We start from the raw sequence: 144,179 nt of genomic DNA on the forward strand, positions 1-144,179 counted from the left end.
GGGATTTTAACAAGGCTAAAGGTTTCCTAAATTTTAGCAGCATATCGAATGTACGACCCAGACTGGCAAAACCCAGGATCATTGTTATTCTAACTTACGACACATAAAACCCTCCTTCACCCTCCTTTCGGAAAATCTGACCACGACTACATTGTCTCTCCCAGCCCATCGACAGAAACTAAAACAGGACGCGCCCATGCTCAGGTCTGTTCAACGCTGGTTGATGAATACGCTGATTCGGTGAGCGAGTTTTTTAGCAAGTGCATCGGTGATGTTATACCCACAACTTTTATTAAAACATTCCAACCAGAAACCATGGATTGATGGCAGCATTCGCACAAAACAAAGGTGAACCACTGCTTTTAAATCAGGGCAAGGTGACCGGAAACCTGACCGAATACAAACAGTGTAGCTATTCCCTCCGCAAGGCAATCAAACAAGCTAAGCGTCAATATAGATACAAAGTAGAGTCAATATAGATACAAAGTAGAGTCGCAATTCAACGGCTCAGACACAAGGTGTGGCAGGGTCTACAGTCAAACTACAAATGAAAACCAGCCCCGTCGCAGATCAATGTCTTGCTCCCAGACAAACTGAACCTCTTTGCTCGCTTTCAGGATAACCGTGCCACTGACATGGCCCGCTACCAAAACCTGCGGGCTCTTCACTGCAGCCAAAGTGAGTAAAACATTTAAACGTTTTAACCCTCGCAAGACTACCGGCCCAGACGGCATCCCAGAGCATGTGCAGACCAACTGGCTGGTGTTTTTCCAGATATAATCAATCCCTATCCCAGTTTGTTGTTCCCACATGCTTGAAGAGGGCCACCATTGTTCCTGTTCCCAAGAAAGTGAAGGTACCTGAGCTGACTATCTCTCCCCGTAACACTCACTTCCAACATCATGAAGTGTTTTGAGACTAGTCAAGGACCATAATCACCTCCACCCTACCTAACACCCTAGACCTACTCCACTTTGCTTACCGCCCCAATAGGTCCACGGACAAAGCAATCGCAATCACACGTCCCTAACCCATCTGGACAAGAGGAATACCTATGTAAGAATGCTGTTCAGGCTACAGCTCAGCATTTAACACCATAGTACCCTCCAAACTCGTCAAAGCTCAAGACCCTGGTTCTCGACCCCGCCCTGTGCAACTGGGTCCTTGACTTCCTGACGGGCCGCCCCCAGGTGGTGCGGGTAGGTAACATCTCCACCCCCCTGATCCTGAAGACTGGGTGCCCACAAGGGTGCGTTCTCAGCCCTCTCCTGTTCACCAATGACTGCGTGGCCATGCCCGCCTCCAACTCAATCATCAAGTTTGCAGACACAACAGTGGTAGGCTTGATTGCCAACAACAACGAGACGGCCTACAGGGAGGAGGTTAGGGCCCTCGGAGTGTGGTGTCAGGAAAATAACCTCACTCAACTTCAACAAAACAGATGATCGTGGACTTCAGGAAACAGCAGAGGGAGCAGCCCCCTATCCACATCGACGGGACAGTAGTGGAGAAGGTTGGAAGATAAGTTCCTCTGCGTACACATCACGGACAAACTGAAATGGTCCACCCACACAGACAGCATGGTGAAGGCACAGCAGCGCCTTTTCAACCTCAGGAGGCTGAAGAAAATTGGCTTGTCACCAAACAAACTTTTACAGATGCACAATCGAGAGCATCCTGTCGGGCTGTTGCCTGGTACTGCAACTGCTCCGCCCACAACCTTAAGGCTCTCCAGAGGGTAGTGGGCTCTGCACAACGCATCACCGAGGGCAAACTACCTGCCCTCCAGGACACCTACACCACCCGATGTCACAGGAACTACCAGTACTTGTCCTCTGTCATGCTACTCAAAAACCCACCACATCTTGGCAGTGGTTAGGAGCGTTCCCCAAACAGTCCATGATCTTCCTCTGGAAACAGCATGCAGTCCTTGATGTAATACTTCAGTCACTACATTACTAAGCCTGGCTACATGCTGTATTGCCATTTGCCTTTACTGAGAACAGAAATGGGAATATTAACGACATTACTTCCTGTTTCAATGCCGTGTCTGTGGTAATGAACTTTAACGGTGCATCCGTCTCCTGCTGGTCATTCTACATCCACTAACCGGACAGTTGTCCCTATATTTAAACCCTCTTTCAAGACCACCACCAGTGGTGTTTCATTGTCCATCTATGTGCCTCACACTAAGCTAACCCCCATAACAGGTTTATGACCACAACTTTTCATAATGCGGCCAGGAAAGGGATCTCCATGGTTGTGATGTTCAGCTACACGTGATGTCTGAGAAAATAAAACACCATGAGGTTTAACATCTTAGACTTTATTTCAGAGCAGAAGAGAAAAGACAACATTTACAGATGTTGAGATGTCCCATCAGCAGACGAGATCAATTCCTGAAAAAAAAAAAGGTTAATTGAAAATACTATCATATTCATGGTTGGGGTGGGGAACAAAGCATGGCAATGCTGTGGCAGACCAAAACGCTCTGGTTTTATAGCTCTTAGCTAAACCCTAACCTATAAAAGACCTTTACACTAACTCTAAGGTACCTGGTCAGGATCATACAGATCGTTGTTGAAAGACTCAGCGTAGACTGTCTGTTCATCCATATTGGTCATCAGAGTCTCCTTGTCTGTGGACTGGCCCCGAGCTGCAGCTCTTGCTCTGCTAAACAAAGAGTAGGGTATATATGTTTATGGTAGTATGATATACAGGTATATAACAGGGTATACAATGTAGGTATAGAGCAGCAGTCATGAAGTTGGCTTGTGGGTAAGGTTTATGACCCCCCCATAAATACCTTTCTCCCTTCCCTCTGACTCTACAGGAGGGACTCTTGATTAGTCTTTGTTAAACATAGAAAGTCTGGGAACATCAAACAAGTGGAGGGAAAGGAACCATATTTCGGTAATAGAACCAGTTGAAAATATGCATTGGTACTTAATGAATATTATGTAAGTTGGGTTGTCATCTGAGACATTATGACTGATGACAGGACGACACCATCTGGGAAAGTCTACACATTATAGTTATCAGATTCAAGTGGAATTGTTCTGCAATTTAAATGCAATTTTAGCTTCCAAATGAGAGAATTGGGTTTTCGTAAGATTAGAGCTCTGCTCAAATCAGTGGCCGCCCCTGTGAAGAGATATGCATTTCAAAACGTGGGTTAAAAACTAATGAAACAACCCAAATAAATGCTGAACAGAGTTCAATAGCACCCCCCCACCATACCTCCATGCTTTACAGTGGGAAATACACATGGGGAGATCCGTTCAACCACACAGCGTTGGAACCAAACATCTCAAAAGGACAAATTCCCACCGGTCTAATATCCATTGCTCGTGTTTCTTATAAGCAATTGTTTTCTTATTGGAGTCTTTTAGTAGTTGTTTCTTTGCAGCAATTTGGCCAAGAAGGCCTGATTCAGTCTCCTCTGAACAGTTGATGTTGAGATGTGTCTGATACTTTAACTCTGTGAAGCATTTATTTGGGCTGCAATTTCTGAGGCTGGAAACTAATGCCCTTATCCTCTGCAGCAGAGGTAACTCTGGGTCTTCCACTCCTGTGGTGGTCCTCATGAGAGCCAGTTTCATCATAGCACTTGGTTTTTGCGACTGCACTTGAAGAAACTTTCAAAGTTCTACAGTTTCCATATTGACTGACCTTGATGTCTTAAAGTAAACGGACTGTGGTTTCCCTTTACTTATTTGAGCTGTTGGGTTCTGAGAATTAAATGTTACGTATTCATGTCACTGAAGGAGTGCTAAGGTTGAGGGTCTACAAGAGAAGGGTTATAGGAGGAAGGTATATAGTGGGGACAACTAAGCTTGGAATGTGTAGAGTGCAGGGAAGCGATTATATGTGGCAGGCATTGAGAAGGGGAGACGGGTGGAGATCCTAGAAACTAACAATGCCACTGAGGGACAAAGGGTAATGTATAACATTTACATTATGTCAGGATATGTTACTGTTAGACATCAGGGATCCTCTGAGAGAAGAGACAGTCTGGTATCAATAACCATGACAGCTTTCAGTTGGGGAGGAGTGAGCACTTTGGGGTAGAGTTCATGTCAGATGAAGTGAGGAAGAACAGATATCACTAAGGTTCTTCCTAGCAACAGGGATGCATTGGCTATTCGGTTGTGTAGGAGACTTAGCCTAGGAGAAAGGGTTATATCAGTGCTTGTGTGAAATGTTTTTTTTGTCTGAAATACAGCTGTAACGACCCTTTGGGAAGACTTATACTTGGTTAAGCTTCTCTAGTGTCCGTGAGTTATTTACTCTGAGAAATACGACCCTAACAGAACCATTCATGCCATAATATAAACTTGATATTTTACCAAATAAGACTATTCTTGATCACGGGAATAGTTGGGAACAGATTTCTTGAATTAGAATCACTTGGAGCTGATGTGTTTTTACAGTATAAAGAAATACAAAAAGCAAATCTAATTATATATTATTTTTTCTAGAAGACTTGGGGGGCCAAATAAAACTACCAGGGTTCCCCAACTGGCGACCTGCGGGTCAACAAGTTATAGGAATGGTATGCATTTGGCCTACACGTTAAAGAGGTGGACTGTAGAAAACTTTAGGTTTGCTCATTCAAAGTCCTAGGTATCACATCAGAGGTAAACCAGAAGACTGCGAATACATCTGACATTGGGGCCTTGAGAAAGACACTTCATTCCACTAGTGTGTGTGTGTGTCTCAGGGGTTGGAAAATACTGAACACATTGATTTTATTTGAGACTACCTCTTCCTGATGATGACAGCAGCGATGAGGACCCCACCAATGAGGCTGAGGATGCCCAAAGTGAGGGGGGCATTACTGACCCCTGGACCCTCACCCTCCTCACAGAACACACCATGGTATCCCAGAACACACTGGCAGGTGGTTTCTCCACCCCTTGTCACACATTTCCCATGTCCATTACATTGCTGGGCATCACATGACTCAGAGTCCAGCTTCTGCACATCTACCCCCCCGGGGGTGGTCCTCCCAGACCAGTCCTGGCTAGGGGGGACGGTGTTCCCAGCATGCCCCGGGGAAGGTTTACTATGGCTGACATCTTGGGGCTTCACTCCAGACCAGCCTGGAGGTTACAGAGAAATCCTTGGTTATAATAAGAGAACAGGGTGTTAGAGAACCAGTGTTACACTTACTGTTTTCACATTGGATTTACAGTAATTTCCTAATAAAAATATTGGCTAATGATTATGCAACTCTAACAGGCCCATTTTTGCATGCATTTTCTAGCACGCTGGGAATGAATGGTAGTAGCGGTCTGCAGATTTAGGTGGGCGGCCATTTTAAAATCCATTGATAACACACACCATCAAAAATAAATATATTATTCATGAATTTAGGCAGGTCCTAAGGAACAATTAATCAAATATATTTTCAAAAGAAAGGAATCAATAGGTCAATGATATCAGTATGGTTGTGCATGTCACTGCAACAACGTCGATAGACCAACCGTAAACCAGCCTTGAGCCGTACACCAGAACTTTACAGAAATAAGGTCGTAAGGTGGAAATAAGTTTGTTTTCATAACGGCAATACATTCAGATAAAGAAAAGGAAAAAAGTTGTCAGAAAAACATCTTTGTATGAAAGGGATGTCAGTAGGGCTAAATAATCACAACCTCAATTCAAATCTGTCTAAAAGTACAGCAAACGTGCACTAATCAACCAGCAGTTTCATTCTATATACTAGGTTACCAGTGAACATTTCCTACACTGGACATTTCCTACACTGTCACTGATAATAACCCCCCCCCCCATGTCATTACATTATGATTTAAGGGGGGATTCATAGCAATTTTCTATAAAATTCACCAGTTGATTTAAAACCTGTTTAACCCTTTATCATAGTTTGTCTTGACAGATTTGTCCAAAATCTTATGATTTAACTTTACTTTGTCTTTGCATTTATGGCAGTGTAAGTAGTCATTTCATATAGTCAGGGTTGGTGAGTAATGGATTACATGTCAGGGATTACAAAAAACTGTAACTAAGCCATTACCAGCCAAAATAGTTATCAGATTAGATACTTTTGAAACGCTGGAATTAGAATCTTTGACACTTGTTCTCAATGACATTCAAATCAGCATTGAAACAGTCCCACCTGAGCGAGTCGGACCACAAGTCAGAGACCACTATGATGACACACCAAATGTGTTTGATGGATCGCTGGAAAAGTGCAGGAATAGGCTGTTGTTGGCTACTATCCAAGGTGGTTCTTCCAATGGTGCGACTGCTGTCGGCATCCAATGATTATCCAACTTGAATAAATGATTGGAAGTAAGGATGACAGCAGTGGTGTCGTCTATGGCAATACGGATTTCACATATTTTTGATAACTATACAACGCATAGATGTGAATAATACTGCGGTTCTCTCATTTAGCTAATTGCTCCTTACGGCTTGTTGTTGTGGATGGCTGTTCAAATTTAAGTGTATTGAACCATTTAATGGTTGAATTGAAGAAGTTTAAGATGCCCATCAATCATTGTTTTTGAAAACAGTGGCCAGCCACTCTTGCAATAGCTGCATAGTGCAGCCTATTATGGAATAAAAGTAGGGATTTTATTGCTCAACCTAATTCATGCTGATAAAATAAAAAAATATAAAATTATTTATTCTTTGTTTAACTAGGTAAGTCAGTTAGGAACAATTTCTTATTTACAATGACAGCCTAGGAACAGTGGGTTAACTGCGTTGTTCAAGAGCAGGAGAACATTTTTACCTAGTCAGTATGGGGAATCGATCTAGCAACCTTTCGGTTACTGGCCCAACACTAACCACAAGGCTACCTGCCGCATAAGCCTAATAGACAAATGCTCAAACTCGCACAGTTTTGATAGACTTAAAGGGGCAATCTGTAGTCGCCCCACACATCTCCAATGATTCTTGAACAATATAACTTATTCATGCCTCATGAGCTTAATTCAACTGTCACTATGAGAACACAAAAAATAAGCTTGTTCTAATGTTTGTAAACATTCTTCTAAACAAACACTGTTTAGCCTCATCTCATGGTTAAAATGATTTTGATATCATGGATGGTCAGTCCTTGCATCCACACCTCTATTAATCAAATAGTCACCCACGATATGCAACTGCTCAGAGAAGTCAGGAACCAATAAACACAGGCTTGCTTTGTCCATGGAGAACAAGAGCACCTCCTCCCAGCAGCCCACTGCACTGAAGCTATGCGACACGGTCATCACTGATAAATCCAAGATAATTTAATATTTCATTAAGATTTTTTTTACGGCTGGCCATGCTTTCCTCCTGGCTACCCCAACCAACAGCTACTCACCCCGAGCAGCAACTTGCCCGAGCCTGCAGCTTCTCCTTCACCCAAATCCAGATCGCAGATGTTCTGAAATAGCTGCTAAACCAGGACCCGTACAAATCAGTTGGGCTAGAAAATCTGGACCCTCCCTTTCTAAAATTATCCACCGCCATTGTTGCAAACCCTATTACCAGTCTGTTCAACCTCTCGTTTCTTCCGAGATCCCTAAAGATTGGAAAGCTGCCGCGGTCATCCACCTCTTCAAAGGGGGTGACACCCTAGACCCAAACTGTTAGACCTACATCCATCCTGCCCTGCTTTCTAAAGTCTTCGAAAGCCAAGTTAAAACTCTAGTGACACCCCATCCCGTGAACGGGACCGTTGTCATCATGACACTAATTAGCATAACGCAACAGACAAATATTCCTATTCATGAAATATATTGAGACACAGCTTAGCCTTTTGTTAATCATCCTGTCATCTCAGATTTTCAAAATATGCTTTACAGCCAAAGCTAGACAAGCATTTGTGTAAGTTTATCGATAGCCTAGCATAGCATTTTGTCCAGCTAGCAGCAGGTAACTTGGTCACGGAAATCAGAAAAGCAATCAAATTTAATCGTTTACCTTTGATGAGCTTCGGATGTTTTCACTCACGAGACTCCCAGTTAGATAGCAAATGTTCCTTTTATCCAAAAATAATATTTTTGTTAGGCGAAAAAGCTCTGTTTGTTCTTCATATATTCACGTTTGGCTGAGAAATCACCCGGAAATTGCAGTCACGAAAATGGCGAAAAATATTCCATATTAGCTCCATAATATCGACAGAAACATGGCAAACACTGTTTATCATCAATCAAGGTGTTTTTCAAATATCTATTTGATAATATACCCATTGGGACAATTAGTTTTTCAGTAGGACCGATTGGAGTAATGGCTACCTGTATTTTACGCGAGAATCTCTCTGGGAGCATCAGGTGACCACTTACGCAATGTAGGCGCCTACGGGTATTCTTCAACGTAAATGCGTAAAACTACGTCACAATGCTGTAGACACCTTCGGGAATACGGAGAAAGAGTAATCTGGTTGATAGCTCATTCACTGCTCAATAGGGACGCATTGGAACGCAGCGCTTTCAAAACATGAGGCACTTCCGGATTGGATTTTTCTCAGGCTTTCGCCTGCAACATCAGTTCTGTTATACTCACAGACAATATTTGTACAGTTTTGGAAACTTTAGTGTTTTCTATCCTAAGATGTCAATTATATGCATATTCTAGCATCTTGTCCTGACAAAATATCCCGTTTACTAACCCTAACATGAAAATAATGCCCTCTAGTCACAAAAGGTTAATATACAGATCACTGATCATTTCGAATCCCACCGTACCTTCCCCGCTGTGCAATCCGGTTTCCGAGCTGGTGACGGGTGAACCTCAGCGGGTTCGGACCTAGAATACATGGACAACGACAAATGTCTAGGTGTCTGGCTAGACTAAACTGTACTTCCGGACTCATATCAAACGTCTCCAATTCAAAATCAAATCTAGAATCGGCTTTCTATTTCGCAACAAAGCCTACTTCACTCACGCCGCCAAACATACCCTAGTAAGACTGACTATCCTACCGATCCTCGACTTCGGCAATGTCATCTACAAAATAGCTTCCAATACTCTATCCAGCTAATTGGATGCAGTCCATCACAGTGCCATGCGTTTTGTTACCAAAGTACCTTAAACCATCCACTACTGTGACCTGTATTCTTTAGTGGGCTGGCCCTCACTACATATTCGTCGCCGGTCCAACTGGCTCCAGGTCATCTATCAGTCTATGCTAGGTAAAGCTCCGCATCATCTCAGATTACTGGTCACAACACCCACCCATAGCACGCCCTCCAGCAGGTATCTCACTGGGCATCCCCAAAACCAACACCTCCTTTGAGCGCCTTTCCTTCCAGTTCTCTGTTGTCAGTGACGGGAATGAATTGCAAAAATCACTTAAGCTGGAGACTTACTTTTACCTCACTAACTTTAAACATTAGCTATCCGAGCAGCTGTACATAGTCCATCTGTAAAAAGCCCACCCAATCTACCTACCTCATCCACCATATTATTTTTATTTACTTTGCTGCTCTTTTGCACACCAGTATCACTACTTACTCACCATCATCTGCTCATCTATCACTCCAGCATTAATCTGCTAAATGGCCTATTTATTGCCTTAGTGTGTGCAAATAGCATGAGGTATCTGGACTTTATTTTTGTCCTATTGTGTTGACAGTACTCTTGTTTATTCCATGTAACTGTTGTTTGTCACACTGCTTTGCTTTAGCCAGGTCGCAGCTGTAAATGAGAACTTGTTCTCAACTTACTTACCTGGTGAAATAAAATTATTTATTTTTTATCTGAATGTAGTTACATTTCTCCAGCCCCATCCCCCACTTTTTTACCAAAACAGAGGCGGGGTGTCCATTTTCTTACCATTTCAGCTGTGGATTTGTCCTTTAACCTCTTGAAGCTAGGGGGCACTTATGTTTGTAAAAATAACGTTCCCAAAGTAAACAGCCTATTTCTCAGGACCAGATGCTGGAATATGCATATAATTGACAGATTAGGATAGAAACCACTAAAGTTTCCAAAACTGTAAAAATGTTGTCTGTGAGTTAAACAGAACAGATATTGCAGGCTAAAACCGGAGGAAAATCCAATCAGGAAGTGCCCCTGTTTTTGAAACCTCTGTTCTTATGCATCCCTATTGCCCATTTAAAGGGATATCAACCAGATTAATTTTTCTAGCGTAAAAGAGGAGTCTGGGTAGCCCTTTGATTAGCTGTTCGGGAGTCTTTTGGCTTGGTGGTAGAGAAGAGAAGCCTTTTGGACCTAGACTTGGTGCTCTGGTACCGCTTGCCGTGTGGTAGCAGAGAGAACAGTCTGACTAAGGTGGCTGGAGTCTGACAATTTGTAGGGCCTTCCTCTGACACCGCCTGGTATAGAGGTCCTGTATGGCAGGAAGCTTGGCCCCAGTGATGTACTGGGCCGTATGCACTACCCTCTGTACTGCCTTGCGGTCGGAGGCTAAGCAGTTGCCATAACAGGCGCTCGATGGTGCAGCTGTAGAACCTTTTGAGGCTCTGCCAATTGGTCAGTTCATGCTTGGAGTACACGTCCTGGTAAACCATCTGGCCCTGCGGCACTGTGAATGTTGATATGTTTAAAGGTCTTACATCGGCAACGAAGAGCGTGTTGGTAGTTCTCCTGCTCCCTTAAAATTCTCAGCGATTTTATTTTTTATCTGTTTGGTTCCCGCCGCTTCAATTGAATGGCGTTGCGCTACTCTGTTACAGTAAAACCACGTGGTTAGTATGAGGATGACATTAATGTTGGCTTCAACTTGGCTTCCATACACATCCTAGCATTCAAAAAATAAACCTGGCCTACTGAATGGCTGTGGTCTTAAGGCACTACATCCCAGAGCTAGCTGTGCCACTAGAGATCCTTGTGGGATTTTCCTGTCTCATTGCGCTCTAGTGCCAGGAGCAATGTACACTGACCTGGCGCCAGATGTACACTGACCTGGCGCCAGATGTACACTGACCTGGCGCCAGATGTACACTGACCTGGCGCCAGATGTACACTGACCTGGCGCCAGATGTACGGTGTTTCCTCTGACACATTGGTGCTGCTGGCTTTCGGGTTAAGCAGGTGTTGTGTCAAGAAGCAGTGCGGCTTGGCTGGGTTGTGTCGGAGAACGCATGGCGCTCGGGTTCGTACGGGAGTTGCAGCGATGAGACAAGACTAACTATCAATAAGTTAAACAAAGTTGGCTAGTTTTAGATCAAATAAAACTGATGGTGAGATTCATGGTTTATTATGTGTGCCTGTGTTGGGACTTAGCCAGAAAGACTGTTTTAATCACTGCCAAAGGTGCATCTACAAAGTTGACTCAGGGGTGTAAATAGTTATGCAAATTAAATCTGTATTACATTTCCAATTAAATTTTCAAACATTTCTAATAACATGTTTTCACTTTATTATTATGGGGTATTGTGAAAGATGTGAGAAAAGACATTTAATACATTTTGAATTCAGGCTGTAACAACAAAATGTGGAATAAGTCAAGGGGTATGAATACTTTCTGAAAGGCACTGAACATGCAGAAAAAAAAGCTTCAAATTGATGTTGAAAGTAAGATGAAGTGTTGTATTGTGCATGTAATTACAAAGCAGCAAACCAGAGCTGTAATTCTAACCAAACAAGTTGTCATATAGTGGTGTAGTGTCTCATTCCTGCTAATACTGAACACAACGGAGCTCACACTTAACCTGCTGATACTGAACACAACGGAGCTCACACACACGATATGGGTGATTAATAGAACAGCTCCATTGTTATGAAGGCATAATGAGATCTTAAATACATTGTTACTATTGTTGGTTAGCCATCTATATTTTTTTCTCTCCATATTAGCATAGATCGGACATCAGTGAAAACACCAGAAAATAAGATGCAATGAGCAGCTTCTTGTCATTGTTACTAGCTATCTGAACCCATAACGCACACCTTTCGGCCACAGATTAGAGCATCATTTTTGTGAATTTGTCAGCCAACCTGTACAGTCTATTTCTATGCGAGTCAGGGGGTATAATCTGTTCACTTAATTTCTATGGGCGAGTTAGGTGTACAGTCTTTTCACTGTATTTCTATGGGTGAGTCAGGGGTATAGTCTATTCACTAATTCTTTATGTGAGGCAGGGCAGATGGGGTTGGGGTTACTCACATTTGATCTCGTCTGAATGGTCGAGGCAGTCGGTTTGGTGGTTACAGAACTTTGTGAGGGGGAGGCACCTGCTGCCGTCGCTACAGGCCCTGCTGCCCTCTGGACACTGGAGGGGGGGGACGGGGCTACACGTGTTGGTGTCGACAGGTTGGTAACCACGTCCACATCGGCAGCTACGCCCCCCTGGGTAGGCCAGGCACAGCTGACTGCAGCCTCCGTTCCGCTCTGAGCAGCTGTTAGTTCCTGGGACAGAGTAGAGTTGGTTAGACCATTGGCAGAGCTAGATGTAACTCTACTTACCTCCGAAAACACTACACGCAGAGGAAGTGCGCTTGTTCAGTCTCCCTAACTGCACAGTGACACCGTCTCCCTAACTGCACAGTGACACCGTCTCCCTAACTGCACAGTGACACCGTCTCCCTAACTGCACAGTGACACCGTCTCCCTAACTGCACAGTGACACCGTCTCCCTAACTGCACAGTGACACCGTCTCCCTAACTGCACAGTGACACCGTCTCCCTAACTGCACAGTGACACCGTCTCCCTAACTGCACAGTGACACCGTCTCCCTAACTGCACAGTCTCCCTAACTGCACAGTGACACCCGTTATACCGTCTCCCTAACTGCACAGTGCATACCGTCTCCCAACTGCACAGTGACACCGTTATACAGTCTCCCTAACTGCACAGTGACACCGTTATACAGTCTCCCTAACTGCAGAGTGACACCGTTAAACCGCCACCGTACTGCAGAGTGACACCGTTAAACCGCCACCGTACTGCAGAGTGACAGCACTATAACGTCACCCAACAGTGACACATTTACTGGGCCGTGGTGGACACTCACCTTTCTGACTGGTCTTGCTGTAAACCCTCAGTGCCACTACATTGGTATTGACCTCAAACCACAGCTGCTTGGGCTGAAATCCATCACTGAACCAGATTCTAGTCACATCTACAACAGAGAGGCAGAGCCAGAGGCTCTTAATGGAAGCCTCTAATATAATCCAGATAGAAATCAGGCATTCCCCAGTGTAGCTGTCTAGTCCCTTTACTTGTTTCAATCTTTACTAATGACATGCAGCCAGTGTACCATGTATGCAGATTGCTTCAGTCACCGCTGTTCCATAAGGTGAATGTTATTTTTATCTGATTCTACTGCTTGCATCAGTTACCTGATGTGGAATAGAGCTCCATGTAGTGCTGTATGCGACCCATAGTCTGTTCTGGACTTGGAGATTGTGAAGAGACCACTGGTGGCATGTCTTGTGAGGTATGCATGGGTGTTTGAGCTGTGTGCCAGTAGTTCAAACAGCTGTGTGCCAGTAGTTCAACAGTTCAGACAGCTCGGCGCATTCAGTATGTCAATACCGCTCACAGAAACATGAAGTCAATCTCTCCTTCACTGAGCCAGGTAAGATTTACATGCAGATTATTAATGTTAGCTCTGTGTACATCCAAGGGCCAGCCATACTGTTCTGAGCCAATTGTAATTTTCTTACAGCCCCATTTGTGGGACCTGACCACACGACTGAACAGTAGTCCAGGTGTGACAAAACATGGACCCTGTAGGACCTGCCTTGTTGACAGTGCTTTTAAGGCAGCAGAGCAACACTTTATTATGGGCAGATTTATTTACACAGCCAGTGGCATGTCGTTAGTATAGATTGAAAAAGTAAGCTGCCTAGACAGCTGCCCTGGGGAATTCTTGATTCTACCTGTATTATCTTGGAGGCTTCCATTAAAGAACACCCTCTATTCTGTTAGAAAGGTAACTCTTTAAGTGGTCCTTCTGTAGCTCAGTTGGTAGAGCATGGAGCTTGTAACGCCAGGGTAGTGGGTTCGATTCCCGGGACCACCCATACGTAGAATGTATGCACACATGACTGTAAGTCGCTTTGGATAAAAGCGTCTGCTAAATGGCATATATTATATTATTATTATAAACTTTGGAAATCCCTGATTTCTGCATAAATTGGTCATAAAATTTGAACTAACATCTAGGTCAACACAATATGCTAAAACTAACAATTATATATATATCTATATCTATATCTATATATTTGTTTTTAATAAAAACATTCACATTGCAGCGTGGAAAAAGAATGTGACCCCTTGGATATAATAACTGGTTGACCCTCCTTTGGCAGCAATAACCTCAAACATTTTCTGTAGTTGCAGATCAGACCTGCACAACGGTCAGGAGGTATTTTGGACCATTACTCTTTACAAAACTGTTTCAGTTCAGCAATATTCTTGGGATGTCTGGAGTGAACTGGTCTAATGAGGTCATGTCACCACATCTCAATCGGGTTGAGGTCAGGACTGACTGGGCCTTTGATTTACTAATGTGTGTTGGTTTGTTGTCCTGTTGCATCACCCAACTTGTTATGCTTCAATTGGTGGACAGATCGCCTTAAATTCTCCTGCAAAAAGTTGATAAACTTTCATTTTTCCATCGATGATAGCAAGTTGCCCAGGCTCTGAGGCAGCCCCAAACCATAATGATCCATCCACCAAACTTTACAGTTGGGATCAGGGTTTGATGTGTTGTACCTTTTCTCCACACACTGTGTTCCTTCCAAACAACTCAACTTTAGTTTAATGTGTCCACAGAATATTTTCCCAGTAGCACTGTGGAACATCAGGTGCACTTTTTCAAACTTCAGACGTGCAGCAATATTTTTTTGGGACAGCAGTTGCTTCTTCCATGGTGTCCTCCTATGAACACCATTCTTGTTTAGTTTTTTTTTTTTACATATCGTAGTCTCGTCAGAGATGTTAACATGTTCCAGAGATTTCTGTAAGTCTTCAGCTGACACTAGGATTCTTCTTAACCTCATTGAGCATTCTGTGCTGTGCTCTTGCAGTCATCCTTGCAGGACGGCCACTGCTACGGAGAGTAGCAACAGTGTTGAACTTTCTCCATTTATAGACAATTTGTTTTACCGTGGACTGATGAAGCCTTTTAGATGTACTTTTGTAACCCTTTCCATCTTTATGCAAGTCTACAATTCTTAATCTTAGGTCTTGAGATTTATTTTGGTCGAGGCATGGTTCACATCAGGTAATGCTTCCTGTGAATAGCAAACTCAAATTTTGTGACCGTTTTTTTATAGGGCAAGGCAGCTCTAACCAACATCTCCAATCTTGTCTCATTGATTGGAATCCAGGTTAGCTGACATACTTTATCCAACCTACATTGAATGTTTAAATGACTTATTCCAATATAGACAAGAAAAATACAATCATTTGTGTTAGTTTAAGCACACTATATTTGTCTATTGCTGTGATTTCAATGAATATCAGATCAATTTATGCAGAAATCTTGGGAATTTCACAGGCTTCACACTTTTCCTTGTCACTGTACATTTTTCCAGCAACAGACTGACCAGTACATGTTAGACTTAAGTGCGGCTTTTGACAAAAAAATAAAATATTTTACCTTTATTTAACCAGGCAAGTCAGCTAAGAACACATTCTTATTTTCAATGACGGCCTGGGAACAGTGGGTTAACTGCCTGTTCAGGGGCAGAACGACAGATTTGTACCTTGTCAGCTCAGGGGTTTGAACTCACAACTTTCCGGTTACTAGTCCAACGCTCTAACCACTAGGCTACGCAGCCGCCCCAGCCCCCCCCCCCCAATATTTTAATCATCAATTTCTATCAGCCAATCAGTCAGTTGTGTAAGTGCTGTGCTTGTTGAATATCCTTCCATATAAGCATGCTGTCTTGTTTGACCAGTAAACAAATTGACATTCTTTCCCAAAGTTTACTAAGGGTTGGGTAGAGGCTGACTTGGGCCAGTAAAAGGGGATTTTACTATTCTTAGGTAGTGGAATGACTTTAGTTTCCCTCCAGGGCTGAGGGCACACACTCTAGTAGGCTTAAATTGAAGATGTGGCAAATATGAGTGGCAATATCATCCGCTATTTTCCATCCAAGTTGTCAGACCCCAGTGACTTGTCAATGTTGATAGACATTTCTTTCACCTCTTCCAAAGTCACTTTACGGAATTCCAAATGAAGGGTGGGGCTGTGTCTTTCAGCGGTTTGAGCTAGGGATGGGGCTGTACTGTTCAGGGGTTAAGGGTGTGAGGTGTGGAATGTAGGGTGAGGTGTGAGAGGCTGTACTGTTGTCAAGGTTATGGTTAGGGGTGTTGGATTGTACCATTGTCAAGGTTAGAATTAGTGGTGCCGGGGAGGTTACACACAGTTCAGACACCACACTTATGGCGAGTGGTATTGAATCAAAATTAAGAGCGAGCTGGCAAGTTTAAGCGCTTTGCTTGATGTACCGATTGGATTCATACAACCGCTCAGACTTCCTCGTTGGTTTTGGGTGGAATTCAAGCATAACAGCGATCTTTCCTACATATGCGAATATGAGACCATGATTGCGCTTCCGTGGTGGTTGGTAGAGAAGAAACCTTTATTTGCATCAATTAACATGTATTAATATAAATTACCATTCCTCCCGACAGTGGAAGAAGTGCTCTGGCACACTGCTTTAGTGCTTCATCAGCACCGCATTGACAGAGCGGCAGAGGCTGTCCAACCAGACGCAACTATTGGTTTCAGACCGAAATCTATCCCCCTCTTCCAAAGAATAAGTGAGGTATTTTTTTCCGGTGCAGCGATAGAGCTGTGAGGTGTAGAGCTGTATAAGGTGTGGATTGGTGAGGCGTAGAACTGTGTTTGATCTAGGGCTTAGGGGTGTACGGTGTGGATTAGTGAGGCGTAGAACTGTGATCTAGGGGGGTGTACGGTGTGGATTGGTGAGGCGTAGAACTGTGTTTGATCTAGGGCTTAGGGGTGTACGGTGTGGATTAGTGAGGTGTAGAGCTGTGTTTGATCTAGGGCTTATGGGTGTACGGTGTGGATTAGTGAGGTGTAGAGCTGTATAAGGTGTGGATTAGTGAGGTGTAGAGCTGTATAAGGTGTGGATTAGTGAGGTGTAGAGCTGTATAAGGTGTGGATTAGTGAGGTGTAGAGCTGTGTTTGATCTAGGGCTTATGGGTGTACAGTGTGGATTAGTGAGGTGTAGAGCTGTATAAGGTGTGGATTAGTGAGGTGTAGAGCTGTATAAGGTGTGGATTAGTGAGGTGTAGAGCTGTGTTTGATCTAGGGCTTATGGGTGTACGGTGTGGATTAGTGAGGTGTAGAGCTGTATAAGGTGTGGATTAGTGAGGTGTAGAGCTGTATAAGGTGTGGATTAGTGAGGTGTAGAGCTGTATAAGGTGTGGATTAGTGAGGTGTAGAGCTGTGTTTGATCTAGGGCTTATGGGTGTACAGTGTGGATTAGTGAGGTGTAGAGCTGTATACGGTGTGGATTAGTGAGTTGTAGAACTGTGTTTGATCTAGGGCTTATGGGTGTACGGTGTGGATTAGTGAGGTGTAGAGCTGTATAAGGTGTGGATTAGTGAGTTGTAGAACTGTGTTTGATCTAGGGCTTATGGGTGTACGGTGTGGATTAGTGAGGTGTAGAGCTGTATAAGGTGTGGATTGGTGAGGCGTAGAACTGTGTTTGATCTAGGGTTTAGGGGTGTACGGTGTGGATTAGTGAGGTGTAGAGCTGTATAAGGTGTGGATTAGTGAGGTGTAGAACTGTATACGGTGTGGATTAGTGAGTTGTAGAACTGTGTTTGATCTAGGGTTTATGGGTGTACGGTGTGGATTAGTGAGGTGTAGAGCTGTATACGGTGTGGATTAGTGAGGTGTAGAACTGTGTTTGATCTAGGGTTTAGGGGTGTACGGTGTGGATTAGTGAGGTGTAGAACTGTGTTTGATCTAGGATTTAGGGGTGTACGGTGTGGATTAGTGAGGTGTAGAGCTGTATAAGGTGTGGATTAGTGAGTTGTAGAACTGTGTTTGATCTAGGGTTTAGGGGTGTACGGTGTGGATTAGTGAGGTGTAGAGCTGTATACGGTGTGGATTAGTGAGTTGTAGAACTGTGTTTGATCTAGGGTTTATGGGTGTACGGTGTGGATTAGTGAGGTGTAGAGCTGTATAAGGTGTGGATTAGTGAGTTGTAGAACTGTGTTTGATCTAGGGTTTAGGGGTGTACGGTGTGGATTAGTGAGGTGTAGAGCTGTATACGGTGTGGATTAGTGAGGTGTAGAACTGTGTTTGATCTAGGATTTAGGGGTGTACGGTGTGGATTGGAGGTTAGCTGAGGTGTGGATTGTGAGTTGAGAACTGTATAAGGTGTGGATTGGTGAGGTGTAGAGCTGTATACGGTGTGGATTAGTGAGGTGTAGAACTGTGTTTGATCTAGGGTTTAGGGGTGTACGGTGTGGATTAGTGAGGTGTAGAGCTGTATAAGGTGTGGATTTGGTGAGAACTGTGTTTGATCTGTTTATACGGTGTGGATTAGTGAGGTGTAGAGCTGTATAAGGTGTGGATTGAGGTGAGAACTGTGTTTGATCTGATTTATAAGGTGTGGATTGGTGAGGTGTAGAACTGTGTTTGCTGATTTAGGGGTGTACGGTGTGGATTAGTGAGTTGTAGAGCTGTATACGGTGTGGATTAGTGAGTTGTAGAACTGTGTTTGATCTAGGGTTTATGGGTGTACGGTGTGGATTAGTGAGGTGTAGAGCTGTATAACGGTGTGGATTAGTGAGGTGTAGAACTGTTTGATCTAGGGGGTGTACGGTGTGGATTAGTGAGGTGTAGAGCTGTATAAGGTGGGATTGGTGAGGCGTAGAACTGTGTTTGATCTAGGGTTTATGGGTGTACGGTGTGGATTAGTGAGGCGTAGAACTGTGATCTAGGGGGGTGTACGGTGTGGATTGGAGAACTGTGTTTGATCTAGGGTTTAGGGGTGTGAGGTGTACCATACCTTTATCCAGGCTGCTCCACAGGAGGACGTTCTCAGCCAGTGTGAAGGACATGAGGCCGGGATCTGCTTTAAACTGTTTATATCCAGAACCATCCAGAAGAATGGAGTCGATTACTCCAGCACCTGCAACAAGGGACAAGTTTTCACTGAGGACAGCAGGCCTGGGGAAATCAATTCATCCCAATGGAGGTATTCCACATTGCTTGTAAAGTGCCATAATAATCTAGGTCGGCCCAGTTAGTGCAGGTTATAATATCTCTTTCCGGTTACCCGGATAAAGCACTAAGTAAACTTCAGTTAGTGCTAAATACGGCTGCTAGAATCCTGACTAGAACCAAAAAATTGGATCATATTACTCCAGTGCTAGCCTCCCTACACTGGCTTCCTGTCAAGGCTAGGGCTGATTAAGGTTTTACTGCTAACCTACAAAACATTACATGGGCTTGCTCCTACCTATCTCTCTGATTTGGTCCTGCCGTACATACCTACACGTACGCTACGGTCACAAGACGCAGGCCTCCTAATTGTCCCTAGAATTTCTATGCAAACAGCTGGAGGCAGGGCTTTCTCCTATAGAGATCCATTTTTATGGAATGGTCTGCCTACCCATGTAAGAGACACAGACTCTGTCTCAACCTTTAGGTCTTTACTGATGACTCATCTCTTCAGTGGGTCATATGATTGAGTGTAGTCTGGCCCAGGAGTGGGAAGGTGAACGGAAAGGCTCTGGAGCAACAAACCACCCTTTGCTGTCTCTGCCTTGCCGGTTCCCCTCTTTCCACTGGTATTCTCTGCCTCTAACCCTATTACAGGGACTGAGTCACTGGCTTACTGGGGCTCTTTCATACCGTCCCTGGGAGGGGTGAGTGGGTTGAGTCACTGATGTGATCTTCCTGTCTGGGTTGGCGCTGTCTCAGCCTCCAGTATTTATGCTGCAGTAGTTTATGTGTCAGGGGTCAGTTTGTTATATATGGAGTACTTCCCCTGTCCTATTCGGTGTCCTGCGTGAATTTAATTGTGCTCTCTAATTCTCTCTTTCGGAGGACCTGAGCCCTAGGACCATGCCTCAGGACTACCTGACATGATGACTCCCAGTCCACCTGGCCGTGCTGCTGCTCCAGTTTCAACTGTTCTGCCTTATTATTATTGGACCATGCTGGTCATTTATGAACATCTTGGCCATGTTCTGTTATAATCTCCATCCGGCACAGCCAGAAGAGGACTGGCCACCCCACATAGCCTGGTTCCTTTCTAGGTTTCTTCCTAGGTTTTGGCCTTTCTAGGGAGTTTTTCCTAGCCACCGTGCTTCTACACCTGCATTGCTTGCTGTTTGGGGTTTTAGGCTGGGTTTCTGTACAGCACTTGGAGATATCAGCTGATGTACGAAGGGCTATATAAATACATTTGATTTGAATTTGATTTCATTATAATCTCACCCAAATCAGCTTAGTACAGGTTACAGTCTCACCTATGTCAGCCCAATACAGCCGAGTGCCCTTGTTGGAGAACAGAAGGGAGGTTGGCATCACAGCCTTCCTCCAGAGCAGCTTCTGACTACGTCCATCCATGAAGGCACAGTCCACCTGCGGCAGGCTCCTCACATTCACCCGGCCCAAGACCGTGAAGCACAGGCGTCCTGTGGGGGGGTGCAAGGCAATGGAGGTGGTTCCCTGAAGGCCTAGTTGGAGTAGAGGTGCAGTGTGCTGCCCCCTGGTGGTGGTGACATGTAGGTCAGGCTGCTTCCTGCTGCTCCAGTACAAGTTAAGTGTGACCCAGTCCACAGCCAGAGCCATCACTGTATCATCCTGGAGATTCAGGACTCTGCTGTCTGGTGTCAGGCCTGAGCTACTCAGTTTCAGGAGATCGACTGAGCCCTGGGCAGCATCAGCCAGGTATAAATTCCTCTCCTGTACAGCCAAATCCAGCCACGAGGCCTGGTGCGCCCACGGCAGAGACCATATATGGTGCTCAGGCAACCGCTTCAACCCCACACCATCATGGATGGTGCTAAGGTATATCTGAACAGAAAGACACAAGCAGAAAAATTAATCTAGAGTCATCTATAGGTGGAGGCTATCTGACCAACAGTCAGGTTTAGGTAAAATCACAGATCACTATACTGTCCTACATGACTGACTGCAGTTTGAGTCACATACCTGTGTAACTGCAGTAGGAGAGAGGAGTAAGAGGAAGGTGGTGTCTACAAGGGTGGAGCAGGTGAGGCCGTCCCCAGCCAGGAGAAGCCCTGCTGCACATCTACACACAGCTTTGGGTCCCGTAGACCCAGTTCTGGGGCCTGTAGACAGTCCTGGAGCCAAGAGACAGATGTGGGAACACTGGAGCTTCTCACAGGGGCTGGACACGTTGGTCTGCCGGATGGGGTGCATAATCTACACAGACAGCACGAGAGAGATACTTTTTACTGACCATTATAAACACGGGAACATAAGCAACTTCATTCTTTTTTGTACACCTTTATTTAACCATGTAGGCCAGTTGAGACCAAAGTGTGAAAAAAATCAAACAGTTAAACATACAGTCAATAACACAATAGAAAAATGTTCAGTGCAAAAGTGTAGAAGATGAGGTAAGGCCATAAATAGGCCATCAAGGCGAAATAATTACAATTTAGCTTAACACTGGATGTGCAGATGATGTGCAAGTAGAAATACTGGGGTGCAAACACAAGAGGGTAAGGTAGTTGGGTGTGCTATTTACAGATTGGCTATGACAGGTACAGTGATTGGTAAACTGCTCTGACAGCTGATGCTTAAAGTCATAAAGGAAGACATGACTTCAGTTATTTTTGCAATGCATTCCCATCATTGGCAGCAGAGAACTGGAAGGAAAAGAAAAGGAAGTGTTGGCTTTGGGGATGACCAGTGAAATATACCTGCTGGAGCACATGCTACGGGTGGGTGGTGCTACAGTGACCAGTGAGCTGAGATAAGGCAGGACTTCACCTAGCAGACTTGGATGACTTGGAGCCAGTGGGTTTGGTGACAAATATGTAGTGAGGGCCAGCCAACGAGAGCGTGCAGATCGCAGTGGTGGGTAGTGTATGCGGCTTTGGTGACAAAACGGATGGCACTGATAAGACTGCATCCAGTTTGCTGAGTACAGTGTTGGAGGCTAATTTATAGATGACATCCCCGAAGTCATGGATCGGTAGGATGGTCAGTTTTACGAGGGTATGTCCCAGATTTAATTTGGGATGAGAGATGCTTAATGTGAGTCTGTAAGGAGAGTTGAGTCTGACCAGACACCTAGGTTTATGTAGTTGCCCACATATTGGGGCGACAGGGTAACCTAGTGGTTAGACTGTTTGACTAGTAACCGGAAGGTTGAGAGTTCAAACCCCCGAGCTGTCAAGGTACAAATGTCATTCTGCCCCTGAACAGGCAGTTAACCCACTTCCTAGGCAGTCATTGAAAATAAGAATTTGTTCTTAACTGACTTGCCAGGTTAAATAAAGGTCAAATAAATACAAATATTTTAAGTCCTGTAGCTCAGTTGGTAGAGCATGGCGCTTGTAACGCCAGGGTAGTGGGTTCGATCCCCGGGACCACCCATACGTAGAATGTATGCACACATGACTGTAAGTCGCTTTGGATAAAAGCGTCTGCTAAATGGCATATATTATTATTATATTATAAGTCAGAACCGTCCAGAGTAGTGTTGCTAGTCGGGCGGGAGAGTGCGAGCAGAAATTAGTTGAAGAGCATGCACTTAGTTTCAATTGCATTTACAAGCACTTGGAGGCCTCTGATGGACTGGTGTATGGAATTGAATCTCGTTTGGAGGGGTTTTAGCAGTGTCCAAAGGGCCAGATCTATACAGAATGGTGTCGTCTGCGTAGAGGTGGATTAGAGAATCACCAGCAGCAAGAGCAACATTGATATTTACAGAGAAAGAAGTCGGCCCAAGAATTGAACCCTGCAGCACCCCCGTAGACTGCCAGAGGTCCAGACAACAGGCCCTCCGATTTGACACACTGAACTATCTGAGAAGTAGTTGTTGAACCAGGCGAGGCAGTCATTTGAGAAGCCAAGACTGTTGAGTCTGCCGATAAGAGTGTGGTGATTGACACAGTCGAAAGCCTTGGCCAGGTCAATGAAGACTGCACAGGACTGTCTTTTATCGATGGCGGTTATGACATCGTTTAGGACCTTGAGCGTGGCGGAGGTGCACCCATGACCAGCTCGGAAACCAGATTGCATAGGGGAGAAGGTACGGTGGGATACGAAATGGTTGGTGATCTGTTTGTTAACACGACTAAGATTTTAGAAAGTCAGGGCAGAATTGATATAGGTCTATAACAGTTTGGGTCTAGAGTGTCTCCCCTTTGAAGAGGGGGATGAATGCAGCAGCTTTCCAATCTTCGGGTATCTCAGACGAGACGGAAGAGATTGAACAGGCTAGTAATAGGGGTTGCAACAACTTTGGCTGATCATTTTTGGAAGAGAGGGTCGAGATTTTCTAGCCCAGCTGATTTGTACAGGTCCAGGTTTTGCAGCTTTCAGAAATCTGCTATTTTGGTAAAGAAGAAGCTGGGGAGGCGGATCAGGTGGATCGCCCACAGCAATGGCAACATCATTGATATATACAGAGAAAAGAGTCGGCCCGAGAACTGAACCCTGTGGCACCCCCATAGAGACTGCCAGAGGACGTGACAGCATGCCCTCCGATTTGACACACTGAACTCTATCAGAGAAGTAGTTGGTGAACCAGGCGAGGCAGTCATCAGAAAAACCGAGGCTACCGAGTCTGCCGATAAGAATATGGTGGTTGACAGAGTCAAAAGCTTTGGCCAGGTCGATGAAGACGGCTGCTAACCCTAACAAGAAATCACAAAAATGGGACAAAAACCAAATTGAAAAACTGCATGCAGATTTATGCAAAAATATGCTCTATGTACAGCACAAAACACTAAATAATGCATGCAGAGCCGAATTCGGTCGATACCGCTAATTATCAAAATCCAGAAAATAACCAACAACCACCAAACCTTCCACAAAGTCATCAACTACAGAGAGATGAACCTGGAGAAGAGTCGCCTAAGCAAGCTGGTCCTGGGGCTTAGTTCAAACAGACCACACAGAGCCCTAGGACAGCAACACAATTGGACCCAACCAAATCATGAGAAAACAAAATTATTCTTGACACACTGGAAAGAAATGACAAAAAACCAGCAAGCTAGAATGCTATTTGGCCTTAAAACAGAGAGTACAGTGGCAGAATACCGGACCACTGTGACTGACCCAAAATTAAGAAAATCTTGTACAGACTCAGTGAGGATAGCTTTACGATTGAGAAAGGCCGCCGAAGGCAGACCTTGCTCTCAAAAGACCGGCTATGTGCACACCCTAACCCAAAATGAGGTGTAAACTGAGTTGCACTTCCTAACCTGACGCCAAATGTATGACTAGGTTGGTGTCACATATTTCCCTCAGACTACACAGATCCAAAGAATTTGAAAGCAAATCCAATTTTGATCAACTATCTCTCCCATCTATCTCTCTCTACATATATAGTGAAATACCGGTGTGCAATCACAGAAGCCACAAGAAAAAGGGCAACCAGTGAAGAACAAAGACCATTGTAAATACAACTTATATTTCTGTTGGTTTATTTTCCCCTTTGTACTTTAACTATTTGCACATTTGACACTTGAAAGGTCACTTTTCTTGGAGCTTTTGTGATTCATGTTCCCTGTAAATTAGTATTGTTTCAATATTGTTTATTATCTACATATGTTTGCCAATAAAGCCCTTAAATTGAATTGAGAGAGCGAGAGAGACCGCGAGACACTTCAAGACAGAGGGAGAGAAGGGCAACATCATGACCACTACCACTGACTATAAGGGTTGAACCCATGCCCTTAACCCCAATCCTCGTCTAAAGCCTTACCCTGATGCCAAAAGGCTGTCCAGGTCTTTTGAGTAAAACTTTGCGGTTCTTGCCCGTGTTCTTGTGGGATACTTGAATAGTTCTCCTCTTGGTGTCAGACCAGTATACCATGTCATTGAAAACCATTACAGAGAATGGACTGGGCATTTCAGTCAGCTGCAGAAGCTTTTGTGAAGACAGACAAGAGCAAAAAGAACAGTCTTAACCAGTCACATTCCATGCTTACAGTAAAGTTCATATCTAGACATTCCATGTTTACTGTAAAGAGTATAACCATAATTCATGCGAGCTGCAGTGTTACCCTGACATTGTGTCCTTCCAGGGATACAGAGCCGATGCACTGCAGTTTTTCATCTGCCCAGTAGATTCGGTCAGTGAGAGTGTCCACAGAGAGACTGACTGGCCAGCCGAGACCACGAGTCAACACCACCTTCCTCTCAGAGCCATCCATCCCTGACCGCTCTATCTGGGGATTGCTACCAACCTCTGACCAATACATCAACCTGGGAGAGAAAGAACAATTAGTCAACATCAGGGGTAGGCAACCCTGGTTCTGAAGTGCCCAAGGAACTTCAAGTTTTTCATTTAACCAACCTGGAAGACCAAGTGTGTTGAATTTATGCAATCATTACTAAGCTGATCAATTAGCTCAGTTGGGACAAAATCCTACAGTAGCTGCAGCACTCCAGGAACAGGGCTGCCTACAGCTATCAGTCTACCAAAATCTATCCTACAGTCCACAACTTCAGACGAGTTTATGATTTATTATATTCTACTGAAGCTTTATTTTAACACCCTGTCCCCTCACCCACCTTTGTGTGGCAGCTGCCCTTTCACATGTGATATGTTTTATGAATGCTGCAAAATTAATTGCCTGTGAGGACATACAAGTTCTGAATACTGGCTAGAGCAATTAAACATGTAAGGGGGAGGAGTGTTTTTACAACCAACATAATAAAATTAAAAACCCGTCTTCCTTCAGGCTCAAGCAAGCAGAGTGAGGTTCAAAAAAATAGGACAGACTTTCATACGAACTTCTAAACAGGTGGAAGCGCCAGAGGGACCTGCACATCTATCATAAGGGTTAGCGTTAGGGTTAACCCTATCATTAGACTGAATTAGGCCGTTTTGATTATGAAACATTTTCCCCACACCATTTACAAACCAACCACATTGGGAACCTAAGTTGGAGTCCATGTCAAACTATACAGACCCTAGGGCCTCCCGACTGGCGCAGGGGTCTAAGGCTTTGCATCGCAGTGATAGCTGTGCCGCTAGAGATCCTGATTCATGTCCAAGCTCTGTTGCAGCACGGCTGCGACCGGTAGACGCACGCAGCGGCGCACAATTCGCCCAGCGTAGTCCGAGTTGGGGAGGGTTTGGCCAGCAGGGATGTCTTGTCCCATTGCGCTCTAGCCACTCCTGTGGCAGGCCAGGCGCATGCACGCTGACACGGTCACCAAGAGTACAGCGTGTCCGCCGACGCATTGGTGTGGCTAGCTTCCGGGTTAAGCGGGAATTGTGTCAAGAAGCAGTGTGGCTTGGTTGGGTTGCGTTTCGGAGGATGCACGGCTCTCGACCTTCGCTGCGCTGAGTCCGTACGGTAGTTGCAGCAATGAGTTAAGACAAGACTAGCCACCAATTGGATACCATGAAATTGGGGAAATGAATGTATAAAAAAAATATATGACCTATACAGACACGTATATAGGGATTTGGTTTCATTTTCACAATGCGGACCTATTGTACTTGTCATGATTTATGGGCTAAATCATTGTAGGATTAATTTTTTGATTATTTGTGGATTTTATAGACAGTGCATGATACATTCCATATGCCTGTTTTAGTTTTAATTGGATTGAATTATAGTTGTCTATCAGCATTGTTTGAAGCTCAGTTATATTCAAATCACCCATCATATCTAAGCCAATGACCCCATTAGAGGAACATTTGCAAATCAACACTGACTCATGAGCGAGAATCACAAGGAAAACAAATTGTTCAGTTCCATATTGGCTTAAATGTTTGTTTTTTCACCTCCCTCTAGAAAATCCACTGTTAATATTCAATAAATTCTAACTACATAATTTCTGTTACCATTTTTCATTGATTACTTTTACCTGACTTGTATAATATGTTGAATAATCACCTTCCGGTGTAAACATCATGGAAATTGAAAACAAAAAACGATGTGAGTGAAGGCATGGACCTGAAGTCCCCCAAAAAACTATGTGAGTGAAGGCATGGACCTGAAGTCCCCCAAAAAACAATGTGAGTGAAGGCATGGACCTGAAGTCCCCCCCAAAAACAATGTGAGTGAAGGCATGGACCTGAAGTCCCCCCAAAAACGATGTGAGTGAAGGCATGGACCTGAAGTCCCCCCCAAAAAAACGATGTGAGTGAGTTAAGGCATGGACCTGAAGTCCCCCCCAAAAAAACAATGTGAGTGAAGGCATGGACCTGAAGTCCCCCCCCAAAAAAACAATGTGAGTGAAGGCATGGACCTGAAGTCCCCCCCAAAAAAACGATGTGAGTGAAGGCATGGACCTGAAGTCCCCCCCAAAAAAAACGATGTGAGTGAAGGCATGGACCTGAAGTCCCCCCCCCAAAAAAACGATGTGAGTGAAGGCATGGACCTGAAGTCCACCCCCCCCAAAAAAAACAATGTGAGTGAAGGCATGGACCTGAAGTCCCCCCCCAAAAAATGGAAATTCACATGAGCACCACAATGTCTATTTATTTTACCTTTATTTAACTAGGCAAGTCAGTTAAATAACAAATTCTTATTTTCAATGACGGCCTGGGAACAGCGGGTTAACTGCCTGTTCTAGGGCAGAACGACAGATTTGTACCTTGTCAGCTCGGGGATTTGAACTTGCAACCTTCCGGTTACTAGTCCAACGCTCTAACCACTATTCCACCCATGCTCTATTAAGGTTCCTGCACACAGCTATGGCGGTCTATTGTACTTCAAACAATTTGTACACAGGTTGTTTTAAGCCTCAAAACCTCCTCAAAGCCTGATTCATACTCTTCAGAGGGATAATGGACTTTTCAGGGTCGTGTTATAGAAACAGAGTGATAGGTATATTAATTTGTATACCCTTTGGGTGGCAGCAGCCCTGACACCCGAACCCACCCTTTGTGTGGCAGCAGCAGTAGTGAGCGAGGCTGCTCCAGATCCTCATCCAGAACCACTATGTAGTTGTGAGACTTTACTGTAGATGTGCCCAGCCTCACAGCCAGAATCTGACTGGCCAGCCCATCCAGCCAGTACAGGTTCCTGCCAACCCAGTCCACAGCTATAGACTCAGACTTCACACCTACAGAAAGAAAGCATTATTTTAGCAAACATCTAGTAGACAGTAGGGCTGAGACTGTACTTGGTACTAACCCTGTCCTTGGTTAGAGTACTAACCTTTGACCAGAGTGCCTGTGTCCTTGGTGTTGATGGAAGTCCACTTGATGCTCTCCTCCTCCAGACTGACCCAGTATACCCTCTGGTCTCTCCAGTCATAATCCACACAGAACACAGGTGTCTGACTAGTGGAGAGCAATGAAAGGCTGGAGCTATGCAACCCCAACACCAGCAGCTCATTCTGAACAGATGCCAGCAGGTGAGCCTCATCTACACAGACAAAATATATCATCAATATACCATGACAAAACACCATTCTGAATACAATGACAAAACTATAATTAGACAAATCTACATTAGTTGCGTCTATTAGGTTGAGCCAGCAATCAATCAAATTCAATCAAATTTTATTTATATAGCCCTTTGTACATCAGCTGATATGTCAAAGTGCTGTACAGAAAACCAGCCTAAAACCCCAAACAGCAAGCAATGCAGGTGTAGAAGCAATGCATGTTAGAGTATTTTCTCCCCTTAATTTCTCCATGTTACATAATTAAATTTGGCACACTGGTTTGGAACTCAATTTCCTAAATGCTCAGATGGCACTGCAATCCGCTGGCTTGTTCTTGCTGGAAGGATGTATAGAAAACTAGCATTCTCCCATAGGGATTCTCTAGTTGCCATTTGTGACCCATCATCTATTTTCAGTCTTATGTACCAAAATTTGAATTGGTGTTTTTACATTTGATAAAAGTACTCAGAGCTTCAAAATGGCATATCATACACCATAGTTGGAGGAAACAACAGGAAGTAATGCTGCTTTAAAAAGTTGATATACTTAGAATCCCATTTAGGAGTAAAAAGCATTCGAACATTTGAGACCAACTGGCTTGATTCGGTCTTATGTAGCAACATTTGAAAAGGTTTTTTATTTTATTTTTTTACATTGGAGAGTAGACAGAGCAAGAATATGGTATATCATACAATAGTTGAACGCAAAAGTAATTCTGCTTTGAAAGTTGATAAACTTGTAACCTCACACTTGAGAAAATGGCCCTTGAATATTTGGTACCTACTGAGAGCTCGTCAACACACATTCAGCATCGTTCACACCCTTTTAAGCTTAAGCCCCACCCATCTAAGGATTCACATGTGAGGCAATGTACTAAACAACCAAAGATGAAGAATAAAAGCTGGTTTATACTACGTGTGCTTGTAAATGTAAACTGGGCATTGGCAACCTCAGAGCGGTGTCAGATTGTCCATTTGTAAATTCAGAGCATTTCGGTCTCGGAAAGTTCAGAGCACACATTGGAAGCTCTGGCCGATGAGTAGGGTTAAGCCGAGCGTTCTGACCCAAGCCAACCTTGACGAGCTACTTCGACACAAATGAGAGAACAGCTCACTGACCAGTTCACTCGCCCTAGCAGAGCTGGTTCGCCTGGCAAAACTATTATGTTTCATTGCCAACGTGTACTGACACCGGCCATGTTCAATGGGTGTTGTGTTGGTAAATTCATCAGTTATGCGCCCTCAAAGACGAGTGGTCTGAAATCGACATTTCCAGCCCACTCAAAATAAAAAGCCTGTCATAGCTAGTGAGAAGGTTGCTGCTTTTTCCATAGCTACACCAACTAGGCTCTTAATTTAACAATTGTACACTGCTCAAAAAAATAAAGGGAACACTAAAATAACATCCTAGATCTGAATGAAATATTCTTAAGTACTTTTCTTTATATAGTTGAATGTGCTGACAAATTCACACACAAATTATCAATGGAAATCAAATGTATCAACCCATAGAGGTCGATTTAGAGTCACACTAAAAATTAAAGTGGAAAACCACACTACAGGCTGATCCAACTTTGATGTAATGTCCTTGAAACAAGTTAAAATGAGGCTCAGTAGTGTGTGTGTGGCCTCCACGTGCCTGTATGACCTCCCTACAACGCCTGAGCATGCTCCTGATGAGGTGGAAGATGGTCTCCTGAGGGATCTCCTCCCAGACTTTGACTAAAGCATCCGTCAACTCCTGGACAGTCTGTGGTGCAACATGGCATTGGTGGATGGAGCGAGACATGATGTCCCAGATGTGCTCAATTGGATTCAGTTCTGGGGAACAGGCGGGCCAGTCCATAGCATCAATGCCTTCCTCTTGCAGGAACTGCTGACAAATTCCAGCCACATGAGGTCTAGCATTGTCTTGCATTAGGAGGAACCCAGGGCCAACCGCACCAGCATATGGTCTCACAAGGGGTCTGAGGATCTCATCTCTGTACCTAATGGCAGTCAGGCTACCTCTGGCGAGCACATGGAGGGCTGTGCGGTCCCCCAAAGAAATGCTTCCCCACACCATGACTGACCCACCACCAAACCGGTCATGCTGGAGGATGTTGCAGGCAGCAGAACGTTCTCCACGGCTCCAGACTGTCACGTGCTCAGTGTGAATCTGCTTTCATCTGTGAAGAGCACAGGGCGCCAGTGGCGAATTTGCCAATCTTGGTGTTCTCTGGCAAATGCCAAACGTCATGCACGGTGTTGGGCGTTAAGCACAACCGACACCTGTGGACGTCGGGCCCTCATACCAACCTCATGGAGTCTGTTTCTGACCGTTTGAGCAGACATGCACATCTGTGGACTGCTGGAGGTCATTTTGCAGGAGTCTGGCAGTGCTCCTCCTGCTCCTCCTTGCACAAAGGCGGAGGTAGCGGTCCTGCTGCTGGGTTGTTGCCCTCCTACGGCCTCCTCCACATCTCGTGATGTACTGGCCTGTCTCCAGGTAGCGCCTCCATGCTCTGGACACCACGCTGACAGACACAGCAAACCTTGCCACAGCTCGCATTGATGTGCCATCCTGGATGAGCTGCACTACCTGAGCCACTTGTGTGGGTGGTAGACTCAGTCTCATGCTACCACTAGAGTAAAGCACAGCCAGCATTCAAAAGTGACCAAAACATCAGCCAGGAAGCATAGGAACTGAGAAGTGGTTTCTGGTCACCAGAGGTGGGTTAGGGTTAGAGACAGGTCAAGGACCATTTCACCTCCACCCTCTGACACCCTAGACCCACTCCAATTTGCTTACTGCCCCAATAGGTCCACAGACGAAGCAATCGCAATCACACTGACCTAACCCATCTGGACAAGACGAATACCTATGTAAGAATGCTGTTCATCGACTACCGCTCAGCATCTAACACCATAGTACCCTCCAAACTCGTCATTAAGCTAGAGGCCCTGGGTCTGGATCCCGTCCTGTGCAACTGGGTCCTTGACTTCCTGAAGGGCCACCCCTAGGTGGTGAGGGTAGGTAACAACATCGCCACCCCGCTGATCCTCAACACTGGGGCCCCACAAGTGTGCGTTCTCAGCTTTCTCCTGTACTCCCTGTTCACCCATGACTGCGTGGCAATGCACGCCACCAACTCAATCAACTAGTTTGCAGACAACACTCCAGTGGTAGACTCGATTCCCAACAATGATGAGATGGCCTACAGGGAGGAGGTAGGGCCCTCGGAGTGTGGCGTCAGGAAAATACCCTCACTCAACATCAACAAAACGTTGACAAAAAGGAAATTATCGTTGACTTCAGGAAACAGCAGAGGGAGCAACAGCGCCTCTTCAACCTCAGGAGTAACTGATTTTGTTGCACTACTTTGCTTTATCTTTGCCAGGTCGCAGTTGTAAATGAGAACTTGTTCTCAACTGGCATCCCTGGTTAAATAAGTGAAAATAAACTGTCTGCTACTCAGGCCCAGAAGCTAGAATATGCATATAATTGTCAGATTAGGATAGAACACTAAAGTTTCCCAAACTGTCAAAATATTGTCTGTGAGTTTAACAGAACTGATTTTGCAGGCGAAAACCTGAGGAAAATCCAACAAGTGCGGTTTTTCCTGAAAGCTCTCGGTTCCATTTTAAAGGGATATCAACCAGATTAATCAACCAGAAAATTTGCGATAAAGAACCCATCTCGTCAGTGGATGGCTGGGTGCCAGCAGAGTTTCTCATGCACAGCCATATTCTCTCTCTCGTCTATGGAAGAAGCTACATTCCGGTTGACATTATCGATTATTATTATTATTATTATTATATATTGTAAAAACAACCTGAGGATCGATTATAAAAAACTTTGACATGTTTGTGGACATTACGGATACTATTTGGAATTTGTCTGCGATGTCGTGACCACTCGAGCCGGTGGATTTCTGAACATAAGTCATCTATGATTAATATTTCTGTAAATATATGTGGCTCTCTGCAAAATTCACAGGACGTTTTGGAAGCAAAACCTTACTGAACATAACGCGCCAATGTAAACAGAATTTATAGAAATATGAACTTTATTGAATAAAATACACATGTATTGTTTAACATGAAGTCCTATGAGTGTCATCTGATTAAGATCAAAGGTTAGTGATTCATTTTCTCCATTTCTGCTTTTTGTGACTCCTCTTTGGCTGGAAAAATGCTGTGTTTGTGACTTGGCGCTGACCTAACAATCGCATGGTATGCTTTCGTCGTAAAGCCTTTTTCAAATCAGACTGGTGGGATTAACACATTTTTAAAATTGTGTATAATACTGGTATATTTGATGAATTTTTATTTGATTTTTTAAATTTGGCACCCTGCACTTCACTGGCTATTGTCAAATTGATTCTGTTACCGGATTTCAGCCAGTCTCCTCCCTAAGAAGTTAGATATTACTGCACGGTTGGAACTAGAAGCACAAGCATTTCGCTATACTCTCATCAACATCTCCTAACCATGTTTATGTGACCAATAAAATGTGATTTGTCATGCAGCAAGACAATGGTATAAAACAATCAAATCTACGTGAAAATGGCTAAAAAGCAACAAATTTGAAGTTTTGGAATTTGCCGAGCCAAAGTCCAGACCTAATCCCAATTGTGACCCCTTTCAGAAAACTAGGCATATGTCAAGCCACAACTTCACAGGAGGGCCATTTTAACGTGGTGTAGTCCTTAGTGAAATACTTACAATACCTTTAACCAACAATACAAATATTATTCGGGTCAGAGCCATTTGCTTGACAAGTTATAGCTTAACTTGTTGAATCTAGGGGGCACTATTTTCATTTTTTGAAAAATAACGTTCCCAAAGTAAAACGGGCTATTTTGTCAGGACAAGATGCGAGAATATACATATAATTGACAGCCTAGGATAGAAAACACTAAAGTTTCCAAAACTAAAAATATTGCCTGAGTATAACAGAACTAATATTGCAGGCGAAAGCCTGAGAAAAATCCAATCAGGAAGGGACTCTTATTTAGAAAGCTCTGCATTCCTATGCGTCCCTATTGAGCAGTGAATTGGCTATCAACCAGATTCCTTTTTCTATGGCTTCCCTAATGTGTCTAGTGTCACAATACCTAGTTTCAGGCTTTTATTTTGTAAAATGAGCCTGAACCTCAAAATTGCGTCAGTGGTCAGCTGGAGTCTCAGTGTTTTGTGCGAAAAAGACAAATGCAGCCATTGTTTCTCTTTCCTACTAAGAAGCCACCTGTCCCGGTTGATATATTATCGAATAGATATTTGAAAAACACTGAGGGTTGATTATAAAGTATGTTTGCCATGTTTGTCGATATTATGGAGCTAATTTGAAATATTTTTCGGAGTTGTCGTGACCGCAATTTCTGGTCGAATTCTCAGCCAAACATGAAGAACGGCTAACTTTCGGCTACAAAAATAACATTTTTGGAAAATAGGAACATTTGCTATCTAACTGGGAGTCTCGTGAGTGAAAACATCCGATGCTCAAAGGTAAACAATATCATTTGATTGCTTTTCTGATTTGTGACCAGGTTGCCTGCTGCTAGCTAGGCATAATGCTATGCTAGGCTATCGATAAACTTACAAAAACGCTTCTTGCTTTGGCTGTAAAGCATATTTTCAAAATCTGAGATGACAGCGTGATTAACAAAAGGCTAAGCTGTGTTTCAATATATTTCACTTGTGATTTAATGAATATGAATACTTTCTAGTAATATTTTTTGACTGTTGCGCTATGCTAAGCAGCGGTTGCTTCCGGATTGGATTTTTCTCAGGCTTTCGCCTGCAATATCAGTTCTGTTATACTCAGACAATATTTTTTACAGTTTTGGAAACTTAGTTGTTTTATCCTAAGCTGTCAATTATATGCATATTCTAGCATCTGGTCCTGAGAAATAGGCAGTTTACTTTGGGAACATTATTTCTCCAAAACTTAGTGTCCCCTAGCTTCAAGAGGTTAAAACATACTAAAATAGGAATATATATATTAGGAGTACAGAGATGCATTTTCAATTCACATTGCTTTTACACTTATTGATCATTTAAATAATTTAATTGCTTTCTTCCTTTCTTTATTGGCTTGTGACAAAACTACATTTTTCACTAAAACAATTTATATTAATTACGTGCAAGCAAAGACACGTTTGGAGTACCTTGGGTCTTGCAGCTGTGACCATTTGGTTCCAGCAGATATCCATGGTGACAGCGACACAGGAAGGAGCTGTGGGTGTTAAGGCAGGTGTGGCTGCAGACAGGTGGTAGGACCTCCTTACACTCGTCAACATCCACACAGGACAAACCGTTAGCCTGGAGCCGGAAGCCTGCAGCACAGATGCACCTCTGTAGGAGGGAAGGAGCACATGTCACAGCCACACTTCTGTGTTGGGTTTTGTTTTAAAGGCGATCTAAAGAATGTCATTTGTGACCCGATTCAGGAAACTAGGCTTATGTCGCAAGTCACGACTTCACAGGAGAGATATTTGAACAAATCTCTTTGGGACGTAATTGCATTCGAACATGAACTTTCATACGATTAAAATGGTTAAGCCACAAAACACTAGCAACTTTCCCATTAGCCATGATTGGCTGAGATAGTGGGCTGGACATGCCAAGAGAGGCATTCAGATTCGTCTGCCATATTGAAGACTATCTATTTGAGCTCGTCAGACTTGGTAATCCTGTCTAATGCAGGTTTTTTTAAAGTAGTGGAGCTGCATAAGTGTTGCTCTCCATTTTTTGAGGATCACGTTTTGAAATCAGTGGAATTAGAGTATGATAGCTAAGGAGATGTAGAAAACACCAGTCTTCATATTACATCTTCACACTAAGGGCAACTGTGGTATTGCATTCTGACGCGTCCATGATACATGTTGATGTATACAGGTAAGATAGCTAGCTACATTCGGATACACGTTTTCTAATTCTGACAAAGTTGTTTCATTTCAAGATAAAGTGGACTGTTAGCTAGCTAATGTTGGCTGGCATTACTTGTTTCCAAGAGCCGTTTGCTTTTCTAGTTAGAGCCTAATGTTGGTTAGCCCCCAGCATTGTGGCATTGTTGAACTCTGAAATCTCAAAGAGGTAGAGGCGAGAAGCTCACCTCTCGGACAAATCACTGTTACAGCTGATTAGCTGCCCTAAGTATGTAGAAAAGTGAATTTAAGTGGGACCATTCTACTACTCAACACCCCACTAGGAACCATTGACACGGCTGGCTAGCTTATCTTCAATGACTCATTTCCCAGAGCGAATGGAAGAAAAGATGGATGGGGACCCCTTTTGGACAATCAGACCATTACTAGTGTGCCATGGAAAGGCCCAACCAACCCCTTTCCAAGGCCCTGTAGGAGAAATACACTAAGAACCAAATACATTCATGATTTTACTCCAAACAGACAGTGGTCCGTGTGCAAAGTACATTATTACTGTGAGAGTAGTTTCTAAATGTACCAAAGTATTATGTCTCTGCTTCTTGCCCTCCATGTCTTTTCTAAGAAGCCGCAATATTGTTGTCAGTCCGCTAGGGACCTGTTTCTAATGTTTGAAATGTGTATGTATATCCAGTGTAACCATTTAGTTAGCTATTAAATAAACCAATTTGTGTAGCACTGAATCACAAGGCTTTTGCAGATGCGGGAGGTTACGACTTTTCAGAATGATGATATGATACGAGGTTATGATTTTAAAGGTTGACCATTTATGGATGTGATAGTAAAGACATTGAGTGTATCGGGAGATGGTAACTTTAAACAGCTCGTGGTGCCCCAAATCCTAATGAGTTAATTGTTACATGATTAATTCAATTCAGTAACAATTAAACAGTTAGTTGATCAGATAAAGTAAAATTATGACACTGGGAATATGGCAGAATACAAACAGTTTAGTTATGCCCTATGTAAGGCAACCACAGGCAAAACATCAGTACAGGGACAGTGGCGTCCCTATTCAATAGCTCAGACATGTAGCAGGGACTCCAGACAATCACGGATTACAAAGGGAAAACCAGCCAGGTCGGACACCGACGTCTTGCTCCAGGACAAGTTAAACACCTTCACCCTCTGAGGATAACATGGCACCACTGACGCAGGCCTCAAGGACTGTTGGCTCCCATTCTCCGTGGCCGACGTGAGTAAGACATTAAAGCGTGTTAACCCTCGCATGGCTGGCAGCCCAGACATCCCTAGCCACATCCTCAGAGACCAACTGGCTGGAGTGTTTACAGATATATTAAATCTCTCCTTAGCCCAGCCTGCTGTCCCCATTTAATTCAAGATGTCCACCATTGTTTGTGTACCCAAGAAAACAAAAGGTAACTAAATGACTATCATCCCGTAGCACTCACCTCCACCATACCCGACACCCTAGACCCACCTCAATTTGCATACCGTCCTAAAAGATGATGCAATTCACTGCAAATGGCCATATGCAATCTGGACAAGAGGAATACTTCCAGTACCAGTCAAATGTTGACACCTACTCATCCAAGGGTATTTCTTATTTACTATTTTATACATTGTAGAATAATAGTGAATCCATCAAAACTGTTGTAACCCCCAAGCATTTTACATTAGATTCTTCAAAGTCGTCACCCTTCACCTTGACCGCTTTGCACACTCTTGGCATTCTCTCAACCAGCTTCATGAGGAATGATTTTCCAACAGTCTTGGAGTTCCCACATATGCCGAGCACTGAGGTCCATCCCATCCCAAACCATCTCAATTGGGTTGAGGTTGGGTGAGTGTGGAGGCCGGGTCATCTGATGCAGCACACCATCACTCTCCTTGGTAAAATAGCCCTTTCTAAATAATTGTCAGCTGCAAAGCACCCCCACATCACACCTCCATGCTTCAAAAAACAAATCAAATTGTATTTGTCATAGACACATGATTAGCAGATGTTAATGCGAGTGTAGTGAAATTCTCTACACGTGGAGAAAATCTGTTCACCTACTGTCTCAGACACAGCGGTTGGAACCAAAAATCTCAAATTTGGACTCCGAGCAAAGGACAAAATTCCACCACTAATGTCCATTGCTCGTGTTGCTTGGCACAATCAAATCTCATTCTTATTGGTGTCGTTTAGTGGTTTCTTTGCAGCAATTTGTACATGAAGGCCTGATTCATGCAGTGTCCTCTGAACAGTTGATGTTGAGCTAGGTCTGTTAATTGAACTCTGAAGCATTTCTTTGGACTGCAATATCTGAGGCTGGTAACTAATGAACTTATCGTCTGCAGCATAGGTAACTCTGGGTCTTCCTTTCCTATTGTGCTAAATACTTGACATTTCCCAGATTGACTGACCTTCATGTCTTAAAGTAACAGACTGTTGTTTCTCTTTGCTTATTTGAGCTGTTCTTGCCATAATATGAACTTGATATTTTACCAAATAGGGCTATCTTCTGTATACCACCCCTACCTTGTCACAACACAATTGACTTTTAAGCTGGTATTGTATGTAAAAATGCTGTTCATTGACGACAGCTCAGCCTTCAACATCATAGGATGTTGGTCCGTCAGCAAGTCCAGGGTGGGGTTCAGCTTATCCTCTAAGCTCATTAAGCTCAGGGCCCTAAGTCTAAACCCCGCCCTGTGCAACTGGGTCCTGGACTTGCTGACGGACCACCCCCAGGTGTTGAAGGTAGGACAACACTGATCCTCAACACAGGGGACCCCTCCTGTACTCTGCTCAGCCCCCTTCTGTACTCTGCTCAGCCATGACTGCATGGCCACTCACACCTTCAACACAATCAAGTTTGCAGACAACAGTAGTAGGCCTGATTACCAACAAAGACAACAGCCTACAGGGAGGAGGTGAAGGTCCTGGTGAAGTGGTGCCAGGAAAAGAACCTCAACGTCAAGGAGACGATGGTGGACTTCAGATATAGCACTCCCCCATCCACATCAACGGGCGGCAGTGGAGAAGGTGAAAGACTTAAAGTTCCTCAGTGTACACATCACTGACAAACTGAAATGGTCCACAGTGTGGTGAAGGCGCAACAGGAGGCTGAAGAAATTTGGCTTGTCACCTAAAACAAACTTTTACAGCTGCGCAATCGAGAGCATCCTGTCGGGCTGTATCACCGCCTGGTACTGCAACTATACCGCCCACAACAGCAGAGCTCTCCAGAGGGTAGTGCGGTCTGCCCAACGCATCACCGTGGGCTAACTACCTGACCTCCAGGACACCGACAGCAGCCGACATCACAGGAAGGCCAGAAAAGAGCATCAAGGACAACCACCCGAACCACGGCCTGTTCACCCCGCAATCATTCAGAAGGCGAGGTCAGTACAGGTTCATCAAAGCTGGGCCCAAGAGACTGAAAAACATCTCAAAGCCATTACGCTTAAATAGCCATCACTAGCCGGCCTCCAACCAGTACCCTGCCCTGAACTTAGTCATTGTCACCACCCACTTACTCAACCCTACAGAGGCTTCTTGTACATAGACATGGAATACCTGGTAATGGAACTGATCACTTTAATGTTCACATACTGTTGTACTCAGTTCATATGTATATACTGCATTTTAATCAATGCCATCCTGTTCAACTATTGCTGTATACACACACTATTCTACAGATCAAATATTTAGTATATCCACATACTGTCTCATACAGCCCCTTCTAACCACCCATATTTACACTGGACTCCAACGTTGCTCATTCTAGTATTCATATAAGTCTTAATTCTATTATTTTTCTTTCAGATCTGTGTGTATAGTTGTGAATTGTTAGATATTACTGCAGTGCTGGAGCTAGAAACACAAGCATTTCTCTACACCCGCAACACCTGCTAAATATGTGAATGTGTATGTGACTAATACAATTTGGATGGACACTGAGGATAACTGGACGATATTGCCACTCCAATTTGCCATATCTTCAATCTAAGCCTACAAGATAGTGTGCCCTCATTCCTAGAGGGAAGCAAAAGTCATTCCAGTAGAGGTAAACCCAGGCAATGCGTGATAAGAGCAGTTGCATCTCTGGACATGCTGGTTATACTGGGTGAGGTCACCGCGTGTGGGAGGTGGGACAAAGGAGGTATCTAAGGTATATGCAGTGGGACTAGGGGCTCTGCAGTAAACTAAAACAATGATAATTATCCTAAACATTATACAAGGCATATTGACATTTGAGAGAGACAAAGCGAGGCATAAATCAATCACAGGTGTTGATTGAGAGAGCTAAGTCAACAACGGGTAAGACAACAGCTAATCAGCTAAGTCAACACCAACAGGTTCATTGGCGATGAATGGGCAGAGAGGGTCGGTTAACTACACACAAGGCCTGAGTTCGGGGCTAGGGCCGACAGAAACAAAGGTAAACAATGTGGAGTACCGTGATAAATTAACAGTCCAGCAGGCATCAGCTATGTAGCAAAGTAATCATAGGGTCCAGTGTAGAGCATAGATGAAATAGGGAAACGCTACGTCGTTACTACACTAGTACGCGGGAGCAACGGCGTTTAAAGTTAGCAGTCCGGGGTAAATAGAAGCATCTGCTCCGTCGTCCAGCAAGGGCCGGTTGAAGGCACAGCTGATGAAATTACATCTGCGGACCAGTCGTGGTGGTACGAAGGGACCTGGCGAAAGAGGTATTGTAGTTGTGGTAATTTTGTTTGCTAGCCGGGAGATGAGTCTGGCTCAGGGCTAACTTCGGGGCTGGGTCACTCAGTGGCAGCTCGCTGTGATGATCAATATTCCAGGGTTTATGGCAGAAATCTGGCGTTGTAGTGGAGAAAAACAGTCGAGGCTGGCAGGTATTATCCAGGCTAAAAAAATCAGCTGGTGCCTGAGCAGAGGGTAAAGGCCGCTAGCAGTGGCTAACAGTGACTAAATGGCTAGTAACTTAACTAATTAGCTGGCAACCTTCTGATGAAAGTTTTGGCTATAGGTTCTAAAGAAATTGCAGATCCGTGTCACATTGAGTGAGGCGGGTTACCGGAAGGTATATTTAATTTAAAAATGGAAAAAGAGACTGAAAAACAAATTGGAATATAACCAAAAAGACAAGAAATACGAAAGTAAACGAGACAACAAACCACGTCTGCACTGAGATGCCATCTTGCCTTCTGGATGTTAGCGGGGTGAATAAGCAGCGGCTCAGGTGTTGTTATCCTTGATATTTTTGGCCTTCCAGTGACATCGTGTGCTGTAGTTGTCCTGGAGGGCAGGTAGTTTGCCCCCGGTGATGCGCTGTGCAGACCGCACCACCCCCTGGAGAGCCTTGTGGTTGTGGGCGATGCAGTTGCCATATCAGGTGGCGAGACAGGATACTCAATTGAGCATCTGTAAAAGTGTTTTAGGTGGCATGCCACATTACTTCAGCCTCTGCGTTAAGCCACTGTGTATGCGGAGGACTCCACACCATACACGTCAGCTACTACAGCGAGTGAAATCTCTGCAACCCTTAAAGAGCTGCAGTTAGTTTCAGAATGGGTGGCAATAAATAAGTTAGTCCTAATATTTCAACCTAAAAGCAAGGTGACTAAACTTCATTGAGTCAAACTATTGTGAACTGTCATTTTCAAAACATACAACAGTAAGATAAAGATACAACAGTAGCTAAGACGGGGAGAAGTATGTCCATAATAAAGCACTGCTCTGCCTTAACTATCAACAAGGCAGGTACTACAGGCCCTAGTTGTCTCACCTGGACTACTGCCCAGTCGTGTGGTTGGCTGTCAAATTACAATCGGCTCAGAACAGGGCAGCACAGCTGGCCCCTAAAATGTACACAGATCTAACAATAATAGCCAATGTCAGTTGTTCATGGATCAAAGTAGAGAGCTTTACTTCATCACTACTTGATTTTGTAAGAAGGGTTGACATGCTAATTGCACCGAGGTGTCTGTTTAAAATACTAGCAGACAGCCATGTATAATCCAAAAGGCATGCCACCAGAGGTCTCTTCACAGTCCCCAAGTCCATAACAGACTATGGGAGGCGCACAGTACTACAGAGCTACATGGAACTCTATTCCACATCAGTTAACTGATGCAGCAGTAGAATCAGATTTTAAACAGATAAAATAAAACCTTATGGAACAGCAGGGACTTTAAGGGTCACAAGCATACACGTACTAACACGTACTAACACGTACTAACACGTACTAACACGTACTAACACGTACTAACACGTACTAACACGTACTAACACGTACTAACACGTACTAACACGTACTAACACGTACTAACACGTACTAACACGTACTTTAACACGTACTAACACGTACTAACACGCACTAACACGTACTAACACGTACTAACACGTACTAACACGTACTAACACGTACTAACACGTACTAACACGTACTAACACGTACTAACACGTACTAACACGTACTAACACGTACTAACACGTACTAACACGTACTAACACGTACTCTACCCACACGTAACATGGCTTTTGTTTTGTAGATGTGGTAGTAGAGTAGTGTCCTGAGGGTACACAATGTGTTGTGAAAAGTGTTAAATGTAATGTTATGCAGGACCGGGTTTTGAAAACCCTGGGTTGGGGTACTAACCGGTCCGTAAGGGGTGCTGACACAGTGCTGGTCACATTGGGGGGTCCCAGGGCTGGAGCAGTTACTGGTGGAACAACCGTGCCCCTCATCAGATCCATCAGGACAGTTGATGATGTGGTCACACAGCAGGGAATGGTCCACACACTCTCCACTACCACACTGGTAAAGCTGGTTGGAGCACTTCAACTGGTCACCTACAGTAAAACAACAGACTGGTCCACACACTCTCCACTACCACAGCTGGTTGGAGCACTTCACCTGGCCAACTACAAAAGTAACCATAACCCTTTGTGTAAGCTCACATCCGGCCTCGTCACTGTAGTCCTCACAGTCCTTCTGTCCATCACACCTCCAGGTTGCAGGGATACACTGGGTATTAGAGACACAGCTCCACTGGAACTCCCCACACGTCACTGGAGACACCTTACAGTTCTGAAGTTTACCCAGAATTTAGAGATGGGTTAAGGTAAATTGATTGTGAGAGATTATGGAATTAACCTAGCATGCTAGTTTGTATTGGTTTCCAAAACAACCTTGGACTTCCTTAATACTGGTCATGGAGCCATAAAAGTGGTATCCATGAGTTCATCTGGCTGTGAGCAAGTATATAAATGTTTTGCACAATCATTTTAAAGTTTAGGTTAATATTAGGCGGGTTCCTCACCATCTCGTCTGAACCGTCAAGGCAGTCCTGTTCCCCATCACACAGCCATTCCTCCACAAGACATTCGTGGCTGTTTGGGCAGCGGAGGTCCGGGGGACAGTGGGGGGGTTTGGCACAGCCCACCTCGTCAGAATGGTCTCCGCAGTCAGCATGGCCGTCACAACGGAGAGCCTCAGACACACACTGACCATTACTGCACTGATACTGCTGCTGGCCACAAATAATTGCCACTGGGAGGAGAGAGAGATGGCAGAAGCAGAGGAGAGCAATGATTGCAAAAAACTGAGTAGAAACAGGTTCAGAACAAGGTGGAAATGGGTTCTAAACATGGAACCACATCAGTGGAAATGGGTTCTAAACACCCATTACAATGAAATGGTTTTTAGAGATCAGACTCATACCACAGTCTTCCTCATCAGAGCCGTCCACACAGTCTCTCTCTCCATCACAAATGAAGGTTTCTGGGATACAGCGGCCATTGTTGTCACAGCGATGACTGCAGCTCTTGGTGGGCTTGAAGCAGTCCATTTCATCAGAACGGTCCTGGCACTGGGCCTTCCCATCACACACCTGCTGCTGGTCGATACACTTCTTCCCATGAGCACACTGGAACTGACCTGAGGTAGGAACCAATGAGCACACTGGAACTGAGCTAACAACCAATGAGCACACTGGAACTGACCTAAGGACATTGATATGAATGGATGGATGTGCTGAAACTGGCCACTTGTGATTAAACACATTACACAAGATCATGAGGCGAGCTTCTGACCTGCTTTGCAGAGGAGCTCACAGTCCTGTTCATCTGATCCATCCTTACAGTCCACCTCTCCATCACAAACATGGCTGTGCAGGACACACTCTCTCCCATCCTTGCAGAGTCTAGAACCCATAGGGCACTTCAGGGGCGCAGTTTGGGATGTTGGAGCAGCTATCGTTGGACAGCCAATCTCATCTGAGCCATCATGGCAATGAGCGCGTCCATCACAAACCAGACTCCTCTCAATACATTTCCTCCTGTCCTTACACCGGAACTCACCTGGGAGACACACATAAGAGGGACCATGAAGAAAGGTTAAGAGGGTTTAAGGGGTTTTCTGGGTGGCAAAGCAGTATCAAATATCAGAACGCGTTAATATATCTACCTCGGTTTGGACATTTAGCAATGCAGGACTCCTCATCAAAACCATCAGGGCAGTCTTTCAATGTGTCACACAGCTGAGTTTGGGAGATGCACAAAGTTGAGCCCCGACACCTCACTGATGGACTAGTACAGGTCTGAGCCAGAGTTGGCAGGACAGGAGGAAGGGCCTTGTTAGAATCTAGGGAGAGAGGTTACATTAGATTCATTTAAAGACTCTCCTCATCCTTCTGTACCAACTGTCCAAGTAGTCAGCAGTGTCTCACCACAGCCTTCCTCATCAGAGCCGTCAGAACAGTCTCTCTCTCCATCACAGAGGAAGATTTCTGGGATACAGCGGCTATTGTTGTCACAGCGATGACTGCAGCTCTTGGTGGGCTTGAAGCAGTCCATTTCATCAGAACGGTCCTGGCACTGTGCCTTCCCATCACACATCTGCTGCTGGTCGATACACTTCTTCCCATGAGCACACTGGAACTGACCTGAGGTAGGAACCAATGAGCATTCTGGAACTGAGCTGAGCTAACAACCAATGAGCACACTGGAACTGACCTAAGGACATTGATGAATGGAAGGATTTGTGCTGAAACTGGCCACTTGTGATTAAACACATTACACCAGATCAAGAGGTGAGCTTCTGACCTGCTTCGCAGAGGAGCTCACAGTCCTGTTCATCTGATCCATCCTTACAGTCCACCTCTCCATCACAAACATGGCTATGCAGGACACACTCTCTCCCATCCTTGCACAGTCTAGAACCCATACGGCACTTCAGGGGCGCAGTTTGGGATGTTGGAGCAGCTATCGTTGGACAGCCAATCTCATCTGAGCCATCATGGCAATGAGCGCGTCCATCACAAACCAGACTCCTCTCAATACATTTCCTCCTGTCCTTACACCGGAACTCACCTGGGAGACACACATAAGAGGGACCATGAAGAAAGGTTAAGAGGGTTTAAGGGGTTTTCTGGGTGGCAAAGCAGTATCAAATATCAGAACGCGTTAATATATCTACCTCAGTTTGGACATTTAGCAATGCAGGACTCCTCATCAAAACCATCAGGGCAGTCTTTCAATGTGTCACACAGCTGAGTTTGAGAGATGCACAAAGTTGAGCCCCGACACCTCACTGATGGACTAGTACAGGTCTGAGCCAGAGTTGGCAGGACCTTGTTAGAATCTAGGGAGGGAGGTTACATTAGATTCATTTAAAGACTCTCCTCATCCTTCTGTACCAACTGTCCAAGTAGTCAGCAGTGTCTCACCACAGCCTTCCTCATCAGAGCCGTCAGAACAGTCTCTCTCTCCATCACAGAGGAAGATCTCTGGGATACAGCGGCTATTGTTGTCACAGCGATGACTGCAGCTCTTGGTGGGCTTGAAGCAGTCCATTTCATCAGAACGGTCCTGGCACTGTGCCTTCCCATCACACATCTGCTGCTGGTCGATACACTTCTTCCCATGAGCACACTGGAACTGACCTGAGGTAGGAACCAATGAGCATACTGGAACTGAGCTGAGCTAACAACCAATGAGCACACTGGAACTGACCTAAGGACATTGATGAATGGAAGGATTTGTGCTGAAACTGGCCACTTGTGATTAAACACATTACACCAGATCAAGAGGTGAGCTTCTCACCTGCTTTGCAGAGGAGCTCACAGTCCTGTTCATCTGATCCATCCTTACAGTCCACCTCTCCATCACAAACATGGCTATGCAGGACACACTCTCTCCCATCCTTGCACAGTCTGGAACCCATACGGCACTTCAGGGGCGCAGTTTGGGATGTTGGAGCAGCTATCGTTGGACAGCCAATCTCATCTGAGCCATCATGGCAATGAGCGCGTCCATCACAAACCAGACTCCTCTCAATACATTTCCTCCTGTCCTTACACCGGAACTCACCTGGGAGACACACATAAGAGGGACCATGAAGAAAGGTTAAGAGGGTTTAAGGGGTTTTCTGGGTGGCAAAGCAGTATCAAATATCAGAATGCATTAATATATATCTACCTCGGTTTGGACATTTAGTAATGCAGGACTCCTCATCAAAACCATCAGGGCAGTCTCTCAATGTGTCACACAGCTGAGTTTGGGAGATGCACAAAGTTGAGCCCCGACACCTCACTGATGGACTGGTACAGACTGGCTGAGCAGGAAGAATATCTGGAACGGTTGTAGTTGGAGCAAAATAAGCTGTAGTTAAGTGGAACTGGAGATTCTGTAGGCAGAGAGTATTACCAAGATAATGGACAAGCCTTTTACACTCTACCCAGAACAAGTGTAATGAAGCGTTAGTTTCCCCAAAACAATTCAGGACAAAGGGTTAGACTGTAGGTAACATGTCTCACCTGCTAATATACAAGCTAGTAAACATTTTCCAACTGTCAAATCCCATTTTATTTGTCAGATACACATGGTTAGCAGATGTTATTGCGAGTGTAGCGAAATGCTTGTGCTTCTAGTTCCGACCCTGCAGTAATATACAAGAAATCTAACAATTTCACAACAACTACCTTACACACACAAGTGTAAAGGAATGAATAAGAATATGTACATAAAAATATATGAATGAACGATGGCCGAACAGCATAGGCAAGATGCAGTAGATGGTATAGAGTAAAGTATATACATATGAGAAGAGTAATGTAAACATTATATAAAGTGGTATTGTTTAAAGTGGCTAGTGATACATTTATTACATCAATCTCTCATTATTAAAGTGGCTAGAGATAACAGTATGTTGCCAGCAGCCACTCAATGTTAGTGATGGCGATTTAACAGTCTGATGGCCTTGAGACAGAAGCTGTTTTTCAGCCTCTCAGTCCCCGCTTTGATGCACCTGTACTGACCTCGCCCTCTGGAGGATAGCTGGTTGAACAGGAAGTGGCTCGGGTGGTTGTTGTCCTTGATATTTTTGGCCTTCCTGTGACATCGGGTGGTGTAGTTGTCCTGGAGGGCAGGTAGTTTGCCCCAGTGATGCGTTGTGCAGAGCTCACTACCCTCTGGAGAGCCTTACGGTTGTGGGCGGAGCAGTTGCCGTACGAGGCAACAGCCCGACAGGATGCTCTCGATTGTGCATCTGTAAAAGTTTGTGAGTGTGTTTGGTGACAAGCCAAATTTCTTCAGCCTCCTGAGGTTGAAGAGGCGCTGCTGCGCCTTCACCATGCTGTCTGTGTGGGTGGACCATTTCAGTTTGTCCGTGATGTGTACGCCAAGGAACTTATCTTCCCACCTTCTCCACGACTGTTCCGTCGATGTGGATAGGGGCTCCTCTGTCTGCTGTTTCCTGAAGTCCACGATCCTCTCCTTTGTTGTGTTGACCTCGAGTGTGAGGTTGTTTTCCTGACCACACTCCGAGGGCCTTCACCTCCTCCCTGTAGGCCGTCTCGTCGTTGCTGGCAATCAAGCCTACCACTGTAGTGTAGTCTGCAAACTTGATGATTGAGTTGGAGGCGGGCATGGCCACCCAGTCATGGGTGAACAGGAGAGGGCTGAGAACGCACCCTTGTGGGGCCCCAGTGTTGAGGATCAGGGGGGTGGAGATGTTACCTACCCTCACCACCTGGGGGCGGCCCGTCAGGAATTCCAGGACCCAGTTTCACAGGGCGGGGTCGAGACCCAGGGTGTCGAGCTTAATGACGAGTTTGGAGGGTACTATGATGTTAAATGCTGAGCTGTAGTCGATGAACAGCATTCTTACATAGGTATTCCTCTTGTCCAGATGGGTTAGGGCAGTGCGATTGCGTCGTCTGTGGACCTATTGGGGCGGTAAGCAAATTGGAGTAGGTCTAGGGTGGTGGTGATATGGTCCTTGATTAGTCTCTCAAAGCACGGAAGTGAGTGTTACGAAGCGGATAGTCATTTAGCTCAGTTACCTTAGCTTTCTTGGGAACAGGAACAATGGTGGCCCTCTTGAAGCATGTGGGAACAGCAGACTGGGATAAGGATTGATTGAATATGTCCATAAACACACCAGCCAGCTGGTCTACGCATGCTCTGAGGACGCGGCTGGGGATGCCGTCTGGGCCGGCAGGCTTGCGAGGGTTAACACGTTTAAATGTCTTACTCTCGTTAGCTGCAGTGAAGGAGAGCCCACAGGTTTTGGTAGTGGGCCGTGTCAGTGGCACTGTCTCGTCCTCAAAGCGAGCAAAGTTGTTTAGTTTGTCTGGGAGCAAGACATCGTGGTCCGCGACGGGGCTGGTTTTCCTTTTGTAGTCTGACTGTAGACCATGTCACATACCTCTCGTGTCTGAGCCGTTGAATTGCAACTCTACTTTCTCTCTATACTGACGCTTAGCTTGTTTGATTGCCTTGGAGGGAATAGCTACACTGTGTATTCGGTCATGTTTCTGGTCACCTTGCCCCGATTAAAAGCAGTGGTTCGTGCTTTCAGTTTTGCGAATGCTGCCATCAATCCAGTTTCTGGTTGGGCAAGGTTTTAATAGACCCTGTGGGTACAACATCACCGATGCACTTGCTAATCAACTTTTTTGGTGCGTGTGCAGTTTATAAGGTACTCATTTAAAAATATATATGATTAATGTTGCAGATGTACAGTTTGTGTAGATTGTAACATGTACTATAAATAACCTTTTCTGCACATTAGTTGTCGATTTTGACAGGATATTTACCTATATGTGTAGTCAACAGGAGGCAGCGACGGCATCATTTTTTACTTACGTTTTAGGAATATAATTTAAACTTTCAACATTCATTTCGAATGGTATTGTACTTACTCAGTAAAAACTGCTGAATGAGTCCCAAAGCGTGCTGAGTCTTAATCATTTTGATATACCCCCCTGCCTATTCAGTGAGCCATCATTTAAGATTCATGCAAAAAACATTACAAGAATATTGATGTCTTGACTTTGTCTAAGGTAACGGTTAGCAAAATTAGGTAAATTGACAACGCACACTTTCTTTAACTGCAATGTTAATATGCATTACATGGCATTGTAGATTTGAGATGTCTTTTGACCTAATGTTCAACGCTTTCAGACAATGCGCTTATTCGCGATAAAAAAATGCGCACTAAAATTTCAAAACGATTAACTTACATTAACTGATTAACTCTGACAGCCCTACAAAAACATTGTATAACCTTTGTCACATTGTTGACCGTGTACTGCAAGTGGCAGTTCTGTCCGGCTCCCCATTTTTGGAACGTCATGCCATTTTATAAACACCGTCAGACACTTGGGACGTTTTCTAAATCGACTGACTGACCAAAGTGGAACCACAGTCAGAAATCAACTCACCACCACAGTCCTGTTCATCTGATCCATCCTTACAGTCCACCTCTCCATCACAAACATGGCTATGCAGGACACACTCTCTCCCATCCTTGCACAGTCTGGAACCCATACGGCACTTCAGGGGCGCAGTTTGGGATGTTGGAGCAGCTATCGTTGGACAGCCAATCTCATCTGAGCCATCATGGCAATGAGCACGTCCATCACAAACCAGACTCCTCTCAATACATTTCCTCCTGTCCTTACACCGGAACTCACCTGGGAGACACACATAAGAGGGACCATGAAGAAAGGTTAAGAGGGTTTAAGGGGTTTTCTGGGTGGCAAAGCAGTATCAAATATCAGAATGCATTAATATATATCTACCTCGGTTTGGACATTTAGTAATGCAGGACTCCTCATCAAAACCATCAGGGCAGTCTCTCAATGTGTCACACAGCTGAGTTTGGGAGATGCACAAAGTTGAGCCCCGACACCTCACTGATGGACTGGTACAGACTGGCTGAGCAGGAAGAATATCTGGAACGGTTGTAGTTGGAGCAAAATAAGCTGTAGTTAAGTGGAACTGGAGATTCTGTAGGCAGAGAGTATTACCAAGATAATGGACAAGCCTTTTACACTCTACCCAGAACAAGTGTAATGAAGCGTTAGTTTCCCCAAAACAATTCAGGACAAAGGGTTAGACTGTAGGTAACATGTCTCACCTGCTAATATACAAGCTAGTAAACATTTTCCAACTGTCAAATCCCATTTTATTTGTCAGATACACATGGTTAGCAGATGTTATTGCGAGTGTAGCGAAATGCTTGTGCTTCTAGTTCCGACCCTGCAGTAATATACAAGAAATCTAACAATTTCACAACAACTACCTTACACACACAAGTGTAAAGGAATGAATAAGAATATGTACATAAAAATATATGAATGAACGATGGCCGAACAGCATAGGCAAGATGCAGTAGATGGTATAGAGTAAAGTATATACATATGAGAAGAGTAATGTAAACATTATATAAAGTGGTATTGTTTAAAGTGGCTAGTGATACATTTATTACATCAATCTCTCATTATTAAAGTGGCTAGAGATGAGTCAGTATGTTGCCAGCAGCCACTCAATGTTAGTGATGGCGATTTAACAGTCTGATGGCCTTGAGACAGAAGCTGTTTTTCAGCCTCTCAGTCCCCGCTTTGATGCACCTGTACTGACCTCGCCCTCTGGAGGATAGCTGGTTGAACAGGAAGTGGCTCGGGTGGTTGTTGTCCTTGATATTTTTGGCCTTCCTGTGACATCGGGTGGTGTAGTTGTCCTGGAGGGCAGGTAGTTTGCCCCAGTGATGCGTTGTGCAGAGCTCACTACCCTCTGGAGAGCCTTACGGTTGTGGGCGGAGCAGTTGCCGTACGAGGCAACAGCCCGACAGGATGCTCTCGATTGTGCATCTGTAAAAGTTTGTGAGTGTGTTTGGTGACAAGCCAAATTTCTTCAGCCTCCTGAGGTTGAAGAGGCGCTGCTGCGCCTTCACCATGCTGTCTGTGTGGGTGGACCATTTCAGTTTGTCCGTGATGTGTACGCCAAGGAACTTATCTTCCCACCTTCTCCACGACTGTTCCGTCGATGTGGATAGGGGGCTCCTCTGTCTGCTGTTTCCTGAAGTCCACGATCCTCTCCTTTGTTGTGTTGACCTCGAGTGTGAGGTTGTTTTCCTGACCACACTCCGAGGGCCTTCACCTCCTCCCTGTAGGCCGTCTCGTCGTTGCTGGCAATCAAGCCTACCACTGTAGTGTAGTCTGCAAACTTGATGATTGAGTTGGAGGCGGGCATGGCCACCCAGTCATGGGTGAACAGGAGAGGGCTGAGAACGCACCCTTGTGGGGCCCCAGTGTTGAGGATCAGGGGGGTGGAGATGTTACCTACCCTCACCACCTGGGGGCGGCCCGTCAGGAATTCCAGGACCCAGTTTCACAGGGCGGGGTCGAGACCCAGGGTGTCGAGCTTAATGACGAGTTTGGAGGGTACTATGATGTTAAATGCTGAGCTGTAGTCGATGAACAGCATTCTTACATAGGTATTCCTCTTGTCCAGATGGGTTAGGGCAGTGCGATTGAGTCGTCTGTGGACCTATTGGGGCGGTAAGCAAATTGGAGTAGGTCTAGGGTGGTGGTGATATGGTCCTTGATTAGTCTCTCAAAGCACGGAAGTGAGTGTTACGAAGCGGATAGTCATTTAGCTCAGTTACCTTAGCTTTCTTGGGAACAGGAACAATGGTGGCCCTCTTGAAGCATGTGGGAACAGCAGACTGGGATAAGGATTGATTGAATATGTCCATAAACACACCAGCCAGCTGGTCTACGCATGCTCTGAGGACGCGGCTGGGGATGCCGTCTGGGCCGGCAGGCTTGCGAGGGTTAACACGTTTAAATGTCTTACTCTCGTTAGCTGCAGTGAAGGAGAGCCCACAGGTTTTGGTAGTGGGCCGTGTCAGTGGCACTGTCTCGTCCTCAAAGCGAGCAAAGTTGTTTAGTTTGTCTGGGAGCAAGACATCGTGGTCCGCGACGGGGCTGGTTTTCCTTTTGTAGTCTGACTGTAGACCATGTCACATACCTCTCGTGTCTGAGCCGTTGAATTGCAACTCTACTTTCTCTCTATACTGACGCTTAGCTTGTTTGATTGCCTTGGAGGGAATAGCTACACTGTGTATTCGGTCATGTTTCTGGTCACCTTGCCCCGATTAAAAGCAGTGGTTCGTGCTTTCAGTTTTGCGAATGCTGCCATCAATCCACAGTTTCTGGTTGGGCAAGGTTTTAATAGACCCTGTGGGTACAACATCACCGATGCACTTGCTAATCAACTTTTTTTGGTGCGTGTGCAGTTTATAAGGTACTCATTTAAAAATATATATGATTAATGTTGCAGATGTACAGTTTGTGTAGATTGTAACATGTACTATAAATAACCTTTTCTGCACATTAGTTGTCGATTTTGACAGGATATTTACCTATATGTGTAGTCAACAGGAGGCAGCGACGGCATCATTTTTTACTTACGTTTTAGGAATATAATTTAAACTTTCAACATTCATTTCGAATGGTATTGTACTTACTCAGTAAAAACTGCTGAATGAGTCCCAAAGCGTGCTGAGTCTTAATCATTTTGATATACCCCCCTGCCTATTCAGTGAGCCATCATTTAAGATTCATGCAAAAAACATTACAAGAATATTGATGTCTTGACTTTGTCTAAGGTAACGGTTAGCAAAATTAGGTAAATTGACAACGCACACTTTCTTTAACTGCAATGTTAATATGCATTACATGGCATTGTAGATTTGAGATGTCTTTTGACCTAATGTTCAACGCTTTCAGACAATGCGCTTATTCGCGATAAAAAAATGCGCACTAAAATTTCAAAACGATTAACTTACATTAACTGATTAACTCTGACAGCCCTACAAAAACATTGTATAACCTTTGTCACATTGTTGACCGTGTACTGCAAGTGGCAGTTCTGTCCGGCTCCCCATTTTTGGAACGTCATGCCATTTTATAAACACCGTCAGACACTTGGGACGTTTTCTAAATCGACTGACTGACCAAAGTGGAACCACAGTCAGAAATCAACTCACCACCACAGTCCTGTTCATCTGATCCATCCTTACAGTCCACCTCTCCATCACAAACATGGCTATGCAGGACACACTCTCTCCCATCCTTGCACAGTCTGGAACCCATACGGCACTTCAGGGGCGCAGTTTGGGATGTTGGAGCAGCTATCGTTGGACAGCCAATCTCATCTGAGCCATCATGGCAATGAGCGCGTCCATCACAAACCAGACTCCTCTCAATACATTTCCTCCTGTCCTTACACCGGAACTCACCTGGGAGACACACATAAGAGGGACCATGAAGAAAGGTTAAGAGGGTTTAAGGGGTTTTCTGGGTGGCAAAGCAGTATCAAATATCAGAAAGCGTTAATATATCTACCTCGGTTTGGACATTTAGCAATGCAGGACTCCTCATCAAAACCATCAGGGCAGTCTTTCAATGTGTCACACAGCTGAGTTTGGGAGATGCACAAAGTTGAGCCCCGACACATCACTGATGGACTGGTACAGACTGGCTGAGCAGGAGGCACTGAGTTGGAAACATGTGCATCCATTTAAATTCATTTTCAGATGAATTGCTTTTTCATTCAGAATTGAAGACATTAATGATCCCACTAACCTTCCTTTACACAACATAAGCCCTCTGAGACTTTAAATGCAACCTTAAATGCAAAAATCTAAATACAACATGTAAAGTGTTGGTCCCTAGTTATGATCCCAGCGATGTTGCAAACTTAAAATTCTGTACACAAATGTTTTTACATCTGTTGGTGAGCATTCTCCTTTGCCAAGATAATCCAGCTACCTGACAGGTGCGGCATATCAAGAAACTGATTAAACAACGTGATCATTGGGGACAATATAAGGCCTCTAACCTTTCACGTGTATATCTAATGTTTCCCCCAGCATGAGTTTTTCTATGTGCGGGATGTTAAAATACACTCAATCTGATTTGTGCGGAACAGGAGTATTAATCTGCGCTGACCTCAAACCAAGGCACGTTGCCTGCTAATTAACTATAGGCCAATTATTTTAACACATTTCTTTCCTAACAGTTTGAATTATTACATGTAGAAAGTAGCCCATTTCGCTGTTGCGTTATGTATGTTTGAGGCTCCACTGAGCCAGTCCAACTTCTTTCTTTGACAAGAGCCCAAGCACTTCCCCAGTGTTTCCACAGATCAGACATTTGCTCATATCTGGTCAGAACACTATTCACTGTTTTATTCACATATTTTCATGAGCTGGTGACAAATAATGCACTCCAATTCTTGCATATTGCAATAATGTGTTTAAAACACTTTAAAGTTCTGAATGTTATTATATTATGCTAAGCTATTTGCCAGCTATGAGTGGCAGCGTGTTTGTTGACATACCATATCCTGGTTGTCGCATAAGCGTCTGTCGGACCAAAGAAGTTAGGATAGGGGGCATCATTTTCACTTTTGGATGAAAAGCGTGCCCAGAGTAAACTGCCTCCTACTCAGTCCTAGATGCTAATATATGCATATTAGTAGATTTGGATAGAAAACACTAAAGTTTCTCAAACGTTTTGAATGATGTCTGTGAGTATAAGAATTCATATGGCAGGCAAAAACCTGAAATCCAACCAGGAAGTGGGAAATCTGAGGTTAGTAGTTTTTCCAAAGCGTGGCCTACCGAATAATGTCTATGGGTTCGAATTACACTTCCTACGGCTTCCAGTAGATTTTAACTGTCTTTAGAAACGTGTTTGAGGCTTCTACTATAAAGGAGGGAATGAGGGCTCTTTGAGTCAGTGGTCTGGCTTGTGAAGCGCGGTCACGAAGCTCTCGTTCCATGGCTTTTCTACAGACAATGGAATTCTACGGTTGGAACATTATGTTAAAAACATCCTAAAGATCGATTCTATACAACATTTGATATGTTTCTACGATCAGTAATTAACTTTTTGGAATTTGCCTGCCCTTTCCACTGGAAGTTGCACGCGTTTCGATTTGTTTACCAAACACCCTAACAAAAGGAGGTATATAGACATACATTAACTTTATTGAACAAATCAAACATTGTCGAACTGGGATTCTTGGGAGTGCATTCTGATGATCAAAGGTAAGAAAATACGTAATGCTATTTCTGACTAATGTTGACTGCGCAACATGGCGGATATTTCTTTGCTGGTTTGGGCTCTAAAACTCCGTACTCAGCTTATTGCATGGTATGCTTTAAAAAAAAATCTGTCTTTAAAAAATCTGACAGAGGTTGCATTAAGGAGAGGTGTATCTAAAATTCCATGCATAAGACTTTTATTTTCATCAGCAATTATAATGAGTATTTCTGTAAATTGATGTGGCTCTGCAAAATCACCACATATTTCACGCCAATGTAAAATTACATTTTTGGATATAAACATGCACTTTATCGAACAAAACATACATGTATTGTGTAACATTAAGTCCTATGAGTGTCATCTGATGAAGATCAAAGGTTAGGGATTGATTTTCTCTCCATTTGTGCTTTTTGTGACAATCGTTTGTGGAGCGTTCACTGTGGAGCGTTCACTGTAAAGCATTTTGCAACCACACTGTAGCTGGATTAATGAGAATTTTGATTTATGAGATTTGTTGATTTGTATTTGGCGCCCTCCAATTTCATTGGCTGTTGGCGATGGGTTCCTCTAGCGGAAACCGTTCCCAGACAGGTATACTAAACGAGGTTTAGGGATGGTTCCTCTCCCAGAGACCGTTCCCAGACAGGTATACTAAACGAGGTTTAGACAGGATGGTTCCTCTAGCGGAAACCGTTCCCAGACAGGTATACTAAACGAGGTTTAGGGATGGTTCCTCTAGCGGAAACCGTTCCCAGACAGGTATACTAAACGAGGTTTAGGGATGGTTCCTCTAGCGGAAACCGTTCCCAGACAGGTATACTAAACGAGGTTTAGGGATGGTTCCTCTAGCGGAAACCGTTCCCAGACAGGTATACTAAACGAGGTTTAGGGATGGTTTTAGGGATCCCAGACAGGTTCCGAGGTTTAGGGATGGTTCTCTAGCGGAAAGTTCCCAGAAACCGAGGTTTAGGGATGGTTCCCAGACAGGTACAGGTATACTAAACGAGGTTTAGGGACGGAAACCGTTCCCAGACAGGTATACTAAACGAGGTTTAGGGATGGTTCCTCGGAAACCGTTCCCAGACAGGTATACTAAACGAAGGGACTAGCGGAAACCGTTCCCAGACAGGTATACTAAACTAGGTTTAGGGATGGTTCCTCTAGCGGAAACCGTTCCCAGACAGGTATACTAAACGAGGTTTAGGGATGGTTCACGCCACTGACTTGAAACTTCGGAAATATACAAGGTCAAATCATGACGTCCGTGATATAAATTCCCCTCATAATATTTCCAGCATCACACCCCCCCATGATACTTTCCCCCATTTTAACCCACGATGACGTTGAAACTACTCCACCTCAAAATGAAATGATCCGCTAAAATTACATCAAATAATTGTTAACCAATATCTGGAAACCCTGTTTAGCTTTCACGCTACAGTTAGGTTTGTATTTGGGGTGAAATGCGAGGTGATTTGCTTTGTGATTTGTCATACTAAATTAATTTTATCCTACATACACTAAGTACATTGAAGATTTGTAAAATGCTGAAAAGTGGCCAAACTAAGTTGATATTTCAGGCAATGGGCGCACGGGCGGCAGGTAGCCTAGTGGTTCGAGCGTCGGGCCAGTAACCAAAAGGTTGCTGGACCAAATCCGTGAGCTGACAAAGTAAAAATCTGTCATTCTGACCAAGGAAGTTCACCCACTGTTCCCCGGTAGGTGGTCATTGTAAATAAGATTGTTCTTAATCTGACTTGCATCGTTAAGTAAAACAAATGTAAATCCATCTTTTACTAGGTTTATTTTAGTCTTATAGTGAATGGCATTAGAGAGTTTGCTTCTCAAATACAAACATGGCTGCCAAATAATTTAATTGACTGATTTCCTTCAATTAACCAACTCAGTAAATCTTTGAAATTGTTCAATGTTGCATTTATATTTTTTTTCACTATACATTAACGCTATTGTACCAACCTTCCTTTACATCCAGAGCCACGATCACCCTGACAACGCCTGGCCCGACAGGGACATCGTGGACACGCCTCCTGTCCCGTCTGTCCCACACAGTGATGACATCATTAAACAGCGACACCAGGAGCGGAGAGTGAGCGGCCATGATGGAACCAGGGACATTCCACTCTCTGCCTGCCAGGTGAGTCTGCGACTTCAACAGACTCATGATGTTCAGATCTACACAGGGTCAAGGAGCACAAAGAGATTGTTTGAGTGGTAAGGCGAAAGCAACCGACTGTTAGTGAAAGTCCATGTGCAAAGTCAGTGTTGACAGCCGAACACAGATGTAGCCTTCCAACAGCAAAGTTCAGATCAACCTGGTTCTTAATGTTTAGAAAAGTTTATTTGTCAAAATAAACACTTCAACACCCATATCACACAAACTGAAAATACATAGGTGTAAAATAAATTGGTGAGATGCTCAAATGTTACATTAATTTGTACATGGTTGCTTCTTTGGTTGCGTTTGCACGAGCCCCGCCATCCCCACACGACATGATCATTCCTAACCAGATGACCAGCTCAACACCGAGGAGCACAAGAAAAAGCATTATAGGAGACAGAATCACTGTTAAAGATAATATTGCAGTAAATAATACTGACCATCCCCCTCTGTGTTCCAGAGCAGTGTGTTAGATTGTAGGTCCAAAACAATGCGCCCAGCGACGTGTCCCTCCACTCTCAGGACTTTCCTAGGGTTTCCTCCTGGCAGTCTCATGGATAGGATCCAGCCAGCCTCCAGCAAGTACAGCCTCCCCCGCTGCCAGTCCAGATAAACATCTCTTACCTCACTGCCTGACTGGTACAGTCTCCGTGGGTAACCCTGATCCATGTTAGTGACTCCAACACAGACTTCATCACATGACAGCCAGTACAGATTTCTCATCTTCTGGTCTACTGCCACCACGCAGGCTAGGGGGCAAGGACAGCACAACATGAATATACTGGACCAGCTCATGAAACATTTATCATGACGTTGGCATGTGGGTGAGGTTTATGACCACCCCATAAATACCTTTCATCTCTCTTGACTCTAGGTAAGATCGGAAGGTAATGTTTTGTCTGCTGAGAAAGATGGCTTTTTTTAAAAATCTGACACACCAGGTTGATTAACAAGCCAAGCTGTGTTTTGCTATATTGCACTTGTGATTTCATGAAATTAAATATTTTTAGAAATTTAGAAAATAATTTGGTGCTCTGCAATTCAGCGGATGTTGACGAAAATGATCCAGCTAAAGGGATGGTGCATTAAGAAGTTAACAGAGCGTCTGGGAACATCAATAATAATATAATATAATAATATATGCCATTTAGCAGACGCTTTTATCCAAAGCGACTTACAGTCATGTGTGCATACATTCTACGTATGGGTGGTCCCGGGGATCGAACCCACTACCCTGGCATTACAAGCGCCATGCTCTACCAACTGAGCTACAGAAGGACCTAAAGATGGAACCATATTTCTGTAATCCAACCAGTTGAAAATATGTGTTGGTACTCAATGAATATGTTAGTTCGGTTGGCGTCTGAGACATGATGACGATAGGACGACAAAATGTATCTTGGAAAGTCAACACCTAGTTATTAGATTCACATGGAATTGTTGTGCAATTTAAACATGAAACTATTTCTGGAAAGATTAAATGTAATTTTAGCTTCCAAATGAGAGAATTGGGTTTTCATAAGTGAACTATGCCCTGCCCATGTGAACAAACATTGGTTATAAACTGAAACACGCCCTTCTCTCCCCTCCTATATAAAGCCCTTAATGAAAATGTAACTTTTTGTTCCGAGGAGGTTAGGGTGACCGTCCCACGTTAAAAGGGCTCAGATAATAAGCTGTTCCAAGGACGTGTGGACTTGAACCCCACGTTGAAAGGACAAAGACCACCTACAGAACTAAGCCAACCTCAGCAAGAATCTAACAAATATAGCATTGAATTTCAATGTGAAGGTGACAACCTACACACTGGAAGGATGAAATTCGACTACCAGCCAGAATATAGCATGAGCTTAATTAAAAGTAGGGCAACTTGGTATGAACTTTCAACTCTTATTCACTCCAGAAGTGATACCTCCTAGCCGTTGAGTTGAAGCAGTCGCTAAACGTGGGCTAGGAGAGGACAGTTAGAGTATCCATTCTACCACGCTCCAGTTCACCACTAGACATTCAGAGGACCAGAGATCGATAAAGGAAAATTCCATCGACAACCAATCTACCGAAGCGCAGATCAGAGTAAATATTTATTGCAATCTCTTTTTCAAATGGGCGGTGATTTAGAATGCATAAGATGTATTTACGATAGGATAGCTTCTCCCTTTGTTACTTTAATCACGTAATATTACGTGTCATATCACTTAATCGGGCATAGCCACGACACATAGGACATAGACTTTACATGTTGCGTTTATATATTTGTTCAGTGTACATGCATATATGCACACAAACACTAAACCTGCACAATCTGGCTCCATTATATGTACCTGATTTCTGGTTGGGAGAGTAAACAATGTACCTGGTCTCAGCGTAGGGACAGTCTCTGTTTGGCCGGTATTGAGGTTCCAGCGCATCACATGACCAGTGCTGTTCGCCCAGTAGACCCAGTCCCCCCTCCAGTCGATGTCAAAAGACTCCATGACGTCATCCGTAGTCAGCAGTTTGGTCTTGATCAGCTCCTTCCCTTTCAACTCAAACAGGTTCAGTGTTGTGGATGTTGCATAAGCAAACCTGGGATCTGTGTGATAGAATAACAAGTACATTGCTCAACAAATGCTCTAAAGTGCCAGAACTAGCAGAGAAAGAAACAGGGTTAGAATTCTGTAACACATGGTAATCATACATTCACATGAGCCATCTGCCACGAGCAGTTTGTCATCAGGACAGGTACAGGTGAACCCAGCAGGCAGGTCCAGAGTCAGCATGCAGAGCTGGCAGCCAGACATAACACAGGCTGATGGAGCTTCAAAATAATAAAAATATGATAAACATAGAGTTGTCCTACAACAAAGGAGATGTTAGCCTTCGCATGATATGACCCAAACCTCTAGAGTAAGCATGATATACCCCATTGAGGCGGTAGGTAGCCTAGTGGCTAGAGCATTGGGCCAGTAACCGAACGGTTGCCAGATCGAATCCCCGAGCTGACAAGGTAAAATCTGTCGTTCTGCCACTGAACAAGGCAGTTAAAGGTCTCTCACATCTGCTACAGTGAGCGTGATCACACAATCTGTAACAACCACTCCCTAACCAAGTCTAATACTTATGTTTCATGCAGACCACAAGTCAGTCACAAGTCAGTGTGTCCAAGAAAGTGAAGGTAGCCTGCCTAAAGGACTTGACCCATAGCACTCAAATCGGTAGCCATGAAGTGCTTTGAAAGGCTGGTCATGGCTCACAACGATTATCCCGGAAACCTTAGACCCACTCCAAACCGCCACAACAGATGACGCAATCTCAATCGCACTCCACACTGCCCTTTCCCACCTGGACAAAAGGAGCACCTATGTTAGAATGTTATTTGTTGACGACAGCTCAGCATTCACCTTTTTGACCTCAAAACTCATCACTAAGCTAAGGACCCTGGTAGTAAACACCTCGCCCTGCAACTGGATCCTGGACTTCCTGACGGGCCGCCCCCAGGTGGTAAAGGTAGGCAACACCACATCTGCCACGCTGATCCTCAACACTGGTGCCCCTTCAGGGGTGCATGCTCAATCCCCTCCTGTACTCCCTGTTCAACCACAACCGCATGACAAAGCACGACTGAGCGCCAATGAGAAGGCTGATCGAGAGGTTGTCAGACCTTGCAGTGTGGTGCCAGGAATACAACCTCTCCCTCAATGTAAGCAAGACAAATGAGCGGATCGTGGACTACAATGAAAGGAAGGCCGAACATGACCCCTTTCACGGCGACAGGGTTGTCGTGGAGTGGGTTGAGAGTTCCAATTCCTTGGTGTCCATCACCAAACTATCATGGTCCAAAAACACCAAGACAGGCTTGAAGAGGTCACAACATTTCTCCCCCAAGATACTGAAAAGATTTGGAATGGATCCCCAGATCCGCAAAATCGAGAGCATCCTGACCGGTTGCGTCACCACCTGGTATGGCAACTGCTCTATAAGGAGCTACAGAGGGTAGTGCTTACGGCCCAGTAAATCACTGGGGCCAAACTTCCTGCCATCCAGGACCTATATACAAGCCGGTGTCGGAGGAAGGAAAAAAAAATGTGTCAATGACTCCAGTCACCCAAGTCAGATTGTTCTCTACTACAGCAGTACCGGAGCGCCGCCACCAAGTCTAGGTCCAAAAGGCTCCTTAACAGCTTCTACCCCCAAGCCATAAGACAACTGAAGAAATAATCAAATGGCCACCCAGACTATTTATATTTCTTGAACTGTATTGTTGGTTAAGGGCTTGTAAGTAAAGCATTTCACTGTAAGGTCTGTTGTATTTGGCACATTGTGACAAATTAAAGGCAAACTCCGTCATTCATTGAATCAGGTAGTTCAAGCATCAAAACCGACTGATATTGCCAAGTACCCTAATGATTTTTTCATTGGCAAGATTAGCAAACTTGGGCATGACATACCAGCAACAAGCACTGACACTACACATCCAAATACAATACCTTCCAAAAGTTGAGTCACTTCAAAATGTCCTTGTTTGATAGAAAAGCACTGTCAATTAAAACAACATCAAATTGATCAGAAATACAGTGTAGACATTGTTCATGTTGTAAATTACTATTGTAGCTGGAAAAGGCTGATTTTTAATGGATTATCTACATAGGCGTACAGAGGCCCATTATCCGCAACGATCACTCCTGTGTTCTTAGGACACTAAAGAGGCTTTTTTACTGACTCTGAAAAACACCAAAAGAAAGATGCCCAGGGTCCCTACTCATCTGCGTGAATGTACCTTAGGCATGCTGCAAGGAAGCATGAGGACTGCAAATATGGTCCTTCTGTAGCTCAGTTGGTAGAGCATGGCGCTTGTAACGCCAGGGTAGTGGGTTCGATCCCTGGGACCACCCATATGTAGAATGTATGCACACATGACTGTAAGTCGCTTTGGATAAAAGCGTCTGCTAAATGGCATATAATAATATTTTTAATAATAATGTGGCCAGGGCAATACATTGTCATGTTTTTACTGTGAGACACCTAAGAAAGCGTTACAGGGAGACAGGATGGACAGATCGTCCTCGCAGTGGCAGACCACGTGCAACACCAGCACAGGATCAGTACATCCGAACATCACACCTACGGGACAGGTACAGGATGGCATCAACAACTGCCCGAGTTTTACCAGGAACGCACAATATTCTTATTCATTCCTTTACACTTGTGTTTTTAAGGTAGTTGTGAAATTGTTAGGTTAGATATTACTGCATGGTCAGAACTTGAAGCACAAGCATTTCGCTACACACGCATTAACATCTGCTAACCATGTGTATGTGACAAATTCAATTTAATCCCTCCATCAGTGCTCAGACTGTCCACAATAGGCTGAGGCTGGACTTCGGGCTTGTAATTTTTATTGTTTCTACATTTTATTTAACTAGGCAAGTCAGTTAAGAACAAATTCTTATTTACAATGATGGCCTAGGAACAGTGGGTTAACTGCCTTGTTCAGGGGCAGAATTACATTTTTACCTTGTCAGCTCTGGGATTCGATCTAACAACATTTCAGTTACTGGCCCAACACTAACTACTTGCCTACCTGCCACCGGAACATGTTATTTGATGTCCCATGCCTTTAGAGTTAGCATGATATACCCCATACCTTTTGGCTGCTGTTGTTCATGGTATGCCTCTAGGACAGGGAGTGTTGTCCTCTGAATAAAGTTCTTCTGATTAGGTTGGTCCTGAGGGGAGCGCCACAGACCCTTCTGATCTGTCCAGTAGAACCATCTGTCAAACACCGCCAGGCTCTGAGCTAGTCTCCTCTTAAAGAACTCCAGAAAGCTGTAGCGACCACTCCCATCCACTCGCACAGTCTCTATGGACTGAAAAAGAAGAAAAACAATTGGTTCTACCTTGGCAATATGTTCATTGCTGCGGACAGACAAGCAGTACTATTGGTTATAGCTGGACTATATCATAAACCTTTTTAAAATCACTCATCCAGTACAGCCTCCGAGCTGTAACGTCCAGGGTCAGACTCCGTGGAGCCTGTGCAGTGAGGACCACCAGAGATTCCTGCTTTAACCCATCCATCCCAGATCTCTCCAGAGTAATTTTATCACCTGGACCTTTGTTGATCCAAAACAACAAGCTGCAAAGTAAAGGAGAAAATGACAAATTCTTGCAATAAATGCCCCAACCACAGATCAAAAGTACCACAAATATTAACATGATCCAACCTTTCAATGGGAAGAAGGACCAGCTCCAAAGGGTCTATGTTCTTGGCCAAGACCGTTGCAAATCCACTCCCATCAGCTGCTCCAACATGAATAGACCGGGTCTTCTGGTTGGTCCAGTACAGCTGGCCTGTCAGCCAATCACAGACTAGACTTCTAACCCCATATTGTCCTGAGAGCAGAGGGGGAACCACATCACAACTCTACATACCTAGTGTCCAGGGCATGCTCCAGGCATAATCAAACTCAGTCTGGGTCTCAACTTAATGTTGAAAGTTTGAATAGTATAATACTCAAGGTGCAATTTAGAAATGGACCAGGCCCAAATCCGACATTTGGAGGAAGAGGCAAATTTAGGGGCCGGTGTGCAGGATACCTGACGAGACTACATCAGTGAGTGGATAAACCACCTCGGACCTCCGTTATAACATTCAATCACTGGAGAATAAACTGGATGAGCTGCACTCTACACTATCAATGTAATATTTTTCTCCAACTAGTGGCTGAACAAGAACATGGAAAATATACGTCCAGCTGTTTTTTCTACTCTATACTGCATTGGGTAAGCTCGGGGGGTTAAAACCTCATAAGCTGTGGACCAGAGGTGTGAAACTCTTTCCATGGAGGGCCTAGTGTCAGCTGGTGTTTCCCCTTTCAATTAAGACCTAGGCAACCAGGTGAGGCGTATTCCTTACTAATTAGTGACCTTAACGCACCAATCAAGTACAGGGAAGGCACAAAAACTCAATGGAGTGAATTTGACACGTGCTGTAACCATACTATTTACCAAGAGAGTTTATTCTACTTTTCATCGCAGTCTACTTACCACCACAAACAGATGCTGGCACTAAGACTGCAATCGAGCTGTATAGGGCTATAAGCAAAAGAACTGCTTGCCGTGTGGTAGCAGAGAGAAGTCTATGACTTGGCTGGCGTCACAATTTTTAGGGCCTTCCTCTGACCGTGCCTAGTATATAGGTCCTGGATGGCAGGAAGCTTGGCCCCAGTGATGTTCTGGGCCGTACACACTACCCTCTGCACCAGGTGGTGATGCAACCAGTCAGGATGCTCTCAATGATACAGCTGTATAACCTTTTTAGGATCTGAGGACCCATGACAAATCTATTCAGTCTCCTGAGGGGGAATATGTTTTGTTGTGCCATCTTCACAACTGTCTTGGTGTGCTTGGACCATGTTAGTTTGTTAGTGATGTGGACACCAAGGAGCTTGAAGCTCTAAACCTGCTCCAGCACAGCCCCGTCAATGAGAATGGGGGTGTGCTCGGTCCTGCATTTCCTGAAGTCCAATCTCTTTTGTCTTGATCACATTGAGGGAGAGGTTGTCCTGGCACTACGGCCAGGTCTCTGACCATTTCCCTATAGGCGGTCTCATCGTTGATCAGGCCTACCACTTGTGTCATCAGCAAACTTATTGGTGTTGGAGTCGTGCCTGGTCATGCAGTCATGAGTGGACAGGGAGTAGAGGGGACTGAGTACACACCAGAGGGGCCCCGTGTTGAGGATTAGAGTGGCGGATGTGTTGTTCCCTACCATTACCACCTGGGGGTGACCTGTCAGGATGTCCAGGATCCAGTTGCAGAGGGAGGTGTTTTGTCCCATGGTCCTTAGCTTAGTGGTGAGCTTTGAGGGAACTATGGTGGTGAACGCTGAGCTGTAGTCAATGAACAGCATTCTCAAATAGGTGTTCCTTTTGTCAAGGTGTGAAAGGGCAGTATTGGACTGCAATCGAGATTCCATTTGTGGATCTGTTTGGGCAGCATGGAAATTGGAGTGGGTCTAGGGTTTCTGGGATGGTGTTGATGTGAGCCATGACCAGCCTTTCAAAGCACTTCATGGCTACAGTGCTTCAGATCGGTAGTCATTTAGTCAGGTTACCTAGTGTTCATGTGCACAGGGACTATGGTGGTCTGCTTGAAACATGTTAGTATTCGACTCAGACAGGGAGAGGTTGAAAATGTCAGTGAAGACACTTGCCAGTTGGTCAGCGCATGCCTTGAGAATGTTGACCTGTTTAAAAGGTCTTACTCACACCGGCTACAGAGAGCGTGATCACTGCCGTTTGGAACAGTTGATGCTCTCATACAGGTTTCAGTGTTATTTGCCTCAAAGCGAGCATAGAAGTAATTCAGCTCATCTGGTAGGCTCATATCACTGGGCAGCTCGCAGCTGTGCTTGCCTTTGTAGCTTAATAGTTTGCAAGCCCTGCCACAAGACTAGCGTCAGCGCATTCAGTCTTAGCGCTGTATTGGCACTTTGCCTGTTTGATGGTTTGTCAAGCATAGCGGGATTTGTTATAAGCTTCTGGGTTAAAGTGCGGCTCCTTGAAAGCTGCAGCTCTACCCTTTAGCTCATTGTGGATGTTGCCTGTAATCAATGGCTTCTGGTTGGGGTATGTACGAAATCACTGCGGGAATGACGTCATCGATGGACTTATTGAAGCCAGTGACTGATGTGGTGTATTCAATTCCATCGAAAGAGTCCCGGAACATATTACCAACCCTTAGTAAACTTGTAAGAAAATGGTGTTTGACCAGATACAATGCTATTTCACGGTAAACAAATTGACAGCAGACTTTCAGCACGCTTATAGGGAAAGACACTCAAGCACAACACTTACACAAATGACTGATGATTGGCTGACAGAAACTGATGATACATTGATTGTGGGGCTGTCTTGTTAGACTTCAATGCATATTTTGATGTTATCAATCATAGTCTGCTGTTACTTGTCTAATAGAACAGAGGGTGTTCGTTAATGGAAGCCTCTCCAACAATCCAAGTAGAATCAGAAATTCCCCAGGGTAGCTGTTTAGGTCACCTTTGTTCAGTCTTTACTAATGACATGCCACCGGCTTTGTGTAAAGCTCAACACGATACATGTCAGCTACTACAGCAACTGAAATGACTGCAACACTTTAGAACTGCAGTTAGTTTCAGAATGGTAGCAATGATTTAGTCAAATATTTCCAAAAACTTAATGCATTGTATTGGGAACAAATCATTCACTAATCCCCAAAGCTAAACTACATCTCGTAATGAATGTGAAATTTGCAGGTTGAGGTGACTAAACTGCTTGGAGTAACCCTGGATTGTAAACTGTCATGGTCAAAACATATTGATACAATAGTAGCTAAGATGGGAGAAGTCTGTCCATAATAAAGCACTGATCTGCCTTCGTAACACTCAAGGCAAGTTCAACAGGCCCTAGTTTTGTCACCCAGACTACTGTTCAGTAGTGTGGTCAGGTGCCACAAAGAGGGACTTAGACAAATTGCAGTTGGCTCAGAACACTGCAGCCCTGTGGGCCCTTAAAAGTACTCATTTGTTTCGAAGTATTTAGCAAGCTAGCCAATGGTTAGCCTGGGAGCTTGACTGTTTTCAGGTCAGATCAACGCTCGGATAAACACTACTTTTCGGCCAGAGCATCCAGTGTGTGCTCGGAATGCTCCAAGAGCGAAACACTTTGAATTTATGAACGGCCAATCTAACAAAGCTCAGTTTACGAACACCCAGAGCACACTATGGCACTCGATTAAATGTATGAACAGTCCAGTAAGTATAAGTCAGCCTTTTGTCTTGAAAAGTTTTGGTTGTTTAGTACATAGTCTCACATGTGCATTCTTAAAGAGGTGTGGGGCTAAAGCTTAGAAGCGTGTGAACAATGCTGGGTGTTGACAAAGCTTTCCAGTAGGTACCAAAACAATCAAGGGCCATCAGTCCTTTATTTATAGGGGGAGATCAAGCTGATCCTAACTATCACTATTGCCCTTGATTCGAAGCAATGTTGTGCTGCTATTTTTATTGACTTGGCCGATTCTTTTGATATGGTAGACCATATTTGTGGGTTGGCTAATGAGTTGTGTCTCAGGGGACTTTGGCCTGGTTTGCTAACTACACCCCAAAGAGTGCAGTGTATTAAGTCAGAAAATCTGCAGTCTCAGCCACTGCCCGTCACCAAGGGTGTAGCTCAAGGCTCGATCCTAGGCACCACACTCTTCTCAATTTACATCAACATAGCTTAGACAGTACGGAGCTCTCATCCATGTATATGCCGATACAGTCTTCTACTCAGCTGGCTCTTCCCTGGATTTTGTGTTAAATACTCTACAACAAAGCTTTCTTAGTGTCCAACAAGCTTTCTCTGCCCTTAACCTTGTTCTGAACACCTCCAAAACAAAGGTCATGTGGTTTGTTAAGAAAGTCCCTCTGTACTACTAATACTACCTCTGTGGTTTTAGAGCTTGTGGTAGTCACCTCATACAAGTACTTGGGAGTATGGCTAGATGGTACACTGTCCTTCTCAGCAAATATCAAAGCTGCAGGCTTTGAAGTCTAGACTTGGTTTCCTCTATCGTAATCACTCCTTTCACCCCAGCTGCCAAACTCTTATACAGATGACCATCCTACACATACTAGATTACGGATAATTTAGATCGGCAGGTAAGGGTGCTCTGGGAGCGGCTATATGTTCTTTACCATTCGGCCATCAGATTTGCAACCAATACTCCTCATAGGACATACTCTTCTGTAAACTGTTCATCTCTGTATAGCCGTCACGAGACTCACTTGCAGATACCTTATTTATAAATCCCTCTTAGGCATCAGTTCCCCCTCTCTGAGATATCTACTGCAGCCCTGATCCTCCACATATAACACCCATTCTGCCAGTCACATTTTGTAAGGTCCCCAAAGCACACATCCCTGAGTTGCTAGTCTTCAGTTCTCTGCAGCTAGCGACTGAAACTAGCTGCAACAAACAAACACTGCAACAAACACTCAAACTGGACAGTTATTAGATCCTGCTTCATAGATCCTGCTACATCAGGAGAAACCAATCATGATAGAGAATCAGAAGACACCAACCATGATAAAGTATCCTGCGCTGCTGCTCCTTAGCCTTGTAGATGTTCCCCTGGTCATCAGCCCAGTAGAATGAGCTCCTGGAGAGGTCAAAGGCCAAGGCCAGAGGATCATAGCCAATACTCTGAATGGACTCGAATCTCAGAGTCTTCAGATTCAGGAATCCGATAGTTCCCTTCGTTGCAGTCAGAAACTTTGTAGAATTTCCTGAAAAGCATCAGATATTGAACAGGTTTAGATAACCAGTCAGAAGTTAATCAAACTAATGTTACTACGAAAAGTCACCTTTAGAATAGCAGTAGGTGGTTCCTTGAAGCTGGAAGCCATCTCTGCAGTGGCAGTAGAAGGACCCGGGTGTGTTGACACAGAAGTGCATGCATGGACCGTAAGGCAGAGCGCATTCATCCACATCTAAAGAGAGGAGAGCAAACAGGTTCAGTATTTTAGAGTTAACCCTCACCAACTGAGCTACAGAGGACCCGAACCCAACTAAGGTAGAGCGCTTTCATTCACATCTACAGAGGGGTTCAGAGTATTTAGGCTTACAGTAAAGGAATAGATAAATGAAACCAGTCATGACAATAACTCAACAGGATCACAGACATCCTCACCCAGACAGGAGGCTCCGTCAGCAGATAGCCTATGGCCTTTAGGACAGGAGCAGAGGGCTCCCCAGGGCTTATCCACACAGGAGTGACTGCAGCCACCGTTCTCTTCTGAACAGGTCCTCCCTGGAAGGTAGAGATGAGTCAGATCAGCCTGTCCTTTGACATGTTTCAGATGCCATAACAGTCAGTTATGACTGAAGAGGTTCATATATGTAGTGGTGAGGGGTTGGATGTTAGAGCAGGGGTGTCAATCTAATTGACCCGTGGTCTGCATGTGGTCTTCCCCCATGGGGGACCGCACTTAAATTGTATTACATACGATACTCCCGAGTGGCACAATGTGGTCCTTCTGTGGCTCAGTTGGTAGAGCATGGCGCTTGTAACGCCAGGGTAGTGGGTTCGATTCCCGGGACCACCCATACGTAGAATGTATGCACACATGACTGTAAGTCGCTTTGGATAAAAGCGTCAGCTAAATGGCATATATTATTATTATAGTCTAAGACACTGCATCACAGTGCTAGCTATGCCACAAGATACTCTGGGTTCGAGTCCAGGCTCTGTCCACGCCGGTCGCGACTGGGAGACCCACAATTGGCCCAGCGTTGTCTGGGTTAGGGGAGGGCTTGGCCGGCAGGGATGTCCTTTTCCCATCGTGCTCTAGCGACTCCTGTGGAGGGCTGGACGCAGTGTACGCGGACACGGATGCCAGGTGTTTCCTCCGACACACTTTCTTCCTTCCAGGTTAAGTGGGAATTGTGTCAAGAAATGGTGTGGCTTGGTTGGGTTGTGTTTCAGAGGTTCTCGACCTTTGTCTATCCCGAGTCCATACGGAAGTTGCAGCGATGAGACAAGACTAACTACCAATTGGATATCACAAAATTGTGGCGAAAAAGATAGGTTTATTTCATTGCGGTCAATTTTTAAAGAATGGTCTTCTTGCTTTCGTTTGGATGAATATTAGCAAGCGGGACAGAGTGAAAAGTCTATAAATGTCAGTCCACAAATTGGCTTTAGTGATCTCAGTGTACATTAAGATAGTTTTCCCCTGAAAAGCTTTTCCTTAAATCCAGAAGATTGAATGGGCCAAGGGGCCGGTTCTGGCCAGTGAGCCGTATGTATGAAACATCTGGGTTAGAGGTTCCTACCACCGGTAAAGGGTTATAGACTGAAGGTTAGGGTTAGCGGTCAAAGGTTAGAATTTCCTACCACAGGTAGAGGGTTCATCACTGCCATCAGAGCACTGCAATTTTCCATCACATCTCTCATCTTCAGTCAGACACACCCCTCCAGGACAACGCACAGCCATTGGACCACACCGGCCTGGAAGAGTAAAAGCATTAAAAATGCATCAAAACTACACCACATGCCTTCCTGCAAGAGGAACAAACACGCATACCCAGACCTGTAGGTTACATACTACTTCACCTGATTATTTTTGATCAGTCTAATTTATTGATATATTGTCTGAAACAAAGCACTGCAAAAACGTGGAAGCCAGAAAGTTGAATGAAATAACATACCTAAGGGAAGAATTCGGCAGTACCTGTATGGTTAGTGAGAAAGTCCATATTGCAAATGTACGGTCCCTTACTAGACGTCCGAAATCGTTTGTAAAATTCGCGGACGGCGTCGGGCCGAGCGGCAGGGCCGGACCTACCAGGAAGTCATCAAATGAACGTTGTCGGACATTCGGTTTCCGTTTTACAAAAATAATAAGATTTATGTCATTTTTCCCATGTCCCGGAAATTCCCACAAGAGGGCATAAGCAATCATATGGCTATTGCTACAAAACATCACGATTCACGACGGGGCCTTATCTCGAAAACTGAAAATATTTAGAAGCCGAAACTCGGTGAGCGTAGGGGCGGCATAATGGGCAGTTGGCCCCGAACAAGATGGCGTCTAGGCCTCAACGGTTTTTGAGTTATGGCCATTTATCTGGGATTAAAGGTCCAAAATGAAAATAGAGAAATTATTTTTCCACTTCACGTCAAAGTCAAGGAGCCTCCGGTGTCAATAAAAAAAGAACCAGCCATTTATCTATCGTCATTTAAGAGAAATCGTACAACGACACCTTGGTGATGTTCACGGATAGGTGTTTTTTTTTTTTTCAACGGTTACAGATCCAGTTGCAGGTTGTTCTTACGAATCTTTTTAAAGTGTGCTGCGGAGCTCTGCGAGATTTCTGTGATTTTCTATGATTTTCTGAAATAACACACACTCACTAAACCCTCCGTAAATAACTCAGTTCTTAACGTAAAGACTTAAAACTCAGGATTCTGTAAAGGCATACCCCAATCATGATATGAGTTTATTTATAGCTTCCTGTGCCAACCGGAAGTGCCTTTAATGGTGTCACAGTGGCAGTTTCCATGGGTTAAAAGGTCAGATCTTTTCAAAACTTCATATGTGTGACTAGGTAACCCTCATGAACTGTAAATCAGTCATTTCTCCCAGCAGATGTCAAAGAAAAGCTCTCACACGCACACACAGCAAGGATGGAGTGAAAAGTGTGGTTCTTAAAGACACAGAGAGCAGGCAATGGCATAAACATAATGTCTAGGCCGTGCCGAGTTCAACGAGATATCCCGCTTGACCGTAGCTCGCTCGGTCTGAGCGCAGCGACCATTAGAAAAGTAGGCCCAAAATGAAGCCTGCCCCACAACGTCATTTGCTTTTGGGTGACAGTGAGAGAACCGTTAGGGTGAGAAGCACAATTCGACCTCAGGTATGTTCCTAAGGTCCTTCCGATCCGTGCAAGCCTAACGTTGACAGTGTGGCATTAACCCTTAATAGTTAAAAGATGGTGTTTACTTCAAAAAGTTTGCATTGATTTCTCTCCCCATAGGAATACATTGCCTTTACCCCTAAATTCAACCTGAAGTCTATATGGGTTATGAATGCCGTATGAACCTGTCTTTGGTAACAGTCCATCAGGCCAGTATGAGGTCTACCTGTGTTGATTCTAAGCTTCCTGGACCAACCGGAAGTGGTTAAAATCACCCTAAAAGTGTTTTTCCATTACCTGCCTGCAGTTTGATAGACATAGTGCATTCAACCCTGTGTAAATCAGTCAATTCTTAACGTAAGGACTTAAAACTCAGGATTCTGTAAAAGCATAGCCCAGTGAGGATATGTGTTGACTTATAGCTTCCTGTGACAACCGGAAGTGCCTTAATTGGTGTCTCAGGGGCTGTTTCGAGGGGTTAAAAAAGTCAGATCTGTCCAAAACTTCATATGTGTGATTAGGCAACCCCCATGAACTGTAAATCAGTCATTTTTCCCATAAAATTTCAAAGGAAAACTAAATCACACAGACACACAACTTGGAAGGAGGGACGTATTGGGGGTTGTAGAGACAGACAGTGCCTCCAATAGTTAGCTTTGTTCGAGCTAAAAAGAACCGTCAGACCTAGAGTTCCGAAACTTTAGAAACCTGTTCTAGACCTCGGGTCGATAGTGCGTGGTGAGTTAGGTGGCTCTAGAAGGTTCTCGGACCGAGAAATAGCCTCGTACATTTGCAATGATTTCAATTCATTTTGACCATTACGAAAATGGCGACATTTAGAAAAGTCTCAGAGACACAAGACTAGGTGCATTGGAACCGGCTCGGCCCATAGAGACGGACCCCAACGTTTCGGTCCGATCGCTCATTCAAGGACCCCATAGCAAGGCATGGAAAAAAGTGGATTTTCAGCACCAATTAGGGTTTTACTCGGGCACCGAAGGACCTATCGAGCCGAAACTCGGGATTCGGGGTCGCCTCACATAGGCCTTCACATAATGTCTGACCTGGACCCGCAGCTAGAACGTAACTATGTGTTTTACGTTTTTATTATGTTTTAAACTAATGGCGCTGTGAATTATGGGCCTGCTCTGACATATGTGATAGTTGGCTTCTAAATGAGTTGGAAAAAGTGGGTTTGGTGTCAATTGGTATCAGTTTGGTGTCAGAATGACATCTAATTGACTGGTGGACACTGACTTGCTAGTTGACTTTTGTACATTAGCAATATGTTTAAACGGAGAGGGACCATCACCAAAATGGCATTCTGAAATCAACACAAAAATGGCATCACCATAGTCTCCAGGCTGTGCAGAGTTCAACGAGACGCCCCGCTTGACCGTAGCTCGCTCTGAGTGCAGCGACCTTGAAAAAAAGAAGGCGCAAAGGAAGCCTGGCCCTCAATGTCATTTGCTTTTGGGTGACAGTGAGAGAACCGTTAGGGTGAGAAGCACAATTCGACCTCAGGTACGTTCCTAAGGTCCTTCCGATCCGTGCAAGCCTAACGTTGACCGTGTGGCATTAACCCTTAATAGTTAAAAGAAGGTGTTTACTTCAAATAGTTTGCATTGATTTCTCTCCCCATAGGAATACATTGCCTTTACCCCTAAATTCAACCTGAAGTCTATATGGGTTATGAATGCCGTATGAACCTGTCTTTGGTAACAGTCCATCAGGCCAGTATGAGGTCTACCTGTGTTGATTCTAGGCTTCCTGGACCAACCGGAAGTGGTTAAAATCACCCTAAAAGTGTTTTTCCATTACCTGCCTGCAGTTTGATAGACATAGTGCATTCAACCCTGTGTAAATCAGTCAATTCTTAACGTAAGGACTTAAAACTCAGGATTCTGTAAGTTTCTATGTCAATCAAGACATGGGTTTACTTATAGCTTCCTGTGCCAACCGGAAGTGCCTTTAATGATGTCACAGTGGCAGTTTCCAAGGGTTAAAAGGTCAGATCTTTTCAAAACTTCATATGTGTGACTAGGTAACCCTCATGAACTGTAAATCAGTCATTTCTCCCAACAGATGTCAAAGAAAAGCTCTCACACGCACACACAGCAAGGATGGAGTGAAAAAGTGCGGTTCTCAAAGACACAGAGAGCAGGCAATGGCATAAACATAATGTCTAGGCCGTGCCGAGTTCAACGAGATATCCCGCTTGACCGTAGCTCGCTCGGTCTGAGCGCAGCGACCATTAGAAAAGTAGGCCCAAAATGAAGCCTGCCCCACAACGTCATTTGCTTTTGGGTGACAGTGAGAGAACCGTTAGGGTGAGAAGCACAATTCGACCTCAGGTACGTTCCTAAGGTCCTTCCGATCCGTGCAAGCCTAACCTTGACCGTGTGGCATTAACCCTTAATAGTTAAAAGAAGGTGTTTACTTCAAATAGTTTGCATTGATTTCTCTCCCCATAGGAATACATTGCCTGCACCCCTAAATTCAACCTGAAGTCTATATGGGTTATGAATGCCGTATGAACCTGTCTTTGGTAACAGTCCATCAGGCCAGTATGAGGTCTACCTGTGTTGATTCTAGGCTTCCTGGACCAACCGGAAGTGGTTAAAATCACCCTAAAAGTGTTTTTCCATTACCTGCCTGCAGTTTGATAGACATAGTGCATTCAACCCTGTGTAAATCAGTCAATTCTTAACGTAAGGACTTAAAACACAGGATTCTGTAAAAGCATAGCCCAGTGAGGATATGTGTTGACTTATAGCTTCCTGTGACAACCGGAAGTGCCTTAATTGGTGTCTCAGGGGCTGTTTCGAGGGGTTAAAAAAGTCAGATCTGTCCAAAACTTCATATGTGTGATTAGGCAACCCCCATGAACTGTAAATCAGTCATTTTTCCCATAAAATTTCAAAGGAAAACTAAATCACACAGACACACAACTTGGAAGGAGGGACGTATTGGGGGTTGTAGAGACAGACAGTGCCTCCAATAGTTAGCTTTGTTCGAGCTAAAAAAGAACCGTCAGACCTAGAGTTCGAAACTTTAGAAACCTGTTCTAGACCTCGGGTCGATAGTGCGTGGTGAGTTAGGTGGCTCTAGAAGGTTCTCGGACCGAGAAATAGCCTCGTACATTTGCAATGATTTCAATTCATTTTGACCATTACGAAAATGGCGACATTTAGAAAAGTCTCAGAGACACAAGACTAGGTGCATTGGAACCGGCTCGGCCCATAGAGACGGACCCCAACGTTTCGGTCCGATAGCTCATTCAAGGACCCCATAGCAAGGCATGGAAAAAGTGGATTTTCAGCACCAATTAGGGTTTTACTCGGGCACCGAAGGACCTATCGAGCCGAAACTCGGGATTCGGGGTCGCCTCACATAGGCCTTCACATAATGTCTGACCTGGACCCGCAGCTAGAACGTAACTATGTGTTTTACGTTTTTATTATGTTTTAAACTAAAGGCGCTGTGAATTATGGGCCTGCTCTGACATATATGATAGTTGGCTTCTAAATGAGTTGGAAAAAGTGGGTTTGGTGTCAATTGGTATCAGTTTGGTGTCAAAATGACATCTAATTGACTGATGGACACTGACTTGCTAGTTGACTTTTGTACATTAGCAATATGTTTAAACGGAGAGGGACCATCACCAAAAGTGACATTCTGAAATCAACCCTAACGAGCCATGGAGATGAACCAGAATCACTGCCCAGCTATCCCGAGTTCATCGGGCCAGTCAATTTCACATTCCTGCAGGATTTTTATAGCATGACAAATTCGTGATGGTACCTGCCCATTGAACCATATTGCAAATGCACAGTGACTTTGCAAAAGTGAGAAAACATAAACAAATGGACATGATGAAATCAACACAACAGGTGATGGAAATGTACAACTATCACTGCTCAGCCATCCTGTGTTCATCAGACCAGTCAATTTTGCATTTTTGAGCATGTCAAATTTCATATGGTAAATGCACATTGAAACATATTGCAAATGCGCGCGCACTTGCAATATGATTCTATAGTGTAAAAACATCACCTAATGGACATGATGAAATCAACACAACGAGTGATGGAAATGTACAACTATCACTGCTCGGCCATCCTGTGTCCATCAGACCAGTCAATTTTGCATTTTTGAGCATGTCAAATTTCATATGGTAAATGCACATTGAAACATATTGCAAATGCGCGCGCACTTGCAATATGATTCTATAGTGTAAAAACATCACCTAATGGACATGATGAAATCAACACAACGAGTGATGGAAATGTACAACTATCACTGCTCGGCCATCCTGTGTCCATCAGACCAGTCAATTTTGCATTTTTGAGCATGTCAAATTTCATATGGTAAATGCACATTGAAACATATTGCAAATGCGCGCGCACTTGCAATATGATTCTATAGTGAAAAACATCACCTAATGGACATGATGAAATCAACACAACGAGTGATGGAAATGTACAACTATCACTGCTCGGCCATCCTGTGTCCATCAGACCAGTCAATTTTGCATTTTTGAGCATGTCAAATTTCATATGGTAAATGCACATTGAAACATATTGCAAATGCGCGCGCACTTGCAATATGATTCTATAGTGTAAAAACATCACCTAATGGACATGATGAAATCAACACAACGAGTGATGGAAATGTACAACTATCACTGCTCGGCCATCCTGTGTTCATCAGACCAGTCAATTTCACATTCCTGCAGGATTTTTATAGCATGACAAATTTGTGATGGTACCTGCCCATTGAACCATATTGCAAATGCACAGTGACTTTGCAAAAGTGAGAAAACATAAACAAATGGACATGATGAAATCAACACAACAGGTGATGGAAATGTACAACTATCACTGCTCAGCCATCCTGTGTTCATCAGACCAGTCAATTTTGCATTTTTGAGCATGTCAAATTTCATATGGTAAATGCACATTGAAACATATTGCAAATGCGCGCGCACTTGCAATATGATTCTATAGTGAAAAAACATCACCTAATGGACATGATGAAATCAACACAACGAGTGATGGAAATGTACAACTATCACTGCCCGGCCATCCTGTGTTCCCATAGCGAGCATTAATATCAGAATGACCGGTAAATGCATTTACAACCATATTTTAATTTTTGGGTTACCAGTTGCACAACAATGCACGTGCATTTGCAATATGATTCTATAGTGAAAAAACATCACCTAATGGACATGATGAAATCAACACAACAAGTGATGGAAATGTACAACTATCACTGCTCAGCCATCCTGTGTCCATCAGACCAGTCAATTTTGCATTTTTGAGCATGTCAAATTTCATATGGTAAATGCACATTGAAACATATTGCAAATGCGCGCGCACTTGCAATATGATTCTATAGTGTAAAAACATCACCTAATGGACATGATGAAATCAACACAACGAGTGATGGAAATGTACAACTATCACTGCTCGGCCATCCTGTGTCCATCAGACCAGTCAATTTTGCATTTTTGAGCATGTCAAATTTCATATGGTAAATGCACATTGAAACATATTGCAAATGCGCGCGCACTTGCAATATGATTCTATAGTGTAAAAACATCACCTAATGGACATGATGAAATCAACACAACGAGTGATGGAAATGTACAACTATCACTGCCCGGCCATCCTGTGTTCCCATAGCGAGCATTAATATCACAGAATGACCGGTAAATGCATTTACAACCATATTTTAATTTTTGGGTTACCAGTTGCACAACAATGCACGTGCATTTGCAATATGATTCTATAGTGAAAAAACATCACCTAATGGACATGATGAAATCAACACAACAAGTGATGGAAATGTACAACTATCACTGCTCGGCCATCCTGTGTTCATCAGACCAGTCAATTTCACATTCCTGCAGGATTTTTATAGCATGACAAATTCGTGATGGTACCTGCCCATTGAACCATATTGCAAATGCACAGTGACTTTGCAAAAGTGAGAAAACATAAACAAATGGACATGATGAAATCAACACAACAGGTGATGGAAATGTACAACTATCACTGCTCAGCCATCCTGTGTTCATCAGACCAGTCAATTTTGCATTTTTGAGCATGTCAAATTTCATATGGTAAATGCACATTGAAACATATTGCAAATGCGCGCGCACTTGCAATATGATTCTATAGTGAAAAAACATCACCTAATGGACATGATGAAATCAACACAACGAGTGATGGAAATGTACAACTATCACTGCTCGGCCATCCTGTGTCCATCAGACCAGTCAATTTTGCATTTTTGAGCATGTCAAATTTCATATGGTAAATGCACATTGAAACATATTGCAAATGCGCGCACTTGCAATATGATTCTATAGTGTAAAAACATCACCTAATGGACATGATGAAATCAACACAACGAGTGATGGAAATGTACAACTATCACTGCCCGGCCATCCTGTGTTCCCATAGCGAGCATTAATATCAGAATGACCGGTAAATGCATTTACAACCATATTTTAATTTTTGGGTTACCAGTTGCACAACAATGCACGTGCATTTGCAATATGATTCTATAGTGAAAAACATCACCTAATGGACATGATGAAATCAACACAACAAGTGATGGAAATGTACAACTATCACTGCTCGGCCATCCTGTGTTCATCAGACCAGTCAATTTCACATTCCTGCAGGATTTTTATAGCATGACAAATTCGTGATGGTACCTGCCCATTGAACCATATTGCAAATGCACAGTGACTTTGCAAAAGTGAGAAAACATAAACAAATGGACATGATGAAATCAACACAACAGGTGATGGAAATGTACAACTATCACTGCTCAGCCATCCTGTGTCCATCAGACCAGTCAATTTTGCATTTTTGAGCATTTCAAATTTCATATGGTAAATGCACATTGAAACATATTGCAAATGCGCGCGCACTTGCAATATGATTCTATAGTGAAAAAACATCACCTAATGGACATGATGAAATCAACACAACGAGTGATGGAAATGTACAACTATCACTGCTCGGCCATCCTGTGTCCATCAGACCAGTCAATTTTGCATTTTTGAGCATGTCAAATTTCATATGGTAAATGCACATTGAAACATATTGCAAATGCGCGCACTTGCAATATGATTCTATAGTGTAAAAACATCACCTAATGGACATGATGAAATCAACACAACGAGTGATGGAAATGTACAACTATCACTGCCCGGCCATCCTGTGTTCCCATAGCGAGCATTAATATCAGAATGACCGGTAAATGCATTTACAACCATATTTTTATTTTTGGGTTACCAGTTGCACAACAATGCACGTGCATTTGCAATATGATTCTATAGTGAAAAACATCACCTAATGGACATGATGAAATCAACACAACGAGTGATGGAAATGTACAACTATCACTGCTCGGCCATCCTGTGTCCATCAGACCAGTCAATTTTGCATTTTTGAGCATTTCAAATTTCATATGGTAAATGCACATTGAAACATATTGCAAATGCGCGCGCACTTGCAATATGATTCTATAGTGTAAAAACATCACCTAATGGACATGATGAAATCAACACAACGAGTGATGGAAATGTACAACTATCACTGCTCGGCCATCCTGTGTCCATCAGACCAGTCAATTTTGCATTTTTGAGCATTTCAAATTTCATATGGTAAATGCACATTGAAACATATTGCAAATGCGCGCGCACTTGCAATATGATTCTATAGTGTAAAAACATCACCTAATGGACATGATGAAATCAACACAACGAGTGATGGAAATGTACAACTATCACTGCCCGGCCATCCTGTGTTCCCATAGCGAGCATTAATATCAGAATGACCGGTAAATGCATTTACAACCATATTTTTATTTTTGGGTTACCAGTTGCACAACAATGCACGTGCATTTGCAATATGATTCTATAGTGTAAAAACATCACCTAACGGAGATGATGAAATCAACACAACGAGTGATGGAAATGTACAACTATCACTGCTCGGCCATCCTGTGTTCATCAGACCAGTCAATTTTGCATTTTTGAGCAAGGTCAAATTTCATATGGTAAATGCACATTGAAACATATTGCAAATGCACGTGCACTTGCAATATGATTATATAGTGAAAAAACATCACAAAATGGACATGATGAAGTCAACACAACGAGTGATGGAAAGGAACAACTATCACTGCCCGGCCATCCCGAGTTCATCAGGCCAGTCAATTTTGCATTTCTGCAGGATTTTTGAGCATGTCAAATTTCTTACGTCATTTGGCCCACAAAAAATCCTTATGCACAATTTAAAAAAATATATAAAAAAATATGATAATAAAATTGGACAAAAGTATATTCATACAGTTCTTACACATGTGTAATTGACAAAAAAATTGAAAGAATTTCAAAAAACGGTCCAGAAAGCACTTTTTTAAGGGTGTGTGAAGTTTTTACAAAATTTTGACATTTTTGACTTTTGACTTTTGACTTCCTATGAAATCATATTGGAATTGGACAAAACATATTCCTTATGCGCATGTAAAAAAAAAAAAAAAAATTATGATAATAAAATTGGACAAAAGTATATTCATACAGTTCTTACACATGTGTAATTGACAAAAAATCGAAAGAATTTCGAAAAACGGTCCAGAAAGCACTTTTTATGGGTGTGTGAAGTTTTTACAAAATTTTGACATTTTTGACTTTTGACTTTTGACTTCCTATGAAATCATATTGGAATTGGACAAAACATATTCCTTATGCGCATATAAAAAAATTAAAAAAATTATGATAATAAAATTGGACAAAAGTATATTCATACAGTTCTTACACATGTGTAATTGACAAAAAAATCGAAAGAATTTCGAAAAACGGTCCAGAAAGCACTTTTTAAGGGGTGATAAGTTTTTGAAAAAAAAGTTCATTTTTCAAAATTTTACTTTTGGACATTGATTTGGGTTACATATCCAATATGAAAAACCCCGGTGGAGCGCATTTGCCCCCTGTTGAATTTTTAAAGTGTTACAACTGGCAATTACCATATGGCATTTGCAATACACTTTGGATGAATCAACGCCGAATTGGGTGGTATTGGCCAATGTGTATATGGTTTGTCCGATGCCAATGACATGCCATTCATTTTTGTCCAATACAGGGGGTATTCCTTACATCCAATGGTGACTGACATTGCTATGGTCATTACATCCAATGGTGACTGATATTGTTATGGTCTCTCATTACATCCAATGGTGACTGATATTGTTATGGTCATTACATCCAATGATGACTGATATTGCTATGGTCTCTCATTACATCCAATGATGACTGATATTGTTATGGTCTCTCATTACATCCAATGGTGACTGATATTGTTATGGTCTCTCATTACATCCAATGGTGACTGATATTGCTATGGTCTCTCATTACATCCAATGGTGACTGATATTGCTATGGTCTCTCATTACATCCAATGGTGACTGATATTGCTATGGTCACTCATTACATCCAATGGTGACTGATATTGTTATGGTCATTACATCCAATGGTGACTGATATTGCTATGGTCATTACATCCAATGATGACTGATATTGCTATGGTCTCTCATTACATCCAATGGTGACTGATATTGCTATGGTCTCTCATTACATCCAATGGTGACTGATATTGTTATGGTCATTACATCCAATGATGACTGATATTGCTATGGTCTCTCATTACATCCAATGGTGACTGATATTGCTATGGTCTCTCATTACATCTAATGGTGACTGATATTGCTATGGTCATTACATCCAATGGTGACTGATATTGCTATGGTCTCTCATTACATCCAATGGTGACTGATATTGTTTTGGTCACTCATTACATCCAATGGTGACTGATATTGTTATGGTCTCTCATTACATCCAATGGTGACTGATATTGCTATGGTCTCTCATTACATCCAATGGTGACTGATATTGTTTTGGTCACTCATTACATCCAATGGTGACTGATATTGTTTTGGTCTCTCATTACATCCAATGGTGACTGATATTGTTATGGTCACTACATCCAATGGTGACTGATATTGCTATGGTTACTCATTACATCCAATGGTGACTGATATTGTTATGGTCATTACATCCAATGATGACTGATATTGCTATGGTCTCTCATTACATCCAATGGTGACTGATATTGTTATGGTCATTACATCCAAGGATGACTGATATTGCTATGGTCATTACATCCAATGGTGACTGATATTGTTATGGTCACTCATTACATCCAATGATGACTGATATTGCTATGGTCAATAGATCCAATGGTGACTGACATTGCTATGGTCATTACATCCAATGGTGACTGACATTGCTATGGTCACTCATTACATCCAATGATGACTGATATTGCTATGGTCAATAGATCCAATGGTGACTGACATTGCTATGGTCATTACATCCAATGGTGACTGACATTGCTATGGTCATTACATCCAATGGTGACTGATATTGTTATAGTCTCTCATTACATCCAATGGTGACTGATATTGCTATGGTCTCTCATTACATCCAATGGTGACTGATATTGTTATGGTCATTACATCCAATGATGACTGATATTGCTATGGTCTCTCATTACATCCAATGATGACTGATATTGTTATGGTCTCTCATTACATCCAATGGTGACTGATATTGTTATGGTCTCTCATTACATCCAATGGTGACTGATATTGCTATGGTCTCTCATTACATCCAATGGTGACTGATATTGCTATGGTCTCTCATTACATCCAATGGTGACTGATATTGCTATGGTCTCTCATTACATCCAATGGTGACTGATATTGCTATGGTCTCTCATTACATCCAATGGTGACTGATATTGCTATGGTCATTACATCCAATGGTGACTGATATTGCTATGGTCTCTCATTACATCCAATGGTGACTGATATTGCTATGGTCTCTCATTACATCCAATGGTGACTGATATTGCTATGGTCATTACATCCAATGGTGACTGATATTGCTATGGTCTCTCATTACATCCAATGGTGACTGATATTGCTATGGTCTCTCATTACATCCAATGGTGACTGATATTGCTATGGTCATTACATCCAATGGTGACTGATATTGTTTTGGTCTCTCATTACATCCAATGGTGACTGATATTGTTTGGTCACTCATTACATCCAATGGTGACTGATATTGTTATGGTCTCTCATTACATCCAATGGTGACTGATATTGCTATGGTCTCTCATTACATCCAATGGTGACTGATATTGTTATGGTCATTACATCCAATGGTGACTGATATTGTTTTGGTCTCTCATTACATCCAATGGTGACTGATATTGTTATGGTCATTACATCCAATGGTGACTGATATTGTTTTGGTCTCTCATTACATCCAATGGTGACTGATATTGTTATGGTCACTACATCCAATGGTGACTGATATTGCTATGGTTACTCATTACATCCAATGGTGACTGATATTGTTATGGTCATTACATCCAATGATGACTGATATTGCTATGGTCTCTCATTACATCCAATGGTGACTGATATTGTTATGGTCATTACATCCAAGGATGACTGATATTGCTATGGTCATTACATCCAATGGTGACTGATATTGTTATGGTCAATAGATCCAATGGTGACTGACATTGTTATGGTCACTCATTACATCCAATGATGACTGATATTGCTATGGTCAATAGATCCAATGGTGACTGACATTGCTATGGTCATTACATCCAATGGTGACTGACATTGCTATGGTCATTACATCCAATGGTGACTGATATTGTTATAGTCTCTCATTACATCCAATGGTGACTGATATTGTTATGGTCTCTCATTACATCCAATGGTGACTGATATTGTTATGGTCATTACATCCAATGATGACTGATATTGCTATGGTCTCTCATTACATCCAATGATGACTGATATTGTTATGGTCTCTCATTACATCCAATGGTGACTGATATTGCTATGGTCTCTCATTACATCTAATGGTGACTGATATTGCTATGGTCTCTCATTACATCTAATGGTGACTGATATTGCTATGGTCTCTCATTACATCCAATGGTGACTGATATTGCTATGGTCTCTCATTACATCCAATGGTGACTGATATTGTTATGGTCTCTCATTACATCCAATGGTGACTGATATTGCTATGGTCACTCATTACATCCAATGGTGACTGATATTGCTATGGTCTCTCATTACATCCAATGGTGACTGATATTGTTATGGTCTCTCATTACATCCAATGGTGACTGATATTGTTATGGTCACTCATTACATCCAATGGTGACTGATATTGCTATGGTCATTACATCCAATGGTGACTGATATTGCTATGGTCTCTCATTACATCCAATGGTGACTGATATTGCTATGGTCATTACATCCAATGGTGACTGATATTGCTATGGTCTCTCATTACATCCAATGGTGACTGATATTGTTTTGGTCACTCATTACATCCAATGGTGACTGATATTGTTATGGTCTCTCATTACATCCAATGGTGACTGATATTGCTATGGTCTCTCATTACATCCAATGGTGACTGATATTGTTTTGGTCACTCATTACATCCAATGGTGACTGATATTGTTTTGGTCTCTCATTACATCCAATGGTGACTGATATTGTTATGGTCACTACATCCAATGGTGACTGATATTGCTATGGTTACTCATTACATCCAATGGTGACTGATATTGTTATGGTCATTACATCCAATGGTGACTGATATTGCTATGGTCTCTCATTACATCCAATGGTGACTGATATTGTTTTGGTCTCTCATTACATCCAATGGTGACTGATATTGTTATGGTCTCTCATTACATCCAATGGTGACTGATATTGTTATGGTCATTACATCCAATGATGACTGATATTGTTATGGTCATTACATCCAATGATGACTGATATTGTTATGGTCATTACATCCAATGGTGACTGATATTGTTATGGTCATTACATCCAATGATGACTGATATTGCTATGGTCATTACATCCAATGGTGACTGATATTGCTATGGTCTCTCATTACATCCAATGATGACTGATATTGCTATGGTCATTACATCCAATGGTGACTGATATTGTTATGGTCTCTCATTACATCCAATGATGACTGATATTGTTATGGTCATTACATCCAATGGTGACTGATATTGTTATGGTCATTACATCCAATGGTGACTGATATTGCTATGGTCATTACATCCAATGTTGACTGATATTGCTATGGTCTCTCATTACATCCAATGGTGACTGATATTGCTATGGTCTCTCATTACATCCAATGGTGACTGATATTGTTTTGGTCACTCATTACATCCAATGGTGACTGATATTGTTTTGGTCTCTCATTACATCCAATGGTGACTGATATTGTTATGGTCACTACATCCAATGGTGACTGATATTGCTATGGTTACTCATTACATCCAATGGTGACTGATATTGTTATGGTCATTACATCCAATGGTGACTGATATTGCTATGGTATCTCATTACATCCAATGGTGACTGATATTGTTTTGGTCTCTCATTACATCCAATGGTGACTGATATTGTTATGGTCTCTCATTACATCCAATGGTGACTGATATTGCTATGGTCATTACATCCAATGGTGACTGATATTGTTATGGTCTCTCATTACATCCAATGATGACTGATATTGTTATGGTCATTACATCCAATGGTGACTGATATTGTTATGGTCATTACATCCAATGATGACTGATATTGTTATGGTCTCTCATTACATCCAATGGTGACTGATATTGTTTTGGTCTCTCATTACATCCAATGGTAGCTCAGTTGGTAGAGCATATTAACGCAGGGTAGTGGTTCGATCACCACCCATCGTAGAATGTATGTCTCTCATTACACACATGACTGTATTGCTTTGGATAAAATGGTCAGCTAAATGGCATATTATTATTATTATATTATTATATTGCTATGGTCTCTCATTACATTCAATGATGACTGATATTGCTATGGTTACTCATTACATCCAATGGTGACTGATATTGTTTTGGTCTCTCATTACATTCAATGGTGACTGATATTGTTATGGTCTCTCATTACATTCAATGGTGACTGATATTGTTATGGTCTCTCATTACATTCAATGGTGACTGATATTGTTATGGTCTCTCATTACATTCAATGGTGACTGATATTGTTATGGTCTCTCATTACATTCAATGGTGACTGATATTGTTATGGTTACTCATTACATCCAATGGTGACTGATATTGTTTTGGTCTCTCATTACATTCAATGGTGACTGATATTGTTATGGTCTCTCATTACATCCAATGGTGACTGATATTGTTATGGTCATTACATCCAATGGTGACTGATATTGCTATGGTCTCTCATTACATTCAATGGTGACTGATATTGTTATGGTCATTACATCCAATGGTGACTGATATTGTTATGGTCATTACATCCAATGGTGACTGATATTGTTATGGTCATTACATCAAATGGTGACTGATATTGCTATGGTCTCTCATTACATTCAATGGTGACTGATATTGTTATGGTCATTACATCCAATGGTGACTGATATTGTTATGGTCTCTCATTACATCCAATGGTGACTGATATTGTTATGGTCATTACATCCAATGGTGACTGATATTGCTATGGTCATTACATCCAATGGTGACTGATATTGCTATGGTCTCTCATTACATTCAATGGTGACTGATATTGTTATGGTTACTCATTACATGAAATGATGACTGATATTGCTATGGTCATTACATCCAATGGTGACTGATATTGTTATGGTCTCTCATTACATCCAATGATGACTGATATTGTTATGGTCATTACATCCAATGATGACTGATATTGTTATGGTCTCTCATTACATCCAATGGTGACTGATATTGTTATGGTCATTACATCCAATGATGACTGATATTGTTTTGGTCTCTCATTACATCCAATGATGACTGATATTGTTATGGTCACTCATTACATCCAATGGTGACTGATATTGTTATGGTCTCTCATTACATCCAATGGTGACTGATATTGTTATGGTCATTACATCCAATGGTGACTGATATTGTTATGGTCATTACATCCAATGGTGACTGATATTGTTATGGTCTCTCATTACATCCAATGGTGACTGATATTGTTATGGTCTCTCATTACATCCAATGGTGACTGATATTGCTATGGTCTCTCATTACATCCAATGGTGACTGATATTGTTATGGTCTCTCATTACATCCAATGGTGACTGATATTGTTATGGTCATTACATCCAATGGTGACTGATATTGCTATGGTCATTACATCCAATGGTGACTGATATTGTTATGGTCTCTCATTACATCCAATGGTGACTGATATTGTTATGGTCTCTCATTACATCCAATGGTGACTGATATTGCTATGGTCAATAGATCCAATGGTGACTGATATTGCTATGGTCATTACATCCAATGGTGACTGATATTGCTATGGTCTCTCATTACATCCAATGGTGACTGATATTGCTATGGTCTCTCATTACATCCAATGGTGACTGATATTGTTATGGTCTCTCATTACATCCAATGGTGACTGATATTGTTATGGTCTCTCATTACATCCAATGGTGACTGATATTGTTATGGTCTCTCATTACATCCAATGGTGACTGATATTGTTATGGTCTCTCATTACATCCAATGGTGACTGATATTGTTATGGTCACTCATTACATCCAATGGTGACTGATATTGTTATGGTCTCTCATTACATCCAATGTTGACTGATATTGCTTTTGGTCTCTCATTACATCCAATGTGAAGATATTGCTTTTGGCAAAGCCCTGCAGCAATAGTGAAGATGACCAAGATGATCAAGGTACAATAAGCGGATGCCACAGATCCAACACCATTAGTATTTGCTGTAGTTGGTTGAGTGATAAACTGGGTGATATGACAGGCGTTAGTCAGTTAGAAGATTCAGCTTCAGAGGACATTGTTCAGGTCACCCAGAAAATAGACATCTCTGTTAACATCACATACACTAGCAAGCATTGCACATATTATCCAAATAGTGACTAATAGCACTTGGTCGGTAACAGCACCACAGAAGAAGAAGAGGCAGGTGAACTTGCAACCACAACCACTTCGACACCATTTGACATGAGATCCTCTCTGGGATTTTACAGGAATCTGACTGTGAACACCTCCCCCATAGGCATGCCTGTATTTTCTGCAGATGTTACATCCTGGTATTGTTATTGCTTTATCATTAAAGGAATAATCTAAGTGTGTTTCAGAGATGGCCTGAATATACATGTTATCTGATATATCAAGATACTGATGTATTTCTAAGGCTACATGTACACTAAATGACAGTATCTGGTCACCTGCTCGTCAAAAATCTCATTCCAAAATCATGGACATTAATATGGAGTTGGACGCCCCTTTGTTGCTATAACAGCCTCCAGTCTTCTGGGAAGGCTTTCCACTAGATGTTGGGACATTGCTGCTATAACAGCCTCCACTCCTCTGGGAAGGCTTTCCTGCTAGATGTTGGGACATTGCTGCTATAACAGCCTCCACTCCTCTGGGAAGGCTTTCCTGCTAGATGTTGGGACATTGCTGCTATAACAGCCTCCACTCCTCTGGGAAGGCTTTCCACTAGATGTTGGGACATTGCTGCTATAACAGCCTCCACTCCTCTGGGAAGGCTTTCCACTAGATGTTGGGACATTGCTATGGGGACTTGCTTCTATTCAGCCACAAGAGCACTAGTGAGGTCGGGAGATTAGGCCTGGCTCACAGTCGGGGTTCCAATTCATCCTAAAGGTGTTTGATGGGATTGAGGTCAGGGCTCTGTGCAGGCCAGTCAAGTTCTTCCACACCAATCTCAACAAACCATTTCTGTATGGACATCGCTTTGTGCGTGAGGGCACTGTCATGCTGAAACAGGAAAGGGCCACCCCCAAATTGTTGTCACAAAGTTGGAAGTACAGAATAATCTACAATGTAATTCTTTGCTGTGGTGTTAAGATTTCCCTTCTCGGTAACCAAGGGGTCCGAACCATGAAAAACAGCCCCAGACCATTTGTCATCCTACATCAAACTTCACAGTTGGCCTTATGCATTGGGGCTGGTATCGTTATCCTGGCATCCGCCAAACCCAGATTTGTCGGTCGAATCTGGGTTCGACGCCTGGCATGGCCGAGCAACGGGTGTAGCTGGAATAGCCGAATCCACTAGTTTGAAGGGGTGTCCACATACTTTAGTAAATATAGTGTATTAACACGAGCTATTCTTAGCCCTTTCCTGGGAAGCTGATCAGAGATAATATGGAGATGAAAAAAATGTGTATTTGACTAATAGAGTCAGTCAATCAGGCACTAGTGAGTGTCAGTTGGTGTATGTGAGTGTCAGTTGGTGTATGTTAGTGTCAGTCGGTGTATGTTAGTGTCAGTTGGTGTATGTGAGTGTCAGGTGGTGTATGTCAGTGTCAGTTGGTGTATGTGAGTGTCAGTTGGTGTATGTGAGTGTCAGTTGGTGTATGTGAGTGTCAGTTGGTGTATGTGAGTGTCAGGTGGTGTATGTGAGTGTCAGTTGGTGTATGTGAGTGTCAGTTGGTGTATGTGAGTGTCAGTTGGTGTATGTGAGTGTCAGTTGGTGTATGTGAGTGTCAGTTGGTGTATGTGAGTGTCAGTTGGTGTATGTGGGTGTCAGTTGGTGTATGTGAGTGTCAGTTGGTGTATGTGAGTGTCAGTTGGTGTATGTATGTGAGTGTCAGGTTGGTGTATGTGAGTGTCAGTTGGTGTATGTGGTGGATGTCAGTTGGTGTATGTGAGTGTCAGTTGGTGTATGTGGGTGTCAGTTGGTGTATGTGAGTGTCAGTTGGTGTATGTGAGTGTCAGTTGGTGTATGTGAGTGTCAGTTGGTGTATGTGAGTGTCAGTTGTGTCCCAGTGTCAGTTGGTGTATGTGGGTGTCAGTTGGTGTATGTGGGTCTCAGTTGGTTCTCACACTTCTCTCTAAATCCGTTGGTCCATGTGAGTGCACTGTGTTCTGAGTGTCATTGGTGTATGAGTGTCAGTTGGTGTATGTCAGTTGGTGTATGTGAGTGCAGTTGGTGTATTGAGTGTCAGGAAGGTGTATGAGTGCAGTTGGTGTATGTGAGTGTCAGGTGGTGTATGTGAGTGTCAGTTGGTGTAAGTACCAGGTGGTGTATGTGCCCTATGTCAGGTGGTATATAGTGCAGTACTTTATGACCAGTGCCCTATGTGCAGTTGGTGTATTGAGTGTCAGTTGTTGTATGTTAGTGCACTGGTGTTGTGACCAGTATGTCAGCCCTCAGTTGGTGTGGCAGTTGTTGTATGTTAGTCTCCTTGGTGTATGTGAGTGTCACTACTGGTGTATGTCAGTGTACAACTCAGGTGTATATATCAGCTGTTGTATGTGACAGTTGGTGTATTGACAGTGGTGTAACTCAGTTTATATAAGCTCTCTCAGTATGTCAGGTGGTGTATGTGGAGAGTGTCACAATGTGAGTGTCAGGTGGTGTATAGTGTCAGTTGGTGTATGTGAGTGTCAGTATGTCAACTCAGTATATAGGTGGTGTATGTTAGTGGAGTGCTCTCTGACAGTATTCAACAGTACAACTCAGATATTATATATATGGTGCTGTGAAGCTGTCTGACAGTATTCAACAGGTGGTGTACAACTCAGTTGGTGTATATGAGTGTCAGTTGGTAAGACTCTCTGACAGTATTCAACAGCTCCATCTCAGCACTGACTGTGTTCTGACTATATGTCTACAATGCAGGGTGCTCTCTGAGGAGTATTCAGCACAGTACAACTGGCACCTATTCCCTATATATATACTTTATACGAGAGCCCTATGGCACTCTATTCTCATTATATATATACTACTTTGACCAGGGAATAGGGTGCTATTTGGGAAGCATTCACAGTCTCCTTTGTGGAAAGAAAAATAAGAAATCCAAACAACTCATAGCTCTCTGACAGTATTCAACAGTACAACTCAGATATATATATATATATATAGCTGGAAGCTCTCTGACAGTATTCAGCAGTACAACTCAGATATATATATATATATATATATATAGCTGGAAGCTCTCTGACAGTATTCAACAGCACAACTACATATATATATATATATATATATATATATATATAGCTGGAAGCTCTCTGACAGTATTCAACAGCACAACTCAGATATATATATATATATATATATATATATATATATATATATAGCTGGAAGCTCTCTGACAGTATTCAACAGTACAACTCAGATATATATATATATATATATATATATAGCTGGAAGCTCTCTGACAGTATTCAACAGCACAACTCAGATATATATATATATATATATATATATATATATAGCTGGAAGCTCTCTGACAGTATTCAACAGTACAACTCAGATATATATATATATATATATATATATATATATATATATATATATATAGCTGGAAGCTCTCTGACAGTATTCAACAGTACAACTCAGATATATATATATATATATAGCTGGAAGCTCTCTGACAGTATTCAACAGCACAACTCAGATATATAATATATATATATCATATATATAGCTGGATATATATAGCTGGAAGCTCTCTGACAGCATTCAACAGCACAACTCAGATATATATATATATATATATATATATATATATATATATATAGCTGGAAGCTCTCTGACAGCATTCAACAGTACAACTCAGATATATATATATACATATATATATATATAGCTGGAAGCTCTCTGACAGTATTCAACAGCACAACTCAGAGATATATTTATTTTATTTTTTTATTTCACCTTTATTTAACCAGGTAGGCTAGTTGAGAACAAGTTCTCATTTGCAACTGCGACCTGGCCAAGATAAAGCATAGCAGTGTGAACAGACAACACAGAGTTACACATGGAGTAAACAATTAGCAAGTCAATAACACAGTAGAAAAAATGGGCAGTCTATATACAATGTGTGCAAAAGGCATGAGGAGGTAGGCGAATAATACAATTTTGCAGATTAACACTGGAGTGATAAATGATCAGATGGGCATGTACAGGTAGAGATATTGGTGTGCAAAAGAGCAGAAAAGTAAATATATAAAAACAGTATAAAAACAGTATGGGAATGAGGTAGGTGAAAAAGGGTGAGCTATTTACCTATAGACTATGTACAGCTGCAGCTCGGTTAGCTGCTCGGATAGCTGATGTTTGAAGTTGGTGAGGGAGATAAAAGTCTCAACTTCAGCGATTTTTGCAATTCGTTCCAGTCACAGGCAGCAGAGTACTGAACGAAAGGCGGCCAAATGAGGTGTTGGCTTTAGGGATGATCAGTGAGATACACCTGCTGGAGCGCGTGCTACGGATGGGTGTTGCCATCGTGACCAGTGAACTGAGATAAGGCGGAGCTTTACCTAGCATGGACTTGTAAATGACCTGGAGCCAGTGGGTCTGGCTGAAGTATGTAGTGAGGGCCAGCCGACTAGAGCATACAACGCAGTGGTGGGTGGTATAAGGTGCTTTAGTGACAAAACGGATGGCACTGTGATAGACTGCATCCAGTTTGCTGAGTAGAGTGTTGGAAGCCATTTTGTAGATGACATCGCGAAGTCGAGGATCGGTAGGATAGTCAGTTTTACTAGGGTAAGCTTGGCAGCGTGTGAAGGAGGCTTTGTTGACGGAATAGAAAGCCGACTCTGGATTTGATTTTTGATTGGAGATGTTTGATGTGAGTCTGGAAGGAGAGTTTGCAGTCTAGCCAGACACCTAGGTACTTATAGATGTCCACATATTCAAGGTTGGAACCATCCAGGGTGGTGATGCTAGTCGGGCATGCGGGTGCAGGCAGCGATCGGTTGAAAAGCATGCATTTGGTTTTACTCGCGTTTAAGAGCAGTTGGAGGCCACGGAAGGAGTGCTGTATGGCATTGAAGCTCGTTTGGAGGTTTGATAGCACAGTGTCCAATGACGGGCCGAAAGTATATAGAATGGTGTCGTCTGACAGAGGTGGATCAGGGAATCGTACAAGCAAGAGCAACATCATTGATATATACAGAGAAAAGAGTCGGCCCGAGAATTGAACCCTGTGGCACCCCCATAGAGACTGCCAGAGGACCGGACATGCCCTCTGATTTGACACACTGAACTCTGTCTGCAAAGTAATTGGTGAACCAGGCAAGGCAGTCATCCGAAAACCGAGGCTGTTGAGTCTGCCGATAAGAATTTGGTGATTGACAGAGTCGAAAGCCTTGGCGAGGTCGATGAAGACGGCTGCACAGTACTGTCTTTTATCGATGGCGGTTATGATATCATTTAGTACCTTGAGTGTGGCTGAGGTGCACCCGTGACCGGCTCGGAAACCAGATTGCACAGCGGAGAAGGCATTCGAGATGGTCAGTGACCTGTTTGTTGACTTGGCTTTCGAAGACCTTAGATAGGCAGGGCAGGATGGATATAGGTCTATAGCAGTTTGGGTCCAGGGTGTCTCCTCCTTTGACAGGGGGATTCTGCGGCAGCTTTACAACTTGGGGATCTCAGACGATATGAAAGAGAGGTTGAACAGGCTGGTAATAGGGGTTGCGACAATGGCGGCAGATAGTTTCAGAAATAGCGGGTCCAGATTGTCAAGCCCAGCTGATTTGTACGGGTCCAGGTTTTGCAGCTCTTTCAGAACATCTGCTATCTGGATTTGGGTAAGGAGAACCTGGAGAGGCTTGGGTGAGGAACTGGGGGCGGAGCTGTTGGCCGAGGTTGGAGTAGCCAGGCGGAAGGCATGGCCAGCCGTTGAGAAGTGCTTATTGAAGTTTTCGATAATCATGGATTTATCGGTGGAGACCGTGTTTCTAGCCTCAGTGCAGTGGGCAGCTGGGAGGAGGTGCTCTTGTTCTCCATGGACTTCACAGTGTCCCAGAACTTTTTTTGGAGTTGGAGCTACAGGATGCAAACTTTTGCCTGAAGAAGCTGGCCTTAGCTTTCCTGACTGACTGCATTGGTTCCTGACTTCCCTGAACAGTTGCATATCACGGGGCTATTCGATGCTATTGCAGTCCGCCACAGGATGTTTTTGTGCTGGTCGAGGGCAGTCAGGTCTGGAGTGAACCAAGGGCTGTATCTGTTCTTGGTTCTGCATTTTGAACGGAGCATGCTTATCCAAAATGGTGAGGAAGTTACTTTTAAAGAATGACCAGGCATCCTCAACTGACGGGATGAGGTCAATGTCCCGTGTATCCTTCTCCAGGATACACGGGCCATATATATATATATAGCTGGAAGCTCTCTGACAGTATTCAACAGTACAACTCAGATATATATATATATAGCTGGAAGCTCTCTGACAGTATTCAACAGCACAACTCAGATATATATATATATATATATATATATATATATATATATAGCTGGAAGCTCTCTGACAGTATTCAACAGTACAACTCAGATATATATATATATATATATATATATATATAGCTGGAAGCTCTCTGACAGTATTCAACAGTAAAACTCAGATATAGATATATATATATATATAGCTGGAAGCTCTCTGACAGTATTCAACAGTACAACTCAGATATATATATATATATATATATAGCTGGAAGCTCTCTGACAGTATTCAACAGTAAAACTCAGATATATATATATATATATATATATAGCTGGAAGCTCTCTGACAGTATTCAACAGCACAACTCAGATATATATATATATATAGCTGGAAGCTCTCTGACAGTATTCAACAGTACAACTCAGATATATATATATATATAGCTGGAAGCTCTCTGACAGTATTCAACAGTACAACTCAGATATATATATATAGCTGGAAGCTCTCTGACAGTATTCAACAGTACAACTCAGATATATATATATATATAGCTGGAAGCTCTCTGACAGTATTCAACAGTATAACTCAGATATATATATATATATAGCTGGAAGCTCTCTGACAGTATTCAACAGTACAACTCAGATATATATATATAGCTGGAAGCTCTCTGACAGTATTCAACAGTACAACTCAGATATATATATTGCTGCCGCTGAGGAGAGAAATCCTTGAAGGACAAGAGGACTGTTTTGTTGCTCATTCAGAATAGAAACACTTGCTTTGTCCCGGAAACAGGGCTTTTATTTTTGACTCAATGAAATAAGTCACAAGTGTAACCTTTTCCTGACAGAACAATCATCAATCATGGAGACAAGAGACCTGGAGTTGAATTCAGAGCAGAGGAGATGGAACTGCTTACTTCCTTTGTCTGTTCTGCTCTGATCTGCTTTGTTCTGTTATATTCTGTTCTGTTCTGTTCTGCTCCTGTTCTGTTCTGTTCTGTTCTGTTCTGCTCTGATCTGTTCTGCTCCTGTTCTGTTCTGTTCTGTTCTGTTCTGTTCTGTTCTGCTCCTGTTCTGTTCTGTTCTGCTCCTGTTCTGTTCTGTTCTGTTCTGCTCCTGTTCTGTTCTGTTCTGTTCTGTTCTGTTCTGCTCCTGTTCTGTTCTGTTCTGTTCTGTTCTGTTCTGTTCTGTTCTGTTCTGTTCTATTCTATTCTATTCTGTTCTGTTCTGTTCTGTTCTGTTCTATTCTGTTCTGTTCTGTTCTGTTCTGTTCTGTTCTATTCTGTTCCTGTTCTGTTCTGTTCTGTTCTATTCTGTTCTGTTCTGTTCTGCTCCTGTTCTGTTCTGTTCTGCTCCTGTTCTGTTCTGTTCTGTTCTGTTCTATTCTGTTCTGTTCTGTTCTGTTCTGTTCTGTTCTGTTCTGTTCTGTTCTGTTCTGTTCTATTCTGTTCTGCTCCTGTTCTGTTCTGTCCTGTTCTATTCTGTTCTGTTCTATTCTGTTCTGTTCTGTTCTATTCTGTTCCTGTTCTGTTCTGTTCTGTTCTATTCTCTTCCTGTTCTGTTCTGTTCTGTTCTATTCTGTTCTGTTCTATTCTGTTCTGTTCTGTTCTGTTCTGTTATATTCTGTTCTGTTCTGTTCTATTCCTGTTCTGTTCTGCTTTGATCTGCTTTGTTCTGTTATATACTGTTCTGTTCTATTCTGTTCTGTTCTGTTCTGTTCTATTCTGTTCTGTTCTGTTCTGTTCTGTTCTATTCTGTTCTGTTCTGTTCTGTTCTGTCCTGTTCTATTCTGTTCTGTTCTATTCTGTTCTGTTCTGTTCTGTTCTGTTCTATTCTGATCCTGTTCTGTTCTGTTCTATTCTGTTCTGTTCTGTTCTGTTCTGTTCTGCTCCTGTTCTGTTCTGTTCTGTTCTGCTCCTGTTCTGTTCTGCTCCTGTTCTGTTCTATTCTGTTCTGTTCTATTCTGTTCTGTTCTGTTCTGTTCTGCTCCTGTTCTGTTCTGTTCTGTTCTGTTCTATTCTGTTCTGCTCCTGTTCTGTTCTGTCCTGTTCTATTCTTTTCTGTTCTATTCTGTTCTGTTCTATTCTGTTCTGTTCTGTTCTGTTCTGTTCCTGTTCTGTTCTATTCTGTTCTGTTCTATTCTGTTCTGTTCTGCTCCTGTTCTGTTCTATTCTGTTCTGTTCTATTCTGTTCTGTTCTGTTCTGTTCTGCTCATGTTCTGTTCTGTTCTGTTCTATTCTGTTCTGCTCCTGTTCTGTTCTGTTCTGTCCTGTTCTGTTCTGTCCTGTTCTATTCTGTTCTGTTCTATTCTGTTCTGTTCTGTTCTGTTCTATTCTGTTCCTGTTCTGTTCTGTTCTATTCTGTTCCTGTTCTGTTCTGTTCTGTTCTATTCTGTTCTGTTCTATTCTGTTCTGTTCTGTTCTGCTCCTGTTCTGTTCTGTTCTGTTCTATTCTGTTCCTGTTCTGTTCTGTTCTGTTCTGTTCTGTTCTGTTCTGCTCCTGTTCTGTTCTGTTCTGCTCCTGTTCTGTTCTGTTCTGTCCTGTTCTATTCTGTTCTGTTCTATTCTGTTCTGTTCTGTTCTGTTCTATTCTGTTCCTGTTCTGTTCTGTTCTGTTCTGTTCTATTCTGTTCTGTTCTATTCTGTTCTATTCTGTTCTGTTCTGTTCTATTCTGTTCTGTTCTGTTCTGTTCTGTTCTGTTCTGCTCATGTTCTGTTCTGTTCTGTTCTATTCTGTTCTGCTCCTGTTCTGTTCTGTCCTGTTCTATTCTGTTCTGTTCTATTCTGTTCTGTTCTGTTCTGTTCTATTCTGTTCCTGTTCTGTTCTGTTCTGTTCTATTCTGTTCCTGTTCTGTTCTGTTCTGTTCTGTTCTGCTCATGTTCTGTTCTGTTCTGTTCTATTCTGTTCTGCTCCTGTTCTGTTCTGTCCTGTTCTATTCTGTTCTATTCTGTTCTGTTCTATTCTGTTCCTGTTCTGTTCTGTTCTGTTCTATTCTGTTCCTGTTCTGTTCTGTTCTGTTCTATTCTGTTCTGTTCTGTTCTGCTCCTGTTCTGTTCTATTCTGTTCTGTTCTATTCTGTTCTGTTCTGTTCTGTTCTGTTCTGTTCTGCTCATGTTCTGTTCTGTTCTGTTCTATTCTGTTCTGCTCCTGTTCTGTTCTGTCCTGTTCTATTCTGTTCTGTTCTATTCTGTTCTGTTCTGTTCTGTTCTATTCTGTTCCTGTTCTGTTCTGTTCTGTTCTATTCTGTTCCTGTTCTGTTCTATTCTGTTCTGTTCTATTCTGTTCTGTTCTGCTCCTGTTCTGTTCTGTTCTGTTCTGTTCTGTTCTGTTCTGTTCTGTTCTATTCTGTTCCTGTTCTATTCTGTTCTGTTCTATTCTATTCTATTCTGTTCCTGTTCTGTTCTGTTCTGTTCTGTTCTGTTCTGTTCTATTCTGTTCTATTCTGTTCTGTTCTGTTCTGTTCTGTTCTGTTCTGTTCTATTCTGTTCCTGTTCTGTTCTGTTCTGTTCTATTCTGTTCTGTTCTGTTCTGTTCTGCTCCTGTTCTGTTCTGTTCTGTTCTGTTCTGCTCCTGTTCTGTTCTATTCTGTTCTGTTCTATTCTGTTCTGTTCTGTTCTGTTCTGTTCTGCTCATGTTCTGTTCTGTTCTGTTCTATTCTGTTCTGCTCCTGTTCTGTTCTGTCCTGTTCTATTCTGTTCTGTTCTATTCTGTTCTGTTCTGTTCTGTTCTATTCTGTTCCTGTTCTGTTCTGTTCTGTTCTATTCTGTTCCTGTTCTGTTCTGTTCTGTTCTATTCTGTTCTGTTCTATTCTGTTCTGTTCTGTTCTGCTCCTGTTATATTCTGTTCTGTTCTGTTCTGCTCCTGTTCTGTTCTGCTTTGATCTGCTTTGTTCTGTTATATACTGTTCTGTTCTATTCTGTTCTGTTCTGTTCTGTTCTGTTCTGTTCTGTTCTGTTCTGTTCTGTTCTATTCTGTTCTGTTCTGTTCTGTTCTGTTCTATTCTGATCCTGTTCTGTTCTGTTCTATTCTGTTCTGTTCTGTTCTGTTCTGCTCCTGTTCTGTTCTGTTCTGTTCTGCTCCTGTTCTGTTCTGCTCCTGTTCTGTTCTATTCTGTTCTATTCTATTCTATTCTATTCTGTTCTGTTCTGTTCTGTTCTGTTCTGTCCTGTCCTGTCCTGTCCTGTCCTGTTCTGTTCTGTTCTGTTCTGTTCTGTTCTGTTCTGTCCTGTCCTGTCCTGTCCTGTCCTGTCCTGTCCTGTCCTGTCCTGTTCTGTTCTGTTCTGTTCTGTTCTGTTCTATTCTGTTCTGTTCTGTTCTGTTCTGTTCTGTTCTGCTCCTGTTCTGTTCTGTCCTGTTCTATTCTGTTCTGTTCTATTCTGTTCTGTTCTGTTCTGTTCTGTTCTATTCTGTTCCTGTTCTGTTCTGTTCTATTCTGTTCTGTTCTATTCTGTTCTGTTCTGTTCTGTTCTATTCTGTTCTGTTCTATTCTATTCTATTCTGTTCTGTTCTGTTCTGTTCTATTCTGTTCCTGTTCTGTTCTGTTCTATTCTGTTCTGTTCTATTCTGTTCTGTTCTGTTCTGTTATATTCTGTTCTGTTCTATTCTGTTCTGTTCTATTCTGTTCTGTTCTGTTCTGTTCTGTTCTGCTCCTGTTCTGTTCTGTTCTGTTCTGTTCTATTCTGTTCTGCTCCTGTTCTGTTCTGTCCTGTTATATTCTGTTCTGTTCTATTCTGTTCTGTTCTGTTCTGTTCTGTTCTGCTCCTGTTCTGTTCTGTTCTGTTCTGTTCTATTCTGTTCTGCTCCTGTTCTGTTCTGTCCTGTTATATTCTGTTCTGTTCTATTCTGTTCTGTTCTGTTCTGTTCTGTTCTGTTCTATTCTGTTCTATTCTGTTCTGTTCTGTTCTATTCTGTTCTGTTCTGTTCTGTTCTGTTCTATTCTGTTTCTGTTCTGTTCTGTTCTATTCTGTTCTGTTCTATTCTGTTCTGTTCTGTTCTGTTCTGTTCTATTCTGTTCTGTTCTGTTCTGTTCTATTCTGTTCTGTTCTGTTCTGTTCTGTTCTGTTCTGTTCTATTCTATTCTATTATATTCTGTTCTGTCCTGTTCTGTTCTGTTCTGTTCTGTTCTATTCTGTTCCTGTTCTGTTCTGTTCTATTCTGTTCTGTTCTATTCTGTTCTGTTCTGTTATATTCTGTTCTGTTCTGTTCTATTCTGTTCTGTTCTATTCTGTTCTGTTCTGTTCTGTTCTGCTCCTGTTCTGTTCTGTTCTGTTCTGTTCTATTCTGTTCTGCTCCTGTTCTGTTCTGTCCTGTTATATTCTGTTCTGTTCTATTCTGTTCTGTTCTGTTCTGTTCTGTTCTGTTCTGCTCCTGTTCTGTTCTGTTCTGTTCTGTTCTATTCTGTTCTGCTCCTGTTCTGTTCTGTCCTGTTATATTCTGTTCTGTTCTATTCTGTTCTGTTCTGTTCTGTTCTGTTCTGTTCTGTTCTATTCTGTTCTGTTCTGTTCTGTTCTATTCTATTCTGTTCTGTTCTGTTCTGTTCTGTTCTGTTCTATTCTGTTCCTGTTCTGTTCTGTTCTATTCTGTTCTGTTCTATTCTGTTCTGTTCTGTTCTGTTATATTCTGTTCTGTTCTGTTCTATTCTGTTCTGTTCTATTCTGTTCTGTTCTGTTCTGTTCTGTTCTGCTCCTGTTCTGTTCTGTTCTGTTCTGTTCTATTCTGTTCTGTTCTGTTCTGTTCTGTTCTGCTCCTGTTCTGTTCTGTCCTGTTATATTCTGTTCTGTTCTATTCTGTTCTGTTCTGTTCTGTTCTGTTCTGTTCTATTCTGTTCTGTTCTATTCTGTTCTGTTCTATTCTATTCTGTTCTGTTCTGTTCTGTTCTGTTCTATTCTGTTCCTGTTCTGTTCTGTTCTATTCTGTTCTGTTCTGTTCTGTTATATTCTGTTCTGTTCTGTTCTATTCTGTTCTGTTCTGCTCCTGTTCTGTTCTGTTCTGTTCTGTTCTATTCTGTTCTGCTCCTGTTCTGTTCTGTCCTGTTATATTCTGTTCTGTTCTATTCTGTTCTGTTCTGTTCTGTTCTGTTCTGTTCTGTTCTGCTCCTGTTCTGTTCTGTTCTGTTCTGTTCTATTCTGTTCTGCTCCTGTTCTGTTCTGTCCTGTTATATTCTGTTCTGTTCTATTCTGTTCTGTTCTGTTCTGTTCTGTTCTATTATGTTCTGTTCTATTCTGTTCTGTTCTATTCTATTCTGTTCTGTTCTGTTCTGTTCTGTTCTATTCTGTTCCTGTTCTGTTCTGTTCTATTCTGTTCTGTTCTATTCTGTTCTGTTCTGTTCTGTTATATTCTGTTCTGTTCTGTTCTATTCTGTTCTGTTCTATTCTGTTCTGTTCTGTTCTGTTCTGTTCTGCTCCTGTTCTGTTCTGTTCTGTTCTGTTCTATTCTGTTCTGCTCCTGTTCTGTTCTGTCCTGTTATATTCTGTTCTGTTCTATTCTGTTCTGTTCTGTTCTGTTCTGTTCTGTTCTGCTCCTGTTCTGTTCTGTTCTGTTCTGTTCTATTCTGTTCTGCTCCTGTTCTGTTCTGTCCTGTTATATTCTGTTCTGTTCTATTCTGTTCTGTTCTGTTCTGTTCTGTTCTGTTCTGTTCTGTTCTGTTCTATTCTGTTCTGTTCTGTTCTGTTCTGTTCTGTTCTATTCTGTTCTGCTCTGTTCTGCTCCTGTTCTGTTCTGTTCTGTTTCTGTTCTGTTCTGCTCCTGTTCTGTTCTGTTCTGTTCTGTTCTGTTCTGTTCTATTCTATTCTGTTCTGTTCTGTTCTGTTCTGCTCCTGTTCTGTTCTGTTCTATTCTGTTCTGTTCTGTTCTGTTCTGTTCTGTTCTGTTATATTCTGTTCTGTTCTGTTCTGTTCTGTTCTGTTCTGTTCTGCTCCTGTTCTGTTCTGTTCTGCTCCTGTTCTGTTCTGTCCTGTTCTATTCTGTTCTGTTCTATTCTGTTCTGTTCTGTTCTGTTCTATTCTGTTCTGTTCTGTTCTGCTCCTGTTCTGTTCTGTTCTGTTCTGTTCTATTCTGTTCTGTTCTGCTCCTGTTCTGTTCTGTTCTGTTCTGTTCTGTTCTATTCTGTTCTATTCTGTTCTGTTCTGTTCTGTTATATTCTGTTCTGTTCTGTTCTGTTCTGTTCTGTTCTGTTCTGCTCCTGTTCTGTTCTGTTCTGCTCCTGTTCTGTTCTGTCCTGTTCTATTCTGTTCTGTTCTGTTCTATTCTGTTCTGTTCTGTTCTGTTCTGTTCTATTCTGTTCCTGTTCTGTTCTGTTCTATTCTGTTCTGTTCTGTTCTATTCTGTTCTGTTCTATTCTGTTCTGTTCTGTTCTGTTCTATTCTGTTCCTGTTCCTGTTCTGTTATGTTCTATTCTGTTCTGTTATGTTCTATTCTGTTCTGTTCTGTTCTATTCTGTTCTGTTCTGTTATATTCTGTTCTGTTCTGTTATATTCTGTTCTGTTCTATTCTGTTCTGTTCTGTTCTGTTCTGCTCCTGTTCTGTTCTGTTCTGTTCTATTCTGTTCTGCTCCTGTTCTGTTCTGTCCTGTTATATTCTGTTCTGTTCTATTCTGTTCTGTTCTATTCTGTTCTGTTCTATTCTGTTCTGTTCTATTCTGTTCTGTTCTGTTCTGTTCTGTTCTGTTCTGTTCTATTCTGTTCTGCTCCTGTTCTGTTCTGTTCTGTTCTATTCTGTTCTGCTCCTGTTCTGTTCTGTCCTGTTATATTCTGTTCTGTTCTATTCTGTTCTGTTCTGTTCTGTTCTGTTCTGTTCTGTTCTGTTCTGTTCTGTTCCGCTCCGTTCCGCTCCTGTTCCGCTCCTGTTCCGCTCCTGTTCCGTTCCGTTCCGTTCCGTTCCGTTCCGCTCTGTTCCGCTCCGCTCTGCTCCGCTCTGCTCCGCTCTGTTCCGTTCTGTTCCGTTCTGTTCCGTTCTGTTCCGCTCCGTTCCGCTCCTGTTCCGCTCCTGTTCCGCTCCTGTTCCGTTCCTGTTCCGCTCCTGTTCCGCTCCTGTTCCGCTCCTGTTCCGCTCCTGTTCCGTTCCGCTCCGCTCCGCTCCGCTCTGCTCCGCTCTGTTCCGTTCTGTTCCGTTCTGTTCCGTTCTGTTCCGTTCTGTTCTGCTCTGTTCTGCTCTGTTCTGCTCCTGTTCTGTTCTGTTCTGTTCTGCTCTGTTCTGTTCTGTTCCTGTTCTGTTCTGTTCTGTTCTGTTCTGCTCCTGCTCTGCTCTGTTCTGTTCTGTTCTGTTCCTGCTCCTGCTCCTGCTCTAGCTCCTGTTCTGTTCTGTTCTGTTCTGTTCTGTTCTATTCTGTTCTGCTCCTGTTCTGTTATATTCTGTTCTGTTCTGTTCTGTTCTGTTCTGCTCCTGTTCTGTTCTGTTCTGTTCTGTTCTGCTCCTGTTCTGTTCTGTTCTGTTCTGTTCTGTTCTGCTCCTGTTCTGTTCTGTTCTGTTCTGTTCTGTTCTGCTCCTGTTCTGTTCTATTCTGCTCCTGTTCTGTTCTGTTCTGTTCTGTTCTGTTCTATTCTGTTCCTGTTCTGTTCTGTTCTATTCTGTTCTGTTCTATTCTGTTCTGTTCTATTCTGTTCTGTTCTGTTCTGTTATATTCTGTTCTGTTCTGTTCTATTCTGTTCTGTTCTATTCTGTTCTGTTCTGTTCTGTTCTGCTCCTGTTCTGTTCTGTTCTGTTCTGTTCTATTCTGTTCTGCTCCTGTTCTGTTCTGTCCTGTTATATTCTGTTCTGTTCTATTCTGTTCTGTTCTGTTCTGTTCTGTTCTGTTCTGTTCTGCTCCTGTTCTGTGCTGTTCTGTTCTGTTCTGTTCTATTCTGTTCTGCTCCTGTTCTGTTCTGTCCTGTTATATTCTGTTCTGTTCTATTCTGTTCTGTTCTGTTCTGTTCTGTTCTGTTCTATTCTGTTCTGTTCTGTTCTGTTCTATTCTGTTCCTGTTCTGTTCTGTTCTATTCTGTTCTGTTCTATTCTGTTCTGTTCTGTTCTGTTATATTCTGTTCTGTTCTGTTCTATTCTGTTCTGTTCTATTCTGTTCTGTTCTGTTCTGTTCTGTTCTGCTCCTGTTCTGTTCTGTTCTGTTCTGTTCTATTCTGTTCTGCTCCTGTTCTGTTCTGTCCTGTTATATTCTGTTCTGTTCTATTCTGTTCTGTTCTGTTCTGTTCTGTTCTGTTCTGTTCTGCTCCTGTTCTGTTCTGTTCTGTTCTGTTCTATTCTGTTCTGCTCCTGTTCTGTTCTGTCCTGTTATATTCTGTTCTGTTCTATTCTGTTCTGTTCTGTTCTGTTCTGTTCTGTTCTGTTCTGTTCTATTCTGTTCTGTTCTGTTCTGTTCTGTTCTGTTCTATTCTGTTCTGTTCTGCTCTGTTCTGCTCCTGTTCTGTTCTGTTCTGTTCTGTTCTGTTCTGTTCTGCTCCTGTTCTGTTCTGTTCTGTTCTGTTCTGTTCTGTTCTATTCTATTCTGTTCTGTTCTGTTCTGTTCTGCTCCTGTTCTGTTCTGTTCTATTCTGTTCTGTTCTGCTCCTGTTCTGTTCTGTTCTGTTCTGTTCTGTTCTGTTATATTCTGTTCTGTTCTGTTCTGTTCTGTTCTGTTCTGCTCCTGTTCTGTTCTGTTCTGCTCCTGTTCTGTTCTGTCCTGTTCTATTCTGTTCTGTTCTGTTCTATTCTGTTCTGTTCTGTTCTGTTCTGTTCTATTCTGTTCCTGTTCTGTTCTGTTCTATTCTGTTCTGTTCTGTTCTATTCTGTTCTGTTCTGTTCTGTTCTGTTCTGTTCTGTTCTGTTCTATTCTGTTCCTGTTCCTGTTCTGTTATGTTCTATTCTGTTCTGTTCTGTTCTATTCTGTTCTGTTCTGTTCTGTTCTGTTCTGCTCCTGTTCTGTTCTGTTCTGTTCTGTTCTGTTCTGCTCCTGTTCTGTTCTGTTCTGTTCTGTTCTGTTCTGCTCCTGTTCTGTTCTATTCTGCTCCTGTTCTGTTCTGTTCTGTTCTGTTCTGTTCTATTCTGTTCCTGTTCTGTTCTGTTCTATTCTGTTCTGTTCTATTCTGTTCTGTTCTATTCTGTTCTGTTCTGTTCTGTTATATTCTGTTCTGTTCTGTTCTATTCTGTTCTGTTCTATTCTGTTCTGTTCTGTTCTGTTCTGCTCCTGTTCTGTTCTGTTCTGTTCTGTTCTATTCTGTTCTGCTCCTGTTCTGTTCTGTCCTGTTATATTCTGTTCTGTTCTATTCTGTTCTGTTCTGTTCTGTTCTGTTCTGTTCTGTTCTGCTCCTGTTCTGTGCTGTTCTGTTCTGTTCTGTTCTATTCTGTTCTGCTCCTGTTCTGTTCTGTCCTGTTATATTCTGTTCTGTTCTATTCTGTTCTGTTCTGTTCTGTTCTGTTCTGTTCTATTCTGTTCTGTTCTGTTCTGTTCTGTTCTATTCTGTTCCTGTTCTGTTCTGTTCTATTCTGTTCTGTTCTATTCTGTTCTGTTCTGTTCTGTTATATTCTGTTCTGTTCTGTTCTATTCTGTTCTGTTCTATTCTGTTCTGTTCTGTTCTGTTCTGTTCTGCTCCTGTTCTGTTCTGTTCTGTTCTGTTCTATTCTGTTCTGCTCCTGTTCTGTTCTGTCCTGTTATATTCTGTTCTGTTCTATTCTGTTCTGTTCTGTTCTGTTCTGTTCTGTTCTGCTCCTGTTCTGTTCTGTTCTGTTCTGTTCTATTCTGTTCTGCTCCTGTTCTGTTCTGTCCTGTTATATTCTGTTCTGTTCTATTCTGTTCTGTTCTGTTCTGTTCTGTTCTATTCTGTTCCTGTTCTGTTCTGTTCTATTCTGTTCTGTTCTGTTCTATTCTGTTCTGTTCTATTCTGTTCTGTTCTGTTCTGTTCTATTCTGTTCCTGTTCCTGTTCTGTTATGTTCTATTCTGTTCTGTTATGTTCTATTCTGTTCTGTTCTGTTCTATTCTGTTCTGTTCTGTTCTGTTATATTCTGTTCTGTTCTGTTATATTCTGTTCTGTTCTATTCTGTTCTGTTCTGTTCTGTTCTGCTCCTGTTCTGTTCTGTTCTGTTCTATTCTGTTCTGCTCCTGTTCTGTTCTGTCCTGTTATATTCTGTTCTGTTCTATTCTGTTCTGTTCTATTCTGTTCTGTTCTATTCTGTTCTGTTCTATTCTGTTCTGTTCTGTTCTGTTCTGTTCTGTTCTGTTCTGTTCTGTTCTATTCTGTTCTGCTCCTGTTCTGTTCTGTTCTGTTCTATTCTGTTCTGCTCCTGTTCTGTTCTGTCCTGTTATATTCTGTTCTGTTCTATTCTGTTCTGTTCTGTTCTGTTCTGTTCTGTTCTGTTCTGTTCCGCTCCGTTCCGCTCCTGTTCCGCTCCTGTTCCGCTCCTGTTCCGTTCCGTTCCGTTCTGTTCCGTTCCGCTCTGTTCCGCTCCGCTCTGCTCCGCTCTGCTCCGCTCTGTTCCGTTCTGTTCCGTTCTGTTCCGTTCTGTTCCGCTCCGTTCCGCTCCTGTTCCGCTCCTGTTCCGCTCCTGTTCCGTTCCTGTTCCGCTCCTGTTCCGCTCCTGTTCCGCTCCTGTTCCGCTCCTGTTCCGTTCCGCTCCCCTCCGCTCCGCTCTGCTCCGCTCTGTTCCGTTCTGTTCCGTTCTGTTCCGTTCTGTTCCGTTCTGTTCTGCTCTGTTCTGCTCTGTTCTGCTCCTGTTCTGTTCTGTTCTGTTCTGCTCTGTTCTGTTCTGTTCCTGTTCTGTTCTGTTCTGTTCTGTTCTGCTCCTGCTCTGCTCTGTTCTGTTCTGTTCCTGCTCCTGCTCCTGCTCTAGCTCCTGTTCTGTTCTGTTCTGTTCTGTTCTGTTCTATTCTGTTCTGCTCCTGTTCTGTTATATTCTGTTCTGTTCTGTTCTGTTCTGTTCTGCTCCTGTTCTGTTCTGTTCTGTTCTGTTCTGCTCCTGTTCTGTTCTGTTCTGTTCTGTTCTGTTCTGCTCCTGTTCTGTTCTGTTCTGTTCTGTTCTGTTCTGCTCCTGTTCTGTTCTATTCTGCTCCTGTTCTGTTCTGTTCTGTTCTGTTCTGTTCTATTCTGTTCCTGTTCTGTTCTGTTCTATTCTGTTCTGTTCTATTCTGTTCTGTTCTATTCTGTTCTGTTCTGTTCTGTTATATTCTGTTCTGTTCTGTTCTATTCTGTTCTGTTCTATTCTGTTCTGTTCTGTTCTGCTCCTGTTCTGTTCTGTTCTGTTCTGTTCTATTCTGTTCTGCTCCTGTTCTGTTCTGTCCTGTTATATTCTGTTCTGTTCTATTCTGTTCTGTTCTGTTCTGTTCTGTTCTGTTCTGTTCTGCTCCTGTTCTGTGCTGTTCTGTTCTGTTCTGTTCTATTCTGTTCTGCTCCTGTTCTGTTCTGTCCTGTTATATTCTGTTCTGTTCTATTCTGTTCTGTTCTGTTCTGTTCTGTTCTATTCTGTTCTGTTCTGTTCTGTTCTGTTCTATTCTGTTCCTGTTCTGTTCTGTTCTATTCTGTTCTGTTCTATTCTGTTCTGTTCTGTTCTGTTATATTCTGTTCTGTTCTGTTCTATTCTGTTCTGTTCTATTCTGTTCTGTTCTGTTCTGTTCTGTTCTGCTCCTGTTCTGTTCTGTTCTGTTCTGTTCTATTCTGTTCTGCTCCTGTTCTGTTCTGTCCTGTTATATTCTGTTCTGTTCTATTCTGTTCTGTTCTGTTCTGTTCTGTTCTGTTCTGCTCCTGTTCTGTTCTGTTCTGTTCTGTTCTATTCTGTTCTGCTCCTGTTCTGTTCTGTCCTGTTATATTCTGTTCTGTTCTATTCTGTTCTGTTCTGTTCTGTTCTGTTCTGTTCTGTTCTGTTCTATTCTGTTCTGTTCTGTTCTGTTCTGTTCTGTTCTATTCTGTTCTGTTCTGCTCTGTTCTGCTCCTGTTCTGTTCTGTTCTGTTCTGTTCTGTTCTGTTCTGTTCTGCTCCTGTTCTGTTCTGTTCTGTTCTGTTCTGTTCTGTTCTATTCTATTCTGTTCTGTTCTGTTCTGTTCTGCTCCTGTTCTGTTCTGTTCTATTCTGTTCTGTTCTGCTCCTGTTCTGTTCTGTTCTGTTCTGTTCTGTTCTGTTATATTCTGTTCTGTTCTGTTCTGTTCTGTTCTGTTCTGCTCCTGTTCTGTTCTGTTCTGCTCCTGTTCTGTTCTGTCCTGTTCTATTCTGTTCTGTTCTGTTCTATTCTGTTCTGTTCTGTTCTGTTCTGTTCTATTCTGTTCCTGTTCTGTTCTGTTCTATTCTGTTCTGTTCTATTCTGTTCTGTTCTGTTCTGTTCTGTTCTGTTCTGTTCTGTTCTATTCTGTTCCTGTTCCTGTTCTGTTATGTTCTATTCTGTTCTGTTCTGTTCTATTCTGTTCTGTTCTGTTCTGTTATATTCTGTTCTGTTCTGTTATATTCTGTTCTGTTCTATTCTGTTCTGTTCTGTTCTGTTCTGCTCCTGTTCTGTTCTGTTCTGTTCTGTTCTATTCTGTTCTGCTCCTGTTCTGTTCTGTCCTGTTATATTCTGTTCTGTTCTATTCTGTTCTGTTCTATTCTGTTCTGTTCTATTCTGTTCTGTTCTATTCTGTTCTGTTCTGTTCTGTTCTGTTCTGTTCTATTCTGTTCTGCTCCTGTTCTGTTCTGTTCTGTTCTGTTCTATTCTGTTCTGCTCCTGTTCTGTTCTGTCCTGTTATATTCTGTTCTGTTCTATTCTGTTCTGTTCTGTTCTGTTCTGTTCTATTCTGTTCTGTTCTGTTCTGTTCTGTTCTGTTCTGTTCCGCTCCGTTCGCTCCTGTTCCGCTCCTGTTCCGCTCCTGTTCCTCCCGTTCCGTTTCTCCGCTCTGTTCTGCTCCGCTCTGCTCCGCTCTGTTCCGTTCTGTTCCGTTCTGTTCCGTTCTGTTCCGTTCTGTTCTGCTCTGTTCTGCTCTGTTCTGCTCCTGTTCTGTTCTGTTCTGTTCTGCTCTGTTCTGTTCCTGTTCTGTTCTGTTCTGTTCTGTTCTGTTCTGCTCCTGCTCTGCTCTGTTCTGTTCTGTTCTGTTCCTGCTTCTGCTCCTGCTCCTGCTCCTGCTCTGTTCTGTTCTGTTCTGTTCTGTTCTGCTCTGTTCTGTTCTGCTCTGCTCTGTTCTGTTCTGTTCTGTTCTGTTCTGCTCCTGTTCTGTTCTGTTCTGTTCTGTTCTGTTCTATTCTGTTCTGCTCCTGTTCTGTTATATTCTGTTCTGTTCTGTTCTGTTCTGTTCTGTTCTGCTCCTGTTCTGTTCTGTTCTGTTCTGTTCTGCTCCTGTTCTGTTCTGTTCTGTTCTGTTCTGTTCTGTTCTGTTCTGTTCTGCTCCTGTTCTGTTCTGTTCTGTTCTGTTCTGCTCCTGTTCTGTTCTATTCTGCTCCTGTTCTGTTCTATTCTGCTCCTGTTCTGTTCTGTTCTGTTCTGTTATGTTCTGTTCTGTTCTGCTCCTGTTCTGTTCTGTTCTGTTCTGTTCTGCTCCTGTTCTGTTCTGTTCTGCTCCTGTTCTGTTCTGTTCTGCTCCTGTTCTGTTCTGTTCTGTTCTGTTCTGCTCCTGTTCTGTTCTGTTCTGTTCTGTTCTGTTCTGTTCTGTTCTGCTCCTGTTCTGTTCTGTTCTGTTCTGCTCCTGTTCTGTTCTGTTCTGCTCCTGTTCTGTTCTGTTCTGTTCTGCTCCTGTTCTGTTCTGTTCTGCTCCTGGTCTGTTCTGCTCCTGTTCTGTTCTGTTCTGTTCTGTTCTGCTCCTGTTCTGCTCCTGTTCTGCTCCTGTTCTGCTCTGTTCTGTTCTGCTCCTGGTCTGTTCTGCTCCTGGTCTGTTCTGCTCCTGTTCTATTCTATTCTATTCTATTCTATTCTATTCTGCTCCTGTTCTGTTCTGTTCTGTTCTGTTCTGTTCTGTTCTGTTTTGCTCTGTTCTGCTCCTGTTCTGTTCTATTCTGTTCTGTTCTGTTCTGTTCTGTTCTGCTCCTGTTCTGTTCTGTTCTGTTCTGTTCTGTTCTGTTCTGTTCTGCTCCTGTTCTGTTCTGTTCTGTTCTGTTCTGCTCCTGTTCTGTTCTGTTCTGTTCTGCTCCTGTTCTGCTCCTGTTCTGTTCTGCTCTGTTCTGCTCCTGTTCTGTTCTGTTCTGTTCTGTTCCTGTTCTGTTCTGTTCTGTTCTGTTCTGCTATCCTGTTCTGTTCTGTTCTGCTCCTGTTCTATTCTGTTCTGTTCTGTTCTTCTGTTCTGTTCTGTTCTGTTCTGTTCTGCTTTGTTCTGTTCTATTCTGTTCTGTTCTGCTCCTGTTCTGCTCCTGTTCTGTTCTGCTCCTGTTCTGTTCTGTTCTGTTCTGTTCTGCTTTGTTCTGTTCTATTCTGTTCTGTTCTGCTCCTGTTCTGTTCTGTTCTGTTCTGTTCTGTCCTGTTCTTCTGTTCTGTTCTGTTCTGTTCTGTTCTGCTCCTATTCTGTTCTGTTCTGTTCTGTTCCAGTTCTGTTCTGTTCTGTTCCTGTTCTGTTCTGTTCTGTTATGCTCCTGTTCTGTTCTGTTCCTGTTCTGTTCCTGTTCTGTTCTGTTCTGTTCCTGTTCTGTTCTTCCTGTTCTGCTCCTGTTCTGCTCCTGTTCTGTTCTGATCTGTGCTGTTCTGTTCTGTTCCTGTTCTGTTCTGTTCTGCTCCTGTTCTGCTCTGTTCTGCTCCTGTTCTGTTCTGTTCTGCTCCTGTTCTGATCTGTTCTTCCTGTTCTGTTCTGTTCTGCTCTGTCTCTGTTCTGCTCCTGTTCTGTTCTGTTCTGCTCCTGTTCTGATCTGTTCTGCTCCTGTTCTGTTCTGTTCTGCTCCTGTTCTGATCTGTTCTGCTCCTGTTCTGTTCTGTTCTGCTCTGTTCTGCTCTGTTCTGCTCCTGTTCTGTTCTGTTCTTCTGTTCTGATCTGTTCTGCTCCTGTTCTGCTCTGTGTTCTGTTCTTCCTGTTCTGTTCTTTGCTCTGTTCTCTCTGCTCTGTTCTCTCCTGCTCTGTTCTGTTCTGTTCTCTAACTGTCAGTCTACCTTGTTATAAAGCGATATGAAATACAAACACACATACACACTTCATTGTCTCTGTGTGGTCTCATGTCTATAGTTCATTCGTATTGCAGAGTTTAGTCAGAGTTCACATCCAAACTGATTTTATTAAATAAGATAAATATATGTGAGTGGGAGGTTGTGTGTGTGTGTGTGTGTGTGTGTGTGTGTGTGTGTGTGTGTGTGTGTGTGTGTGTGTGTGTGTGTGTGTGTGTGTGTGTGTGTGTGTGTGTGTGTGTGTGTGTGTGTGTGTGTGTGTGTGTGTGTGTGTGTGTGTGTGTGTGTGTGTGTGTGTGTGTGTGTGTGTTTGTGTGTGTGTAATGATACTGCATTCCGACCATGAATAAATACATTGATATGATTTACCCAGAAGCCTGAGGCAGTGTTGTGTGTAACAGAGTATTATACTATAACACAAACAAACACACACACACACCTGAATACACACACACACACCTGAATACATAAACAGATGAGAATGCCAGCGTCGTCCATAATTCCCTTAAACTTTTCCTAACGCAGAACACATATTCATTTCAATAGTGACTTGCAGTCGATGCTCATTCATCCCTTTCATTCATCCAGTAGTTCCCTTTGGGTCTGCTGTAACATTTGATCAACATTATCATTATCGGGTACAATTTCAGGCCAGAGGCTTTGCCACACTTTCTTGATCCGGGCAAGAAGAGCTATTTACAATTTAAAATGGCACCCTACTCCTTATTTAGTGCACTACTTTTGACCAGAGACATATGGACCCTGATCAAAGGAAGTGCACTATGTAGGGAATAGGGTGCCATTTGGGACGCATAGTTAGTATTGCTTTATTCAGAGTGTGTGGTGATTGTGGATTACAGTGCACTGGTTCAGATTCGATGAGCTGTTCTATAGCCAGGCGTGTAGAGCATCACCCTGTCACATGATCTACATAATGAGATGTTCTATAGCCAGACGTGTAGAGCATCACCCTGTCACATGATCTACATGATGAGCTGTTCTATAGCCAGACGTGTAGAGCATCACCCTGTCACATGATCTACATGATGAGCTGTTCTATAGCCAGACCTGTAGAGCATCACCCTGTCACATGATCTACATAATGAGCTGTTCTATAGCCAGACCTGTAGAGCATCACCCTGTCACATGATCTACATGATGAGCTGTTCTATAGCCAGACCTGTAGAGCATCACCCTGTCACATGATCTACATAATGAGCTGTTCTATAGCCAGACCTGTAGAGCATCACCCTGTCACATGATCTACATGATGAGCTGTTCTATAGCCAGACCTGTAGAGCATCACCCTGTCACATGATCTACATGATGCGCTGTTCTATAGCCAGACCTGTAGAGCATCACCCTGTCACATGATCTACATGATGAGCTGTTCTATAGCCAGACGTGTAGAGCATCACCCTGTCACATGATCTACATGATGAGCTGTTCTATAGCCAGACCTGTAGAGCATCACCCTGTCACATGATCTACATGATGAGCTGTTCTATAGCCAGACCTGTAGAGCATCACCCTGTCACATGATCTACATGATGCGCTGTTCTATAGCCAGACCTGTAGAGCATCACCCTGTCACATGATCTACATGATGAGCTGTTCTATAGCCCGTGTAGAGCATCACCCTGTCACATGATCTACATGATGAGCTGTTCTATAGCCAGACCTGTAGAGCATCACCCTGTCACATGATCTACATGATGAGCTGTTCTATAGCCAGACGTGTAGAGCATCACCCTGTCACATGATCTACATGATGAGCCGTTCTATAGCCAGACCTGTAGAGCATCACCCTGTCACATGATCTACATGATGAGCTGTTCTATAGCCAGACCTGTAGAGCATCACCCTGTCACATGATCTACATGATGAGCTGTTCTATAGCCAGACCTGTAGAGCATCACCTGTCACATGATCTACATGATGAGCTGTTCTATAGCCAGACCTGTAGACCATCACCCTGTCACATGATCTACATGATGAGCTGTTCTATAGCCAGACGTGTAGAGCATCACCCTGTCACATGATCTACATGATGAGCCGTTCTATAGCCAGACCTGTAGAGCATCACCCTGTCACATGATCTACATGATGAGCTGTTCTATAGCCAGACCTGTAGAGCATCACCCTGTCACATGATCTACATGATGAGCTGTTCTATAGCCAGACCTGTAGAGCATCACCCTGTCACATGATCTACATAATGAGATGTTCTATAGCCAGACGTGTAGAGCATCACCCTGTCACATGATCTACATGATGAGCTGTTCTATAGCCAGACCTGTAGAGCATCACCCTGTCACATGATCTACATGATGAGCTGTTCTATAGCCAGACGTGTAGAGCATCACCCTGTCACATGATCTACATGATGAGCTGTTCTATAGCCAGACCTGTAGAGCATCACCCTGTCACATGATCTACATGATGAGCTGTTCTATAGCCAGACGTGTAGAGCATCACCCTGTCACATGATCTACATGATGAGCTGTTCTATAGCCAGACCAGAGCATCACCCTGTCACATGATCTACATGATGAGCTGTTCTATAGCCAGACCTGTAGAGTATCACCCTGTCACATGATCTACATGATGAGCTGTTCTATAGCCAGACCTGTAGAGCATCACACTGTCACATGATCTACATGATGAGCTGTTCTATAGCCAGACCTGTAGAGCATCACCCTGTCACATGATCTACATGATGCGCTGTTCTATAGCCAGACCTGTAGAGCATCACCCTGTCACATGATCTACACCACCACACATTTCCCTGTTCACACACCCTAACCCACTCCCTGTTCACACACCCTAACCCACTCCCTGTTCAGACACCCTAACCCACTCCCTGTTCACACCCTAACCCACTCCCTGTTCAGACACCCTAACCCACTCCCTGTTCAGACACCCTAACCCACTCCCTGTTCACACACCCTAACCCACTCCCTGTTCACACCTCCTAACCCACTCCCTGTTCACACACCTTAACCCACTCTCTACTCACCTCCTAACCCACTCACTACTCACGTCCTAATCCACTCCCTACTCACCTCCTAACCCACTCCCTACTCATGTCCTAACCCATTCCCTACTCACCCTAACCCACTCCCTGTTCACACACCTTAACCCACTCTCTACTCACCTCCTAACCAACTCCCTACTCACGTCCTAACCCACTCCATACTCACCTCCTAACCCACTCCCTACTCACCTCCTAACCCACTCTCTACTCACCTCCTAACCCACTCCCTACTCACGTCCTAACCCACTCCCTACTCACCCTAACCCACTCCCTACTCACCTCCTAACCCACTCCCTACTCACGTCCTAACCCACTCCCTACTCACGTCCTAACCCATTCCCTACTCACCCTAACCCACTCCCTACTCACCTCCTAACCCACTCCCTACACACCTCCTAACCCACTCCCTACTCACCTCCTAACCCACTCCCTACTCACGTCCTAACCCATTCCCTACTCACCCTAACCCACTCCATACTCACCTCCTAACCCACTCCCTACTCACCTCCTAACCCACTCCCTACTCACCTCCTAACCCACTCCCTACTCACCTCCTAACCCACTCCCTACTCACCTCCTAACCCACTCCCTACTCACCTCCTAACCCACTCCCTACTCACCCTAACCCACTCCCTACTCACCTCCTAACCCACTCCCTACTCACGTCCTAACCCATTCCCTACTCACCCTAACCCACTCCCTACTCACCCTAACCCACTCCCTACTCACCTCCTAACCCACTCCCTACTCACCTCCTAACCCACTCCCTACTCACCTCCTAACCCACTCCCTACTCACCTCCTAACCCACTCCCTACTCACCTCCTAACCCACTCCCTACTCACCTCCTAACCCACTCCCTACTCACCTCCTAACCCACTCCCTACTCACGTCCTAACCCACATCCTACTCACGTCCTAACCCATTCCCTACTCATCCTAACCCACTCCCTACTCACCCTAACCCACTCCCTACTCACCTCCTAACCCACTCCCTACTCACGTCCTAACCCACTCCATACTCACCTCCTAACCCACTCCCTAGTCACCTCCTAACCCACTCCCTACTCACCTCCTAACCCACTCCCTACTCACGTCCTAACCCACTCCATACTCACCTCCTAACCCACTCCCTACTCACCTCCTAACCCACTCCCTACTCACCTCCTAACCCACTCCCTACTCACCCCCTAACCCACTCCCTACTCACCTCCTAACCCACTCCCTACTCACCTCCTAACCCACTCCCTACTCACCTCCTAACCAACTCCCTACTCACCCTAACCCAATCCATACTCACCTCCTAACCCACTCCCTACTCACCTCCTAACCCACTCCCTACTCACCTCCTAACCCACTCCCTACTCACCTCCTAACCAACTCCTACTCACCCCTAACCCAATCCATACTCACCTCCTAACCCACTCCCTACTCACCTCCTAACCCACTCCCTACTCACCCTAACCCAATCCATACTCACCTCCTAACCCACTCCCTACTCACCCTAACCCAATCCATACTCACCTCCTAACCCACTCCCTGCTCAGAAGGAAAGAGCACACACAGCTTGGTTTTCATTAACTTTTAGGTCGTTTTGGGGAGTACAAATGTATCCCCACTTAAAATCCTATTTTCCTCAACCCCTAACCCTAAACCTTAACTCTTAACCTTGACCCTAACCTAAACCTTGACATTAACCCCAAACCCCTCATCTTAAAACTAACCCTAAACCTAACTCTAACTCTAACCTTAACCCCAAACCTAACCCTTAAGCCTAAACTAGAATTTTAAAACATTCAGTCCTGACTTTTCAAAAATGTTCTTGTTCCAATCTTGTTCGGATGTTCAGGTGATTTGTCAGGACATTCTGCTAACCTGTCAGGCCATTCGGTTGACTAGTCAGGACATTCTGCTAACCTGTCAGGACATTCTGCTGACTTTTCAGGACATTCTGCTGACTTTTCAGGACATTCTGCTGACTTGTCAGGCCATTCTGCTGACTTTTCAGGACATTCTGCTGACTTTTCAGGACATTCTGATGACTTTTCAGGACATGCTATTGACTTTTCAGGACATTCTATTGACTTTTCAGGACATTCTATTGACTTTTCAGGACATTCTATTGACTTTTCAGGACATTCTATTGACTTTTCAGGACATTCTGCTGACTTTTCAGGACATTCTGTTGACTTTTCAGGACATTCTATTGACTTTTCAGGACATGCTATTGACTTTTCAGGACATTCTGCTGACTTTTCAGGACATGCTATTGACTTTTCAGGACATTCTATTGACTTTTCAGGACATTCTATTGACTTTTCAGGACATTCTATTGACTTTTCAGGACATTCTATTGACTTTTCAGGACATTCTGCTAACTTGTCAGGACAATCTAGTGACTTGTCAGGACATTCTGCTAACTTGTCTGGACATTCTAGTGACTTGTCAGGACATTCTAGTGACTTGTCAGGACATTCTAATGACTTGCCAGGACATTCTAGTGACTTGTCAGGACATTCTAGTGACTTGTCAGGACATTCTTGTGACTTGTCAGGACATTCTGGAGACTTGTCAGGACATTCTACTAACCTTTCAGGACATTCTAGTGACATGCCAGGACATTCTGGTGACTTGTCAGGACATTCTAGTGACTTGTCAGGACATTCTAGTGACTTGTCAGGACATTCTGGTGACTAGTCAGGACATTCTGGTGACTAGTCAGGACATTCTGGTGACTTGTCAGGACATTCTAGTGACTTGTCAGGACATTCTGGTGACTAGTCAGGACATTCTGGAGACTTGTCAGGACATTCTATATCTCTGATATGATGTGAGAGGTTTATAGTAAAATACCCACAACACCTATCTCTGATATGATGCCAGAGGTTTATAGTAAAATACCCACAACACCTATCTCTGATATGATGCCAGAGGTTTATAGTAAAATACCCACAACACCTATCTCTGATATGATGCCAGAGGTTTATAGTAAAATACCCACAACACCTATCTCCGATATGATGCCAGAGGTTTATAGTAAAATACCCACAACACCTATCTCTGATATGATGCCAGAGGTTTACAGTAAAATACCCACAACACCTATCTCTGATATGATGCCAGAGGTTTATAGTAAAATACCCACAACACCTATCTCTGATATGATGCCAGAGGTTTACAGTAAAATACCCACAACACCTATCTCTGATATGATGCCAGAGGTTTATAGTAAAATACCCACAACACCTATCTCTGATATTATGTGAGAGGTTTATAGTAAAATACCCACAACACCTATCTCTGATATGATGCCAGAGGTTTATAGTAAAATACCAACAACACCTATCTCTGATATGATGCCAGAGATTTATAGTAAAATACCAACAACACCTATCTCTGATATGATGCCAGAGGTTTATAGTAAAATACCCACAACACCTTCTGATATGATGCCAGAGGTTTACAGTAAAATACCCACAACACCTATCTCTGATATGATGCCAGAGGTTTATAGTAAAATACCCACAACACCTATCTCTGATATGATGCCAGAGGTTTACAGTAAAATACCCACAACACCTATCTCTGATATGATGCCAGAGGTTTATAGTAAAATACCCACAACACCTATCTCTGATATGATGCCAGAGGTTTACAGTAAAATACCAACAACACCTATCTCTGATATGATGCCAGAGGTTTATAGTAAAATACCAACAACACCTATCTCTGATATGATGCCAGAGGTTTATAGTAAAATACCCACAACACCTATCTCTGATATGATGCCAGAGGTTTATAGTAAAATACCCACAACACCTATCTCTGATATGATGCCAGAGGTTTACAGTAAAATACCCACAACACCTATCTCTGATATGATGCCAGAGGTTTACAGTAAAATACCCACAACACCTATCTCTGATATGATGCCAGAGGTTTATAGTAAAATACCCACAACACCTATCTCTGATATGATGCCAGAGTTTATAGTAAAATACCCACAACACCTATCTCTGATATGATGCCAGAGGTTTACAGTAAAATACCCACAACACCTATCTCTGATATGATGCCAGAGGTTTACAGTAAAATACCCACAACACCTATCTCTGATATGATGCCAGAGGTTTACAGTAAAATACCCACAACACCTATCTCTGATATGATGCCAGAGGTTTATAATTAAATACCCACAACACCTATCTCTGATATGATGCCAGAGGTTTACAGTAAAATACCCACAACACCTATCTCTGATATGATGCCAGAGTTTATAGTAAAATACCCACAACACCTATCTCTGATATGATGCCAGAGGTTTACAGTAAAATACCCACAACACCTATCTCTGATATGATGCCAGAGGTTTACAGTAAAATACCCACAACACCTATCTCTGATATGATGCCAGAGGTTTACAGTAAAATACCCACAACACCTATCTCTGATATGATGCCAGAGGTTTACAGTAAAATACCCACAACACCTATCTCTGATATGATGCCAGAGGTTTATAATTAAATACCCACAACACCTATCTCTGATATGATGCCAGAGGTTTACAGTAAAATACCCACAACACCTATCTCTGATATGATGCCAGAGGTTTACAGTAAAATACCCACAACACCTATCTCTGATATGATGCCAGAGGTTTATAATTAAATACCCACAACACCTATCTCTGATATGATGCCAGAGGTTTACAGTAAAATACCCACAACTCCTATCTCTGATATGATACCAGAGTTTATAGTAAAATACCCACAACACCTATCTCTGATATGATGCCAGAGTTTATAGTAAAATACCCACAACACCTATCTCTGATATGATGCCAGAGGTTTACAGTAAAATACCCACAACACCTATCTCTGATATGATGCCAGAGGTTTACAGTAAAATACCCACAACACCTATCTCTGATATGATGCCAGAGGTTTACAGTAAAATACCCACAACACCTATCTCTGATATGATGCCAGAGGTTTACAGTAAAAGTACCAGCTCTTTCCTGATATGATGCCAGAGCACCATTTACAGTAAAATACACTACATTTGAACATCCTGATATGATGCCAGAGGTTTACAGTAAAAGGGATAGGGTGCCATCTGGGACCTATCTCTGATATGATGCCAGGAGTGTTTCAGTTATCCCTCCTCTTCCACCTGATCCATATGATGCCCCGGAGAGCTGGAGCTGTGACACACAGAGCCGTTCATCATGTGCCTGTTTCTCCACCACTCTAAATTGTTATCCCATTGGGAAATCTCTAAAGTTAGCGAGCACCACACATAAACACACACACACATACTGCACTACATTTGAACAGGTCCCACACACACACACACACACATAAAGGGTACACATGTATAGCCACACAAACACACACACCATACTGTATTACACACGTGTTTACACACACAAACACACACACAGTTATCACACACACACACACACACACACACATCCACATCACACACACACCCACACACAGAGCAGCACACACACACCGTTCACACACACACACACACACACACCACACACACAAATTGTTACACACACACACACACACACACACTCTAAAGTTACACACACACACACAAACACACACACACATACTGTACACACACACACACACACACACACACACACACACACACACACACACACACACACACACACACACACACACACACACGCACACGCACACGCACACGCACACACACACACACACCCACACATCGCCTATTGTTTACGGTTTAAAGCCCCAAATGTCCACCTCTGCTTGTTTTATGAAGTACCCTGGGAGGGTAAGAGAGGCATATAAAGGCTACTTCCCAAATGGCACCCTGTGCCCTATATAGTAGAACCCTAAGGGCCCTGGTCTATAGTAGTGCTATTTATAGGGAATAGGGAGCCATTTGGGACTCAGGGAGATAAAGGCCTCGTGTCAGCATATATACCCTCCTTCTCGTGTGTGTGTGTGTGTGTGTGTGTGTGTGTGTGTGTGTGTGTGTGTGTGTGTGTGTGTGTGTGTGTGTGTGTGTGTGTGTGTGTGTGTGTGTGTGTGCTGTGGTGTTTGGTACAGTTCTTCCATTTGGGCCTTTCTTTCTGTACCAGGTGTTATATATTTCCCTCTAGCTTGTTTTCTAAAAACAACATGGTCATATTACCATGCCTGCTTCCCAGAAGGTGGAACAGGAAATGATCCGAGGTCATTGCGGGGGACGACAGAGGGGAGAGAGGAGAGGGGTGAGGGTATAGGGAGGAAAGAGGAGAACAGGGTGACGGTGGAGGAGAAGGCTGGAGGGAGAAGGGAGGCTGGCGGGTGAGGGAGGAGAGAGGAGAACAGGGTGAGGGAGGAGGAGAAGGCTGGAGGGAGAAGGGAGGAGAGAGGAGAACAGGGTGAGGGAGGAGAGAGGAGAACAGGGTGAGGGGAGAGAGGAGAACGGGGTGAGGGAGGAGAGAGGAGAACAGGGTGAGGGAGGAGAGAGGAGAACAGGGTGAGGGAGGAGAGAGAACAGGGTGAGGGAGGACAGAGGTGAACAGGGTGAGGGAGGAGAGGAGAACAGGGTGAGGGAGGAGAGAGGAGAACAGGGTGAGGGAGGAGAGAGGAGAACAGGGTGAGGGAGGGAGAGAGGAGAACAGGGTGAGGGAGGAGAGAGGTGAACAGGGTGAGGGAGGACAGAGAACAGGGTGAGGGAGGAGAGAGGAGAACAGGGTGAGGGAGGACAGAGGTGAACAGGGTGAGGGAGGACAGAGGTGAACAGGGTGAGGGAGGAGAGAGGAGAACAGGGTGAGGGAGGAGAGAGGAGAACAGGGTGAGGGAGGAGAGAGGTGAACAGGGTGAGGGAGGAGAGAGGAGAACAGGGTGAGGGAGGAGAGAGGTGAACAGGGTGAGGGAGGAGAGAGGAGAACAGGGTGAGGGAGGAGAGAGGAGAACAGGGTGAGGGAGGAGAGAGGAGAACAGGGTGAGGGTGGAGGAGAAGGCTAGAGGGAGGAGAGAGGAGAACAGGGTGAGGGAGGAGAGAGGAGAACAGGGTGAGGGAGGAGAGAGGGGAACAGGGTGAGGGAGGAGAGAGGAGAACAGGGTGAGGGAGGAGAGAGGAGAACAGGGTGAGGGAGGAGAGAGGAGAACAGGGTGAGGGAGGAGAGAGGAGAACAGGGTGAGGGAGGGTGAGGAGAACAGGGGAGGGAGGAGAGAGGAGAACAGGGTGAGGGAGGAGAAAGGAGAACAGGGTGAGGGAGGAGAGGGAACAGGGTGAGGGAGGAGAGGAGAACAGGGTGAGGGGGAGAGAGGAGAACAGGGTTGAGGAGAACAGGGTGAGGGAGGAGAGAGGAGAACAGGGTGAGGGAGGAGAGAGGAGAACAGGGTGAGGGAGGAGGAGGAGAGAGGGAGGGAGACAGGAGAACAGGGTGAGGGAGGAGAGAGGAGAACAGGGTGAGGGAGGAGAGAGGAGAACAGGGTGAGGGAGGAGAGAGGAGAACAGGGTGAGGGGAGAGAGAGGGAGAGGAGAACAGGGTGAGGGAGGAGAGAGGAGAACAGGGTGAGGGAGGAGAGAGGAGAACAGGGTGAGGGAGGAGAGAGGAGAACAGGGTGAGGGAGGAGAGAGGAGAACAGGGTGAGGGAGGAGAGAGGAGAACAGGGTGAGGGAGGGAGAGGGGAGAGGAGGAGAACAGGGTGAGGGAGGAGAGAGGTGAACAGGGTGAGGGAGGAGAGAGGAGAACAGGGTGAGGGAGGAGAGAGGAGAACAGGGTGAGGGAGGAGAGAGGTGAACAGGGTGAGGGAGGAGGAGGTGAACAGGGTGAGGGAGGGAGGAGAACAGGGTGAGGGGGAGGAGGAGAACAGGGTGAGGGAGGAGAGAGGAGAACAGGGTGAGGGAGGAGAGAGGAGAACAGGGTGAGGGAGGAGAGAGGAGAACAGGGTGAGGGAGGGGAGGAGAGGGTGAGGGAGGAGAACAGGGTGAGGGAGGAGAGAGGAGAACAGGGTGAGGGAGGAGAGAGGAGAACAGGGTGAGGGAGGAGAGAGGAGAACAGGGTGAGGGAGAGAGAGGAGAACAGGGTGAGGGAGGAGAGGGTGAACAGGGTGAGGGAGGAGAGAGGAGAACAGGGTGAGAGGTGAACAGGGTGAGGGAGGAGAGAGGAGAACAGGGTGAGGGAGGAGAGAGGAGAACAGGGTGAGGGAGGGGAGGAGAACAGGGTGAGGGAGGAGAGAGGTGAGGGTGAGGGAGAGAGAGGTGAACAGGGTGAGGGAGGAGAGAGGTGAACAGGGTGAGGGAGGAGGAGGTGAACAGGGTGAGGGAGAAGAGGTGAACAGGGTGAGGGAGGAGAGAGAGGAGAACAGGGTGAGGGAGGAGAGAGGAGAACAGGGTGAGGGAGGAGAGAGGAGAACAGGGTGAGGGAGGAGAGAGGAGAACAGGGTGAGGGAGGAGAGAGGAGAACAGGGTGAGGGAGGAGAGGAGAACAGGGTGAGGGAGGAGAGAGGAGAACAGGGTGAGGGAGAGAGGAGGGTGAGGGAGGAGAGAGGAGAACAGGGTGAGGGAGGAGAGAGGAGAACAGGGTGAGGGAGGAGAGAGGAGAACAGGGTGAGGGAGGAGAGAGAGGGAGGGAGGAGAGAGAACAGGGTGAGGGAGGAGAGAGGAGAACAGGGTGAGGGAGGGAGGAGAACAGGGTGAGGGAGGAGGAGAACAGGGTGAGGGAGGAGAGAGGAGAACAGGGTGAGGGAGGAGAGAGGAGAACAGGGTGAGGGAGGAGAGAGGAGAACAGGGTGAGGGAGGAGAGAGGAGAACAGGGTGAGGGAGGAGAGAGGAGAACAGGGTGAGGGAGGAGAGAGGAGAACAGGGTGAGGGAGGAGAGAGAGAGGAGAACAGGGTGAGGGAGGAGAGAGGAGAACAGGGTGAGGGAGGAGAACAGGGTGAGGGGAGGAGAGAGGGAACAGGGTGAGGGGGAGGGAGAGGGAGGAGAGAGGTGAACAGGGTGAGGGAGGAGAGAGGGAGGAGGAGGTGAACAGGGTGAGGGAGGAGAGAGGAGAACAGGGTAGAGGGGTGAGGGAGGAGGAGAACAGGGTGAGGGAGGAGAGAGGAGAACAGGGTGAGGGAGGAGAGAGGAGAACAGGGTGAGGGAGGAGAGAGGAGAACAGGGTGAGGGAGGAGAGAGGAGAACAGGGTGAGGGAGGAGAGAGGAGAACAGGGTGAGGGAGGAGAGAGGTGAACAGGGTGAGGGAGGAGAGAGGAGAACAGGGTGAGGAGGAGGAGAACAGGGGTGAGGGAGGAGGAGGTGAACAGGGTGAGGGGAGGAGAGAGGAGAACAGGGTGAGGGAGGAGAGAGGAGAACAGGGTGAGGGAGGAGAGAGGTGAACAGGGTGAGGGAGGAGAGAGGGAGAACAGGGTGAGGGAGGAGAGAGGAGAACAGGGTGAGGGAGGAGAGAGGGAGGAGAGAGGTGAACAGGGTGAGGGAGGAGAGAGGTGAACAGGGTGAGGGAGGAGAGAGAACAGGGTGAGGGAGGAGAACAGGGTGAGGGAGGAGAACAGGGTGAGGGAGGAGAGAGGGAGGGTGAGGGAGGAGAGAGAACAGGGTGAGGGAGGAGAGAGGTGAACAGGGTGAGGAGAACAGGGTGAGGGAGGAGAACAGGGTGAGGGAGGAGAGAGGAGAACAGGGTGAGGGAGGAGAGAGGGAACAGGGTGAGGGAGGAGAGAGGAGAACAGGGTGAGGGAGGAGAGAGGTGAACAGGGTGAGGGAGGAGAGAGGAGAACAGGGTGAGGGAGGAGAGAGGAGAACAGGGTGAGGGAGGAGAGAGGTGAACAGGGTGAGGGAGGAGAGAGAGGAGAACAGGGTGAGGGAGGGAGAGGAGAACAGGGTGAGGGAGGAGAGAGGTGAACAGGGTGAGGGAGGAGAGAGGAGAACAGGGGAGGAGGAGAGGAGAACAGGGTGAGGGAGGAGAGAGGGAGGAGGGAGGAGAGAGGAGAACAGGGTGAGGGAGGAGAGAGGTGAACAGGGTGAGGGAGGAGAGAGGAGAACAGGGTGAGGGAGGAGAGGAGAACAGGGTGAGGGAGGAGAGAGGTGAACAGGGTGAGGGAGGAGAGAGGAGAACAGGGTGAGGGAGGAGAGAGGAGAACAGGGTGAGGGAGGAGGAGGGAGAGAGAGGTGAACAGGGTGAGGGAGGAGAGAGGAGAACAGGGTGAGGGAGGAGAGAGGTGAACAGGGTGAGGGAGGAGAGAGGAGAACAGGGTGAGGGAGGAGAGAGGTGAACAGGGTGAGGGAGGAGAGAGGTGAACAGGGTGAGGGAGGAGAGAGGAGAACAGGGTGAGGGAGGAGAGAGGTGAACAGGGTGAGGGAGGAGAGAGGAGAACAGGGTGAGGGAGGAGAGAGGAGAACAGGGTGAGGGAGGAGAGAGGTGAACAGGGTGAGGGAGGAGAGAGGTGAACAGGGTGAGGGAGGAGAGAGGTGAACAGGGTGAGGGAGGAGAGAGGAGAACAGGGTGAGGGAGGAGAGAGGTGAACAGGGTGAGGGAGGAGAGAGGAGAACAGGGTGAGGGAGGAGAGAGGAGAACAGGGTGAGGGGAGGAGAGAGGTGAACAGGGTGAGGGAGGTGAACAGGGTGAGGGAGGTGAACTTTTGAGGGGATGAACAGGGTGAGGGAGGAGAGAGGAGAACAGGGTGAGGGGAGGAGAACAGGGTGAGGGTCAGAGGTGAACAGGGTGAGGGAGGAGAGAGGTGAACAGGGTGAGGGAGGAGAGGTGAACAGGGTGAGGGAGGAGAACAGGGTGAGGGAGGAGAACAGGGTGAGGGAGGAGAGAGGTGAACAGGGTGAGGGAGGAGAGAGGTGAACAGGGTGAGGGAGGAGAGAGGTGAACAGGGTGAGGGGAGGAGAACAGGGTGAGGGAGGAGAACAGGGTGAGGGAGGAGAGAGGAGAACAGGGTGAGGGGGAGGAAGGGTGAACAGGGTGAGGGAGACAAGGAGAACAGGGTGAGGGAGGAGAGAGGTGAACAGGGTGAGGGTGGCCGGTGGCAGTTGAAGGGTCAGCCCAGATTATGACTTTCCACCTCTTTTCCAAGTGTAACACCTCCTTCTTAAAACATCCTTGGCCTCAAGTGCTGCAGGAATACCAGAAGCTAAACGTTGCTCGTTCTAATCTCCACCCATAATAGAATGTCACGTGTTCCAAATGGCCCCTGATTACATATAGTGCCCTACTTAGTGCCCTACTTTTGACCAGGACCCATAGGGCTCAAAGGTAGTGCACTATAATGGGAATAAAGGTTCCTGGGTCCTTTCCCTGCCTTATATGGCTGCGTTGAGACAATGACTTATCAATGACCCAAACCCAGTACAGTTAATCCCTACCGTTGTGTCTTTGAGTTGTGATAATGCTTCAGCATATGTACATTATCCCAGGGACGTTGGAAGACACAACATAAGAAACCTAATTGATGTCCCTTTTATTGCCCTGAAGGCCTCTGCTGATCCCACAGCCATTGTATGCAGTAGTCATGTGCCTATGAACCAGAGTTATACTGTTAGCACTGAGGCGGTGTGCTCTAGAGGAAGTCCACCGTGTGCAGCTCACCCTGCACTAACATAAATAACATGAGCATGTCTACTTCTGCTAAGCTTCCCAGGAAAGCAATGAAAACAATCAAGCAACCCAGAAAAGTGCTAGAAAATAAAAAAATATATAAAATAAAAATAGCCCCTATTAACATATGTAACCTAAAAAACAAGGTTCATAAAACCAATAACTTGCTAGTTACAAATGACATTCATATTCTGACTATCTCTGAAACTGGAACGGTCCGTTGAAGGAGAGGAGGACCAAAATGCAGCGTGGTTAGAGTTCAACATGTTTATTAAAGAACATACACGAGAACACTACCAAATACAAAAACAACACATGTGAAAACCGAAACAGTCCGAAACTGGTGCATAGACACAAAGACAGAAGACAGGAAACAACCACCCTGTAACGGTTTTCTTCCTGGGAAGGAGAGGAGGACCAAAATGCAGCGTGGTTATTTATAAACATCTTTAATGAAAGATGAAAACGTGAACACTGTACAAAATAAGAAAACATGGAAAAACCGAAACAGTCCTAACTGGTGCAAAACACAGAGACAGGAACAATCACCCACAAAATAACTAAAGAATATGGCTGCCTAAATATGGTTCCCAATCAGAGACAACGATAAACACCTGCCTCTGAATGAGAACCACTCCAGGCAACCATAGACTTACCTAGAACACTCAACTGAACACAACCCCATAGACTACAAAACCCCTAGACAAGACAAGACACATAAATCACCCATGTCACACCCTGGCCTAACCAAGATAATAAAGAAAACACAGACTACTAAGGCCAGGACGTGACACACCCACAAAACCCAACACAAAACAGGCTACCTAAATATGGTTCCCTATCAGAGACAATGACAATGAGAACCATATCAGGCCAAACATAGAAATAGACAAACTAGACATAAAACATAGAATGCCCACTCAGCTCCCGTCATGACCAACACTAAAACAAAGAAAGCACAAAAGAACTATGGTCAGAACGTGACAGAAACTCTACTTAGATAATACCTTTGATGATACAGTGATAGCAATACATCGTTATAACATCTACAGAAAAGACAGAAATGCCAATGGGGGTGTCACGAATATTACCGAAGGCGACTCCCCTTCCTGTTCGGGTGGCGCTCGGCGGTCGTCGTCGCCGGTCTACTAGCTATCGCCGATCCGTTGTTCTGTGTTCCTTTAGTTCTGTCTAATTGGTATCACCTGTTTCTTGTTTGGTTGTTAGGGTAGGGTTATATATAGTCTGTTCAGCCCGCTTCTGTTTCGGGCTTGTTTGTCTGTTTTGTTGTTTGAGTGTATTTTTGTTTGTATTTGGGTTTCACGCTGTCCGTTTATATTTCTGATCATTTGTTTTCGTACTTTTGTTCATGTTATGTTTCCGGGACATTAAAGCGTGTTGTTTTTCCCACATCTTTTGCTCTTTTGCCTGACTCCACACCTCATCACTCATTTACTGTAACAGGGGGAGGTGTTGCTGTTTATATTCAGAACCACATTCCTGTAAAGCTTAGAGACGATCTCATGTTAAATACTGTTGAAGTAATATGGATACAGGTTCATCTGCCTCCCCTAAAGCCCATTCTGGTGGGAAGCTGCTATAGACCACCAAGTGCTAACCGTCAGTATCTGGATAATGTGTGAAATGCTTCATAACGTATGTGATATCAACAGAGAGGTATATTTTCAGTGTGTATCCTGGATCAGCTTATCATTCAACCTACCAGGGTAGTTACAAACAGCACAGGAATTAAAACATCAACATGTGTTGATCACATCTTTACTAACGCTGCAGATATTTGCTTTAAAGCAGGATACAGATCTACAAGATGTAATGATCACAATATAATAACCATATCTAGGAAAACCACAGTTCCAAAGGTTGGGCCTAACACAGTGTATAAGAGGTCATACAGTAAGTTGTGTAGTGATTCATATGTTGATGATGTAAATAATATTTGCTGGTCTGTGGTGTGTAATGAGGAGCAACCAGATGCTGCTGGTCTGGTGTGTAATGAGGAGCAACCAGATGCTGCTGGTCTGGTGTGTAATGAGGAGCAACCAGATGCTGCTGGTCTGGTGTGTAATGAGGAGCAACCAGATGCTGCTGGTCTGGTGTGTAATGAGGAGCAACCAGATGCTGCTGGTCTGGTGTGTAATGAGGAGCAACCAGATGCTGCTGGTCTGGTGTGTAATGAGGAGCAACCAGATGCTGCTGGTCTGGTGTGTAATGAGGAGCAACCAGATGCTGCTGGTCTGGTGTGTAATGAGGAGCAACCAGATGCTGCTGGTCTGGTGTGTAATGAGGAGCAACCAGATGCTGCTGGTCTGGTGTGTAATGAGGAGCAACCAGATGCTGCTGGTCTGGTGTGTAATGAGGAGCAACCAGATGCTGCTGGTCTGGTGTGTAATGAGGAGAAACCAGATGCTGCTGGTCTGGTGTGTAATAAGGAGCAACCAGATGCTGCTGGTCTGGTGTGTAATGAGGAGCAACCAGATGCTGCTGGTCTGGTGTGTAATGAGGAGCAACCAGATGCTGCTGATCTGGTGTGTAATGAGGAGCAACCAGATGCTGCTGGTCTGGTGTGTAATGAGGAGCAACCAGATGCTGCTGGTCTGGTGTGTAATGAGGAGCAACCAGATGCTGCTGGTCTGGTGTGTAATGAGGAGCAACCAGATGCTGCTGGTCTGGTGTGTAATGAGGAGCAACCAGATGCTGCTGGTCTGGTGTGTAATGAGGAGCAACCAGATGCTGCTGGTCTGGTGTGTAATGAGGAGCAACCAGATGCTGCTGGTCTGGTGTGTAATGAGGAGCAACCAGATGCTGCTGGTCTGGTGTGTAATGAGGAGCAACCAGATGCTGCTGGTCTGGTGTGTAATGAGGAGCAACCAGATGCTGCTGGTCTGGTGTGTAATGAGGAGCAACCAGATGCTGCTGGTCTGGTGTGTAATGAGGAGCAACCAGATGCTGCTGGTCTGGTGTGTAATGAGGAGCAACCAGATGCTGCTGATCTGGTGTGTAATGAGGAGCAACCAGATGCTGCTGGTCTGGTGTGTAATGAGGAGCAACCAGATGCTGCTGGTCTGGTGTGTAATGAGGAGCAACCAGATGCTGCTGGTCTGGTGTGTAATGAGGAGCAACCAGATGCTGCTGGTCTGGTGTGTAATGAGGAGCAACCAGATGCTGCTGGTCTGGTGTGTAATGAGGAGCAACCAGATGCTGCTGGTCTGGTGTGTAATGAGGAGCAACCAGATGCTGCTGGTCTGGTGTGTAATGAGGAGCAACCAGATGCTGCTGGTCTGGTGTGTAATAAGGAGCAACCAGATGCTGCTGGTCTGGTGTGTAATGAGGAGCAACCAGATGCTGCTGGTCTGGTGTGTAATGAGGAGCAACCAGATGCTGCTGATCTTGTGTGTAATGAGGAGCAACCAGATGCTGCTGGTCTGGTGTGTAATGAGGAGCAACCAGATGCTGCTGGTCTGGTGTGTAATGAGGAGCAACCAGATGCTGCTGGTCTGGTGTGTAATGAGGAGCAACCAGATGCTGCTGGTCTGGTGTGTAATGAGGAGCAACCAGATGCTGCTGGTCTGGTGTGTAATGAGGAGCAACCAGATGCTGCTGGTCTGGTGTGTAATGAGGAGCAACCAGATGCTGCTGGTCTGGTGTGTAATAAGGAGCAACCAGATGCTGCTGGTCTGGTGTGTAATGAGGAGCAACCAGATGCTGCTGGTCTGGTGTGTAATGAGGAGCAACCAGATGCTGCTGGTCTGGTGTGTAATAAGGAGCAACCAGATGCTGCTGGTCTGGTGTGTAATGAGGAGCAACCAGATGCTGCTGGTCTGGTGTGTAATGAGGAGCAACCAGATGCTGCTGGTCTGGTGTGTAATGAGGAGCAACCAGATGCTGCTGGTCTGGTGTGTAATGAGGAGCAACCAGATGCTGCTGGTCTGGTGTGTAATGAGGAGCAACCAGATGCTGCTGGTCTGGTGTGTAATGAGGAGCAACCAGATGCTGCTGGTCTGGTGTGTAATGAGGAGCAACCAGATGCTGCTGGTCTGGTGTGTAATGAGGAGCAACCAGATGCTGCTGGTCTGGTGTGTAATGAGGAGCAACCAGATGCTGCTGGTCTGGTGTGTAATGAGGAGCAACCAGATGCTGCTGGTCTGGTGTGTAATAAGGAGCAACCAGATGCTGCTGGTCTGGTGTGTAATGAGGAGCAACCAGATGCTGCTGGTCTGGTGTGTAATGAGGAGCAACCAGATGCTGCTGATCTGGTGTGTAATGAGGAGCAACCAGATGCTGCTGGTCTGGTGTGTAATGAGGAGCAACCAGATGCTGCTGGTCAGGTGTGTAATGAGGAGCAACCAGATGATGCTGGTCTGGTGTCTAATGAGGAGCAACCAGATGCTGCTGGTCAGGTGTGTAATGAGGAGCAACCAGATGCTGCTGGTCTGGTGTGTAATGAGGAGCAACCAGATGCTGCTGGTCTGGTGTGTAATGAGGAGCAACCAGATGCTGCTGGTCTGGTGTGTAATGAGGAGCAACCAGATGCTGCTGGTCTGGTGTGTAATGAGGAGCAACCAGATGCTGCTGGTCTGGTGTGTAATGAGGAGCAACCAGATGCTGCTGGTCTGGTGTGTAATGAGGAGCAACCAGATGCTGCTGGTCTGGTGTGTAATGAGGAGCAACCAGATGCTGCTGGTCTGGTGTGTAATAAGGAGCAACCAGATGCTGCTGGTCTGGTGTGTAATGAGGAGCAACCAGATGCTGCTGGTCTGGTGTGTAATGAGGAGCAACCAGATGCTGCTGATCTGGTGTGTAATGAGGAGCAACCAGATGCTGCTGGTCTGGTGTGTAATGAGGAGCAACCAGATGCTGCTGGTCTGGTGTGTAATGAGGAGCAACCAGATGCTGCTGGTCTGGTGTGTAATGAGGAGCAACCAGATGCTGCTGGTCTGGTGTGTAATGAGGAGCAACCAGATGCTGCTGGTCTGGTGTCTAATGAGGAGCAACCAGATGCTCCTCATTAGTGAAACTATTTATTCCAGTTACTAGGAAGCACCCATCAAGGAAATGACTGTAAAAACTGTTACATCTCCTTGGATTGATGAGGAATTGAATTACATTATGGGGAAAAAAAAGGCAAACTCTGCTCCATCATTCATTTATGGTTAATTCATCACAAAACCCACTGATATTGACAACTACGTTAATTATTATTGTTTTTAATTGGCAAGATTAACACACTTAGGGATGACATGCCAGCAACAAACACTGACACTACACATCCAAGTATATCTGAACAAATTAATGAAAGCATTGTAATTGTAATGTATTGTAATGTTGAATTCCGTAAAGTGAGTGGTGGAAGAGGTGAAAAAAATATTTTGTTGTCTTTCAACAATGACAAGCCACCGGGGTCTGACAACTTGAATGGAAAAATAGTGAGGATAATAGCGGACAATATTGCCACTCTCCTATTTGCCATATCTTCAATTTAAGCCTACTAGAAAGTGTGTGCTCTCAGGCCTGGGGGGAAGAAAAAGTCATTAACAAGATACAATGCTATTTTACAGTAAACCAATTGACAACAGACTTTCAGCATGCTTCCAGGGAAGGACATTGAACAAGTACAGCACTAACATAAATGGATGATTTGGCTGAGAGGAGTTTATGATAAAAGATGGTGGGGAGTTTTGTTAAGAGTTCAGTGCAGCTTTTGACAATATCGATCATAGTCTGTTGCCGTAAAAAAAAAGGAAGCGTCATGGCTTTACACCCTCTGCTATATTGTGGATTAAGAGTGACCTGTCCAACAGAACACAAAGGGTTTTCTTTAACGGAAGCTTCTCCTGATAGAGTAAGGAATTCCCCAGGGCAGCTGTCTAGGCCCCTTACTTTTTTCAATCATTACTAATAAGTAAAACCAGTGTGTCTATGCATGTGGAGGACTCAACACTATACATGTCAGCTACCGCAACGACTGAAATGACTGCAACACTTAACAACTGTTACAACCGTCCCTCACGACGCCAGGACAGCGGAGTCAATCACCACCTTCCGGAGACACCTGAAACTCCACCTCTTTAAGGAATACCTAGGATAGGATAAAGTAATCCTTCTCACCCCCCTTTTAAAAGATTTAGATGCACTATTGTAAAGTGGCTGTTCCACTGGATGTCATAAGGTGAATGCACCAATTTGTTCGCTCTGGATAAGAGCGTCTGCTAAATGACTTAAATGTTAAATGTTAAATGTTAAATATAACAAGGAGCTGCATTTAGTTTCAGAGGGGTGGCAAGGAATAAGTTAGTCCTAAATATTTAAAAAACTCAAAGCATTGTATTTGGGACAAATCATTCACTAAACCCTGAACCTCAACTAAATATTGTAATGATTAAAGTAGATATTGAGCAAGTTGAGGTGACTAAACTGCTTGGAGTAACCCTGGTCAATGATCAACACATTGATACAACAGGAGCCAAGATGGGGAGAAGTCTGTCCATAATAAAGCACTGATCTACCTTCTTAACATCACTATCAACATGGCAGGTCCTACAGGCCCTGGTTTCTACCTTCTTAACAACACTATCAACAAGGCTGGTCCTACAGGCCCTAGTGTCTACCTTCTTAACAACACTATCAACAAGGCAGGTCCTACAGGCCCTCGTTTCTACCTTCTTAACAGCACTATCAACACGGCTGGTCCTACAGGCCATAGTTTCTACCTTCTTAACAGCACTATCAACAAGGCAGGTCCTACAGGCCATAGGTTTGTCTCACCTGGACTACTGTTCAGTTGTGTGGTCAGGTACCACAAAAAGGAACTTACGGAAAATCGTAATTGACATGGCAGCACGACTGGCCCTTGGATGTACACAGAGAGCTAACATTAATCATGTGCATGTCAATCTCTCCTGGCTCAAAGTGGAGGAGAGATTGAATTCATCACCAGCATTTGTGAAGAGGTCATTGACATGTTGAACGCACCAAGCTGTCTGTTTAAACTACTGACACACAGCTCAGACACCCCATGCCTACCCCACAAGACATGCCACCAGAGGTCTGTTTAAACTACTGACACACAGCTCAGACACCCCATGCCTACCCCACAAGACATGCCACCAGAGGTCTGTTTGAACTACTGACACACATCTCAAACACCCCATGCCTACCCCACAAGACATGCCACCAGAGGTCTGTTTGAACTACTGACACACAGCTCAGACACCCCATGCCTACCCCACAAGACATGTCACCAGAGGTCTGTTTAAACTACTGACACACAGCTCAGACACCCCATGCCTACCCCACAAGACATGCCACCAGAGGTCTGTTTGAACTACTGACACACAGCTTGGACACCCCATGCCTACCCCACAAGACATGCCACCAGAGGTCTGTTTAAACTACTAACACACAGCTCAGACACCCCATGCCTACCCCACAAGACATGCCACCAGAGGTCTGTTTGAACTACTGACACACAGCTCAGACACCCCATGCCTACCCCACAAGACATGCCACCAGAGGTCTGTTTGAACTACTGACACACAGCTCAGACACCCCATGCCTACCCCACAAGACATGCCACCAGAGGTCTGTTTGAACTACTGACACACAGCTCAGACACCCCATGCCTACCCCACAAGACATGCCACCAGAGGTCTGTTTAAACTACTAACACACAGCTCAGACACCCCATGCCTACCCCACAAGACATGCCACCAGAGGTCTGTTTAAACTACTAACACACAGCTCAGACACCCCATGCCTACCCCACAAGACATGCCACCAGAGGTCTGTTTAAACTACTAACACACAGCTCAGACACCCCATGCCTACCCCACAAGACATGCCACCAGAGGTCTCTTCACAGTCCCCAGGTCCAGTACAGTTTATGGGAGGTGCTCAGTACTACATAGAGCCATGACTACATGGAACTCTATTCCACAGTACTACATAGAGACATGACTACATGGAACTCTATTCCACAGTACTACATAGAGCCATGACTACATGGAACTCTATTCCATAGTACTACATAGAGCCATGACTACATGGAATTCTATTCCACAGTACTACATAGAGCCATGACTACATGGAACTCTATTCCACAGTACTACATAGAGCCATGACTACATTGAACTCTATTCCACAGTACTACATAGAGCCATGACTACATGGAACTCTATTCCACAGTACTACATAGAGCCATGACTACATGGAACTCTATTCCACAGTACTACATAGAGCCATGACTACACGGAACTCTATTCCACAGTACTACATAGAGCCATGACTACATGGAACTCTATTCCACAGTACCACATAGAGCCATGACTATATGGAACTCTATTCCACAGTACTACATAGAGCCATGACTACATGGAACTCTATTCCACAGTACTACATAGAGCCATGACTACATGGAACTCTATTCCACAGTACTACATAGAGCCATGACTATATGGAACTCTATTCCACAGTACTACATAGAGCCATGACTACATAGAACTCTATTCCACAGACATAGAGCCATGACTACATGGAACTCTATTCCACAGTACTACATAGAGCCATGACTACATGGAACTCTATTCCACAGTACTGCATAGAGCCATGACTACATGGAACTCTATTCCACAGTACTACATAGAGCCATGACTACATGGAACTCTATTCCACAGTACTACATAGAGCCATGACTACATGGAACTCTATTCCACAGTACTACATAGAGCCATGACTACATGGAACTCTATTCCACAGTACTACATAGAGCCATGACTACACGGAACTCTATTCCACAGTACTACATAGAGCCATGACTACATGGAACTCTATTCCACAGTACTACATAGAGCCATGACTACATGAAACTCTATTCCACAGTACTACATAGAGCCATGACTACATGAACTCTATTCCACAGTACTACATAGAGCCATGACTACATGGAACTCTATTCCACAGTACTACATAGAGCCATGACTACATGGAACTCTATTCCACAGTACTACATAGAGCCATGACTACATGGAACTCTATTCCACAGTACTACATAGAGCCATGACTACATGGAATTCTATTCCACAGTACTACATAGAGCCATGACTACATGGAACTCTATTCCATAGTACTACATAGAGCCATGACTACATGGAACTCTATTCCACAGTACTACATAGAGCCATGACTACATGGAATTCTATTCCACAGTACCACATAGAGCCATGACTATATGGAACTCTATTCCACAGTACTACATAGAGCCATGACTACATAGAACTCTATTCCACAGTACTACATAGAGCCATGACTACATGGCCTACCCAGTACTACATAGAGCCATGACTACATGGAACTCTATTCCACAGTACTACATAGAGCCATGACTACATGGAACTCTATTCCACAGTACTACATAGAGCCATGACTACATGGAACTCTATTCCACAGTACTACATAGAGCCATGACTACATGGATTCCACAGTACTACATAGAGCCATGACTACACGGAACTCTATTCCACAGTACTACATAGAGCCATGACTACATGGAACTATATTCCACAGTACTACATAGAGCCATGACTACATGGAACTCTATTCCACAGTACTACATAGAGCCATGACTACATAGAACTCTATTCCACAGTACTACATAGAGCCATGACTACATGGAACTCTATTCCACAGTACTACATAGAGCCATGACTACACATAGAGCCATGACTACAGATTCCACAGTACTACATAGAGCCATGCCCACAGAGAGCCATGACTACATGGAACTCTATTCCATAGTACTACATAGAGCCATGACTACATGGAACTCTATTCCACAGTACTACATAGAGCCATGACTACATGGAATTCTATTCCACAGTACTACATAGAGCCATGACTACACGGAACTCTATTCCACAGTACTACATAGAGCCATGACTACATGGAACTCTATTCCACAGTACTACATAGAGCCATGACTACATGGAACTCTATGCCTATTCCACAGTACTACATAGAGCCATGACTACATAGAACTCTATTCCACAGTACTACATAGAGCCATGACTACATGGAACTCTATTCCACAGTACTACATAGAGCCATGACTACATGGAACTCTATTCCACAGTAACATAGAACCATGACTACATATTCCACAGTACTACATAGAGACATGACTACATGGAACTCTATTCCACAGTACTACATAGAGCATGACTACATGGAACTCTATTCCACAGTACTACATAGAGCCATGACCATGGAACTCTATTCCACAGTACTGCATAGAGCCATGACTACATGGAACTCTATTCCACAGTACTACATAGAGCATGACTACATGGAACTCTATTCCACAGTACATAGAGCCATGACTACATGGAACTCTATTCCACAGTACACATAGAGCCATGACTACATGGAACTGGATTCCACAGTACTGCATAGAGCCATGACTACATGGAACTCTATTCCACAGTACTACATAGAGATGACTACATGAACTCTATTCCACAGTACTACATAGAGCCATGACTACATGGAACTCTATTCCACAGTACTACATAGAGCCATGACTACATGGAACTCTATTCCACACATCATTCCACAGTACCACATAGACATGGAACTCTATTCCACAGTACCACATAGAGCCATGACTACATGGAACTCTATTCCACAGTACTACATAGAGCCATGACTACATGGAACTCTATTCCACAGTACTGCATAGAGCCATGACTACATGGAACAGTACCACATAGAGCCATGACTACATGGAACTCTATTCCACAGTACTGATAGAGCCATGACTACATGGAACTCTATTCCACAGTACACATAGAGCCATGACTACATGGAACTCTATTCCACAGTACTGCATATACTACATGGAACTCTATTCCACAGTACTACATAGAGCCATGACTACATCCACAGGCATAGAGCCATGACTACATTGAACTCTATTCCACAGTACTGCATAGAGCCATGACTACATTGAACTCTATTCCACAGTACTGCATAGAGCCATGACTACATGGAACTCTATTCCACATCAAGTAACTCATTAGATTAAAAAACAGACAGATAACAATACCCCTTACGGAACAGCAGGGACTGTGAAGAGACACAAACATAGACACATACACGATAAAATACGCACTATACACACACGTACACATGGGATGTTTGTGTTGTAGATATGTGGTAGTAACGTAGTGTCCTGAGGACACACACGTACACATGGGATGTTTGTGTTGTAGATATGTGGTAGTAACGTAGTGTCCTGAGGGCACACACGTACACATGGGATGTTTGTGTTGTAGATATGTGGTAGTAACGTAGTGTCCTGAGGGGCACACACGTACACATGGGATGTTTGTGTTGTAGATATGTGGTAGTAACGTAGTGTCCTGAGGACACACACTCCATGTGTTGTTGAAATCTGTTTTGAATGTATTGTAATGTTTAGAAAATTGTATAACAGTAACAAACCCCAGGAAGAGTAGATGTGGATCCATAATAAACCCCAGGAAGAGTAAATGTGGATCCATAAAAACCCCAGGAAGAGTAAATGTGGATCCATAATAAACCCCAGGAAGAGTAAATGTGGATCCATAATAAACCCCAGGAAGAGTAAATGTGGATCCATAATAAACCCCAGGAAGAGTAAATGTGGATCCATAATAAACCCCACGAAGAGTAAATGTGGATCCATAATAAACCCCAGGAAGAGTAAAATGTGGATCCATAATAAACCCCACGAAGAGTAAATGTGGATCCATAATAAACCCCAGGAAGAGTAAATGTGGATCCATAATAAACCCCAGGAAGAGTAAAATGTGGATCCATAATAAACCCCAGGAAGAGTAAATGTGGATCCATAATAAACCCCAGGAAGAGTAAATGTGGATCCATAATAAACCCCAGGAAGAGTAAATGTGGATCCATAATAAACCCAGGAAGAGTAAATGTGGATCCATAATAAACCCCAGGAAGAGTAAATGTGGATCCATAATAAACCCCAGGAAAGTAAATGTGGATCCATAATAAACCCCAGGAAGAGTAAATGTGGATCCATAATAAACCCCAGGAAGAGTAAATGTGGATCCATAATAAACCCCAGGAAGAGTAAATGTGGATCCATAATAAACCCCAGGAAGAGTAAATGTGGATCCATAATAAACCCCAGGAAGAGTAAATGTGGATCCATAATAAACCCCAGGAAGAGTAAATGTGGATCCATAATAAACCCCAGGAAGAGTAAATGTGGATCCATAATAAACCCCAGGAAGAGTAAATGTGGATCCATAATAAACCCCAGGAAGAGTAAATGTGGATCCATAATAAACCCCACGAAGAGTAAATGTGGATCCATAATAAACCCCAGGAAGAGTAAATGTGGATCCATAATAAACCCCACGAAGAGTAAATGTGGATCCATAATAAACCCCAGGAAGAGTAGATGTGGATCCATAATAAACCCCACGAAGAGTAAATGTGGATCCATAATAAACCCCAGGAAGAGTAAATGTGGATCCATAATAAACCCCACGAAGAGTAGATGTGGATCCATAATAAACCCCAGGAAGAGTAGATGTGGATCCATAATAAACCCCAGGAAGAGTAAATGTGGATCCATAATAAACCCCAGGAAGAGTAAATGTGGATCCATAATAAACCCAAGGAAGGCAACAGCTAAATGTGGATCCATAATAAACCCCAGGAAGAGTAGATGTGGATCCATAATAAACCCCAGGAAGAGTAAATGTGGATCCACAATAAACCCCAGGAAGAGTACATGTGGATCCATAATAAACCCCATGAAGAGTAAATGTGGATCCATAATAAACCCCATGAAGAGTAAATGTGGATCCATAATAAACCCCAGGAAGAGTAAATGTGGATCCATAATAAACCCAAGGAAGAGTAAATGTGGATCCATAATAAACCCAAGGAAGGCAACAGCTAAATGTGGATCCATAATAAACCCCAGGAAGAGTAAATGTGGATCCATAATAAACCCAAGGATGAGTAAATGTGGATCCATAATAAACCCCAGGAAGAGTAAATGTGGATCCATAATAAACCCCATGAAGAGTAAATGTGGATCCATAATAAACCCCAGGAAGAGTAAATGTGGATCCATAATAAACCCCAGGAAGAGTAAATGTGGATCCATAATAAACCCCAGGAAGAGTAAATGTGGATCCATAATAAACCCAAGGAAGAGTAAATGTGGATCCATAATAAACCCCAGGAAGAGTAAATGTGGGATCCATAATAAACCCAAGGAAGGCAACAGCTAAATGTGGATCCATAATAAACCCCAGGAAGAGTAAATGTGGATCCATAATAAACCCCAGGAAGAGTAGATGTGGATCCATAATAAACCCCAGGAAGAATAAATGTGGATCCATAATAAACCCAGGAAGAGTAGATGTGGATCCATAATAAACCCCAGGAAGAGTAGATGTGGATCCATAATAAACCCCAGGAAGAGTAGATGTGGATCCATAATAAACCCAAGGAAGAGTAAATGTGGATCCAAAATAAGCCCCAGGAAGAGTAGCCTAGTGGTTAGAGCTTTGGACTAGTAACCGGAAGGTTGCAAGTTCAAACCCCCGAGCTGACAACGTACAAATATGTTGTTCAGCCCCTGAACAGGCAGTGAACCCACTGTTCCTAGGCCATCATTGAAAATAAGAATTTGTTCTTAACTAACTTGCCTAATAAAATAAATAAAAGATGTGGATCCATAATGAATAGAAATACACACACAGTTCCATTTGGTATGTGGTTGACTACGTCGTTGTTATCTCTGTACTTAAACAAATCAAATTAGCTGCCTCCCAGTTATTTTTAATCAAAGGCAAAATTGTCGCTATGAGAAATTGTATTAATTTATATGTTGTTCTCTTCCGAGTGACGAGATTGCTTTAGCCTCAAGGGAAGGCTATTTGTGTGTGTGTGTGTGTGTGTGTGTGTGTGTGTGCGTGCGTGTGCATGTGCATGTGTGTGTTTGTCTCCAGGGAAGGCTATTTGTGTGTGTGTGTGTGTGTGTGTGTGTGTGTGTGTGTGTGTGTGTGTGTGTGGTGTGTGTGTGTGTGTGTGTGTGTGTGTGTGTGTGTGTGTGTGTGTGTGTGTGTGTGTGTGTGTGTGTGTGTGTGTTTGTCTCCAGGGTAAATTGTATTCTGCCCTGATGTCCATCTGTGTATCTCGGGCGTCACCCTCCAAACTCACAACGTCAATCATATTCATAGTGTCACTGTGGGATTCAAGGGAAGACAGACGATTGGTCCAAAACACAAGGAAAAATAAAAATAAAAAAACGTCAAGAGCTGAAAAACAGTCAAGGACATATTATTAGATACAGAGGCAGCCCTCACATCTTAGAATTTAAAATAAATCAACTTTATTTATAGAAAGAGACATTGACAGGAAGTTCATCCTACTGTAAGTCAATTGAATGTTTTCCATCTGAAGTATTCAAGACTTTAACTGAATATTGACAGGAAGTTCATCCTACTGTATGTCAATTGAGTGTTTTCCATCTGAAGTATTCAAGACTTTAACTGAATATTGACAGGAAGTTCATCCTACTGTATGTCAATTGAATGTTTTCCATCTGAAGTATTCAAGACTTTAACTGAATATTGACAGGAAGTTCATCCTACTGTATGTCAATTGAATGTTTTCCATCTGAAGTATTCAAGACTTTAACTGAATATTGACAGGAAGTTCATCCTACTGTATGTCAATTGAGTGTTTTAAATCTGAAGTATTCAAGACTTTAACTGAATGAAATGCCACTGACAGATATGACACCTTCCAGCTCCTAAGCAACTTCGCTGTATATTGTTTTTTAATGTGTTAAAACTTTTATTGGGGTTTATTACATACAGGGTTATTATATACAGGGTTATTACATACAGGGTTATTATATACAGGGTTATTATATACAGGGTTATTACATACAGGGTTATTATATACAGGGTTATTATATACAGGGTTATTACATATAGGGTTATTATATACAGGGTTATTACATATAGGGTTATTATATACAGGGTTATTACATACAGGGTTATTATATACAGGGTTATTATATACAGGGTTATTACATACAGGGTTATTTACATACATGGTTATTATATACAGGGTTATTATATACAAGGTTATTACATATAGGGTTATTACATACAGGGTTATTACATACAAGGTTATTAAATACAGGGTTATTATATACAGGGTTATTATATACAGGGTTATTTACATACAGGGTTATTTACATACAGGGTTATTACATACAGGGTTATTACATACAGGGTTATTATATACAGGGTTATTACATACAGGGTTATTATATACAGGGTTATTACATACAGGGTTATTTACATACAGGGTTATTACATACAGGGTTATTACATACAGGGTTATTATATACAGGGTTATTTACATACAGGGTTATTTACATACAGGGTTATTTACATACAAGGATATTACATACAGGGTTATTACATACAGGGTTATTACATACAGGGTTATTACATACAGGGTTATTATATACAGGGTTATTACATACAGGGTTATTCCATACAGGGTTATTCCATACAGGGTTATTTCCATACAGGGTTATTACATACAGGGTTATTACATACAGGGTTATTATATACAGGGTTATTACATACAGGGTTATTACATACAGGGTTATTTACATACAGGGTTATTACATACAAGGTTATTACATACAGGGTTATTACATACAGGGTTATTACATACAGGGTTATTACATACAGGGTTATTCCATACAGGGTTATTACATACAGGGTATTACATACAGGTTATTACATACAGGGTTATTACATACAGGGTTATTACATACAGGGTTATTACATACAGGGTTATTTACATACAGGGTTATTACATACAGGGGTTATTATATACAGGGTTATTTACATACAGGGTTATTACATACAGGGTTATTATATACAGGGTTATTACACACAGGGTCATTATACACAGGGTTATTACATACAGGTTTATTATATACAGGGTTATTACATACAGGGTTATTACATATGGGGTTATTATATACAGGGTTATTACATACAGGGTTATTATATACAGGGTTATTCCATACAGGGTTATTATATACAGGGTTATTACACACAGGATTATTACATACAGGGTTATTACATACAGGGTTATTACATACAGGGTTATTATATACAGACTTATTACATACAGGGTTATTACATACAGGCAGTTTTGGATATCACACAATAATTTGCCAGCATACGACCTGGAAATATCTTTTGATATGGATGCGACAATAATTCCGCCAAGGCAATTGAACCTATCCCAGAGGCTGCTCCTGAAGTTTCCCTGATTGGATGTTTCCCTTTGTTGTTCGTTCCCCCAAGGCAATTGAACCTATCCCAGAGGCTGCTCCAAGTTTCCCTGATTGGATGCTTTGTTCGTTAGCCCCAAGTCAAATGAACCTATCCCAGAGGCTGCTCCAAGTTTCCCTGATTGGATGCTTTGTTCGTTACCCCCAAGGCAATTGAACCTATCCCAGAGGCTGCTCCAAGTTTCCCTGATTGGATGCTTTGTTCGTTACCCCCAAGGCAAATGAACCTATCCCAGAGGCTGCTCCAAGTTTCCCTGATTGGATGCTTTGTTCGTTACCCCCAAGGCAAATGAACCTATCCCAGAGGCTGCTCCAAGTTTCCCTGATTGGATGCTTTGTTCGTTACCCCCAAGGCAAATGAACCTATCCCAGAGGCTGCTCCAAGTTTCCCTGATTGGATGCTTTGTTCGTTACCCCCAAGGCAAATGAACCTATCCCAGAGGCTGCTCCAAGTTTCCGCCGATGGAGAAGAAGAGCTATTCGAAGTGGAATTCTAGTCCGACTCAGGAGGCCGGGTACACCACCCACCACTTCCGAGTATATTACTCACTAATGTTCAGTCTCTGGACAATACAAGTAGATGAGCTCAGGGCGAGGATCTCCTTCCAGAGCGACATCAGGGACTGTAACTCTGCACATTGTGCAGACAGGAATAAAGAACTGTCTGGGAAGAAAGGTGGTGGTTTCATGACGGTATGATTGTGACGACGTGCAGAAACTTAGGTCCTTTGTTCACCCAACCTAGAATACCTCACAATCAAATGCCGACCGCTTTGCATCCCAAAGAGAATTCTCTTTTTCGTTATTGTCATGACCATGTATATTCCCCCTCAAGCACAAACCCCGACGGCCATGAAGGAACTACACTGGACTTTATGCAAACTGGAAACCACATACCCTGAGGCCGCATTTATTGTAGCTGGGGATTTTAACACATTGACTATAGAAATCTCTCTCGAAGTTCTCTCTCACTTCTCTCTCTCTCTCTCTCTCTCTCTCTCTCTCTATCTCTCCCACCTCCCCCTCTCTCCCTTCCATCTCTACCCACCACCCGCTCTCTCTCTACCCCCCCCCTACCCCCTCCCTCTCCTCCATCTCTCCCTTTCCTGGAGTGATAAACAACTATCTCAGAACACTAGAATGGATGTTTCAAGTAAGAGGGTTGAGGAAATGTAGTTTGGAGTCATGAGTCTGGATGAAATGGGTTCTGTCGCCCTGGTCCTGGACTGATCCATCATCACTATCTGACTCCCTGCATCCTAAAAAGGAACCCTATTCAATATACACTGCACTTCTCCCTGACCAGGGACCATAGGGCTCTGGTCTAAAAGTATAGTGCACTATGTAGGGAACAGGGTGCCATTTTAGTCTAACCGTTCAACATTTGCATATTTTCCATTACAGTCATTTAGCAGACGCTATTATCCAGAGAGACTTACAGTCAGTGCATCCATCTTACGATAGCTAGATGGGACAACCACATATCACAGACATAGTGAGTACATTTTCAGCAAAGTCAGAGATAGATGCTGTTAGCTAGCTCGTGCTACAGCCACAGAAATATAATCACTAGAATGGAAGAGATAGATGCTGTTAGCTATCTGATGCTACAGCCACAGAAATATAATCACTAGAATGGTAGAGATAGATGCTGTTAGCTAGCTCGTGCTACAGCCACAGAAATATAATCACTAGAATGGAAGAGATAGATGCTGTTAGCTATCTGATGCTACAGCCACAGAAATATAATCACTAGAATGGAAGAGATAGATGCTGTTAGCTATCTGATGCTACAGCCACAGAAATATAATCACTAGAATGGAAGAGATAGATGCTTTAGCTCTGATGCTACAGCCACAGAAATATAATCACTAGAATGGAAGAGATAGATGCTGTTAGCTATCTGATGCTACAGCCACTTTCTAGAAATATAATCTGGAAGAGATAGATGCTGTTAGCCAGCTGTGCCAGCCACAGAAATATAATCACTAGAATGGAAGAGATAGATCTAGAATTTCTGTTAGCTATCTGATGCTCTGCTGTTAGCTATCTGGTGCTACAGCCACAGAAATATAATCACTAGAATGGTAGAGATAGATGCTGTTAGCTAGCTCGTCTACAGCCACAGAAATATAATCACTAGAATGGAAGAGATAGATGCTGTTAGCTATCTGATGCTACAGCCACAGAAATATAATCACTAGAATGGAAGAGATAGATGCTGTTAGCTATCTGATGCTACAGCCACAGAAATATAATCACTAGAATGGTAAAGATAGATGCTGTTAGAGCTCGTTTCAGCCACAGAAATATAATCACTAGAATGAAAGAGATAGATGCTGTTAGCTATCTGGTGCTACAGCCACAGAAATATAATCACTAGAATGGTAGAGATAGATGCTGTTAGTTCGTGCTACAGCCACAGAAATATAATCACTAGAATGGAAGAGATAGATGCTGTTAGCTATCTGATGCTACAGCCACAGAAATATAATCACTAGAATGGAAGAGATAGATGCTGTTAGCTATCTGATGCTACAGCCACAGAAATATAATCACTAGAATGGTAGAGATAGATGCTGTTAGCTAGCTCGTGCTCAGCCACAGAAATATAATTAGAATGGAAGAGATAGATGCTGTTAGCTATCTGATGCTACAGCCACAGAAATATAATCACTAGAATGGAAGAGATAGATGCTGTTAGCTATCTGGTGCTACAGCCACAGAAATATAATCACTAGAATTAGAGATAGATGCTGTTAGCTTCTTACAGCCACAGAAATATAATCACTAGAATGGAAGAGATAGATGCTGTTAGCTATCTGATGCTACAGCCACAGAAATATAATCACTAGAATGGAAGAGATAGATGCTGTTAGCTATCTGATGCTACAGCCACAGAAATATAATCACTAGAATGGTAAAGATAGATGCTGTTAGATGGGCTTCAGCCACAGAAATATAATCACTAGAATAGATAATAGCATTGCTACAGCCACAGAAATATAAACTAGAATGGTAGAGATAGATGCTGTTAGCTATCTGGTGCTACAGCCACAGAAATATAATCACTAGAATGGTAGAGATAGATGCTGTTAGCTAGCTAGATGCTTCAGCCATAGAAATATAATCACTAGAATGGCTGAGACAGATTATTTTAGCTAGCTGGTGCTACAGCCATAGAAATATAATCACTAGAATGGTAGAGATAGATACTGTTAGCTATCTGATGCTACAGCCACAGAAATATAATTACTAGAATGGTAGAGATAGATGCTGTTAGCTAGCTGGTGCTACAGCCATAGAAATATAATCACTAGAATGGCGGAGATAGATGCTAT

At 43.6% G+C, this 144,179-nt stretch overlaps 1 protein-coding gene and 1 long non-coding RNA gene across 23 annotated transcripts; one reads left to right on the top strand and one right to left on the bottom strand.

Annotated features, from left to right (window-relative positions):
* Positions 1-2,305: 2,305 nt before the first annotated feature.
* On the bottom strand, positions 2,306-69,948 carry LOC118381130 (low-density lipoprotein receptor-related protein 1B-like). 17 transcript variants are annotated; one of them, XM_052512388.1, is made up of 37 exons: positions 69,840-69,948; positions 68,634-68,753; positions 68,308-68,433; positions 68,026-68,229; positions 63,146-63,314; positions 62,889-63,057; positions 62,566-62,788; positions 59,620-59,739; positions 59,296-59,514; positions 57,383-57,691; positions 56,741-56,956; positions 53,057-53,206; positions 52,699-52,950; positions 49,445-49,597; positions 49,085-49,336; positions 45,837-45,989; positions 44,463-44,729; positions 44,087-44,302; positions 43,825-44,001; positions 43,452-43,718; positions 43,081-43,296; positions 42,680-42,909; positions 42,318-42,447; positions 42,016-42,209; positions 34,643-34,829; positions 28,260-28,469; positions 27,981-28,164; positions 25,143-25,344; positions 24,842-25,006; positions 21,088-21,321; positions 20,400-20,949; positions 18,932-19,054; positions 12,937-13,044; positions 12,089-12,331; positions 4,766-5,105; positions 2,556-2,670; positions 2,306-2,399 (listed from the first exon to the last, which is right to left on the bottom strand). In XM_052512388.1, the coding sequence occupies exons 1-37, from the start codon at positions 69,937-69,939 to the stop codon at positions 2,358-2,360; spliced, it is 7,335 nt and encodes a 2,444-aa protein (XP_052368348.1). In that variant the 5' UTR covers positions 69,940-69,948; the 3' UTR covers positions 2,306-2,357. The 17 variants fall into 17 exon arrangements, with proteins under 17 accessions (XP_052368348.1, XP_052368345.1, XP_052368346.1 ...); XM_052512385.1 differs by having other exon boundaries at positions 2,556-2,673; XM_052512386.1 differs by lacking the exon at positions 44,463-44,729 and adding an exon at positions 45,462-45,728 and having other exon boundaries at positions 2,556-2,673.
* Positions 16,813-18,643, top strand: LOC127926776 (uncharacterized). Of its 6 annotated transcripts, none has more exons than XR_008125066.1 (7): positions 16,903-16,981; positions 17,400-17,470; positions 17,503-17,689; positions 17,808-17,861; positions 17,916-18,072; positions 18,105-18,173; positions 18,313-18,417. It is a non-coding gene; the product is annotated as an uncharacterized LOC127926776 (long non-coding RNA). The 6 variants fall into 6 exon arrangements; XR_008125068.1 differs by adding an exon at positions 18,595-18,643 and having other exon boundaries at positions 16,911-16,981; positions 17,400-17,689; positions 18,313-18,398; XR_008125070.1 differs by lacking the exons at positions 16,903-16,981; positions 17,400-17,470 and adding an exon at positions 16,813-16,858 and having other exon boundaries at positions 17,503-17,571; positions 17,776-17,861.
* Positions 69,949-144,179: the final 74,231 nt, after the last annotated feature.

The sequence above is a fragment of the Oncorhynchus keta genome, unplaced genomic scaffold, assembly GCF_023373465.1.
Source record: "Oncorhynchus keta strain PuntledgeMale-10-30-2019 unplaced genomic scaffold, Oket_V2 Un_contig_8233_pilon_pilon, whole genome shotgun sequence".
Taxonomy (NCBI): domain Eukaryota; kingdom Metazoa; phylum Chordata; class Actinopteri; order Salmoniformes; family Salmonidae; genus Oncorhynchus; species Oncorhynchus keta.

Bases quoted from the DNA above. Each gene is read 5' to 3' on its own strand.
- LOC118381130 (XM_052512385.1), bottom strand. From the start codon at position 69,939: ATGGCTGTGCGTTGTCCTGGAGGGGTGTGTCTGACTGAAGATGAGAGA. The intron at 43,297-43,451 runs GTCAGAAGCTCG...TTCCTACCTCAG, and splicing joins TGAGCTCCTCTGCAAAGCAG to GTCAGTTCCAGTGTGCTCAT. The intron at 5,106-12,088 runs GTGAGTAACCCC...TGTAACCTCCAG, and splicing joins CCATTCAGACGAGATCAAAT to GCTGGTCTGGAGTGAAGCCC.